Here is a 144179-nt window from a genome sequence, read left to right as displayed (position 1 = left end):
GTATCTATCTTACTGTTCTTTACTTTTGCCTTACCACTGGACCTTGATGACTCTGGAGAAGAGAGTGAGCATGAAGAATGAAGGATGAACAACAGCCTATGTCATTGGTCTTCCTGGAAAATGAAGGGTGGAAGAAACTCACAGAATTGCTGGGAAGACTGCATGAGAAAAATATATGTAAAGTGCTCTGGAAACTTTAAAGTACTATATAACTGTCAGCTGTTATGTTATTTAGCATTTCTTCTTTCTTAGTAGAGTTGGCATGTCACCAATAAATCACTAAATGAAGCCCATTTCCACTAAACTAGACTATCTCCAACTAAGGGAGTTACTAGGGAGAGAGAGGCTTTATTTCAACTTTAGTGGGGGGTTTCTGGCTTACTCTTTTTTGAAGATAATTATAATCCTAATTTTAATACCCTAAAAGGGAAGGATAAAAAAAGAACTATAACTAATATGAACATCGACAAGAAAAATTTAAATAAAATTCTAGCAAAATACTTCATCGATTTATTCTCCCCCCACTAAAAAAAAAAACCATTATGACAGTTTCATTTATACTGTAGATGAAATGTTGGTTCAACATTAGGGGAAAAAAAAATCAATAGAATAAATCTTATTTAAAAAGTAGAAATAGGGGCAGCTAGGTGGCACAGTGGAGTGGATAGAGCACCGGCCCTGGAGTCAGGAGCACCTGAGTTCAAATCCAGCCTCAGACACTTAATAATTACCTAGCTGTGTGGCCTTGGGCAAGCCACTTAACCCCATTGCCTTGCAAAAACCTAAAAAAAAACCCAAATAAAAGTAGGACTATCTAGAGTCACACGATTATCTCCATGAGTGCAGTAAAAGCCTTTGACAAAGTACAAGATTAATCTCTGCTTTTAAAAATCACACAAATAAAGATATAGATCTTTTTATTAATTTTAATATCATAAGCAGTATCTAACTAAAACCAAAAACAAGCATCATATGCAAAGAGTTATACTAGAAACTTTCCCAATAAATATAGGAGTAAAGCAAGGATATATCCTTTCCCTTAAAGAAATTGAGAACAACTTAAATGGTGGAGGAATATTCAGTATTCAATGAGGGACCAAGCCAATATAATGAAGCTGACAATGTTATCTATGTTAATTTATATATTTAGCTTTATTCCATTCCTTTTGAGAAAGGAATACTTTACAGAGCTAGATGAAATAATATCTGTAGAGACCCCAAAACCCACTTTAATCTCTCACTCCTTCAGCCACAGAACTCTCCTCTCCCATTTACAACATACTGTCTTCTACTTCTCTTGTAGCTTAATTCATTAATACACATGCTCAAGTCTGTGTACTGTGCTGCTTTTCCATACACAAAAGACATGACTCAAGTCCACCTCCAGACTTGAAGACACTTTTAAAGTTTGGAGGGACACTTATCCCTCCAAACTATAAATCCCAGAATGTTAGTCAGTTTTCAAAATCTAATTATATTCCTCTCTGCAGCATGGAATTTTGTGATCCTTTGTGAAATTGACTGTGATCTGGAATTATAAAGTACAATATCAAATGCAGCAATAATGCATAAAATAATATAATACAAACGATCAATTGACAGGCTATTTCAGTGAGTAAAAAGTACAGTTCTAGTCATGTCACTTCTGTGCTCAGTAAATTCCAGGGATGACCACGACCTCCAGAATCAGATAAGTTCTCTGCTTGGCTTTTAAACCCTTTCGTAATCTAACCTTACCTTTCGAATCCTCTTATACATTACATACCTCCATGTATTCAATTCAGTGACATTGACCTTCTTGTTGTACTTTGAACAATTCACCCCTTCTCCTGACTTCAGACATTTTCGTTGATTTTTCCCCATACCTAGAAATCTCTCCTTCCTCATATCTGCCTTCCTGCATCCCTTCAAGTCCCAGTTAAAACCTCACCTTTTACAGGAAGTATTTCCCAGTCTTTCTCAATTCTGATCCTCCCTTCTATTAATTATTTCCTATCAATCCTGTATGTAGCTTGTTTACATAAAATTATTTGAATGTTGTCTCTTCTATTAGATTGTGGGTTTCTTGAGAGCTGGGACTGTTTGTTTTTTAGATTTTTCAAGGCAATGGGGTGGGACTGTTTTTTGCCTTTCTCTGTATTTCCCAACATTAGCACACTGTCTAATACATAAGTGCTTTCATACTTATTGACTAACTACATGAACTTGATTAATTAGAACTGGAATTTGGTCCTTTCTAAGACTTTCCCTGATTTATTTACTCCTTCCATAGCTGTTATACTTTTGCTTGTTTTGTTTTATGTTTGTTCTACTTTTAGTATGTTTCTCTTTCAATTTTTCCTGAATCAGGCCTTTTGAAAATCAGAAGTTAGAACTAACAATAGCCCTAAAGTCATTTAAATTGTAGAGGAGCCTCTAGAATAGCTTACTAGTAAGCAGTGGGGCAGAGAATGAGTAATCTCAATTCCTGTTCTCATACAAACTAGGAGACTTGTTTTTTTCCCTTTTTTCCACAGTTGATATTTTATTTTTCCAGTTACATGTTAGGAAAGTTTTTCAATATTCATCCACATGCATATACATATTTAAAAGTTACATAATTTCCTTCCACTTTCCCTTCCCACCCACCCTCCCCTCAATGGCAAACAGTCTGGTGAATATTATACATATAAATTTGTGTCTAACATTTTTACAGATTAGTCATTTTCTGCATGAGGAATTTGGACTAAAGGGAAAAGAAAGAAAACCATGAAATAGGAAAGAAAAACATTGGAGAAATTTTTACAAAGTGAACATAGTGTTCATTCAGATTCTGTAGGTTTTTCTTTGTTTTGTTTTGTCTTGTTTTTTTTTTCCTCTTAATGTGGATGGCATTGTCCTTAACAGGTCTACCAGGGTTATCCTAGCAATCTGAACTGCTGAGAGAGGCTGTATCCATCAAGGTTGATCAACTCACAGTGTTGTTGTTAGTGTGTACCATGTTCTCTGGTTCTGCTCCCTTTGCTCAGCATCAATTCTTTCTCTAGGGTTTGACCATTCATGATTTCTTGTAGAACAACAGTACTCCATAACATTCATATACCATAACTTGTTCAGTTATTTCCCCAATTGCTGGGTATTCCCTCAGTTTCCAAAAGAGCTGCTATAATATTTTGGAACATGTAGGATTTTTCCCATTTTTTATAATTTCTTCTGGTTATAGGTCAGAATATCAGACCTATAGGTCTTAAAAGAAATTGAAACTATCCTGAAGTCTTGATTGGCTTAGAGGACTAGACTAAGATTCAGATTATAAAGCAGCCACCAGGTTTTCAGTTATTCTCTCTGATGCTTGGCTGAAGGGTTATGATATGGATGAAAAAATAGCAAAGGAGATTGAGAAAGGGCAGTCAGATAGGTAGGAAAAGCAGGAGATAGCAGCAGTGTTATCCAAACCTAGAGTGGAAAGAGAATCAAGGAGTTTAAAAAGTGTCAGAGGTCAAAGGGGTCAAAAAGGTTGAGAATTAAGAAAAGCTATTAAATTTGACAATTAGGAGATCATTAGTTTGGATACAGTTGTATCCATATGCTTGGTTCATAGTGAGTTTCTTGATGTAAAAATGTGAACATAACCAGAAGCACCAGGAATATCAGAACTACAGGAAAGATAATAGCATTTCTTGAATTTTTATTGATCTCTTCATAAATCAAGAACAGCCCTGTATTGACATCCACTTAATATTTCCTAGTGAACCCTGAAAGCCCCATGGAAGGGTGAGGAATATGAATTCTTTGTCTCATGAGGGAAGGCTAGGGGACTACTTCTCTTTTGTGGGGACTAGATTAGACACATTCACTTCCTCTTGCTGCTAAAGCGAAACTCCCTTCTAATGATGCCACTTGGTCTTCCAACCTTTGGATCATCTCCAGACATCCTGATTCATATCTGGCCACTGGACCCAGATGACTCTGGAGGAGAAAGTGAGGTTGGTGATTTAGCACAGCCCCCTCACTCAAATCCAATACATGTATTTGTAATGGCATCACTTCCCTGAGGTCATGGTCTTCTTCAAAAATGAAGGCAAGTAGTTAATGATCACTGAATATTGTACTGACAACAATATGAAGGGGCAAATCAGTTTTACATTCTAGTGAGCAATATGGGATTCAGTGGACCAGTCTTTAGGCACTATCCAGAGAGCCACTCTGCTATCTTCCTCCACTAATGCTTGTATCTCGTCATATTGCCTGTTGTTGTCTGCTGGAGTGTATGCCATTGCCTACTGCCCCTGGAATCTACACCTTGGATTACTTTGCCAAGGTCAACTGCTAACCCTAGTGCCAGGCAAGTCAACTGCCACTATGAGGGTTGAAGTCTCCTGCCCTATTCTAGGACAGAAGATTATTATAGGCCTGAGAGTTATTTTGCCAGGTGAGGGCTTGATTCTGCCACATTATGACAGGATGGACTTTGCTTCACTTAGATTACTAACCCTTGTCCTCCTTATGTTTTACAGGAGCTCTAGGGTTCCTGATAATGCTGGGATCTGACTCTGTCCTCTTTTATGCTAGTGGAAAGATACAAAACCATACAAAAAGCAACAAAGTCATGTGTTCTATTTCCCTTGTATATTAACCATTTCTGATGGTATTGAGGGGAAACAGTCCTAGGATTCTTTAAGAGAAAGTTCATAGTCTGCAGGTGAGAATGAAAACTTTAAAAATTAATGTAGCAAGGGGTGAGAATGAAAACTTTAAAAACTTTGACAGGACTCAACTAATTTAATGAGGTCATGATTGGTACATTTTTTCATATTCCCAATTCTACAAATGTCTCAGTTTTTCTAAGGTGAATTTAACATTGCTCCTTTAAGTATCTCCCTCAATGATTTGTACCAATATCCATATGATAAAATTTAAGATTTAAAAACAAGTAAAGCTCAAATAGTTTCTTCAACATATTTGTTAGGCAATCCTAAAATTTCAAGGGTCTGTCTTAGTTTGCATTCTTTCATAGTTGGAGTTCCTCAGGCTATACCTCAACAGCTATGTCCATACAAAATTACTAGACTGGGTTAGGATTAGTATTGGTGAGACTGTTTAAAACCAGTTTACACAAATATGACTCCCTAAAAACATGGTAAAAATCCCTAGGTTTAGAAAGCCTCTCTGGGGTCAGCTGGTTGGTAAAAACCATTAACAAATACAAAGTCATCCAGACCCATAGCAAGGAAGGATCACAACTAGTTTTTCAGAATTTGACCTTTTCTAGAAAGGGAGAAATCTTTATTTCTCAAAATGCAATCCCTCTAGACTGCCTTGAATGTAAATTGAGTTCTGGAAAGTTATCCTAGTAGAATTTAGTGGACTAGAAGGTCAAACAAAGCTAGAGGCCTAAAACATGCTTTATTACAATTATCTTTAAGAAGCAATAGTTCTTGGGGTGGCTAGGTGGTGAAGTGGATAAAGCATCGGCCTTGGAGTCAGGAGTACCTGGGTTAAAATCCGGTCTCAGACACTTAATAATTACCTAGCTGTGTGGCCTTGGGCAAGCCACTGAACTCCATTTGCCTTGCAAAAACCTAAAAAAAAAAAAGTAACAATAGTTCTTAAGGACACAGAGTTTACATCTCTTACAGCTCTTGTATGGCCACAAGTAGTTAACTCTCCATTCTCCCAGCAGTGGGAGTTGTCTCACAATAAGTAATGACCATCTTTAGAGACTTCACCAAAACTAACCCCAGAAGGAAGAGGCTCATTTTCCTTTCCTGCTCATCCCCCATTTTAATGAACTAATTAATATTTCAGTGTTGCAAAACCATCCTCCCACAGACTCATTGTCTTCCTCTCTTTCTCTTAGGTTTAAATTCAATCTAGCAGGTATGGCCTAAGTATATTAAAAAATTACTCCAAAACTCAAAACTTTCTCATCTCCATTCCCCCCCCCCCCATGGGCTGTTTTCTCCCTCAAGCTCAAATTCCTAAATAAATTGGATTAGATATATTATATATCCATTAACAGTGTGTAATTTATCTCATCCTAAAATAGCATAAAAACAATAATAATTTTTAGAGCAATAAATTTTCATTTCTGTTTTCCACAAGGTTGACTGTGTATATAAAGTGTCAGATATTCCAATCCACATGTAAGGTGATTACCAAAGGCTCATTATTTTTCCATCTTTTCATATGTTCACACCAAGGCAAAACTCACAAACAAATTTATCTTTATATGCTTCTTCTTGAAAAACACCAAAAAAAAAAAAAAAAAGGAGTAGGATCTAGTGAAATAGAGAAGGATTTCTGTGAGCAGGGAAGTAGGAAAATGAATTAGTTGTTCAGTTGCCTTCTTTCTTACCAACTTTAGGACAAAAAGAAGTTATGGGAACTTTGGATAAAGGATCAAATAGTTTTCAAGCATGGTTGTCAGGCCTAAAACAGGAGAGACTCAAAGACAATAGTTAAGTTGGGAAAAGATATAAAACTGAGTTGTCAGTGTGGTATGAAGTGTGATACTCAGCCAGAGTTGAGTGTAACTTCAGGTAATAATAATGTTTGACCTTCTTTTTTGAAGAAGACCATGATATCAGGGAGGTGATGCTATAACAAGCATATGAATTGGATTTGACTGAAGAGTTGCTATGCTAAGTCACCAACCTTACTTTCTTCACAACCATCTGGGTCCAGTGGTCAGATATGAATTAGGATGACTGGTGATGGTCTAGATGCAAAGAAATCAGGTTTGAGTGACTTATCCAAAGTCACACAGCTAGTAAGGGTCAAGTGTCTGAGAACAGATTTCGAACTCCTATCCTCCTGACTCCAAGGTCAGTGTTTTTAGCCACTGTGCCACAGTTGATCAGGTTTCGCCTCTTGGGATTGAAGCCAAGTTCTGGATTTGGCAGCAGTGACCTCTCTGCATTTCCATTCTGCTTTCTGTTAGAAAGTTTGGGTTTTTTTGGTACTGGTGGTGGGGAGAGTGAGAGGCTGCTGAGCAGAGGAGCAGGAATGAAAAAAACAATAAAGTAAAGTTAACATAGATTTTTTTTTTGGAATTCAGATTTCTTTCAGAATCCTTTACATAAACAAATTTGCCTAAAATTTATACATAAAGCAATAATTGTACTTATCTAAGATCATCTGAATATTAAAGGTCAAAGGAAGGATTTTGAAATTGGTTGTGCGCAAGAGACCCAGAACATTATTGAGACAGAGCTATGACTATGCTTGCATGTGGAAAACTCTTAAAACAAGAAAATGTATACAAAATATTATCAGTTAAGCAAGGTTAGAGTGACCAGAGGTTCTAGTATAACAGATAGCAAGTTTAAACACTGGAAGCAGCAATTTCTTTTACCTACATGAGACAACATTGAAAAAATTATATTATGGATCTCAGTAGACATTCTGGTAAGGTCATTTGTCATGTTTGATATCTGTAAAAAGAACTAAAGTAGTAGGAATTTCTTCCTTTTCTATTTAGGTGTGGATAAATTCCTTTATTGAGTTTTAATATTCTTTTTTTCTCTTCTACCTTCTTGATTCTTTAATTTTATTTCCCCTTTTGGTCTACATGTTGCCATGCTTCACTTCTTTTCAATTTACCAGAAGATCAGGTAAAAACCATAACGCTGCCAGCTGTATGATTTGTAGCTATTGAATCTAAAGACTAATTATGGGACTTGTTAATCTAGGTCCTCATTTGAAATGTACCATACAGAGCTGTTTGTGAATAGGCACAAGAGGGTACTGTGCTTCCTTAAACAGATTGACAAGAAATAGGATAGGTTTCTTTATTTTAAATCTTTTGATACTAAAAACTAAAAAAACTCTTGTCATTTATTGTTCCCCTTTATCTGTTAAATATATATGCTTGATATATGTCCCATGATGTCCTTCAATTCTTTGCAGTTATCTAAACCACATTTCCCTGGGTTACTCTGAATAAATATGGCATATGAAAGGCCTGCCAAAAGAGAAGTAATGAGTGGTGCAAAGTGATCCCCAAATTACTAACAATGCAGTATAAAAGAAGATATGCTTCAAAGACTTACAGAATTTTAAAGTTGGAAGGAACCTCTGCAATCATCTAATCCAACTCCTACCAGAAAAATGAGCATCTCTATTACACACTTGTTCAATATGGAACAAACCACCACTTATTTTTTTTTAATGAACAGAAATTTATTTTCTCTACCTCCTACCCATTGCTCCTTTAGAAAAGAAAAGAAATCTCTTTCAATAAATATACAGTTAAACAAAACACATCCTCTCATTGCCTGTGTTCAAAATATGAATGTCTCATCCTTTATCCTATATCCCTCATGTCTCCTTTGAGAGGAGACCAGCATATTTCATCTCTAGACCTTTGGGATCATGAATGGTCATTTTATTGATCATAGTTTTTACAGCTTTCTAAATTTTTTATAATGTTGTTATTATATAAATTGTTCTCCTACATCTGTTCATTTTTTTTTTTAAATAACTTAGTTATAATAGTTAGAAAGTTTTTCCTGACTCCAAGCCTCTTTGTAACTTATACTCATTGTTAATGGCTCTGACCTCTGGAACCATACAGAAGGTCTAATTCTTCTTTCACATAACAGTCTTGGAAGATGATTTCTTGGATCACCCTGAATCTTATCCTCTCCAAGTTAAATATCCTAACAATTGATTCTCATATGAAATAGATTTAAAACCCTTCACTATCCTTGTTACCCTCCTCTAGATATGCTGCAATTTGTCAAGGTCTTTAAAACTGAGATGCCCAGAAATGAGCATTATGTAATCTGATGAGGACCACAGTAGATCTATCACCTCCTTCTTCCTGGAAGCAATGACTCTTTTTCTTTTTTTCTTTTTATTGATTTTATTTTATTTTTCCAATGATATGTTTTGAAAGTTTTTCAACATTCATTCACATGTATATTTATGTTACATAATTTTCTTCCACCCTTCCTTCCTACCATCTTCCCCTCAACAGCAAACAGTCTACATTGTACATGTACATCTGTTTTAAGTATGTTTACATATTAGTAATTTTTTGTATGAGGAATTAGGACTAAGGGAAAAGAAAGTAAACCATGGTATAGGAAGAAAAAACCAAAAGAGAAATTTTTTAAAAATGAACATACTGTTCATTCAGATTCTGTAGGGTTTTTTTTTTGTTTGTTTTGTTTTTTGTCTGAATATGGATAGCTTTGTCCATAACACATCTCCCAGAGTTGTCCTAGCTCTCTGAACTGCTGAAAGGAGCTGCACCCATCAAAATTGATCACATTGTTGTTAATAATGTAAGCAATGTTCTCTTGGTTCTGCTCCCTTCCCTAAGCATCAGTTCTTGTAATTCTTTACATGCTTCTCTAGAGTCCTACCATTCATAGTTTCTTATAGAACAATAGTACTTCATACATTTAACCTATGTGTATTTCTCTGCTTCCAATGTATTTCCTGCAAATAACATGTTGTGGGATAATGGTTTTTAATCTTTTTAATCTATTCTGCTATCTGCTTCTGGTTTATGGGAGAATCCATCCCATTCATATTTATAGTTAAGACTATTAAATCTTTATTTCCTTTCATGTTATCTTTATTTATACATTTTTCTTTTTCTTCCTCTTATTCCTCCTCAACAATGTTTTGCTCCCTTTTACTTTTCTTTAATATTTTAACTTTAAATTTACTTTCACTTAAACCTTTGACTTCCCTTTTATCAATCCCCTCTTCCCTTTTCTTTCTCTTCTCCCTCACCCCCCCCCCCCGACTTCCAATAGGGGTAAAATAGATTTTTCAACCCAATTGAGAATGTATATTATCCCTCTCTGTACCAAATCTATTGAGTGGGATTTACTCAGTTTTCATACCCTCCCTTCTTTCCCTCTACTATAATGGGTCTCTGTGCCTCCTCACCTGGTGTTATTTATCCACTAATGTCTAATCTTGTTTCACTCAGGGCTATTATTTGGATACCATACTTACTGAGTTCTCTTGCAACAAGAGCTGTTCATCTTTCAGGTCTATTGGATATTGGGTTATCTATGAGTGTGTGCACGTTCCATGCATTGATTGTGAGTGGAATCTACTTTCAAAAACGTTATTTTGAAGAACTTTAGAATTGATTGTCAATCAGTGGGAGACACTGGCACAGGACTGCCCAGCATGGCATGTCCTCATCAGTGAGGGTACTGCACTCTATGAGGAAGTCAGAGTTGAAGCTTGAGTTGAAGTTTCAAAAGAAACGTGACATCCTTAAGTTCAGAGTATCCACCCCAGGTATTCACATGGACTATTTGTGACCAACCTGTGGTAGAGCATTCTGAGCTTGTATTAGTCTTGATCTAGTATACTGGGATAGTGATTCTCTATTTCATATGAGAATCGATTGTTAGGGTATTTAACTTGGAGAGGATAAGATTCAGGGTGATCCAAGAAGTCATCTTCCAGTATAGTACCTTTTTCCTTTTGCTATCTAGCAAAGGACAAGAACCAATGCCTAGTCTTCTCCTAGTATAGTTCTTTTTTTATGTTTTTATTGTTTTAACCCTGTCTTGTATTTATATCCCTTTGTCAAAATATACTACTTTTATCTGACCTGAAAGAAATAGAAATAGAAATCAATCAAAGTACTATCAAAAGTTGACTGATTGCTTGATAAGCAGCATTGCCTCTTAGTCTTTTTAATCAGGAAATTTTGGAAGATCTCTATTGCATTGGACATCCATCTTGTCCCCTGACAGAATATGCTGAATCTTTCAGGGTTGTAATCCAAGGTCCTTTGCCCTCTGAAATATTGTATTCCTCCCATCCTTTAATGTTGAAGCTGATAAGTCTTGTGTAATTTTGATTGTGCTTCCTTTGAATTTAAATTGCTTCTTTTTGACTGCTTACAGTATTTTTTTTTTTTATTAATTTCTAGTATTTGGCTATGATAGTCCTTGGAGTCTTTATCCTGGTTCTTTTTCTGGAGGTGTTCTGTGTATTCCTTCAAGGGCTGTTTTGTCATCTTGATCTAGTATATTGGAACAGTTTTCCCTGATAATTTCCTGAAATATATTTTCCAGCCTCCTTTTTTGATCTAGGCTTTCTAGAAGACCAATTATTTATAAATTATCTCTCCTGGATCTACTTTCCAGGTTGTTTGATTTTCCTAAAAGATATTTTATGTTTTCTTCAATTTTGTTCAGCCTTTTTACTTTGATGTAATCTTGTTGTCTCATATATTCATTTGTTTTTATTTGTCCAATTCTAATTTTTAGTGCTTTATTTTCTTCAGGTAGCTTTTGTATTTCCTTTTCCAGTTGGTTAATTTTACTTTTTTGCTGAGTTGAATTCCCTTTCCAATTGGTTGATTTGAGTTTTAGATGAATTGCATTCCTTTTCCAGTTGGTCAATTTTATTTTTTGAAGTTTTTTCCAGTTAGTTATTTTTACTTTTAGAAGAGGTAATTTCTTTGATCAATTTTTTCATAATTTTCTTTCATTACTCTCATTTCTTTTTTCATTTTTCTTCTTCTTCCTCCCTTCCTCCCTTCTTTGGTTTTTAATTTTTTTTTAAGCTCTTCTATGAGGTTTTGGATTTGATTCCAATTCATAGACTTTGAGACTTCTCAAGTAGGTCATTTGTCACTGCTTTCTTCTTCTGTGGCAGTTTTATCATTTCTGCATAATAGCTTGCTATGGTTAGCACTCAGGTTTTTTTTTTTGTTCATTTTGATTGAACTCTGCTCCTGGGATATAAGGAGTATAGATAGACCCAAGCTTTTTGTTCTGAGATTAGTGTCTGATCTCTGTCACTGGCCAGGCCCAGGCCAGGCCTAGACTGAGGTTTGTTTCCTCCTTTACATTCAGGCTCTGCCTATGCAGTAGTTTGTTCTCAACCAGTCCTGTTTTTTGCCCCGTATTCCAGTGTTTAGACTTTGTCTAGGGGGTTTAGACTTTGTCTAGGGGTGGGACCCGGTGGGACCCTCCCCCTGGTGGGACCCTTCCTGCTAATTTGCGATCTAGCTGCCAGATCCTGTGCTGTTGTCTAACTGATGGTACCTGGACTTCACTGTGGTTAAAAGCCTTCTGTTAGCTTTGCTGATCTACTGCTTGGCTTGGTTTACTTTCCCTTCCTCTCTAAAGAGATAGACTTCCCAGAAGATTCTCCAAATAGAGGCTTCATTTAGCATTGTGTAGCAATGATTTTCTTAATGTATCCCAAGATTACCATTAGCTGATTCTGCTGCCTCAATGCACTGCTGACTTTTTTTGAGCTTTCAATCTTAAAAACAAAACAAAACAAAAAACCCCCATCTTTTTCTGATATGCCTTTCCCATTTGTACTTATGAAGTTGATTTTTGTATTAATGTATAAGATCTTATATTCATCCTTATTGAATTTCATATTATTTGATCCTGCCCAGTGCTCCAGTCAGTCAAAATAATTTAGATCCTCCTTTTATAATTCCAGTACATCAGGTATCACTTCTTTACTTAAATTTTAATGGCTCCTTATTGCATTAGAATTTGAACTATTCTGTTTGATTATCTAAATAATTCACAATTTAGATGCAATTTATCTTTTCATTCTTTTTATAAATTACTCCCTTCCCCATTTCCTGCACATCCAAACCTAAACAGGATTTTTTTATGTAAAGCTTCATTTCTTGATTTTCTGCCTTTGTACTTATCTCCCCTTCCATATTCCTCCATGCCTGAATGTACTTTTTCCTTCACCTTTGCATATTAGAATCCTATGTTTCTCTCAAAAAATCATTGTAAAGTTACCTTCCATATGAAAACTTCACTGATTGACTTGTATTTATTTTGTACCTACTTTATATATACTTATAATCATATAGATTGTCTTCTTCCAGTAGAATGTAAACTCCTTGAGTTTCCTGTTTCACTTTTGCTTTTTTATCACCTTTATCTAGAAGTAGATACTTAAATGTTTGTTGATTGATTGATGGGTAGCCTGTCCAAATCTTTTTGAATTCTGATTCATCAACCAGTATGTCAGTTGTCAGTTATTTCCAGGGCAGCTAGGTAGTGCAGTGGATAGAGCACTGACCTTGGAGTCAGGAGGACAGGAGTTCAAATCTGGTCTCAGACAATTGACACTTCACTAGCTGTGTGACCTTGTGCAAGTCACTTAACCCTGATTGTCTCACATCCAGGGCCATCTCTAGGCATCCTGATTCATATCTGGCCACTGAATCCCAATGGCTCTGAAGGAGAGAGTTAGGTTAGTGACTTAGCACAGCACTCCCTCACTCAAATCCAATTCATGTGCTTGTCATAGCATCACCTCTCTGATGACATGGTCTTTGAGAATGAAGAACAAACATTATTATCATCATCATTATCTCCTTTCCAACAGTGTCATCCTGTTCAAGTCATTGATTAAATTATTAAATTGTATAAGGCCAAACACAGATTCTTGAGGCTTACCTCAAGAATCTTTCGGCTAAATTTACTGTGAACCATTAACAATTACTCTTAAGTCTTGACCTACAACTAGTTCTACATCAATCTAATTGTAATATCATTGTTTCCATCTTCTTTTCCACAAAAAGGTATGAGATATTTTATTAAGAACTTGCCTAAGATCTAGGTAAACAATATCTAAGCCATTCCATTAATCTATTAATTTAATATCCCTATCAAAAAGATAATAATGATAGTGTGCATAACCTATTTTTGATGCTTCCTTTTCTGTATATTTATTACCCATCTTTTTTATAAACCATCCTAGAAATTCCCCAGGAATTGCTGTCAAGTTCACTGGCCTATGGTTTACAAATTTTATTCGTTTCCCTTTTTTTGAGTAACATTCACCCCTCTCTAATCTTAGGGCACCTCTCCACTTTCCACCATCTTTAAGATATTACCTACCTAAACAATCATATCTGACAAATCTTTACTCCCTTTGAATGTAGTTTATCTATCCAGGGGATTTGACTTCATCTGTGAGTTAAATAATCCTTCCTATTTCCTCATTTATTTTGAATAACAAATCCTTGTTAGCCATTTTTGTCCTAACATTTCTTGCACAAAGGTCATTCATTTCAACAGAGAAAATATGGAAAAAAATGAGGTATAGTAGAAAGATTTCTAACTCTGGAGAGAATATACTTCAAAACCCATTCTGATCTTTGGCCTTGGGCAAAACACTTGGACTCTTTGTGCCTTAGTTTCTTCATCAGTTAAATGTTGAATTTGTTGTTCCCTGAGGTTTCTTCTAGCTCTAAATCTATGATTCTATGAAAATACCTGAGCAGTTCTTCCTTCTCTATGGAAATACCTGAGCAGTTCTTCCTTCTCCTTTCTCCCTACTTTCTCTCTCTCTAACTCTTCCACCACTAAACTATAGTCCTTGATCAAACCAGTTTTGATTCTCTTTTCTTCCTCTAATAATTGGGTGGTGAGAACAATTCCTTTTGTTGTCCTTGGCCTTTCTAGCCATGCTTAATTTATTTTGAGCTTTATCATTCTTATTTTATTATTATATATATTTCATTTGTTTTCCAATTACATACAGTGGTAGTTTCTATCCATCAACAGAAGGCAGTCTGATATAGGCTTTACATTTGCATCCATGATAAGCAAATTTAGAAGTGTTGTGGGAAAATCAGGTCCAAAAGGAAGAAAGAAAACATTAGAGATAGCAAAATTACATAATATATATGTGACAACTTTTAAAAATTGAAGATAATAAGCTTTGGTCTTCCACAGTTCCTGCTCTGGTTACAGATAGTATTGTCCATCACAAATCTCCTAAAATTGTTCCTGACTATTGCACTGATGGAATGAGCAAGTCCATCATGGTTGATCATCACCCCTTGTTGTTGTTAGTGTGTATAATATTCTTCTGGTTTTGCTCATCTCATTCAACATCAATCCATGCAAGTCTTTCCAGGCTTTTCTGATATCCCATCCCTCATGATTTCTTATAGAACTACAGTATTCCATCACATACGTATACTACAATTTGTTCAACCATTCCCCAACTGTAGGACATCCCCTCAATTTCCAATTCTTTGCCACTACAAAGAGAGCTGCTTGTATATTTTTGTACATGTCGAATTTTGACCCTTTTTCATGATCTCTTCAGGACACACCTTCAGTAAAAGCATTGCTGGACTAAAGGGTATGCACGTTTTTATTGCACTTTGGGAATAATTCCAAATTACTCTCCAGAGAAGTTGGATCAGTTCACAACTCTATCAACAATGCATTAGTGTTCCAGATTTCCCACATCCCTTCAGTATTGATCATTACCCTTTCTGGTCATATTGGCCAATCTGAGAGATGTGAGGTGGTATCTCAAAGATGCTTTAATTTGCATTTATCTAATCAGTTATATAATTCTTATTTCTTATTTTTGAATTTAATTTAATTTTTCCCAGTTACTTAAAAAAACAAGTTTTAACAATCATTTTTAAAACTTCAAGTTCCAAATTCTTTCCAATCTTTCCACTCTCCAACCTCAATGGGAAAAGCAAGTTATTTGATATAGTTTAAAAATGTGTATTCATGCAAAATACTTCCATAATAGCCATGTTGTGAAAGTAAACATAAATTCCCAACAATAATAATCCTCAAGAAAAATATAATTTAAAAAAGTATGCTTCAATTTGTATTTAGACATCATCATCTCTGTCTCTGGGGATGGATAAATCCTTCTGAGTTGTCTTGCATCATAGCTAAGTCATTCACTGCTGATTATTCTACAATATTGCTATTACTTTTATACAGTTAATGAATATAGTACATTTCCCATTGCAATTGCTCATATAAGCCTTTCCAGGTTTTGAGAGCATTCTGCTATTTTTTTTTTGCAAGGCAAATGGGGTTAAGTGGCTTGCCCAAGGCCACACAGCTAGGTAATTATTAAGTGTCTGAGACTGGATTTGAACCCAGGTACTCCTGACTCCAAGGCCAGTGCTTTATCCACTACACCACCTAGCCGCGCCTACTATGCCACCTAGCCACCCCTCTGCTATTTTTTTTAAATAGCATAACAACATTCATTCCATCATAATCACATACCACAATTAATTCAATTGATCCCCAGCTGATGGGCATCCCCTCAATTTCAAATTCCTTGCCATCAGAAAAGAGTGCTATAAATATCATTATAGATATAAGTCCTGATTTCATCTCTTTTGAAATACAAACCTGGTAGTGGCATTAAGTCAAAGAGTATCGTGGTTTTATAATACTTTAAGCATAATTCCAAATTGTTCTGCAGAATGATTGATTCATTTCATAACTTCTCCAACAGTGATTAATGTCTCATTTTCCCTACATCCCCTCCAATATTTGTCATTTTCCTTTTCTGTCCTATTAGCCAATCCAATAGGTATAAGGTAGCACCTCAGAATTGTTCTAATTTGCATTTCTCCAATCAATAATGAATTAGAACATTTAACAATATGGATATAGTACTGATCACTCCATGCAAAAATTGTTCATATCTTTTGATCATTTATCAGTTGGGGAATGGCTCTTAGTTTTTATAAATTTGACTCAGTTTTTTAAATTTGAGAAATGAGGTCTTTATCAGAGAAAATTGTTTCAATATTTTTCTCCACAATTCCTATTGCTAATTTTATTTCCCTCCATCCTTTTCTCCCCACACTCATTTATTCTATTCTATTATTTCACCCTGTATCTCCTCAAAAGTGTTTTGCTTCTAACTACCCCCTCCCACAATCTCCCCTCCTTTCTATCACTACCCTCTTTCTCCCATTCCTTTTTCTCTCCTACTTTCTTGTAGGGTAAGATAGATTTCTATACTCAACTGATATGTTATCAAATTATGTTATTCCTTCTCTCAGTCAATTCCAATAAGAATAAGGTTCACTCACTCCCCCTTACCTCCCTCCTCTTCCATTTCACCACAAAAGCTTTTATATGAAACAGCCTTCCCTTTCTCTTAGTATGTTCCTTTCCTATCCCTTAAATACATCTTAATATGTTATTCCTTCATATTAAAATCCCACCTGTGCCCTGTCTATATATGCTCCTTGTAACTACTTTAATAAATGAAAAACTCAATTGAGTTATCAGTATCATCTTCCCAAACAGGAATATAAGTAGTTTAACATCAAATCTTATTATTTGCTTTTCATTTTTACCTTCTTAGGCTACACTTGAGTCTCATATTTGGAAATTAAATTTTCTATTCTGTTCTGGTCTTTTCATCAGGAATGTTTGAAAGTTCCCTATTTCATTGAATGTCCATCTTTTTCCCTGAAAACCTGTGCTCAGTTTTACTAGGTAGCTCTTTCTCAGTTATAATCCAAGCTCTTTTGCCTTCTGGAATGTAATATTCCAAATCCTACACTCCCTTAAGGAGTAGCTGCTAAATCTTGTGTGACCAAGACTGTGACTCCACAATACCTGAATTGTTTCTTTCTGGCTGCTTATAATATATTCTCCTTGACCTGGGATATCTGAAATATGGCTATAATATTCCTTAGAATGTTCATTTTAGAATCGCTTTAAGGGAGTGATTGGTGAATTGTCTCAATTTCTATTTTATCCTCTGTTTCTGGAATATTGGGTAGTTTTTCTTGATAATTTCTTGAAAGATGATGTCTTTTTTAAATCACGGCTTTCTGATAATCCAATAATTTTAAAATTATCCCTCTTGGATCTATTTTCTAGGTCAGTTCTTTTTCAATGGAATATTTCACTTAGTCATCTAGTTTTTCATTCTTTTGGCTTTGTTTTATGGTTTCTTGATTTCTCACAAAGTCATCTGCTTCCCTTTGCTCAATTCTGTATTTTAAGGAATTATTTTCTTGGTGACCTTTTGTATCTTCTTTTCCATTTGACCAATTCTGCTTTTTTAAAGTAATTTCCTCCTCATTGACTTTTTGTAACTTTTTTTTTTCATTTGGTTGAGGCTTGTTTATTTTTAAGATATTATTTTCTTTGGTATTTTTTGTGTCTCCTTCAACAAGCTGCTGACTCAGTTTTCAAGCTTTTTCCACATCACTTTCATTTCTCTTCCCAATTTTTCCTCTACCTTCCTTACTTGATTTTCAAAATCTTAACCTGAGATCAATTCATATTTTTTTTTTGTGGGTGGATCACATTCTTTATGATAAGTCCATCACAAAAGCTACTTCCATATTTTTCTACCATTGCCATTGCTATTTGAAACTCCCTCCATTTGAACTTCCCCACTACCATATACTATATTTTCTCCTCTCCTTTCACTCTGTCCCTCTTCTTAAATGTGCTATAGGGTAGCTGAGTGGTGCAGCAGACAGATCTCCAGCCCTGGGGCCAAGAGGCCCTGAGCCCACATACCACCCCTTAGGCCCAGCATCCACCTGGTCCTATGGTCCCAGACAGGCCATCCAATCCTAGTGAAGTACAACATTAATGTTTGTGAAATTCCTGTATAGAAAGGGGTCCCTGATATCCTTCTGGGCCCTGAGAAATTCTATAGAAATATAACTTTGGCTGGGTGCCTTTGGGTCTAAAAATAGTCTGATAGGACACAAGGGGTCATGGATATACCATAAAATTGTCTAAAGATTTACAAAGCACCCTTGTTAGCCTAATTGTCTTGCTGTATCTGTTAAATTCTAGGATTGTCTCCCCCTTCCCCAGATGTGACTGGAACCATAAGATAGTAAATTCCTGACTCCCTCCATCTCAGACAATCATTACACAAAGACCCTGACCCCTTCTCACCCTATCTATACTGAGCCATATGTTTACATGTTTGTATTAGTATAACAAGATAATATATCTAACTGCTGTCTTTGCTTTTCTGTATTTTGCTTGTTCTCAGTACCCTGCCCCCAACACTATTAGAAACCCTATCCCCTGAACACTCAGGTACTGTCTGATTTGGGTACTCAATCCCCAGATAGTCCCTGGGAATAAAGATCTCCAACCTTATCAAACTCTGGTCTTCATCTTGCTCTTTGGGTACAACACTAGCCACTTGCAAGAAGTAAAAAAGAAAATTTGTTATATCTGACCACTCTCCCCCCATCGTCCATCCTCTCCTCCATCACTCACAGCCCCCCCTTCCCCCGTCTCCCTTCTCTCCTTCTTACTCTAGATATCTATACCCCATTGAGTATATATGCTGTTTCCTCTCTTAGCCATCTCTGATGAGAGTGAAGGTTCCCTTATTCCCCCTTGCCTTCCCCCCTTCTATATCATTGCAATAGCTCATTGTAATTTAAAAAAATCTTATTATATGAAATATTGTAACCTATTCTACCTCTTCTTTTTTCTTTCTCTCATTACATTTCCCTTTTAGCCATTGACTCCATTTTTACACTATATTATATCTTCAAATTCAGCTCTCTCCTGTGCTTCACCTATAAAAGCTCCTTCTACCTGCTCTATTAAAATGAGAAGTTTCATATGAGTATTATTAGTATCATTTTTCTGTGCAGGAATACATGTAGTTCATCCAGTACTTCCTATTTTACCCTTCTCCTCCATGCTCTCTATGCTTCACCTGAGTCCTGTATTTGAAGATCAAACTTTCTGTTCAGCTCTGGCCATTCCAACAGGAACATCTGAAATTCACCTGGTTCATTGAAAGTCCATCTTTTTCCCTGGAAGAGGACATTCAGTTTTGCTGGGTAGTTGATTCTCGATTTCATTCCAAGCTCTTTTGCCTTCCAGAATATTATATTCCAAGCCCTACAAGCTTTTAATATAGTTGCTGCTAAGTCCTGTGTGATCCTGACTGCAGCTCCATGATATTTGAATTGTGTCCTTCTGGCTGCTTGTAATATTTTCTCTTTGACTTGGGAGTTCTGGAACTTGGCTATAATATTCCTGGTAGTTGTTTTTTTTTTTTATCTCTTTCTTGGGGAGATCGGTGGATTCTCTCAATTTCTATTTTGCCCTTTGCTTCTAGGATATCAGGGCAATTTTCCTTTGGTAATTCTTTGAAAATGATGTCAAGGCTTTTTTCCTGATCATGACTTTCAGGTATTACAATAATTTTTAAATTATTTTTCCTGAATCTGTTTTCCATATCAGTTGTTTTTTCAATGAGACGTTTCACATTTTCTTCTAATTTTCATTCTTTTGGTTTTGAAGTATTGTGTCTTGATTTCTCATAAAATCTGCAGCTTCCCTCAGTTCCATTCTATATCTGAAGGATTTATTTTCCTCAGAGAGCTTTCTTATTTCTTTTTTTCATCTGGCCAATTCTGCTTTTTAAAGCATTCTTCTCCTCAATAACTTTTTGAACTGTTTTATCCATTTGACCTATGCTGATTTTTAACATGTTATTTTCTTCAGCATTTTTTTGGATCTCCTTGACTAAGCTGCTGACTTCTTTTTTGTGTTTTTCCTGCATCTCTCTCATTTCTTTTCCCAATTTTTCTTCTATCTACCTCACTTGATTTTCAAAATCTTTTTTGAGCTCTGTCATAGCCTGAGCCCAATGTCTGTTTTTCTTGGAGTGATGCAGGAGCTTGTACTTCCTCATCTTCTAACTGAGTATTTTGATCCTTTTTGGGATCATAGACAAAGTATTTCTCAATGGTGTTCCACTTGTTTCTCTGTTTACTCATTTCTCCAGCCTGTGCCTGGTTTTGGGGTGCTTCCTGAGCTTTTGAGTATTATTGGGATACCCCCCCCCCCACAAGGATCTCAGTGTGTGAAGCTCTGACTTCCTTCCTGGTCTGTGAATGACCATAAGCTCAGCTCTCTGCCACAGGAATGAGTTGGGGGGGGGGGGCTGCTGTTCTATGAGGAGCCCAGACTGCAATCAGGATCTGAATGTGGTCAGAGCCCCAGAGTCCTGTTCCAGGGACAGAGGACAGAGCTTAGCAGTCTCTCTCCATTCCCCTCCCTAGGCTCAGCACTCATGCCTGGAGGCTCCTGCTTACAGGCTCTGCCTGCTTCTGGTTCCTGGATGTGGGCTGCTGGGGCCCCACTGCTCACTGAGTGCAAGGTTTCACGTGCTTCCTCTGGTAGAGGTCCCGGTGCTCCCCAGGGTGTAGGTTAGGAAACTGCCCCTCCTGCCCTGAGCCTGGGCTCCCAGCACCCTGGGGCTGCCTTGGGGGGCTGAAGTTCCTTCACTCTGACAGGCCACCCCTCCAAACCCATGGAGTGGAGCCTTTCTGCTCTTTTCCAGGTTACCTTGGGCTGGAGAATTGCCTCACTGGATCCCTCTGTGGGTTCTGTCTCTCAAAAATTCAGTTAGAGTCCTTATTTTATAAGTTTGGAAATATCAGAGAGAGAGCACCTAAGAGAGGTTCCTCTTCTGTTGCCCTCATGGCTCCTCCCCCCAATTCATATTTTTCATAGAGGCTTTGGATGTAGGAGCTTTGATTTTTATTAACATTACCTTTCTGAGTGTGTTTTGCTCTTATCACCATAGTGACTTCCTATGCGCAATTTTTTCCCCCTCTGTTGTTTGCTCATTTCCCCAGCCTATATCTTGATTTTATCTCTTTGTTAAGGTAGGGCTCTGCTTCCAGGGTATAGGGCACACTGTTCCAACTTTTGGGGCATCAAGTTCCCCCTTTTCCTGGGATTGGGACCCAAATCTGAGTATGAGCAACAGAGTTCTGTCTCAGTAATCTCAAAGAGATCCCTGAAATCTCCTTCTGGTTCCCTTACCATCTTTAGACCAAAAGAACTCCAGAAACCAGTTACTACCACCATTGATTAAGGGACTCGCAAGACTGTTCCTGGTCCACTGGAATTGGGTTTATGCTGCTAAGGCCTGTGCTGGACTTTTTGTTCTCCCTTCTACTCTGGTGCAATAGATTTTTTGTACCGATTTTTCCTACCAATCTTCCAAGTTGTCTCAGGCTAGAAAATTGTTTCACTCCATCTTTTTGTGGGTTTTGCTACTCTAAAATTTGTTAAGAGTTAATATTTAAGGGATATTTGGAGTGCTTTGAGGGAGAGCTTGGGAGAGTCCCTGATTTTACTTCACCATCTTGGCTCTGCCTCTAAGTTTTAACATTTTTTGATGTGATTTTTACAGGAGGAGAAATAAGATACGTGTGGAGACATTATCAATTTGCTGAGATAGCACTGGTCAAGTGGAAGATGCTGAGCATTTGCTTCAAGAAGAAGACTTGAACATTTGTGGACATCTGTATTGGCCTCCCACATGGTTTTTGAATAGCCTTTTTTCATGGACTGCGTCAGAACTGTTGGCATTTTAAAAATATCTTGGCAGTCCTTGTCTTGATTTTTGATGCATTCAGGTCTGAGAGGGAAGGTGATCCATTCTTATAGAGATGAGCCTGAGTTGTCTCTTCCCTCTTCATCTACTTAGGGCCATTTATCTTTGAGAAATAATATGGGTCTTTAGCCTTTTTGTTCATGCTTCTCTATTCAAGGACAGGGAAGGAAGTCTCTGATCTTGCCTGGGAATGTGATTCATGGAGTTCTGGGGTCTAGAAACAAAGGCTAGATACTGCAACTCTCTCAGCAACATCATTCTAAGGAGCTTAGATGCTGAACTTCATCCCATTAGAAATTGGCATAGCTTTGTACTTGAACTTGATGGTACTCTAATGCTATGTAAGAATTGAGCTAATGTATGACCCTGATCTTCTACATGTTCCTCCCCAGAGACAAATGTGGTATAGGGGAGAAAGCTACTGGAGGTACTAAGTAAAAATGTCTGCATTCCTATTTTTGCTATATTTTAAAAGTAATGTTAAGTTATTAAATGGAACTAGATTGCTAATCATTGGACTCCTAAGGATGAGGGGAAGATAACTGGTGGGGGTTTGAGTCGATATCAGAGTAAAGAGACTCCTTAATCTATGCCCAAAAGGCTCTAAAAACTGTTTACCCTTTGATCTAATAACAGACCTACAAGTTCTATATCCCAAAGAGATCATAAAAAGGGGAAAAGAACCCAATTGTACAACTATAGCAACTCTTTTTGTGATGTCAAGTAATTAGAAATAAAGGGGATGACCATTAATTGGGAAATGGCTGGACAAGTTGTGGTATATGAATATGATGATTGATAAAGATGATTGTCCTTTAAAATTGAAGAAGCATGACATCAAATGAATGATGGCATAAACATGCACATTATGTTAATTGTAGTAAAGGGGAAAATCATGCAAAGACAATCCTCCTTACTGCCTTTTCTAGAATGTTATCATACCAAAACCTGATTTAATAGGAATTAGGATTTCTGGTGATGGCCTGAATACTGTGTGAGTCCTTGAACTAATGCTGAATGAAATAGACATAACCAGGAGAACATTGTACACAGCAGCAGCAGCATTGTGTGATGATCAACTATGATAGACTTAGCTCTTCTCAACAATACAATGATCAAAGGCAATTCCAAAAGACTTGTGATAGAAAATGTCATCCACTTGCTTTTTGTTTTTTCTTTCTCATGGGTTTTATTTCCTTATCTTCTGATTCTTCTTTCACAATTTGACAAATAGGGAAATAAATTTTATATGGTTATACATGTATAACCTATAACACTTGCCTGGGGAGGAGGGAGGGAGGGAGAAAAATGTGAAACAACATCTTACATAAAATATATTTTGAAAATTATCTTGGGGAGGCTAGGTGGTGCAGTGGATAAAGCACTGGCCCTGGAGTCAGGAGTACCTGGGTTCAAATCCGGTCTCAGACACTTAATAGTTACCTAGCTGTGTGCCCTTGGGCAAGCCACTTAACCCCATTTGCCTTGCAAAAAACCTAAAAAATAAGAAAATTATCTTTACATGTAACTGTCAAAAAAATTAAATTAAAAAAAGTGATTACCTAGTCCATTGGAGTATTAGAGAACCTTGAGGGAAATAAACTATAATAGACAAGGACCTTAGAAAGTAAGGCCACAGTCAACTCTCAATTCATCCTTTGTTATCTGACCTTGTTTCTATAGTCTGCAAAGTAAATGCTCATTAACTAAGACTTCTTTCCTATAAAGAATGTTCACAGAAGTTCTGTTTTCCACTGAAATTACTTCAAAGAAGATAAATTTATATATAGCTTTTATTTTTTTCAAATTTAAGGCAATGGGGTTTAGTGACTTGCCCAAGATCACACAGCTAAGCAATTATTAAATGTCTGAGGCTGGATTTGAACTCAGGTCCTCTTGACTACAAGGTCAGTGCTCTATCTACTGCATCACCTAGCTGCCCCTACAACTTTTGTCTATATAGGTTTTTTAATTTGGAGAGTTGGGAATGATGGGGAGTTATTACCACCTAGACATTAGACTAGTGCCAGAGATTAATTTATTTAATTTGATCAATAAAGTAATTAAGATAAATTATGCTGCATTTAGGATGAGAAGAAATCAGTGCTATTTCAAGAAATTTTACCCTAGCATGATTATTGAGTCAACCTATCAAATGGGAGGTAGTCTAAGAAATAGGTAACAAGTTAATTTGAAATTGAAAAACTCATAACTCAAAATTCAGGGGTTTCAGGTATACCAAAAAGCAATAAATTGTTAGGATGGCTATTTTCATGGACCAGCAGTAATTGAAATTCTTTCCCGAATATTATTCCACAGAATAATCAAGAATTCCTATAACTACTGCTCTTATAAATAAATGCATCATTAGTTGTTTATATTATCATCCTGGCATATTTCATAAGTATTGAACTCATTATTGTTCACCAATCACTTCTGTCTTGCTTCTCTGTAAGTAAGATTCCTCTCATTGTGCAACATAAGCCTCTGGCATCTCAAGGCAATAAGGAAGTTTTACAAACATGATGATAATATTGCTTAAATGTGATACTAACCACATTATTCACTAATAGCTATCCATGAGATCATAAACTATATGTTTAAATTAAGAAGAGCTAACAATGCTAGTTATCCTTTTCCATTTTTGAGGGAATGGCGTTCCCTTTAACTTTAGAGTATCAAAACTCACATAATTGCATTGGCTTACTGTGTCTTACTTGGAATGAGATTAATAGTAGTGCTAAGAGCAATGAAAATGATGAGACTTGGAAAACATCCTGTCTCTGTCTCAAGTTATTCCTGTTTGGGGAGACAATGAATTAAGACTCTTTCCTGTTCTTCAGCACTGGCTCACGTGCTTATATAAGTAGTCTATTGACAGCTCCCTCCTGATGTAAGACAGAGAAGTCAGCATTTGGGCAACCAAGTTTAGGTATTTGGATTTCAGCTTTGGATTCATAGTCTCTAAATCAACATAGTTGAGAAATAAAAGGCAAACAGAGTTTCTTGCTGTTGATATGAGAATCCAGGAAAACTTTGCACTCTTTCAAATGAGTGATGACAATAAGCAGTTTAGGCTCATGCCTCCTAGCATGCCCATCAGATTATGTGATCTCTAAATAATTTGGGTTAGATGATCATTGAGTTCTCTTCCAATTTTAAAATCCTCTGATTCTGTAATCCAGAGAAACAGGTGATGACATTATTCATCTGACACCTATTGTGTACCATTTACTGGTTCTAGAGACACATAAACACAATGAAACAATTCCTGCTCTCAAGGAGCTTGTGTTCTATTAGGTGAAATAACTTCATACTAAGTTGTTCCTCATACCTGACATGTACTCTTCCCTCATGTCTGTCTCTTAGTACCCCTAGCTTTCTTACAGACTCTGCTTGAGTACTATCCCGATAATCAGTCAATCAATAAACATTTACCATATATATCATATATCAGCATAAATAAACTTTATCACCAATTGTGGAGGATAAAGTACTGGCACTAGAGATATCACATCGTTCTGGTACAGACCCTCATCACTTCACCCCATTGACTATTGCAGTTGCCTGTATCTGCCTGCCTCAAGTTTTTTCCCACTCCAATTCATCCCAAAGTAGAGGTTAAATTATGTCACCCAACACCCTCCCATTCCCCCACCTCACTAGTCTTCAATGGATCCCTATCACCTGCAGGATTAAATACTCATTATTATTTTTCTTGGAGTACAAAACTCTTCATAACTCTATCCTCCTCCTACTTTTGTAGTCTTCTTAAACCTTACTCTTTGCTGCATACTTTTTGATCCAGTTGCATTGTACTCCTTGTGATTCCCAAACAAAACATTCCATCTTTCATCTCTGGCCATTTTCTCTGGATGTCTCTCATGACTGGAATACTCTTCTCATCTCCACTTACTACCTTATCTCAATTTCTTTAAGTTCTAAATAAAGTCTCATCTACTTCTACTAAATCTTTCCTACTCCTCTTAATTTTAGTGTTAATTATTTTCTGTATGTAGCATATTTCTAAATATCTGACTATTGCCTCTCCCATTAAATTGTGAGTTCCATGAAGCCAGGGATTATCTTTTGCCTTTTTAAAAAAAATTCCCAATATTTAGTACAGTTCCTGATACATAGTTGGTGCTTGGTAAATGTTTGTTGACTGACTGATTATCGGGATAGTACTCAAGCAGAGTCTGTAAGAAAGCTAGGGGTACTAAGAGATAGTCAGGAGGGAAGAGTACATGTGAGGTATGAGGAACAGCTTAATATGAAGTAATTCAGGCTGAAGAAAACAGCATCAAGTAAACAATATACATAGGGACTACAACAATATAAAAAATAAATATTGAGAGGAAACAAAATTCAAGTCAAAACCAATACCCTACCATATTGTTAACATGGAAGAACAAATCTCTTCTTTCTCTTAACACTTAATAAGCTATTTGGAGGGAATGTACTTCATAGGGATGAGGGTTTTTATTGTAAAGGCTCTGTTGTGTCAAAATAAATTAATATCAATGAATCAACAAGTATTTATTTGTCAAGCACCTATTATATGTCTGGTACTTTAATAGGACTGGGAATATGAAACAAAAACGAAAACAAAAATTCTTCCTCTCAAGTAGTTTATATTCTACTGGAGATGAGTTAGGGAAAGGGAGTGACACAATATACACACATGTATGAAGGGCTATGTATGTGTAATGTGTTGGGATTTTTTTTCACATAGCTTATATAAGTCCTTATGAATCTGTCTCAATTTGTGACTCACAGGGAGGCAAGAACAGATATCTCTAGAGTGTCCTCTCCATACTCTAGTCCAAAGAGAATCCCTCCAGGTGGCAAAGTAGGAGGTTGGGGCCAGCAGCAGGTCATTCTGTTCTCCCCAAAGAAAGGAGGAACTAAGCTAGAATTATTTCTGTCTATTAAATATCATTAGCTTAGGGGAGAGAATTTTTAGGTTCAAGTTACATTCCTAATTGTTAGGCCTTGTATGGGGAAAGAGAATCCAAGTTCTATATTTAAGACTTGATTCTCTTCCTATCAAATGCCTCTTCCACAACGAATAGACATAGCAAATAGCAAATAAATCTATTTATCTAAATAGATAGCAAACAGAAATCAGAGAAAATACATACAGGAGACAATATACCAGACTAAAAGAGAGTGAATGGGCTTTCTCTTTGGGAGTGAGATAACTCAAATCAACCAACAGAGAGAGAATCTCAGATCTTGAAGGCCCTTACCTAGAAGCAAAGATATCCACTAGACTTGGCTTGAGTTGACTAGAATATTAACATGGTCATATTTGCACTTAAGGAAAATCATGTTGGAAGTTCTGTGAAGGATATATTGGAGTAAAGCAAGACTCCAAGCAAGGAGACCAATTAGGAGGCCTTTACAAGAATCTAGGCAATGGTGATGAGAAACTGAACTAGATGACCAGATTTAGCAACTGATTGGATATGTGGTATGCGGGGAAATTGATGAATCAAAGATAATGATAAGATTAGAAACCTGGAAAACTGAAAGAATGGTAGTGTCCTTGACAGAAATAAGGGAATTAAGTTGAATGGAAGGTTGGGGAGTGCAATGGTGAGTTCTGTTTTGCATATATTGAGTTTGAAATGACTCTGAAACATTCAGTTTGAAATGTAAAATAGGACATCAGTGACATAGGACTGAAGTTCTATGGACAAATCAGCCCTGGGCAATATAGATTTTCCAATCACCTTTAAAGAGATGACAGTTAAACCAATAGCTGCTGTTGAGGTTACCAAGTAAGAGATTTTTAAAGAGAAAAAAGCATAAACTCACAGTAAGGAGGTATAATATGGATAATGGTCTAACAAAGGAGACTAAGAAGAAACAGGGAGTATCCAGAAATGCTTCAGAGAAGTCAAGAAAGAAGAGAATTAAGAAAAGAGCCAATTTACAAATAAGAGGTTGCTGATACTTTAGAGACAGTAATTTCAGTTTAGGGATGATGTAAAACACTGCAATGAAAGTAGTGGAAATAGAGTGATGATCAATCTTAATGGACTTGCTCATAGCAACAATCAGGCAAAATCTTGGGATATCTGCAATGTAGAATACCATCTGTATTCTGAGAAAGAATTGTGGAGTTTGAACAAAAACCAAAGACTAGTACCTTTAGCTTTTGAAAAATGTTATCTTATTATGTAATTCTGCTATATCACATACTATATGTTTCTTCCTTAAAGATATGATTTCTCTCATATCACATTCAACTTACATCAATGCATACTATGGGAATGATGTAAAGACTAACAAACTGCTGCCTTCTGTGGGGGGGTGGGCAGAGGGAAGCAAGATTGGGGGGGGGATTGTAAAACTCAAAGTAATAAAACCTTTCTAAAATTTTCTTTAAAAGTAGTGCAAGTAATGAGTTTAAATAGTTTTTTTTAAAGAATTTAACTGAGAAAAGGAAGATTCTTTTTGACATTATGTTCTCTGGACTTTTAAAAAAAATGAATGCTTCTATGACCCTCCTTTCTTTCATTTTTCTTCCTTTTTCCTACCCTATTGTTATCTCTCCCTGTGTCCCACATCCTTTCCCTATTGGGAAAGAAAAAGAAAGGAAAAAACCCTTTGTGAATAAATATTTGTAGTGAAGCAAAAGATTCTCACATTGGCTTTGTACCCAAAAAAGGTATAATTCTGTACCTTGAGTCTAATATCAACTGATGGCATAGTAGATTTAAATTTGGTTTCAATCACTTAATAGCTATGTGATCATGAGCTTAATCTCTATTTGCCTCTATTTCCTCAACTATAAAATGGGGATAAAAATAGCAAAGCTATTGTGGGAATCAAATGAAATAATATTGGCAAAGAATTCTTGGCACAGTGTCACCAACATAGTAGGCACTATATAAATGCTATTTCTTTTCCTTTTCCTTATAATTATCACAATCTCTATGAAAATGATCCTCAAATGTACATACTTCTCTCATGTTGCATCATGTTGCCTCTGCAGTGGGTTAAATGACTTGCCCAAGGTCATACAGCTAGTAAGTATCAAGTGACCGAGGTTGGATTTGAACTCCTTCTAAATCCAGTGCTGGTGCTTTATCCACTGTGCTAATTAGCTGCCCCATTTCTTAGATATTTTAAACAGGATGTCCTATAAGCATCTTAAATGTTTAAAATAGAACTCATCTTTACACCTAAACTCTCCTCTCTTCCACATTTCCCTATTACTACTGAGAATATCATATTCTTCCAGTCTCCCAGGCTTGTAGTCTTATAGTATTCTCCAACTGTTAAATTAGAGCAGAGGAGTGTTCTAAGATAACTGTTAGGGGAAAAGGACACATATAAAGGGTTCCATAACATTATCAGAGATTTGTTGTTGTTTGGTCCAGTCTCACACTTTATGTGATTTGGAGTTTTCTTAGCAAAGATACTGGAATGGTTTGCTGTTTCCTTCTCTAGCTCATTTACAGATGAGGAAACTGAGGTAAACAGTTAAGTGATTTACCCAGAGTCATGCAGCTTGTGTCTGAAGTCTGATTTGAACTCAGGTTATCCTGACTCCAGATCTGGTGCTCTTGCCACTGTACTGCCTAGTTGCCCCAATATCAGGGATTGGAGCAATGGAAAATAGAATGAGGGATGATCTCAAAGATTTATAAGGTACAGAGAAGGGGAGGGAGCACGTGGCAAATTTCAATTTTGTCAGTAAAGGAAGAGGTAAGGTTCACAATTAAGTTGGAGGAGAGGAAGATATAGGTTTCAGGACAGAAGATTTAGAACAGTTTCTGTAGGGAACAGGATAGAAAATCAATTATGAGTGAATAAAAGTATTGCTTGCTACAGTGAGGGTCTAGTTGACAGTACATAACATAAATTTTTTTATATCCAGTGTTTTTGGGTTTGTTTGTTTTTTTTGCAATTTCTTCCAGCTCTGTTCAAAAGAACTTAAGTAGAAAAGGAGGAGACAGATTGTGAGAGTTTTGGAAAAAACAGCTATAATACAAGAGATTAAAGAATTCCAGAGTAAAGAATACAACCATATTTTAGAATGTTCTAAATGATTAATAAGAGAAATTCAAATCAAAATAATCCTGAGTTTTTAAATTATACTCTGCAAATTTGCAAAGATGACAATAAATAAAATAGTGTTGTAGACATGGAAAGGCTTTGCTGGTGGTTCTGATTTTAACCATTTTAGAAAGCAATCTAGAATTAGGTAAATAAAGTTACTAAAATGTTCATACCTTTGATCCAGAGAATCCATCAATAGGAAAAAAGTCCCCACACACATCAAAATACTTATAATTGAAATTTTTTGTGTGACAGCAATGAAATTTAAAAAATAGATCCCCATCACACTAATACATTGTTGGCAGAGCTGTGAATTCATCCAACCTTTCTGGAGAACAATTTGGAATTTCACCCAAAGGGCAACAAAAAATATGCATAGCCTTTGATCCAGCAATACCACTACTGGGTCTATACCCTGTAGAGATTATGAAAAAGGTTAAAAATATCACTTGTACAAAAATATTCATAGCAGCCTTGTTGCAAGGAATTGGAAATCAAGTGAATGTCCATCAATTGGGGAATGGCTTAATAATTGTGGTATATGTATATAATGTGGTATATGTGATGGAACACTATTGTTCTATTAGTAACCAGGAGGAATGGGAATTCAGGGAAGCCTGGAAGGATCTGCATGAACTGATGCTGAGTGAAATGAGCAGAACCAGAGGAATATTGTACACCCTAACAGCAACATGGGGGTAATGATCAACCTTAATGGACTTGCTCATTCCATCAGTGCAACAATCAGGCACAATTTTGGGGTATCTGGGATGGAGAATACCATCTGTATCCAGAGAAAGAATTATGGAGTTTGAACAAAGACCAAAGACCTTTCATTTAAAAAAAAACAACCCTATTTTATTAAGTAATTTTGCTATCTCTTATACTTTATGTTTCTTTCTTAAGGATATGATTTCTCTCTCATCACATTCAACTTAGATCAATGTATACCATGTAAAAAGTAACAGACTGACTTCTGTGAGGGGGGAGGGAAGCAGGATTAGGGGAAAAATTGTAAAATTCAAAATAAGCAAATAAAATTTTAAAAATAGATACCCATCAATTGGGAATGGCTAAGCAAATTTAAAAACATTTTAAAAAGTGTTAGAGATGGTGTGTAGTTGAATTGGTTAATCTAGGAAACAAGATTAGTGAAAGCCAGAGCCAGGGTAATAACTTGAGAAAAGTGCTGATGGGCAGAGGAATTGTAATGAGGGCCAAGAATAGGTTTAGAGTGAATGAGACATAGGGAGAGATAGATGACAGGGAGTCATGATTAGATATAGGTAGCTTTTTTTTTTAAGGTTTTTGCAGGGCAAATGGGGTTAAATGGCTTGCCCAAGGCCACATGGCTAGGTAATTATTAAGTGTCTGAGACTGGATTTGAACCCAGGTACTTCTGACTCCAGAGCCGGTGCTTTGTCCACTGCACCACCTAGCCACCCTGGTAGCTTTCAATTTAAGTCAACAAGGATTTATTTAAGAGCACAACATATATCATGGACTATGTTAAGCACTAAGAATAAAAAGGCCCAAAAGCTCCAAACAAAATCATCCCAGCTGTAAAGGAATTTATAGTTAAATTACATCATTGAATGTTGTCATTTGATGGCCACTATGCTTCCTCATTTTGCCACACTGCAATTTTGTTATGTTGGTAGGAATTGTCAGTAAGTATATGGTGGTAGATAGTGGGACTTGGATGACACTAGTTTTGCTTTCTTCAATGTTACATTAATTATCATAAACTGAATAAAATGGGCAAAACAAAAACAATTTTGCTTTTTTTTTTCTTCCCCATCTCTTTCAATGTATTTACAATACAGCTTTCAGGACAGCACCAACTGGATATTTCATAAAAATTTGTGTAACAGGAATGATCAGCTGTTGGACTGATGCTATCTCCCAAAGATGCTGTGGGGAGGGGTACATGTTCTTGCCTCCTTGGCTAAATGACTTGAAACCAGTGGCTCCTCATGTCTTGGGTTCTCATGACAGAGAACTATGTTAAAGAGAACTGTCAGCTGAACCAGGAAGAGCCCCGAATCTGTGGTCATAAATAGAGATAACTTGAGGGTGGCCTGTTTGTTGGAATGGCCGGAAAAAACAACTGCTTGAACTTTCTTTGAAGGGGGAGGGGACTTCTCTTCCTTCCTCCTTCCTCTTTCCTTCTTCCTCTTATCTGTGAAGGCAACTGCAAGGCAACACTTGCCTTGGCAACCCTGCACATCATATCCCTGACCATCTCTTTTATGTTTCTTTCCTAGAACCTAGGTCACCCAATAAAGGTCCTGAGAAATATCAGTATCCTTGTGAGTTTGTGGTTGCCCAGAAGATGATTTTTTTTTACAACTTTTCAGGGGAGAAGACCGCTATATGGAGAATTTTATTGTTGCCACCTGGTGGTCTGATATAGGGGGCATTTACAGATGATGGATAAGAAAATCCAAAGTCATTATCTGTTTTGTCAGGATATCTTGACTGTTAAGTTGTTTAAGCAGTATAAACCATAAGTGAACATGAAAAATCTGTTGATCAGTCCTATAAAATTATCTTTATCTCTTGGGAGTGAATGATAGGTGATGGGCTATTATTTCATGTCTTGAATATTTAATACATTGCCTGAGACTTCTGTATTTCAAACATTTCTCTTGTGGTGAAGGAAATAAATATACTTAGAACTGATATTGACTTCATCTTACATCTCATATCTATTATGTATGTTATATCTAATCCCTTTCTAAAAGGGATCCCACAAATTTGTTTGGGGGAGACCCTAGACCATACTTAAACTTTGTAAGAAAGCTTTTCCCTGAAACTTTTCCCTGGGGTATAATGATTCAGAGTATTAGGAAAAGCAAACTACCCCCAAACTGAACTTTATTAGCTTGCATCTTTTATTGAGAAGCTTCCCCCTACCCAGAGCCTTACAGGTGATAACCGCATTACAGGACTCAGGAAAGAAGATGCCAGCCAGTACTAGGTAATGAGAATGATTTTTAAAATAAACATTTCAGGGGCAGCTAGGTGGCGCAGTGGATAAAGCACAGGCCCTGGAGTCAGGAGTACCTGGGTTCAAGTCCAATCTCTTAATAATTACTTAGCTGTGTGGCCTTGGGCAAGCCACTTAACCCCATTTGCCTTGCAAAAACCTAAAAAAAACCCCAAATTCTGGCATTGGTCACCTCCGGAGCCCATTTCCCTTCTGTCAGAAGAGGATTAACATACTCATTATGAATCTTCTGAATAGTGGTTGATTATTGAACTGATCAGAGCTATAAAGTGTTTCAATGTTTATAATGTTTTTATAGGATAAACTGTTCTGATTCTGCTCACTTCAGTCTGTATCAGTTTATACGAGTCTTCCTAGGCTTCTCTGAAACCATCTCTTTAGTCATTTATTACAGCAAATAATATACTCCATTATTCAGAAATTCTTCAACTGATAGGTGCCCCTTAGGTTTCATTTCTTTGTCTCCATTAAATGAGTTGACTAGCCTATTATTTTAATGATACTATCCTTGCTGAAAACATTTTTGCCATTTTCTGGGGAAGTGCCTTCAGAATCTTTGTCATAACCTTTTGAAAGCTTCAATGAAAGGCCAAATCCTTTGAGGGTAGATCTGGTTTTTATGAGTAAAGTTAACCAACTGATGGACAGTAAGAATTGGAAGTTGAGGGGATGCCCATTATTGGGTAATGGCTGAACAAGTGGTTCATGAATGTAATGGAATATTATTGTTCCATAGGAAATGAAGAACAGGAATTATATGGAAAGACTCACATGAACTGATGTTGAATGGAGTAGAACCATGAGAACATTGTATACAAATAATAACACTGTAAGATGATCAACTGTGATAAATTTAATTCTTCTCAAAACTCAGGCAGTTTTAAATAACTTGTGATGGAAAATATCATCCACATCCAGAGAAAGAACTATGTAGTCTGAATGTAGATCAAAGAGTTCTAGTTTCATTTTCTGTTGGTTTTTTTTTTTGCTTTGAAGAAAAAAAGAAAAGAACAAGTTTTTATTCAAGACATCAAGCCTATATTTCCCCCTTTGCAACTTCTACTCACTGGTCCTAATTCTGCTTTTTAGGCAAAATAGAACAAGTCTTTCCTCCTTTCAAATATAGTACTTGAATATACTGCAGCATTCTGTCCTCTTTTTCTAGGATAAACTTTGTGCAGTACCTTCAACTGATCCTAGTATATCATGACTTCAACCCTTTAGTCATATGGGTTGTCCTTCTCTGAACCCTCTCCAGACTATCAATATTACAGAAACATAGTACCTAGAATTTAATGCAGTATCCCCCCCCCTGGCCCAAGGGCAAAATACAATAGAATCATGGCCTATTTCTTGACTTCTATTAAGTTGTGCCTCTCCTAATGCAACCCAAGATTGCAGTAGCTTTTTTTGGCTATTCATCATACTACTTACTCTTATTGAGCTTGCAATCAACTAAAACTCCTAGTTTCTTTTCTAAAATAATTGCTATTTATAATTCTCTTTTCCTATGTATGTTGATTTTTTATACTTATCCAAGTACAAGTCTTTATGATTCTCTCTTGAATTTCATCTTCCCATCAAAATACTTTTCATCTACTGCGTCCCTGTCAGCTTTGTTCCATCTGCAGATTTCATATTAATTCTATCTCTGCCTTTATCCCAGACAAAAATGTGATAGCATAGATCCAATGAAAGATCCCTAGGATAGTCTATTAGAGTCTTCCTGCCCTGTTGATAGATGAGCTATTTAAGAACTACTTAACGAATTATTAAAAGACTACTCTAATCCATATTTCTCCATCTTGTCTGTAAGAATAGTATGACATACTTTATCAATCCAAGTAAACTACTGATCTACAGCATTTCTATGACTTAATAGAAAAAAGGAAAGGCAGTTGGTGGTCAGGTTTAACTTATTCTCCTCCCCTCCCCCTCCAAGGATCAGAAGTGTGTATATATATATATATATATATATATATATATATATATATCTTAGGTTTTTGCAAGGCAGATGGGTTAAGTGGCTTGCCCAAGGCCACACAGCTAGGTGATTTTAAGTGTCTGAGGCAGGATTTGAACCCATGTACTCCTGACTCCAGGGCCAGTGCTCTATCCACTGCGCCACCTAGCTGCCCCTCAGAAGTATATTTTAATAAGATTTTTTCCCCTCAATTACATGAAAACAAAAAAAAGTTTAACATTTACTTTTTACAATTTTGAGTTCCAGTTCTCTTTCCCATTTCCCCTCCTTGAGAAGGAAATCAATTTGATATAGATTATACATGTGAAGGTGTGTAGATCATGTCCTCCATATTAGCCACATTGCAAAAGAAAACAGATCAAAGAACCCCACAGTAATAAAGTTTTTTTTAAAGTATGCTTTGATCTGCATTCATATACCATCAATTCTTTTTCTGGAGATGAATAACACTTTTCATCACAAATCCTTTGGAATTAGTGTGGATCACTATAATTGCTAAGGTTAGCTGTCAGTTACAGCTAATCATTGTATAATGATGCTGTTATTGTGGACAATGTTTTCCTGGTTCTCTTCATTCCACTTTGAATTGGTTATTGTCTTTCCAGGTTTTTCTGAAAGCACCTTACTTTTCATTTCTTATAGCACAATAGTATTCCATCATAATCATATATCACAATTTGTTTAGCCATTCCCTAATTGATGGGCATCCCTTTAATTAATCCCTACCATAAGACAAATTGGTGTATTTTTGTGCATATAGGGGTATGATTTATTCTTGCTTGTTATACTGATTCTTTGTAATAATTCCTTTCTATATGTTTACCAAATAATGAGTCTTTCAAGAATTTTTTTCAGGAATCTCTATCAAATGTATTGATCTGTGGTTTATGAATTCTGTTTTCAGCAAATTGTCCTTTGTGGATCAGTTACAGGAATTAGGGATGTTTAACTTGGACTTGGTGGGGAGGGAAGGAGGTACATGACAGCTGTTTTGAAACAATTGAAGGGTTATTATGTGGAAGAGGAAAATTGCCTATCTACAACTTTCACCCACTATTCCTGGTTCTATCCTTTAAGGTCAAGTAGAAGATTAAAGCTTGAGGCAAAATAAATAAGAAAAAATTTCCAAAGTTGAACCAAAGTGAAATGGGTTGTTTGTGATTGGGGAAGCAAGTTCAAGGTTAGATGATCACAGTTAGAGGATGTTAGAGAATTCTTGGTGACTCTGAGTTTCCCTTCTAACCCTGAAAATTTGAGACTCTTTAGTTAGAAATATTTCTGACTATCTAGAGACTGACTTTCTTGTTTGTGACTCATAAAGTAACCCTGAAAGGCAAATTCCAGAGAAAGAATTGCAAAAATGTTTTTGAATAGCAGCCCATTCTTCCAGAATGACTACATTCATTTGGATGGCTCAGTTCTGATGTGTTTTCTTAGTAAATGGTATGTGTGTGTTTGGGATTGCCTCTCACACAACTATAAGGCCTCGGGACTCTCATCTCATTTCTAGATCCTTTGCGCTTACCCAGGACACAAAGACTCAAACTAGACTCCCTCAGACCTCTTCCCTCCCCCACTCGTCAGTCACGGTCCATTATCTATCTAAAACTCAGATTCCTGAACTTTCTCACAACGGGGTGATGACACCGGTCTCAATATCCTAGCGGTTATGTAAGTTAAAAAAGCTGCAACTGGGTTTTGCAGAATGGTCGAACAACTATAGTAATTAAGCAGGGTGCCAGCTACTGTGTCTGGGGGCTCAAAAAAAAGGCAAAAACGTGGTTGGAGCTCACAAAGCTGCTCATGCAAGGAGCAAGTGCAGTGTGCTGTCAAAGGCGGTGGCATCCAGGGAAAGCCTCCCGGGGCCTGGCAGACTGCAGCCAGCCCGTTAGGAGAGTAGCATCGGAAGGGGGATGTGCCAGGGGAGGCCCCGCGGGGGGCAGAGAAGGGTGAGAACCCGGGGGGTCGGGGCCGCGGCCGGCCCGGTCCACGGGGCTCGGGGTGGCGGCGTTTAAGGGCGCTCACTCTAGTGGGGGAGGGGCTGGCCCCGGGGGTGGGGGGCTGCGGCCCTCGCAGAGACGCGGAACGGGCGGCCCCGGGGCCTGCGGTCCCCGGATCGTGGGGGCCGTAGAAGCGGGAGCACCAGAGGGGTGTGAAGACACAAGGCTGCGGCGCCGCGGCCGTGCGCGGGAGGAACGCAAACGGGGGGCGCCGGGGGGCGGGGCGGCCTCCCCTCGCCGCGCTCTCGGCCCCTTCTGGCCCAACCACATCCGGGACCTCGTCTCCAAGCCCACCCGCTGGCACGCCGACACGCGGGGCGGGCGGAGCCGTGACGTTACTCCTGCCACGCGAGCGCGCCCTCCACGCGCCTCCAGCACCCGTCTTGGCGCGTGCGCAGCTGAGATTCGGCCTACTTGCTTCTCCCCGCCCCTCCCCCTCCGCGGCCGGTTTCCCTCCCCCCCCGCCCCCGCCTCCTTTCCCCTTAGCAACCGTCGTCCGGCGGCGCTTCCGCCCGCTTGTGCCCCCGCTGCGCATGTGCGCCCGCTCGGCCCCTGCGCCCCGCCCTCCCGTCTCCCGTAACAACCCCCGGCCCACTCCCCGGAACCAGCGGCCGGAGGAGCCGCCTCCGCAGCCGCGCTCGTGCCCGAAGCCCCAGCCCCCGTGTGAGCGGCCGCAGCAGCAGCGGCCCCGGAGCCGCCGGCATGAGCGCCGCCCGCCGCCCTCTGCCCGGAGCCCGGCCTTTCTGACAGGAGGTAGGCGCGCGTCCTCGCGGCGGGCATTGTGCGCGGCCCGGGCGGGTGGGCTCTGCCGGGCCGCCTCCTTCCCGGGCAGCCCCGGCCTCGCCAGCCCTCCCGGCTTCACCCCGCTTCCCCCCCGGGGCCGGCCCCTCTTCCCTTTCGCATCACCTTCTCCTCCACCCCCGCCCGGACTGTGCCCGCTCTTAACTTCCCAGCCTTTGTTTCCTCACCTTGCCCTCGCCCCGCTGGCACCCCCAACTTTGCCAACTGCCCCCTTCTCGCCCGCCCGCCCAGCTCCCCTCTTCCACCTCAGCATCGAGCCCCAGTCACATCCCCATTTCTTCCCGGCGTCCCGAAATTTCCCCAGCCCCTTGGGGTTACTTTCACAACCTCTCCAGAGGCTGCCTTTGATACAGGCAGTTTCTTTGGTTTCTCCCAATACCTTCTCCCTTTCTCCACTACTTTTTTTTTTTAGCAGCCAGAATTTTGGGGATCTGCCACTTATTTTCTTTCCTACTTGGGATTTTCTGACTAATTGCCTTGACCTTCTCTAGGGATAAAGTGCCGCGTCCTCCCTTTAAACTGAGTAGCCTTTCTAATCTCTTAAAAATTTTCTCTCGTTTATTTTTAAGAGAACATATTGTCGAAAAGGATGCCATTTGGCCTTTACAATCAGGTTTTTCTTTTTGGTCCCAAACATCCCATGTTTTCACGTAGCATGTTAAGCAGATTTTCTAAGGAATCTGGTGAGTAATAATAAATAGCTCAACAAATAATTCAGTTCACTAAAACTGAACCACACTGTTACAGAGATGTCTCCTTTTATATATAATAATCTATCCCTTAACAGTAAGTGATGAGCTAAAGATATTTATGATTTATTTTTCCCAAGTTCAAATGCTGGATTGTGGTAGACCCAATAGAAGTATTAGAATTAAGAGAAAATTCTGCAGTTTGGACCCTGATGATGACAAAAATCAATAAACTATACTAAAATCAATCAATAAACATTAAGTGCCTATTTATGTCAGGCATTGTATCCTGGGAATGCAAAACGACGTACAAGATAGTCCCTCCTCTCAAAGAGATTACAGTCTAATTGGGGGGACTCAAGCAAATAAATATTTACAAAGCAAGCTATATACAGAATAAGTAATAAATAACATTTGAGTTATTAGGGGTTGAGGAAGACTTCTTGTAGAAGATGAGATTTAGTTGCTACTTAAACAAGAAAACATAAAACTAAGCAAAAACATCCTCTTCGTTGAAATGCTAACATACTGTAATACTATAAATGATGATAAAATGTTTGAATTTTTATTAACATTACCCAGAAACTTTTTCCTAACTAGATATTGAGTTCCATGTCATATACTGTATTTCATCAGTTCCTCCTACAGTATTTAGTATATACTTGCCAGTCAGATTTAATGTTATTAATTTACTAATTATTAGAAGAAAGAAATATTAGTTTGATAGAAGAAATGACTGGTTTCACACAGCAGCAAGTAACAGAAAAGTCTGAACTTCAGTCGGAAGAAGTAGATTACGATTCTTTTTCTACTTACTCATCTCTTCTCTCAATTCCCCAACTTACTTGCCACCACATTGGGGAAGTTACCTATTCTTATCTCCCTAAATTTCAACTTCCTCAGAATGTTATAGATTTTTTTCCTGTTCTCCAGCTCTGCAGTTCTTTGTTTGAGAAGCACAAGTGTGTTTTCAGAAAAATTCATACTGGCATTTATCCAACAAAGAAGAGGATAGTTATCTACATTATAAAAGGATTCTTTTCATTACAGACTTCTTGGTACTTTTGTACAGATTTACAGATCATTAGTTACTTGGGTAGAATGGGTCTCAAAGATAAACCTTAAAAATGGTAGTACAAATTGGAAAATAAAAATTTAATTATCAAATTCAGATTGGATACAATATTTTACTTGAGCTTAGTGCTTAATTTGAATTGCGTGGTTTTTTTTTTCATTTTTAGCTTTTGTTCTGTTATCCTCACACTTAGTATTTGATGAATAAACTAGTTTTTTACTGTGTCTTAAAATATTAGAAAATTTCTTTGTAGGTAAATTTATCTCATAAATTTTGTGAAAATTCTTTTCAATAGATGAGGAAACTTAGACCCAAGGAGATTAATAGACTTGCTCCTCATCAGACAACCACCAGGTTTCTAAATCCAGGATTTAAAATTCAGGATTCTAAATTCCAGGCCTTTTTTCCCACTATAGCACAGTTTTCATGTTTTTAAAAAAATGATTCAATTGCTTTTTCTTAAATTTTTCTAAAAAGTCCACAGATTCTATTTTCTTTCCTTTATTGGTTATCTTACTGTTGAGAGAGGTGGTGGTGTGATGTAATGTAGAAAGATAGTTAAATTTTTCCTTTCTTCATGGTATGTTTGTATGTGTTTTGCAGGTTTGAAGATTACTAAAACATTACAATCATGGTGCAAAAATACCAATCCCCAGTGCGGGTATATAAACACCCCTTTGAGTTAATAATGGCTGTAAGTACATTAATTTATCAGTTTTTTTTTAGATTTTAAAATGTTTTTGTTATTTTTTTAACAGACTTGATAGGTTTATAAATAATCCCTCTTTTAATATTTGCCCTTACCTCTCTTCTTCCTGTTCTGTTTTTTATGCTTTTATATTGTTAGTCTTTTTATCTTGCTTTTTAAAATGTTATCTCAGAACTAAATTTTTTTGTAAAGTTGACATAATTTTGAGAAATTGTACCTATGTAAAAAATACTGTATTGTTTAACCATTATTTAGTTTTTCCTTTAAAAAGTGGAAACTTGACTAAATAATTCATTGTCCAGGATCATTACTTTAAAAGTAAAAAAGGAAGCATGAAAAATATTTCCTTTTTTTTAAATTGTTTTCCTATTTGTATTGTAACACATTTTAGAAGCATTCCTTTTAGGTAGACTTTACATTTATCACTTCACGGTTGAGTTTTTGCTTTAATTATCCCAATAACTTTTTGAGAAGTACTTTTTTCCCGTAAACAATAACTTTGCACCCATGAACTAATGAAAGTCAGTCAACATGGGAAATTTTAGAGGAGCTTCATTAAAGGTATGAGAACAGATAGAAATTTCACTAAATAAAAATATTTCAGTAGTTCTCAGTTTTATTGTTTTTAAAAAAATCTTAAAACATACTTGCAAGAAAAAGAAAAGGGCTGAGAGTTGAACAGATAATCTCTGTGTTAGGATTATAATCAGTCAGCAAGGAATTAATGTCATATTGATAGTTTTATTGATTGCAACAATTTAAATACCTGTATGACAAATTATGTCTCCTTAATCAGCTGTATAAAAAAGATTGATTCTAATCAGGTTGCTGTGAGGTCTATTTAAATCTTCTCTTGACCATTAAGTATGTGTTATTGTTATACTGCTTATTAAACTTTTGATTTGTTTGAAAATATTAGGATTATGAAAATGAAAGTACATTTACTATTATGTTAACTGGTCCTTTCCCATTTTCAGTAGTTATTGAATTTTTGTTTTGAACTTTTAATTTGTAGAGCTATTTAGTTCTTGAATGATCTTTATGCCATTTGATCTTAGAATTCTAAGATAACAATCCCCAATCCTGTTTTTCTTGTAATTCAGGCAAAACAGTAGAGTTGCTCTGTTAATTTGCTTTTTCATCCTTAATCTGAAATGAAAAAGAAAACCTAAGGACAGGAAAAGACAAACTTTTTATGTGCATTTACTTAACATATCTGTGAACACTTTTAAAATAAATATTTGAAATCCATATAAGAAGTTATATGATATTAGTAGTAATTCCAGAAAAGACTTTACAACTCCAACTTTATTCTATAGATGAAGAAACAGGGATCCAGAGAAGTAGAACAATTTGTCATAAATTTACACAGTTAACTAGCAAAGCAAAGGCTAGATTCTGTTTCCTGACTCGTAGAACTCATAGGACATTCCTCACCATGCCTCCTATATTATTCAGATAGCCAGACTTTTTAGTAGATTTATCCCTTTATATTGAACTTTCATCAACTATTCCTATGTTTACAAAATATACCTACCCTGCCACATGTATATGTGGATGCTCAGTTACTCTCAGTAAATACTTATTGCTTAACTACTGTGTATTTAACATTGTTCTGACCACTTCTGTTTCCTCTGGAATTTTTCAATCATACTTTCTCTCATTTCCAGTCTCTCCTAATCCATTGATTATTTCTCCATTCTCCATTCTCCAAATATATTCATCTCACCCATTCTTTAAAAAAAGAAACCAAAACTTGACCTGTTATCCCCTTGAAATATCTTATTATTTGTCTCATAGCCATACTCTAGAAAGGGTGCCCACAGTCATGACAGATCATTGAATCTAGTCAGGAAGACTTAAATTTGAATCCAGTTTGACACTAGCTTTATGACTAGTCAAATCGTTTAACCTCTATCTCAGTTTCCTTACCTATAAAATGAAGTTAATAATAATAACAATAATAATAATAATGATGATGATAATAATAATAATAATACTTCCAGGGTTGTTTGTGAGGATCAGATAAAATAAAATTTCCAAATTACTTTATAAACCTTAAAGCATTAGAGATTATTATTATTATTATTATTATTATTATTATTATTATTATTTCTTTTTCTCCTATTCTTAATCCTGAGTGCTTTGGTTTAATCTTTTACCCCTCAAATGAAACTGTTCTCTCTAAGGTAGACAAAGATCTCTCAGAAGCTAAATCTAATAATCTTTTCTTAATCTTCATTCTCCTTCTGGTTCTTCTCTCTCTGCTTATTTCTCTTCCTTTGATTTCATCACTCTCTTGACTCTGTAACTACCTTTCAAATTGTTAAGTTCTGTTCTAGATTAATAGCTAACTTTTCTTCTCCATCTGTTCTGTCTTCACTGATATCATCATCTTCAGCTCCTTGACTTTTGTCTTTCATCTTTCTCAACTCCTATATCTAATCAGTTGCCAAATCTTATTAATTCTACTTCTTTAACATCTTTTGCATTTGTCCCTTTCTTTCCATTCACACATCTACTACTCTAGTTCAGGCCCCCATACTTCAAACCTAGATTACTTCAGTGGTCTATTAATTTTTTGATCTTTTCCCTCTTCATCCTACTTTCCACAAGATGCCAAATCACTTCCTAAAACACAAATCACTCCCTTCAGTATTGTATCTAGGATAGAATGCACTCCCCTAAACCTGGCATTTGAAATCTTCCACATTCTGGCTCCTATGTACCATTTCAGTCTTAGATCATATTCTTTTTGTACTCCTCAATCCATTCTCACTAGTCAGCAGTTATATGACATTCCTTTGATATGACATTTTATCTCCCTTCTCTGTGCCATTGTACTGTGAATAATGTTTTTTTCCATTAAACTCCTTTTTTATGAATCCTAAGATTTCTTGAAAACATAGTACACATGTCACCTCCTGTTGGAGGCCTTTTCTGATCCATCTACAACTAAGTTGTTAGTCCTTTTTCCCTTTCGAAATTACTTTGTATTTGCTTATTTGAGGACATATTACTCCTAAAGGGAATGTCACCTCACTGAAGACAGAGATTGTTTAGTTATTGTCCTTGTATCCTCACTTACCATATCCATACAAGTAAGGGAATTGTGATTTCATCTGTGTGGGGAGCTCCCTTTGCAAGAAGTCCCTCTGTCAATTTAGACAAATTGACTTAGTATGTCCTTGAGAGTTAGTTACCAGAGAAACCTAGAAGTTAAATTCAGGCTTGTATAGCTAATAAATGTTAGGGATGGAATTTGAATTCAGGTTTTCCTGATTCCAAGTCCAGCCCTCTTCTATGCCTTTTGTCTTGTGTACTATAGTTCCTTAAGAAAGGAATTAAAACAGCTTTGAGGTCCAGCCTTTGAGGATCTGTCTTCAAAGGGGAAGCATGTCAGAAATAGAAATGTTGAGGAATATAAGGAAAGATGAATGAAACAACTAAACATCTTAGGGAAAAGAAAACTCATTTATGACAATTCAAAATAACTATTGGGCTCTCTGGTAAACTCTTTGATGAATAAATAAATTGTTAAGTTTAAAAAAATATGATTTCAGGATCATTCAAGAATTTGTTATTCACACCTCTTTTTTGTCCTGTTGTCAAAGTTTATATTTAGAATTGGAAATAAATACTATGCAGTCTTTTCTCTAAGTGGGCTTAAGATGATTTGCCTCTTTTCACTCATCTGAATTTATCACAATATTATCTTTATCATGAGAAATAATTAAAATGTGAAAGTTCAGTTTCCTGTGTTGCTAATATAGTAAGATAAGATATGATTAATATGAAATCATAAGTAGTTTTTAAAAATTTTGTAGCTTTCATGGCAGCTAGTCATCCAACATTTAGTCACTAGTGGTACTAAGACTTGTTCTGAGTGCAGGGGAAATAAAGGCAGAAACATTCGATGGCTTCAAGGAGCTCCTATTCAATATACAAACAGTCATGTTCTTACGAGATATATATGAAATAAATTGGAAGTAATCTCATGGGAAATACATTAGTATTAATAGGAATTGGGAAAGACTGCTTGTAATCAATCAACCAGTGAATGTGTATTAAGCATCTACTAAACTTCAGGCATTAGGCTAAGTTTTCAGAAAGTAGGATTTTAGTTGAGAATTGAAGTCAGGAACCCAAACTGAGGAAGGAAAATATGCAGGCCCAGGTTAATAGCCAATGAAAATGCACAGTTAGAGTGTCTTGCTGAAGAAACAGCAACAAAGCCAGTGTTATTGGGTCAGTCATAGAGTTTGTGGAAAGGAGAGGAGAGTAGAAGACTGGAAAAGTTTGAAGGGGTAAGATTTAAGAGCTTTGAAAACCAAGCAGAGGATTTTATATTTCATCCTGGAAGTTAAAGTGAGCCACTAGTAATTGTGGTGGTGGTAGTGGTAGTGTGACATGGTCAGAATTATGTTTTAGGAAGATGAATCACTGTAGGTGTAGGATGAATTGGAGAGACTTTGAGACAGGGAGACTCAACCAGAAATCTTTTGTTGTGCTCCATGAATAAGATAATGAGATTCTGTAGTAGGGTGATAGCACTGTCAGATGAGATATATTGTGAAGGTAGAATTAATAGGACTTGACAAGAGATTGGACAATGGGGGTGGTTTGTGAGAGAATGAGAATTTGAGAATGACATCTAGGTTGTGAGCCTTGATGAGTAGGAGAGAAGTGGTACCCCCAAACAATAGGAATATGGGGAAGAAAGAGTTTTGGGGAAAAGATAGTAAGTTCTGTTTTTGACATGTTGAATTTTAAATGTCTAAGGGGGGAAATATTGATTCAATTGTCCAGTAGATGGTTGGAGACTTGAGGCTAGAGGTCAAGAGAATAGTGAGATGGGAGAAATATTTTCTTGTGCCCTGTACTGCTTCTACCTTATGTCATACTTGTCATACTGCACTTTAAATAAGGCTGTTAGGTAACAATTTAGTTGTTTCCTTCTTTTCCACAACAATTCATAGTAAAGAGATTTTTGGCTGTCATAATGATTTATGCAGAGCAGTTTAGGGAGTACAGTGGCTAGATGATGAAGATGATGATGTTTGTCCTTCATTCTCTTTTTTTTGAAAGATTTTATTTATTTTGAATTTTACAGTTTTCCCCCCCTAATCTTGCTTCCCTCCCCCCACCCCCCACAGAAGGCAGTTTGTTAGTCTTTACATTGTTTACATGATATGCATTAATCTAAGTTTAATGTGATGAGAGAGAAATCATATTCTTTTTTTTATTAAAGATTTTATTTATTTTGAGTTTTACAATTTCCCCCCCAATCTTACTTCCCTCCCCCCACCCCCCAACAGAAAGCAATTTGTCAGCCTTTACTTTCATGTTGTGCATTGATCCAAATTGAGTGTGATGAGAGAGAAATCATATCCTTAAGGAAGAAACATAAAGTATAAGAGATAACAAGATCAGACAATAAGATATCAGGTTTTTTTTCCTAAATTAAAGCGAATAGTACTTGAACTTTGTTCAAAATCCATGGTTCTTTATCTGGATACAGAGGGTATTCTCCATTGCAGACAGCCCAAAATTGTCCCTGATAGTTGCACTGATGGAATGAGCAAGTCCATCGAGGTTGATCATCACCCCCATATTGCTGTTAGGGTATACAGTGGTTTTTCTGGTTCTGCTCATCTCACTCAGCATCAGTTCATGCAAATCCCTCCAGGCTTCCCTGAATTCCCATCCCTCCTGGTTTCTAATAGAACAATAGTGTTCCATGACATACACATACCACAGTTTGCTAAGCCATTCCCCAATTGAAGGACATTTACTTGGTCTCCAATTCTTTGCTACCACAAACAGGGCTGCTATGAATATTTTTGTACAAGTGATGTTTTTACCCCTTTTCATCATCTCTTCAGGGTATAGACCCAGTAGTGGTATTGCTGGACCAAAGGGCATGCACATTTTTGTTGCCCTTTGGGTGTAATTCCAAATTTCTCTCCAGAAAGGTTGGATGAATGCTTACAGCTCCACCAACAGTGTAATAGTGTCCCAGATTTCCCACAACCCTTCCAACAATGATCATTAACATTTCTGGTCATATTGGCCAGTCTGAGAGATGTGAGGTGGTACCTCAGAGAAGCTTTAATTTGCAGAAAAATCATATTCTTAACATAAAATATGAGATATAGCAGAATTGCATAATAAGATAACTTTTTTTTTTTTAATTAAAGGTAGTAGTCTTTGTTCAAACACCACAATTCTTTCTCAGGATTCAGATGGCATTCTCTGTCTCAGATATCCCTTGATTGTTGCCCTTGTTGGTATGAGCAAGTCCATTAAGGTTGATCATCACTCCCATGTTGCTGTTAGGGTGTACAATGTTCTTCTGGTTCTGCTCATCTCGCTCATAATTGGAACTAGTTGTTCCTTAAATGTTTGATAGAATTCTCTTGTGAATCCATCTGGCCCTGGAGATTTTTTCTTAGGGAGTTCAATAATGGCTTGTTAAATTTCTTTTTCTGAGATAAGGTTATGTAGGTATTAATTTTCTCTTCATTTAACCTGGACAACTTATATTTTTGTAAATATTCATCCATTTCATTTAGATTATCAAATTTATTGGCACAGAGTTGAGCAAAATAATTCTGAGTTATTACTTTAATTTCCTCCTTATTGGTGGTGAGCTCATGTCCTTCATTCTCAAAGAAGACCATGACATCAGGAAGGTGGTGCCTTGACATACACTTGAAAAGATTTGAGTGGGGAAGTACTGTGTGCTACATCATCAACCTCATTTTCTCCTCCAGAGTCATCTGGGTCCAGGATCAGGAAGCCTGGAGATGGCCTTGGATGTGAGGCAGTTAGGGTTAAATGACTTCCCCAAATTACACAACTAGTGAGTGTCTGAGTCTGGATTTGAACTCAGGTGCTGATTCAGGGCCAGTGCTTTCTTTACCCCCTGCACCTTCTAACTGTCCTGGCTTAGGGTAAATGAAACTTCACTCCTCTTAGCTCTGTGATCCTGGGTAAGTCACTTAATCTCTACCTCAGTTTCCTTAGTTGTAAAATGGGAATAATAATAGCACCTACCTCCCAGCATTGTTGTAAAGATCAAATGGAATAATATTTATGAAGGTACATAGTGTCTGGAACATAATAAGCTCTTAATAAATGTTTGTTCCCTCCATCTCCCAATAGTATATTTATAGTTAAATAATTTTATTTGCTGTAGTAATAGTTCAGAAAAGCACATATATGTAATATACATTCAGTACTTTAGGTAAAATATATTCAGAGAGGTCCATTTAAAAATATTCCCTTTTAGCTTTAACATTACAACATTGTTAAAGCTATTTGGCAAATAAGTAGTGGTTTTTTTGTTGTTGAAAACATGTGTGAGAATAGTTTATATATAACTTGCATTAGATATTTGTTACTTGAATTTCACAAATGTCTGTTCTTATTATTTTCATATCTAGTTATATATGTACATCCCTTAAGTAGTGATAAAGTGATTTGGGATTATCTCATACATAAAAATAGTTAATTTCATATTTGCTTTTTCTTCTTAACTTATTTAGAAGCATTTGACTCTTCCTTTCCAGAATGGAAAAGTCAATCACTTTATTTTCACCCTGATGTTACGTTACCTTCCTCTTCCCTTTTGCCTCCAACCTCCTTAATACATACATATTGTTTATTTTTCCGGATATTTGATGTTAATATTATTTTCATACCTTAATCCTCTTTCTGTGACATCCTGTCATGTATCATTATTCTACTTCTTGTAACAAAGTGTCTGACAAAGTGTAACATTAGAAAGCACCCTCTCGTCATAGAAATAGTATTATAAAATATTTGGAGGGATTTTGGATACAAAGCACATTTTGCGTAAAATAGAATTTGTAGCCAGCAAACTGAAGTTGATAAATTGCTATGGTTTACTGTGGTATTATATAACATTATGCATAATTTGAAATGCATTATTTTTTTCTTTGTATATGTATACCATCTCCTGCTGAAAATGTAGGTAAACATCCTTGAAACAATCATCTTCTCAATACTAATAAAATAGAAATCAGTTTTCTGCTGAAATTAGGAAACAAGCTGAAAATGAAGAGATTGATTCTATTTATCTCTTTGTTTTGGGAGAGGGGAGGGAAAGTCAATGTTTCTTAGCATTAGAACTTTTCTCAAAAAACAGAACCAGAGTGGAATTATCTAAGAAATAACTGAGATTTTCTGGGAATATCTCATACTTGGGAGATATTAACTAAATTGCATAGTATGCCATTGAAATTTCATGATTGGTATATATATTTAGAGAATAATTTCTTAACATACAGTTTTGACTGGTGAAAATTGGTTTTATTTTAGTGCTTTAGGCTTTCAATATATTAACAAAATACAGTATTTTTTAATTGTATCTTTAAAATTTTTTTAAAACATTCTAAAAATGTTAGATTCTTTTTGGCTACTTGGATAGCAGTTCTTTATTCTTTTGTGCTTTCTTTATGACGCATTAATTTATATAACGTTTATTTTATATAAATTTCTTCAGTCTATATCCTGGACTACAATTTAAGAAATCATAGTTAAAACTTTTCAAAACATATTAAATTATTTGCTCTAAAATTTACTGGAATTTATTAACTATTAAAAATATATTTGTAAACTGCATTTTAGCTGCTAATTATGCATAAAGTGAAATTTTTTTAGTGACTCAAGATAATTTCAATACTTAATACTTATATATACTTAATATAATACTTAAGTATTTTGAAAAAAAATTTATTTATTGGTGTGGGTATTCCTCTCACTGTGAATTTCATCTTCTCCATGCCTTTTGTAGGCTTTAAGGTGACCAAAAAAAAAAACAACCTCAAATCGTTTTCTGATTTTCTGTTGTTAAGCCTTTATTACTTAATTAATCTAGTCTTTTAATGCAGTCCAAGTTTAGTGATACAAAAAACCTAGCCCCTTTGGTAGGATCTGCAATTGCTTGTATTCCTTTATGACAGCCTTCATGAATCTAGGACACTTCTGTACTTTGATGAGGCATGGGAATATAATCAGTTTGAATTTGTTCAGCAAAAATTATGTGATCTACATAAACTGAACCACATAGATTATATGTTGCTAATATAAATAAAGTTATCAAGGAAGTCAACTATTGTTAAGTTATGGTATTAATTAAAATATAATCTTTAATTTGCACCTCACAAGTAAGTATATGCAATTGTTGCAGTCACATAAGAAAAGCAACATCTAGAGGCAGGATAAAATAAAATCTTCAAATTAAAAAAAAATTTTTTTAGATAAGGGATATAGAGCAGCAAGCTATTTTGCCACAGACTGAATTCCTACTCCAAGAGATTGGAGGTGGTAGTGAATTTCACAGAACTGTGAATTGGCTCAGAGCATTCTAACCAATGCCAATTTTGTGTGTGTGTGTGTGTGTGTGTGTATACAAATGTGATTTAAGTGACAAATTCTTCAAGGGCACAGGACTGATATCTAATATGGTGATATATTAGGGGAAAAAAGTGAGTTTACTTAATCACTGAGAGAAAATATTGATTTATTGAGCTACTTATTAGAATTTGCATAATAGTTCATTCTTCAGATAATGCTTTCATGGCTCACAGTTTTCTCTTCTGGGGGTAGATTCTTTGGCATTTTTTCAGCTGACAGCTGACAGCTGACTTCGTTTTTCATTAACTCTATTTGTTCTGTTTTATTTTTCATCCTATAAAAGGTTAAAAAAAACAAAAAAATTTAGCAAATCTCAAATGACTAGAATTACTGATGTCAGAATTTTCTGCTTTTGCTTTATTACAAATTTTCTAAATCATTAAAGTAAGTAAAAACCATGGATGTAATAGTCATTTAGGGAATGGTACTTGAAAATCACCTGACATTTCTTCTTGCTGCACCTTTCCCTTTGTCCCCCTCCCTTCCCCTTCTAATCCATCTGATATAACAGATTAATATTGCTTATGTTCTGTTACTCTTCTTCTCAGAACTACCTTCAATGACTTCTGATTGTACAGGGCGTAAGATTTGAAGGCTCTAATAGTGCATGATCTTAATCTTATACTATTCCTCAGCCAATTTTTACTTCTCAAGTTTCCTTCTGCCTAAACTATGTTTCCTTACCTCTATGCCTTTTTTTCATATTGTCCCATTTGTTTAAGATTCCTATCCATCCCTTAAAAGTCCAATTCTCTCCAGAGATGATCATTCCCCTCCTCTTCTTTTGTTAAGCCCTTATTAATTTAATTAATCTAGTCTTTTAATACAGTCCAGGATAGAGTACCAGCCTTGGAGTCAGGAGTACCTGAGTTCAAATCCACCCCTAGATCTGTTTTTTTTTTTAAAGATGTTAAATCATTGTTGCTTAAGCTTTTTATCTTTTTGAAAAGTGTAAAATGTTGGGGTGGCTAGGTGGCGCAATTTATAGACCACTGGCCCTGGAGTCAGGAGTACCTGAGTTCAAATCCAGCCTCAGATGCTTAATAATTACCTAACTGTGTGGCCTTAGGCAAGCCACCCATGTGGTCATGACAAAGCTGAAACTAAGAATCCTGTTCTAAACTCAAACATACAGTTGTGAACTGTGTTCATTGCTAGAGTAGCCTAACTTTAATTCTTTTATTGTACACTAACTCATTATACCACCACCTTGGGGACAGTATTACTTTTTGGTGCAAGGACTAAAGGCTTCCCCTAGAAGGAAAGTAGGGAAAAGAGGTAGCATGGTAATTTAAGCCTACACAGAAAGCATTTATAATCACAAAAAGAATCATGGTCCATGTCAATAGAATTATTTATACAATGTTTAATAACATATCTTCTATTGTAGTTGATAAATGCATTTTGTAGAATTTTTAGACATTTTTGCTTTTTTTACCTTTTCCTTATTCTTTCCACACCCTCTACTGGTAAAAGCTTGTCAGTGACATGGCCAAACTAGGTCAATCCTTTCTTTGCAGAATCCATTTTCTCTCTTGCATACATTTCCCTTACAGTTAGTCAGTATAGAAAAGTATTGTATGAATTGCAATATTGAAGGGGGATCATGTCACCACTGTAATGCCAGATTTCTTTCCATATCTTTTAATACTTAAAAGACATCTTAGGAAATTCAAAAAAGATGACTTTATCCTTGACACATCGTTGCCTTGGCAGGACATAATGCTTCTACGTGGGGCTACCTAAGAGATAAGGTGGTCACCTCCTTCCCTCTCCCCATCTTCTTCAGTTCTTAGAATACAGCTCAGAGGGGCAGCTAGGTGGTGCAGTGGATAGAGCACTAGCTCTGGAGTCAGGAGGACCTGAGTTCAAATTCGACTTCAGACACTTAACAATTACCTAGCTGTGTGGCCTTGGGCAAGCCACTTAACCCCATTGCCTTGCAAAAAAAAAAAAAGAATACAGCTCAGAGCAGCCCTCACAAATTAAGGACTACAGCCAGAAAAATTCAGTAAAATTTATATTCATGAGATTTGTGTCTCTGGAAGTTATTTGCTGGTAGACTCTTAACTTTTTTTGTTCTATATAATTTAAATGGGTATTGCAATAAAATAGATGGTAGGTAGCACCATGATTTGTAGATTTCTTTGCTTATTGCTGATCTGTGTTGAAGACTAAATTTTTGTATTAATTTCTTCAAACTAAATATACAGTATTGAGTTCCTCAAGGGCAAAAAGCTCTTTAGCTTTTAGATGTAAGGGAAGCAATCTAGCTTTTTTATTTATTAAGTTCAACAAAAATTGTCCATAGGACTGTGCTTTGGATGATGGTAAATAAAAATATGTATGTTAAGTATAAAAATAGGCAGTACCTTCAGGAAGATCACTATTTTATTGGGAAGATTATTAAAACATTTTTTTAAAATTCTGAACTTAAATACTGCTTCCTTCCCAAATGAGCATTTTAGAACACCAAAAAAAGATTGTATTTGAGACCATAACTTTCTAACCCATGTAGCTTGTTTTTTTAAAAATGTATATATAATATATATTATATAACATATAATATATATTATATATATGTATATATAATGAATTCAAAGCAATCCTGCTTGTCTATTCTTCTTCCTTCTGTACCCCACTGCACTTTTTGTTTCAACAGCATTCCTTTTTTTGTGTCACATATAATCCTTATTAAAAACAGTATTTTAAAATTATTTCAAAATTGTTTTTCTTTATTTTTTTAAGTCATTCTTCTGGTTATGATCACTTCACTTTGCACCAAATCTGGATTCCCAGGATTCATAGGAATCATCTCTTTCATAATATTGCATTTTATGAACCACAATTTATTCAACCATTTCCTAATTTAGTTCCTATTTCTTTTAATTCCTCCTTTGTGATCAAAAAGTTTGTTTTGCTTGTAACTATTGCCTCCCCAGAATAATAATTTCCCTCCTAGAACAATTTGGGATTATACCTAGAGGACAATAAAATTTACCTTTGATCTAGCAATGCTACTACTAGGTCTGTATCCCAAAAGAGATCTTGAAAAAGGGAAAAAAATCTATACGTACAAAAATATTTATAGCAGTTCTTTTCATAATGGCAAAGAATTGAAAATTAAGGGAATGCCCCATTAGTTGAGGAATGACTGAAAAAATTGTGGTATATGATTGCGATGGAGCATTATTGTTCTATAAGAAATCATGAGGGGTAGGACTTCAGAAAAGCCTGAAAAGATTTGCTTGAACTGATGCTAAGTGAAGTGAGCAGAACTAGAAAATCATTATACATACTAATAGCAGCATTGAGTGATGATCATTTATGATGAACATGTTCATTTCAGCAGAACAGTAATCAAAGATAATTGTAAAAGACTTGTGATGGAAAATAGCATCCATATTCAGAGAGGGAATTTTGTAATTTAAAAGCAGACCAAAAGCTTACCTTTTTCAACTTTTGAAAGTTGTCTTATGTATTTTGTCTGTTTTTATCTGTAATGTTTTTTTTTCAATTTGGATTTGATTCTTCTTTCATAACATGATTAATTTTGATTAGTGTTTACCTTCATTATACATATAAAGCCTATATTAGATTACTTTCTACCAGAGGAAAGGAGGAGAAACAGCAGGAGGGATTAAAATGGAAGACTCAAAATCTTGCCAGAATGATTGTTTAAAACTTCCATTGTTTGTAGGTGGAAAAATAAATAAAATATTTAAATTTTAAAAAGTAATAATAATTTCCCTCCTAACTCCACCTCTTTCCCTATTGAGTGATATATTTCTCTGCCAAATTTGGTATGTAATGTATATATGTGTTCTATTTTTTTTGTCTGGTTCAGATAAAAGTAAAGTTTATCTCATACCTGCTTGCTCTTCTCCTTATTCCATGTTTATGTACTCTTATGTACCTCAATTATGAGAAATATTAATATATATATATAATAAATTAACTAATATTAATTCTTCTACCTCCATTCTCTAGTGTATCCTTTTTTTCTCTTCTAAATTCTCAGATCAGAAGCAGTCCATCCTCAGGTACTCTGTTTTTTTTTTTTGTTTTTTTTTTTAAGATTTTTGCGAGGCAATGGGGTTAAGTGGCTTGCCCAAGGCCACACAGCTAGGTAATTATTAAGTGTCTGAGGCCTCATTTGAACTCAGGTACTCCTGACTCCAGGGCCGGTGCTCTATCCACTGCACCACCTAGCCGCCCCAGGTACTCTGTTTTTAAAAAGTCTAATTCCCTTAATTCTCTTTAAAGTTCTTAGCAGATATTGTTTTTTTTCCTCCCTCCATAGGATGTTAGCACTGTGTCATCGCATAGTACTAAAATAATTTACCTTTTCCATTTTTTAACTGAACTCTTGAGTGTTTGTAAGTCAGAATTTCTACTGAGCTTTGGTCTTTTGATCAGAAATGCTTTTATGTCCTTTATTCCATTAATTATGCACATTTTTCTTCCTGAATAAAGAAAACTCACTTTGCAGTGTAAATTCTTTGTTGGAAGCCTGCATCCTTTGTCTTTTTGGTGTATTCTATTCTAAGATCTTCTCTGATTTTTATTAGAAACTGTCAGATCTTATTGTCATCTTGACTACTGTGCTTTCTTGGTACTTGAGCTTCTGATTTCTGGATGCTTGCCTTTTTTTTCTATGATGTGGAAGCTTCTTGATGTCTGTCATCCTTAGAACTTTATAACTTTTGCTGTTACATTTCAGGAGATGATCTGTTGATTCTTTCCACCTATTCTTTGTCTTCTGGTTCTAAAAAAAAATCAAGGCTAATTAAATTTGTGATATCTTGAATTATCATGTCTAGGTTTTGTTCTGATTATTCCTGTATTATTTCTCCTTGACTAGTTTTCCAGATCAACTGTTTTTGAAAAGCTGACTTTATATCTTAATCAATTTTTAAAATTTTGTTATAGTAATTTTTGCTATCCTAGAATTATTGATTTATGTTTTGTTTATTGTAATTTTTAGGGAGTCTGTTATGTAAGTGTGGTTGATCACTTTCTTTCCTAAGTTATTTGTTCTCCTAATTTTTTTCACTGGAGCTTATATTCAATTTTTATTCATTGCTTCATTTATTCTAAGTATTAATGGAGTCCTTGTGAAAAATGCATTTTTTCCCCTTGGAGTCTTTGCTTACAATTTTTTATGGATTTATTTTCTCCTTTAGGCCGGATTTTCAGACATGCAGATATATTTTATTTCTTTTTTTCCCCAATTGCTATTTTATTTTTCCAATTACATGTTTTGAAAGTTTTTCAACATTCATCCACATACATATGCATATTTAGAAGTTACATAATTTCCTTCAACCCTCCCTTCCCAGCTCCCTCCCCCTCAGTGTGAACAGTCTGGTGAATATTGTACATATACATTTGTGTTTAACATCTTTACAGATTATTCATTTTCTGAATGAGAAATTAGGACTAAGAAAAAGAAAGAAAACAAAGATAGGAAAGAAAAGCAAGAGAAATTTTTAAAAAGTGAATAATAGGCGGCGGCTAGGTGGTGTAGTAGATAAAGCACCGGCCCTGGAGTCAGGAGTACCAGGGTTCAAATCCGGTCGCAGACACTTAATAATCACCTAGCCGTGTGGCCTTGGGCAAGCCACTTAACCCCTTTGCCTTGCAAAAAAAAAAAAAATCTAAAAAAAAAGATATAAAAGTGAATAATGTTTATTCTGACTCTGAAACAGGTGTTTTGTTTTGTTTTTCTTCCTCTGGATGTGGATTGTCCATTACAAGACTCCCAGGGTTGTCCTAGCTCTCAACTATTTAGAGGAGCTGCATCTATTAAAGTGATCAACTCACTATGTTGTTAATGTGCATAATGTTCTCTTGGTTCTGCTCCCTTTGACAACCTTAAGAGTCTTTCTATTTATATTTTTCATTGAATTTCTTCACTTTGGCATAGATGTCAAAGTAGTTAAAGATTCTAAATGAGGAACCCTGTCATGCATTTTTTCTGGACTGCTGCTACTGCTACTGCCCTTTCTAATGAATTTCTTCATCATTATTTGGTCTGGTGCGATTTTTTTTTAATGTTTTTTGTTGGAACAGTTGTAGAGGAACTAAGTTGCTTGTCCCAGGTACCTATTTTTAACCAAGAGGTAGAGGTGAAGATTACATGAAATATGTAAACAGCTACAAAATATACTATGTAAAATTAAGTGGAAAAAAAGACAGTAAATATAGTAGGAACTCAGGACAGGAAAAACATTAAAGTGGGTAAATATGAGGGCTCTCTTGAACATTATAGAAAATGGCTTGAAAGGCAATTGCTAATCTCAAAAATGTGTTGAATAGTCAGTTTTGGGGTCATTAATGCTGCTATAATATCACATATTAATAATCGTGTAAGGTTAACTGGAAAATGCTTTTGTGTTTAAAGCATTGGATAAATCTAGCAGTGTATGAATAACATTTAGATGTATTCAGATCACAATAGGAGTTGAGTGATTAGTTTTCTGAGGTGAGCTTTTTTTTCATACATTTGCAAAATATTCAGTCTATGGAAAATGCAAATACCAATTAGCACTAATTAAATGAGCCTGATTATGACTACCTGTGAGCAGAATACTTTCCAGAATATATTTTGTTATTCATTTTTCCTCCTTTTAATGTTCAAAAGTCATTACAATAACTTTATTGCTGTAACTTGATTGTTAAACATTTCAATATCAAATACATAACCTTAAGAATTTAAGTGATGTATGCTTAGCTATTTGATGAATAATAAAAAGAATTTATTAAGTGATTATTGTGTTGTAGACATCATATTAAGTGTAGGATACGTTGATGTTCAGTCATTTCAGTTAATGTCCAATTCTTCATGATCGTATTTGGGTTTTTTTTTTTTGGCAGAACTACTGGAATGGTTTGCTATTCCCTTCTCCAACTTATTTTACAGATGAGGAAACAGGCAAACTGGGTAAATTGACTTCCTCAGGATCACACAGGTAGTAAATGTCTGAGGTCAGATTTGAATTCAAATCTTCTTGATTCCAGGTTCATCCCTCTATCCATTGCACCACCTAACTACTAGTGTAGGATATTTGAATTTAAAAATGAGATGATTCCTGTGCATAATAAATGGAGACAGCACAAATAGAGGAGTGCTGACCAAGAAAAGATATTTTGGTCTGAAAAGTCTTAGGGATGGTGAGTGTAACAATGAGGCAGTCAATTTATATTACCTTTCTCAGAAACCGTGCTTGTATTGATTTGATCAAAGTTCCCAGAACAGATAGTAAGAATCAGGGGATACTATCATCATTAGTTCAGTGGTTGTTCAGAGAAGCAAGTGAAAGACCATTGTCTTCTATGGGGCTAGCTGAGTACAGGAGATCTCATCAATCAGTCCAGTCCAGTCCCAACGTGTTAACTCTAAAGTTCTTTTGAGGCATGGTTTTGGTAGGAATAAAGCAGTAGCAGCTAGGCAGAACAGAAAATAGCATGAGTTAAATTGATTTAATTCAATTTGACTTTAGTAAATTAAAGTCTGCAAACTATTAAGATTTGATTTTGACTGAGATATTAATTTAATTTTTATCTTCTGCCAGTGCCTTCCCCTGAAGGGAAGCAAGAGGAAACTTAAGTTTTAATTAATCTCATGGTTCTATAATAAGGTAATTAAGATGTTTTGCTCACTAAAACACCTCATGAGAGCCATGCCTTATTTTAACCTATCCTGAGGGAAAGAATAATTTCTTATTTTTGTGAATAGACATTTCAAATGGACATAGTTTTCTACTGTTTAAACATAGGGACTGAATGAATTCTTTAAAAATTTATTTGGCTTATTTAAATATATGTATTAGAACTGTCTCATCAATCATGAAAAGAAAAACTGGTACATGTTGACATAGTTATGTTGATACAGCATCCATCTAGACTGTTGAATAGTAGTAGCTAACCATCTAATCATCAACTATCTATCTATCTATCTATCTATCTATCTATCTATCTATCTATCTATATCTATTTGTTTTAGTTTTTGCAAGGCACTGGGGTTAAGTGACTTGCCCAAGGTCACATAGCTAGGTAATTATTAAGTGTCTGAAACTGGATTTGAATTCAAGTCCCCTTGACTCCAGCTGGAGCTATATCCACTGCCCACTTAGCTGCCCCCATCACTTAATTTTTATTTGTAGTTGAAGCAACTCCTATCAACTATTAGCTAACTGTTTATATACTAGTCCTTTTCTGAGCTGGAACTATGAGGTTTGTCCTTTTATCATATTTCAAATGAATAGTTTGAATTTCATTCTTTAGAAAAAACTCTTCCTCAACATCTTATCTTTCATATTCCATTTATGATCATTGAATACTAATCAGTCTGAGAACATCTTACATACTATGTTTTGAATGATGGGAGCCTGGGGTTCTTTAACACACTGTATGTAGGCCACACTCAGCACTCAGTGATCCTTGAACTACTCTTATGTAAAAGGAACCTCCACAAAAATCTTATTCCAATGACTCGTTGACAAGAATGGTAAAATACTATTTTATGAAGCACCTTATCATCTTATATTGAATTATTTGTGACATATTTGGTTCAGATTTATGATTTCATTTATATTCCCACTTATCAATGCAAATTAGAAACCGTTTTTCAGTTTTTAGCTTTATAAGTTACCTGGAACATTATGATTAAGTAGTTTACTTAAAACTATACAACTAGCTGTTATCAAAGGTGGGCCAACTGTTCTGCAACTACCTGGTGCACTGAGTGATTAGGTGGCTTACCCAGGGTTACACAAACTATATATGCTAGTGGTGGAATTTGAGCTTAGATTTTCCTGACTAAGACTGGTTTGCAACAGATTACTTCTGCTTTTGATAAACACTTATATTATAAAAAAGACACTCTGACAGGAATACTAGCTTAGGGACTGATATCTTTTGTGAATTCTATGAAGAACTTGGTAAGGATGAAAGTTAAATCAGCTTATACCTTAATTCTTGATAACTTCAATGCAAAACTGATTTAGGAAAGAAAATGGTTTAGTTTAGATGGATTGAGTTTGAGATTCCCAAAGGAAATAGTAAGTGGAAGCAATTGTGGGAACCAGTTTGTAGTTTAGGAGAGCAATGAATCAATTATAGATGAATGGATTAAACGGTCCTTTGTAGAATATAAAGGAAGGCAAAAACCAGTTTCTACCTTAAAGGATCTCACAATCAAATAATATAAAACAACTATTTAAGTATAAGATGCAAACCTCATAAATTAGGGTTATCTCAAAGGAAAGGCATTAAATTAACATCAAAGGGACTAAGAATGACTTTTTTTTTTTAGGTTTTTTGCAAGGCAAATGGGGTTAAGTGGCTTGCCCAAGGCCACACAGCTAGGTAATTATTAAGTGTCTGAGACAGGATCTGAACCCAGGTACTCCTGACTCCAGGGCTGGTGCTTTATCCACTGCGCCACCTAGCTGCCCCTAAGAAGGACTTCTTGCAGAAGTAGGATTTTAGTTGAGATTTGAAAGAAGACTAGGTATGTAGAGTTGTGCATAGAAATAATAGTTGAATCCATGGGAATTGGTGAGATCACTAAGGGAAAAAGAGTAAGTTCAGGACAGAGTCCTGGGGTTTATGTAACAAATGGTAGGACATGTGGTGATGAGGGAATGGGATATGAGAAAGTTTAGGCAATGAGTATGGGTAGCTTTGGGGAAAATATTTAGTTTTAGTTGACAGAAAAGTAGATCTTTGGAGCAGTTGAAAGCAGTCATCATTCTATTTTTGATCAAACCCAGTAACTGGCGGGGGGGGGAACTCCCTTTTCTTTTAGAAACTGGAGAGGGCAACTAGATGGCACAATATTTAGAGCATCAGCTCTAGCAAGTGAGGAGGACCTGAATTCAAATCCAGCCTCAGACACTTAATGCTTAATTGACTGTGTGACCTTGAGTAAATTACTTAACCCCATTGCCTTACCAATCCCCACCCTCCAATGGACTACTGGGGAAACTGGAAAGAAGTTTGGTAGAATTTAGATTTAAATTCCTTATACCACATAGCTCAATAAGCTCTGAAGTACTGAACTTGGAGTCAGAAAAATCCGAGTTTAGTTCCTACCTAAGACAATTACTAGCTAGGTTATCCTGGGCAAAGCACTTAATATTTCTTAACCTCAGCTTCCCCATTTATAAAATGGGGAAAGTGATTTAGCTTCAACTAGGATTAGGAAAAACACATTGCAAACCTTGAGGCTGTTATTATTGTTACCAATAGTTAAAGATTTCAGTGCTTTATTATATAACCTTAGGTGAGGAGTTCAAAGGATGTGAACAAGTAGTTTTCTTTAAAAAGAAATTCAGAATATAAGTTAACATTTGAAAAAAATGCCAAGATCATTAATAGAAAGAGAAAAGCAAATTATAACAACACCAAGGTTTTGTTTCAAACTCTACAAATGGTTAAGATGACCAAAAGTGAGAAGAATCAATATTGGATGAGCCATGAGAAAATAAGTACACTCATATAATATTGATGGAGCTGTGGATTGATCCAAATGGTTCTCCATGTCCATTTGGAATCATATGAGGAAAAATGACAAAACTCCAAATACCCTTTGATTCAGTTATCTCAGTACTGAGCCTATACAGAGATAAAGATCTAGTATATAACACAATATTCTTAGCAACAAAGAATTAGAAATTAATGGACAGCCATCAATTAGAAAACTGAAAAAAAATTAGTATATTGAATAGGTAGCATTTATATGGTACTTTTAAGACTTACAAAGGACTTTTTATATACATTATCTCATTTGATCCTCATAGCAACCCTGGAGATAGCTACTGTTATTAGCCCCATTTTACAGTTAAGAGGTAAACTGACTTGCTCCAGGTCACACAGCTAATTCTGAGACAGAATTTGAACTCATGCCTTTCTGACTTAAGTATGACATTTCCACAGCACCAGTTAGTTACCCCAAAATATGAATATATTGTAATATTATTCAGTAAAAAATGGTGAATAATGAAGAATTTAGAAGTAGATAGTTGTGTATGAATTTATATAGGATGAAAATGACTACAACAATGTAAATGAAAAGTAGCTAATAAGCGGAAATCAGAGTAATTGAAAAACCAATGAAAGTTGCAAAGAACAGATAATAAAACACTTCTTTCTCAGGGCAGATATACAGGGATTTCTAGGATTTCTAGGGTCCAGTGTTGTATACATTATCAAATGTGATTCACACAGATCTCTGTTCTGTTCCTGGCATTTTTCCTGGAGTTGACAGGCAGCAAACACCATATCGACTGTTCCTTTACCCTTTCTGAACCACACTGACTCTCAGGAAGGTAACCAACTTCCAGGTGAGGAATCAGCCTATTGAGAAGGACTCCGGCAAGAATTTTACTAGCAATGACTAAACAGAAATACCCCTGTGATTGTCACAGGACAATGTATTCCCTTTACCTTTATAGAGATGGATGATGGAGGTATCCTTGAATTCTTGGGGGATAACCTTTTCATGCCATATAACCTGGAAAATTTCAGTCAGTTTTTAGATGAGCAGGGAACCCCCCCCCCCCATTGGTCTCAGCTGGAATGGAATGAGCCCCAGATTCCTTGCCACTTGAAAGGAATCTAATGGCATTTAAAACCTCTTCAGTTGGAACTTCAGCTAGGGACTGATTAACTTCAACTTGAGGTAAGTGGTCAATGCATTTCTGCATTGATGGATGGTGGTCTGTTTTGTCTGGGATCAAGTCCCTATAAGTTAATCAGTGTGGATCCATCAGCACTGAGTAGTTGAGATGTACCATATGTCTTTGGCCCATAAATAGCCTTCAGGGTCTCCTAAAAGCATTTTTGTTTGTTACTGTCTTCATGAAATTGAATTTCATCTGCCTTCTTACAGAGCCAAGAGTCCTACATCTCTCTCAACTTTACTTGTACTTTACTTTTAATATACTTTAGTTTTGAATTAAATACTACCTTCTAAGAAATGGATAAACTATCCTGCTGGTAAACTCTGTGGAGTTCTCGTTTTTCATTTAACAACCACTGTCAAAATTATATCAAAAATCTGGTTGCCCAGAGAAGTTCATTAGTCTTATACATCAATTTCATGATAGCATGCATGCTCTGGTTCTGGATAGTGGACAATGCCCTCAAGATTTCTTGGTCACCAATGGAGTAAAACAAGGATATGTACTTACTTGCATAATTTTTTTTTTTTTTGCAAGGCAAATGGGGTTAAGTGTCTGAGACTGGATTTGAACCTGGGTACTCCTGACTCCAGGGCCGGTGCTTTATCCGCTGCACCACCTAGCCACCCCATCTTGCATAATTTTTTTAGCATGATGTTTTCAACCATGTTATCAGATGCTTTCAGTAAGTATGAACATGGCCTCAAGGTTAGCTAGCAAACAAATTCTTTAACTAGAAAAAGCTATAAGCGAAGACCAAAATGGAGGGAGTGTTGGTGCATGATTTTCTGTTTACAGATGACTGTGCACTCAATGCAGTCTCTGAAGCTGAAATGTAACAAAGTATGGATTGATTCTCTGAAGTTGTGCTAATTTTGGTCTGACAATTAACACCAAGAAAACACAGGTTCCACATCAGCCAACACCAAATCATCCATATGTGGAACCCTCGATTACAGCATTTGAGTTTTGAGTACTATGGACAAGTTTCCTTACCTTGGCAGTGTCCTTTCCAAGGAGATACACATTGACATTGAAGTTGACACTTGCATTGCCAGAGCTAGGTCAGTATTTGTGAGGTTCTGAAAGAAAGTGTGGGAGAGAAGAGGTATTAATTAGACTGACTCCCAACTGAGCCTTGTGTTGACCTCAGTGCTATATACCTGTGAAACCTGGAACAATCTACCAGTTCTATGTTAGGAAACTGAATTTAAATTTTCTTAGGAAGATTCTGAAGATCTCCTGGTAGGAGAAAGAAGATACTAGACACTGAGGTCCTTTCTTGAGTTAAACTGCCTAGCATTCCAGCATTCCAACAGAGAGAGCAACTACAATGGACTGGACATGTTGTTGGAATGCCAGACATATGCTTGCCAAAAAAACTATTTTATGAGAACTCACACAGGGTAAGCACTCACAGGGGGGTCAGAAGAAGTGATACCAAGACACCCTGGTCTCATTGAAGAACTTTAGAATGATTGCACAGCATGGGAAACACTGGCACAGGACTGCCCAGCATGGTGTGCCCTCATCAGTGAGGGTGCTGCACTCTATGAGGAAGGCAGAATTGAAGCATCTCAAAGGAAATGTGACACATGTATGTTTAGAGTACTCACCCCAGGTGTTCACATGGACTATTTGTGCCCAACCTGTAGTAGAGCATTCCAATAGTAGAGCATTCCAAGCTCACTGGTCTGATCAACCGCAGTCAGACACACTGTAATTTGTCTCAAACATAGTGATGTCTTCTTTGATGATGAAGGACAAGCAAGAACCAACCAACCAACTATATAGACTATTATTACTTATTCTGGTATAAAGTTCAGTTCAGTAGAGAACTTGTCTTAATATCATAGCCATTTCTGAAAAATAAAAATGAACATAAAGTGTATAAATGAGGCAGTTCTAACCTGCCTATTTTAAGTGAATTGATAATGAGAAATGGGAAATGTCTTAAAGAACTAACATAATCACTATTTCCTTATGGAGTTTAGCTGATGTAAATCAGTAAGTAGATTAAAAGAACCTATAAAACACTTTTTTCAGGAATTACTTGATGTCCTCAGCAAAAGGAAGGGAGCAGCCAATAACAATACCAATTGAGAATATACTCTCTCATGATAAATCTTGGGGGAAAGGGTATTGTTAGGTAATCAATTAAGCTCAAATATTTTTAAGGGCATTTAAAGGGTGAAAATGAAAAAATAATAAAACTGAATATATAGAAGATCTTTTTAAAGAATTCTTCAATTCTTCTTCAATAATAATAGAATCATCATAGATTCTTATCAGAGTTCCCCCCAGTATATTGCATTAGAAAATAGAAATAGTATTAAAGAAAATAAAGATAAGAAAGCTAGAACCAAGCACATACACAGAATTTGTGTGTGTGTATAGATATAGATATATAGATATACCTATATTAATATACACATACACACACATAAACAAATACACAGAAGGAAGTTCATACTTGAGTCCACAAAATTTTGAAGTCATCCAGTGATAGTCTCCTAGTCTCTTAAAAGTGGGGAGGGCACAAAGCATAAAAATAGGCAAACAAGACTGATACTGACTCATAAAACTACCTTTCTATTTTTATAAATCTTTTTGTTTTGTTTTGTTTAGTTTTTGCAAGGCAATGGGGTTAAGTGGCTTGCCCAAGGCCACAAAGCTAGGCAATTATTACGTGTCTGAGGTCAGATTTGAACTCAGATACTCCTGACTTCAGGGCCAGTGCTCTATGCACTGTGTCACCTAGCTGCCTCTGTCTATAAATCTTTTTTTTTTTTGCAAGGCAATGGGGTTAAGTGACTTGCCCAACATCACACAGCTAGGTCATTATTAAGTGTCTGAGACCAGATTTGAACCCAGGTACTCCTGACTCCAGGGCCAGTGCTTTATCCACTGCGCCGCCTAGCCACTCCTCTTTATAAATCTTAAAGAAAATAGTTTACACATATGTGAAGGTCATTCTTATTGAAAGTATGAGAGGGAACTAGTAGATAGTAGATGAAAACACAAACTCTTCTGTGCATGGCAGACCACATCTTTACACTCATACAAATTAATCAAAAAATAAAGACTACAAACCCATTTGTTGTCTTACTTAAAAATGTAGATTCTGTAGAATAAAATTGTTTTCCTTAAAGAATTTTCTTTCGACATATAATATCACTAATGCATATGTCAAAATCGTATCAAAGTCTTCAGAGGACTTAGTAAAATAGAGATGTATGCTTACCATAGGTGTTCACCTACGGTCATATAGGTAACATTATAGAATTCAAAAAGAAATATTCCATTTGTGGATGACATTGTATTAATTGCATTAAGACCCTGGAACATTGCAGAGCCTCCTAAATAAAATAAAACAAAGTGCTTAATCACTCAAACTATAACTGTCATATCATAACTATATCACAGTGACAAAAAAAACCAAGTAGTTGAAGAATGCTGATAGTCCAGAATATATAGTTGTATGGGCAATCTATTAGTACCTATACCAGGGTTCTTATTACACATATGTTATTCAGAGATTTCAGAAGGACAGTGAACTTAGCCCAGAAGTGAATAGGAAGAGAAGACCTGGCAATACTGTTTTTGGAAAATGGTGCATCCTTTTAGTGACTCCAAATTCTTTTTTTCCCCTGAAACGCTGTCCAACTTTTTAATAGTACTTGTCTTCTGATGATACACATATATGGATACATATATGGTATAAGAATTAAAGTTGCATTTCTTCCCTTAGATGTTGGAGAGGCACATGGTGGGAATAAGTTACAAAATATTACCAATAAAGAATGGCATCAAAGGAGTATCTCAGAAAATATTATCAAGGAAATGTATGACTGAAAAAGGAGTTGGACCAGCAAACAACTGATATTTCTAATATATAAGAGGTCTAGAGAAAGGTCCAGCATTTAAGGGAGAGTCCTTCATATAAGTGTCATTGCTAAGAAGATAAGAGTAGTTTATAGTCATTACTGTTGGAGTCAGTATCCACTTAGATAATGAGATGTTTTCATTCTTTTTTTTTAACCTCCCAACAACATTGTAAGGTAGGTAACTCATTGTACAGATAAGGAAACTGAGGCTGAGGGGTTAAATGATTTGCCCATGGTCCTATAGTTATTACCTTCATTATAAGTCCATTATTTTCCCACTATTTAATGCTATCTTTCAGTAGGTCTCTCTCTCTCTCTCTCTCTCTCTCTCACACACACACACACCTCAAATTAATTGGATTGCCATCATGATCACTAATATTTTTGTAAGTAAACACATTTCTATTTCTTGAGTACTTTCCAAAGATTTTATAGTAATTGTTTTTGGCAAATACAAAAATTATATTTGATTTTTAAACTAATTAACAATTAAGTTTGTAAAAGAAACCAAGATGTATTAATGGATAGGTTTTAAAGTTTTTGAATATTCCATATGTCTTCGTGTTAGTTAATATGAGGCAATAGAAAGAAGATTGGATTTGAAAGGAATACTAAATTTGTATTCAGAAGACCTGAATTTTAAATCCTGCCTCTGCCTTCTACTATATCTTTGGGTTTCAGTTTTCTGATCTATAAAATGAAGGGGTTGGAGAAGATGGACTTAAAAGTCACTTTGAACTCCAGACCTATGAACATATCTGCTAACAAAGGGAATTTTTCTCATAATAAACTTTCTTGACATAAACTTATTACCAGAGATAGAAAATACATAGGAAACATATCAAGATATCATTAAGAAAGGGGAAAATGGGCTATAAAACAAAAATTTCCAGATAACCTTGTCAGCTTCATTCCAATGTGGATAAATAAAATACCCCAAGGCATTTTTTTTGGTAATATTCTTCACAGGCGGGAGATTCTTTATGGTCTATAAGTTTGGTTTTTTTAAGATTTTTCAAGGCAGTGGGGTTAAGTGACTTGCCCAAGGCCACATGGCTAGGTAATTTAATTATTAAGTGTCTGAAGCTGGATTTGAACTCAGGTACTCCTGACTCCAAGGCCAGTGCTCTATCCACTGCACCACCTAGCCACCCTGTAAGCTTTTTAAAAATTATTTTTATAATTCTATTTTAATATAACTTTCCCTTTGTAATCCCATGCATTTCATTTTATGCATTAAGATATTGTTCTTTTTTAAAATTTTTACAAGGCACTGGGGTGTTAAGTGACTTGTCCAAGGTCACAGTTAAGTAATTATTAAGTGTCTAAGGCCAGATTTTAATTCAAGTTCTCCTGACTCCAGGGCCGATGCTCTGTCTACTATACTGCCTAACTGCCCTGCATTAAGATATTCTGAGGAAGGATCCACTGGGCTTCATCAAGCTGTTAAAGGTTATAACTCCTTGATTTAAAGAGAGCATTGCCATTGAGTCATAGTCAATATTACTTTCTGTAGTATGTGAAGATTATTTTTTTAAGGTTTTTGCAAGGCAAATGGGGTTAAGTGTTTTGCCCAAGGCCACACAGCTAGGTAATTATCAAGTGTCTGAGACTGGATTTGAACCCAGGTACTCCTGACTCCAGGGCTGGTGCTTTATCCACTGCACCACCTAGCTGCTCCGAAGATTATTTTTAAATGTAATAGGACTTAATAGATATCAGAGCATCCCTTAATTAAGATGCCACACTGTACAGTTCTACTTACTAATAGTTTAACAATGATTGTTAGAACAAGAAAATGCCAAAGGGGTAAGTAGATATGTATTTATTTGTCAGATCAAATAGATAATTGTTATAATTTACTTTGTAACAAATGTGCTTTTGAATCCACCAAGACGTACTCTTAAACATTATTGTTCTAACATCACATCTCTTATGGAAGGTATTTTATAGAGAGCTCCACAAAACTTGACATTTTTAGATTGGAGTAAAATTATAATTATGAGTCTGTATTGTTCTGTACTAAGCAGTTGAGTAGATTTAGTTTAGATGAATTTAATCACTAGTTGGGCATAATTCAATAAAAAATTTCTATACATTCTTGCCATAATTTAATGTATATTGGTCAGAATTTCGTTTTGAGATTCCATTTATTCAACAAGCAGGTATCAAGTACAAAGTATTGATTTTGGGGAGACAAAAAAAAATTAAAGGCATAGCTTTTACCCTCAAGGAGCTTATCACATAGTGATTATATATATATCGTCACATACTGTCTTTTGTTACAATTATGTGTACTTTAAAAATGATACCAGCAAAATGCTATAAGGCATTCAGAAAAGGGATAGATGTTTTAAACATATAGATTTGGGAAAGATATTCTAGAAAAGAGAGGGTCTCTATATAGGCAATAAATACTGTAAATGTTCTGAGGAGAGAGGGAGAGATATCATAGGGAAGGTTAGAGAAGTTAATATTTAAACTTATCCTTGGCTGATGAATAGGATTTGGATCTAGTGAGGTAGTAGAGAAGAGAGTAATATAAACTAGAGCACAACCTGGCAGCTCCAATATTATATTCTTTGCTAGACTTGAGTAGAATTTTTCTGGAGCAGAGGATTAGAAAAGGTAGATAACATTTGAGTTTGATTCCAGAGAACTTTAATATTGGATTAAGGCATTTGCAATGGTATTTAGGAGAGCTCCACTTGGAAGTCTTGGTAAAAGTTATGAGAGTGAATGATTTTGCCAAAGTAAATATTAATGTAGAGCTGTAACCAAGGAAATTGTTATCCCTTTTTTTTGTCTCTGGACAGAACTGTGCTAATCACGTGGTTAGAATACTTAAAGTGAAAGCCTTGCCAAAGGGCCTACTTCTAAGACCCGCCCTTTGCCTCTGCCTTCCCTACCAGTGGATCTTTTCTCAGAATAATATATTTAAATAGTTATTATGTTAAAAATTATTTATAGACTCTAGGTTAGGAATTTCTGATCTAAACTTATACATGAGTGTACCTTGATATATATATATATTTGTTGTGCATTTTGTAATTATTTTTTTGATTGGTATTTTATATCATTGTCTTAGATTTTATTAATATTTTGAAATGCTATTGATTTTTTGTGGGATTATTTTAATACCATTTTTCTATCAAATCTATTTCCATTGATTTCTTTGCTTATTCTCTCAGATTTTGTATGTTATTTGCCAATTTTTATTCATTTAATTTCTCATATTTTAATGCTATTTCTACTTTTTTTTAAATTGTGTTATAGCATCAGGAGGAGAAATTATGTTTACTTTTTTATATAGTGGGAAAGAATCTAGCATTTCTCCCTTGAATACAATCTGGATTATAGATATTTTTGTTAAATTTTTAAAAAATCCTCTGCTTATGCTTTATAGGATTTTTAAACATTAATGAGTATTGTTGTCAAAGGCCTTTTACACATCTATTGATACAGTCTTCCAGGTTTAGTTATTTTTGATGTTATTGAGTCATTTCATTTGTGCCTGACTCTTGCTGATCCCATTTGGAATTTTCTTAGCAAAGATACTAAAGTGGTTTGCTATTTTCTCCTCCACTTCATTTTACAGATGAGGAACTGGGGCAAACAGACTTTAAGTGATTTGCCCAGGGGTCACACAGCGAATCTCTAAGGTCAAATTTGCTTCCCCCCCCCCACTTAATAGTATTTTATTTTTTTCCAATTACATGTAAAGATAATTTTCAACATTCACTTTTAAAAGATTTTAGGTTCCAAATTTTTTCCCTCTCTCCTTTTCCTTTCCCCTCTCAAGACATAAAGCAATCTGCTATAGGTTATACATGCTCAATCATGTTAAACATATTCACATATTAGTCATATTGTGAAAGAAGAATCAAAAGAAAAGGTCAAAACTATGAGAAAGAAACAAAAATTTCAAAAAGTGAATAATAGTATGCTTCAGGGGCAGAGGCAAGATGGCGGCATGAAGGTAGGACTTCCTGGAAACTCCTTCCCCAAAAAACTCCAAAAACTATCAAATTATGACTTTAGCCAAAATTTTACCCACAAAAAGACTGTGATATAATTTCCAAGTCCAAGACAACTTAGAAGTTCTGTGAGAAAGGGCTGTTTCACTGGGGCCGTGGTTTGGAAAAAGCCTCTGCAAGCTAGGCTGAGTGCCTAGATCCCTGGGGGGGTGCCTGGGTCTGTGGCAGAGGGAGCAGTTTCCAGACCTCCTGGCCCAGGGATGACCAGGAACAGCTTTAAGGGGTGGTGAGAGAACTGTGTCGCACCATAATGAGTGTGGAGTGAGCACTGACCTCAGAGCAGCCCTGCAGTGGGAATTGGGGAAGCAAGGCTGCACTCTCAGAGCACAATCCACAGACAGTAAGGGGGCTGGGGAGACTGCAGAGGTCTCTATGCTCTCCCTGGGGCAGGACTCAGCTTTTTGCCCACATCCAAATCCAGGTTGCAGTTTGGGCTCCCATACCATCACAGCCAAGCAGGGACTCTCCTCACAACTCCAGGGCAGAGGGGAAGACCTGTGGTTATCCACATACCAAAGCCCAGACAAGAGAGCAGTCAGAGCCTTTCATAAGACCTTGGAGGAATTAAAGTCCCACTGGGGTGTCCCAAAATTCCCCTAAAGCCTTGGAAGTATGGTAAATCAGTCATAGGCTGAGGAAATGAGCAAACAAAAGAAAAAAAGAAGAATCTGACTGCAGAAAATTATTTTGGTCCCATGGAAGATTCAGAAGATGACAAAATCTGTACCCAAAACCTCCAAGAGAAATAGAAAATGGTCTCAGGCTATGAATGAGCTCAAAAAGACTTTGAAAAGCAATTAAGGGAGATAGCGGAAAAATTGGGAGAAGAAATGAGAGCAATGCAGATAAATCATGAAAACCAAATCAGCAGCTTGGTGAAAGAAATACAGAAAAATACTGAAGAAAATAATATTTAAAAACCAGTTTAGGCCAAATTGGAAAAGCAACACAAAAGGCAAATGAAGAGAAGAATGCCTTAAAAAGCAGAATTGGACAGCTGGAAAAGGAGATAAAAAATCTCTCTGAAGAAAATAGCTCCTTCAAATGCAGAATGGAACTAAAGGAAGTTGATGACTTTGCAAGAATCAGGAAGAAATAAAACTATCCCAACCCCCCCCCCCCCAAATTAGAAGAAAATGTGAAATACCTCATTGGAAAAAACAACCACCTCGAAAAGAGATCCTGGGCTGTCTTGACCAGGAAAAGAGCCTAGACTTCATTTTTCAAGAAATAATACAGTAAAATTGCCCTGAGATCCTAGAAGCAGAGGGTAAAATAGAAATTGAGGGAATTCACCAGTCATCTCCTGAAAGAGATTCCAAAAAGAAAAATTTCTAGGAATATTAAAGCCAAATTCCAAAACTCCCAAGTCAAAGAGAAAATACTAAAAGCGGCCAAAAGCAAACAATTTAATTACTGTGGCTCTATTAGTCAGGATTATACAGGATCTGGCAACATCTACATTAAGGGCTCATAGGGCTTGGAATATGATATTCTGGAAGGCAAAAGATCTTGGTTTATGACCCAGAATCAACTATCTAGCAAACATCCTCTTTCAGGGGAAAAAGATAGACTTTCAATGAAACAGGACTTTCAGACTTTCCTTTTGAAACAACCAGAGCTGAAAAAGAGAGTTTGATCTCCAAGTACAGGACTCTCTGAGAAGGTGAATGAGAAGGATTAACTATGAGGAACTTAATGATGTTGAACTGTTTGTATTCCTGCATGTCAAGGAGATACTGATAACTCATATGAACTTTTCTTATGTATTAGAGCATTTAGAAGGAGCATATATAGACAAGGACAAGAAGGAGCTGAATATAATGGTATATAGAAAGATGAAGTCAATGGGTGATAAAGGAAAGTCTTGGGAGGAGGAGAAAGGAGATAAAAAAGGGGCTGTTTCACATGAGTCACAAAAAGATTTTTCAATCGAGTGGAATGGGGGAAGACACAGGGGAATGTGTGAGCCTTCATTCTCATCAGAAATGGCTCAGAGAGGAAATAACATATACATTTATAAGATATAGAAATATATCTTACCCTAGAGAAAAATGAGAAGAAAGGGATAGGATAAGGGGGAATGGTGGGGGGAAGGGGGGAGTAGGTGATAGAAGAGAGGGAAAATTGTGGGAGAGTGTCCTCAGATACAACACACTTTTGAACAGGGACAGGGTGAAAGGAGAGAGAATAGAATAAGGGAAGGTATAGAGTGGAGGGATACAGCTAGTGATAGCAACCAGGAAAAATATTGAAGCAACTTCTTTGGTGGATTCATGATTTGGTGGATTCATCCCAGATACAGAGCCATTGGAATCTGAATACAAACTGAAATACACTTTTTTTCCCCCTCTCTCACTATTCTTGAAGTTTCTCATCTTTTTTGGGGGGGTTGTGCTTATTGTATTATGTATTGTACTGTAATAATATAAAGTATATGTATTTTGTATTATAATAATATAAAATAAATAAACTAAAAAAAAACAGATTGCTTCAATCTGCATTCAGATTTCCATAGTTCTTTCTCTGGATGTGGATGGCATTTTTCATCACAAGTCTTTGGAACTGCCTTTTTTTTTTTTTTAAAGATTTTTCAAGGCAGTGGGGTTAAGTGGCTTGCCCAAGGCCACACGGCTAGGTAATTATTAAGTGTCTGAGGCAGGATTTGAACTCAGGTACTCCTGACTCCAAAGCTGGTGCTCTATCCACTGCGCCACCTAGCCACCCCTATGGAACTGCCTTTGATCACTGCTTTGGTGTCAGTCTATCATAGTTTATGATCACACAAATGTTGCTATCATAAAGTCATGTAAGTCTTTTCAGAAATCCACCTATTTATCATTATAGAACATCAATATTCCATTATATTCATATTTTACAACTTATTCAACCATTCTGCAGTTAATGGTCAAGTACAAATTTGAATGCAGGAAGAGGAGATGAGTGTTTCTGATTCCAAACCAAAGGTCCTTTTAATATAGAAATTGTGAATTGTTTTGTTAATGTTGAACTACCCTTGCATTTTTGTTATAAATTCAGCCTGATCATAGTTAGGAACATTTTGGATAAATTAATTGTAGTGTTTGCCAAGATTTTATTTAAAATTTTTGAAACAGCAGGCAGCTAGGTGGTGCAGTCAGGAGGACCTGAGTTCAAATTCAGCCTCAGACACTTAATAATTGCCTAGTTGTGTGACCTTGGGCAAGTCACTTAACCCCATTGCCTTAAATAAATACAATTTAAAAAATTTATTTAAAACAGTATTCATTAATGATATTGGTTTATTTTCTTTCTTTGCTTTAGTTTTCCATGGTTCTTTCCATTTGTGTGCTTAGGCAAATAATAACATTGGTCATTGTGTTGATCAGATTTCACAGTTGCTTTCTTTTCAATATTCTGGTCATTGTGTAAATTGTTTTTCTGGTTTGGTTCATTTTATTCTTGCAGCAATTCCTGAAAATTCTCCCATATTTTTCTGACTTTCCTTTTTAAGATTTCTTATAGTACAGTATTATTTCATTACATTCAGAGGTTGCAGTTTTGTTCAGCCATTCAGTTTTAGGCTACAGATTAAACTTTTATTTCCATTTCTTTACTACATCTAAAAATGCTGCTAATTTTTTTTTTTAATATGTGTCCTTGCCTCTTGTCTTTGACCTCTTTGGACCCCTGATCCAGCCATTTAGAAAACTGCCATTTTGATACTGGAGACTGAATTTGAAAGGATCTTAATCTCTTTGATAGATGAGAACAAGATGAGACCTAGAGAACTGCAACTGGAAGCTCACTCAATTCCTTAACTTCAGACATTGCAGTCCTGTTTGCCCTTTCCCCTGCAGCCCTCCCAAAACCTCCACTTTAAGGAAGACCCTGAAGTCGACTGTTTTTATTCTTCTCAAGGTGGCATTTCTCACTATTCCTTGGATTTGAATTGGTTTGCTATTACAATGTCAGCTCCTTGAACTTGAGAGTTTACCTCTATTTTTTTTATTTGTATCCCCAACACTTAATAATCAAGCCTGAGTTCCTTGAACTTGAGAGTTTACCTCTATTTTTTTTGTTATTTGTATCTCCAACACTTAATAATTGAGCCTGTGTAAGATAAGTGTTTAACAAATGTTTGTTGACTTGACTTAAGGAATTTGCCCAAGGCCTTAAACATAGATCAAATATGTGCCAGAAAGCAGACCAAAACTACAATCACCAGACTTCTCATTTACCTTCTGTCACATTAAATTGTTAATAATAATTATCTTAAACTGATAATGTTACAGCTATTTATAGTCACCCTTCCACTGTTTGGGAAAGGTGTGATCTTGACTCCTTTAGTTGAGCACCTGATAAATACAGGTATACCTGAGAGATGGGGCATTAAGGTTGAGTATAGTGGATAGAATTCTGGGGCTCTAGTCAGGAAGATTCATCTTTATAAGTTAAAATCTGGCCTCAAATACATGCTAGCTGTATCACCAGGAAAATCACTCAATCCTGATTGCTTCAATTCCTCTTCTGTAAGAGGAGTAGGAGAAGGAAATGACAAACCCCCTCCAGTCTTCAAAGGTCATGAACAGCAAGAGGAATGACAAAAACACTACCACCACTATAAAGCAAGCCACAAATCTTTTGTTTCCCAGTGCATATAAAAGTTATATAGTTTATACTAGTCTGCAGTCTAAGTGTACAATAATGTTAAGCCAAAAAATGTACATACCTCAATTAAAAAAATACCTTGTTACTAAACATTAAAAATTCTAAACATCATCTGAGTCTTCATCCAGTTACAATCTTTTTGCTTGTGAAGGGTCTTGCTGACTGATCAGAATGGTTGGTTGTTGCTGAGGTTGCATGGCAGTGGCAGTTTCTTAAAATAAGATAACAAATGAAGTTTGCTGCACTGACTGACTCTTCTTTTCACTTGAATATTCAGAGACCATTGTAGGATTTTTAATTGGCTCATTTTCAATATTGTTGTGTCTCAGGGAATAGAAGATTTGAGGAGAGGGAGAGAGGCCAAGGGTGGAACAAACAGAACACAAATAACATTTATAAATTCCCTATCTTATATGGGTCTAATTTGTGGTGCCTTGATGATAATAGTAGCATCAAAATCAGTAACTTCAGAACACCATTATAGATATAGTAATAATAATAATAATAATGAAAAAGTTTGAATATTGCTTGAATTACCAAAAATGTAACACAGAAACACATTCTGCTTGGAAAAGTGACGCTGATAAGACTTACTCGGCACAGGATTGCCACAAATCTTCAATTTATTAAAAAAAACCTTATCTGTGAAGTGTAATAAAATAAGACATGCCTATATACTTAAAGAATTGTGTGCTTTGAGATTTGAACTGGGTGAAATTACACAGCTTTGAGAGCTGACTGTTCAGGGAGCTTCTACTGAAGTGGCAGTGACAACAATTTGGGACCAACAATGGTGATAGTACTATGGGGTTGCAGCTGTTTATCTTTGGCACTGGAATGGAAGGAACAGGTGGTTTGGAACTAGAAACTGTTGTGTCCATGGGGATTGTGAGTTGGCCTTATCCTCCTTGTTTTATGACAAGTAAATCTGACACCACTGGAAGGTTAATGTCTCTTAAGTATTGTGCAGAAATTCTTCAAAGGATTATCTCTCTAATCTCCTCTTTCTACTAGCTTGTTGTTTAAGAGGTATGTTTTGTGATTTGTTCATTTGTTATCTTAATTATTTTATTTTTCTATTATTCTTTTTCTCTTTACATAAAACTTTTAAAGTCGACCCTATACATGAATAGGAAATGTCAGGAATTGGGAGATGAGTATTTTGTTAGTGGAACAGCAGTGAGTTCAATTTCAGGCACAGCAAGAGATGCAAGGCCTTAAGAACCTCCATCTGTTCTCCTAAACTTTGTTTGATATTAAAAACAATTAAGTATATTAGTATAAATAAAAATTGGATTATTATCTCTCATCTGTGGAAAGAGCAGGGGGGAAATAAGCATTTATTTTGATTCTTTGATAGTATCGAGTATTTGAAATGCTGTCATTTGGTCTATAGAGTTAGCTCTTCTTTCACTTGCTTGGGTTTAGGTTTCAAGACAGTATTTGATATATAGAAGGAATTTGTTAGGATCTCTTTCTATTTTAGCAAATAGTTTATGCCTTGTATGGTATGTATTTGCTGTGTAATTGTTCTGGTCTTAAGGTATTTTTCTTTGAGAGTTGATTTATGAATTGTTTGCCCATTTTTTTAAAAAAGGGTTTTTTCAATCTTTACTTTCTTGTTCTGTAAATCTAGGTATTTTGTATTTCTATAAATATTTAGTTATATATATTCATAGCAGCAAAGAATTGGATATTGAGGGGATGCCTATCAATTGAGGAATGGCTGAACAAACTGTGGTAATTGAATGTGATGGAACACTATTGTTCTATAAGAAATCATGAGAGACAGTACTTCAGAAAAGTCTGGAAAGAACTGATGATAAGTGAAATGAGCAGAAATGGGAGAACATTATACACACCAACAACATTAGGTGATGGACTTATTCATTTCAGCAGTACAATAATCAAAGACAATTCTAAAAGATTTGTCATGGAAAATACTATCCATATCCAGACAGGGAACTGTGGAGTTTAAATGTAGACCAAAGCTTATTATCTTCTATTTTTAAAAGTTGTCTTATGTATTATGTCATTTTTTTGTTTTTTTCTTCCATTTGGATTTGATTCTTCTTTCACAATATGATTCATATGGATCTATTTTTAGCATAATTGCACATGTAGAACCTATATTAGATTGCTTTCTATCAGGGAGAGAGAAAAATGTAAAACTCAAAATCTTGAAAAAAAAAGATTGTCGAAAACTATCGTCGCATGTTGTTAGAAAAGCAAATAAAAATATTTAAATAGAAAAAAATAAATAAAAGTACTTTTTTATCGTGTGTATCATAACTTGTCATCAACTGATGGATATATCTGAAAGCTTGTATAAAATTTAAAAAATATTTAATTATATCATTGAACTTATCAATTGGCATGGCATTGAGGAATATATTTTAAATTAATTATTTCATCTTCATTTGTTGTGCATTCTTTTTTCAGTACTGATAATTTGGTTTTCCTTTTTTTAATATCAGGTGAATTAATTAAAACAGTATACAATTCAAATTCAAACTAATTTATTAATTTTGCTCCAAATTTTTTTAATTCCTTGATTTTCTGAATTTCTGTTTTGGTGTTTTAGTGAAGTTATTTGATTTATTTTTCTAAATTCATCTGATTCTGGAATGGAAGAGTTGAATTGAAATCAGGCCCTACACACTGGCAAGTCGTGTAAGCTCTGTTTGCTTCAGTTTCCTAAATTGTAAAGTGTGTGTATGGGGTGGGGGGTGGATAATAACACCTCACAGGGCTATTGTAAGGATCAAATGAAATAATACTTGTAAAGTTCTTTTTTATGGTTGTTTGACACCAAGTAGGTGCTAAATAAAATAGTTTTTTTTTCGAGTGGTCAGGTCTTTTCCCTGAGATTGCTTGCAAAACTTGTTCTGGAGTCTGTAACCTTGTTTTTGTTTTTGTTGCTGTTTTACTGAAAGCCAACTGTGAATTCTTTTCTTTGGAATTTCATTTTCTATATTTAGAAATTCTCTTCTATTATTTCTTACATTATTGTGTTAAAATTGTTTGTCCTGTTGTGCTTTTATAATACTTTGTCTCTACTCATCCTGTTTTTTTGAAAATCATTATGTTGTAAGCATATTTTATTTTAATGTGACTGTTTTTCTGCTTTTATTCTAGGTTGTTGTTTACCTCTTTATCCTTACATTCTCAATCTGTCATTTTCTCTTTTGTTTCTTTGGTGTAACTTAAGCTTTACAGATTCCATTCTTTTTATTCTTCCTGTTCTTTTTGTATCTTTTGTTCTGTAGGTCATAAATTCTGCTTTTGTAATTCTCATTTCTCTTTAGAACTGTTCAGAAATGTTGTAGTTTTAAGTTCTCAAACTCTACAAGATCTTAACATCAGCTCATCACGTGTTTTCTTTGTTTTGCAGTATTTATTCATAGATACCTGAACTCTTTTTCTAGTTATTAAGGCTAGATTTCCTTATGTTGTTACTGTTTTTCCTATTGTTTCATTTGTTTATATTCAAGGTCTTTGAATTTTTTCCTTCCTAAAATCTTTGGTAATTTCAGTTTTTTCTTTCACCTTTATTTTCCCTGTCACTCTTTTCTGATGTTTCTTCTCTGTGGTTGAGTCTCAAAAAGAGTCTTAGCTTATTCCCATGCTAAGTAGTTCTTGAAGGGTTCATAAGCCTAGACCTCTGCCCCAATTGACTTTTGGGTGATTAATACTGGTCTTTTCCTCAGGCTTGGTAGAATGCTGCACAATTCCCACACAAATGTTGGTATTCTGTCCTTGGTATCTTATCCTGATGCCCTTTTCAGCTTCCTCTATTCCTTAGTTCTCTGACTTGGAGCATTGCTGAGCTATTGCTATTGAGTTGTGGCTTCTGGCTGGCTTTTACTTTTGAGGAACTGTTGCCTCCTGGCTATTTGGTGTAGACTGGACAGATATTTGTATCCTGGAGCTGGGGTTTCTATGGCATAGGAAGAGGGAAGGGGTGCTGCAGAATGGGTGGGGTTCTGTTGTAAGACTGGGATAATCTAGTCCTGCATCATGGAGATAACTGAAGTTGCTTTATCATTTTTTTGGGAGAGATTTGAGAGTTCATGAATTAGAGACCTCTATCTTACATCTCATGTAGCCCAGAAATCTCTGCTGGAAAAATGCTAATTAAATGTTTGTTTATACCCTTCCTTTTCTTGCTATACCAAAATTCACTGATCTGTTCTCTCTTTTGTTGGTGGAAGTGTTTAGAGTTAAGAGAATTGGGAGAAACTCTGAAGACTCATTTGGCTCTTTCCCAGAAGTTTGGATATGTTGTCTCACATTCTCTGATTATATTACTTATGGTTCTTGACCCATCAGTTCTTTCAGGAGTAGATTATTTAGTCTCCATTTAAATTTTAGTTCTTTCTCTTACAGGCCTTTATTGGATACTTTTATAATGTTCTGGTTTTCTGTTTGCTCTTAAGGTTTTTATGTTCATTTATATAAGTAGTTTCTACAATAGTACCATGCACAGAATGTGTGTGTGTATATATGTGTGTGTTCCTATTCAGTAGTTGTTAGGAATCTATTGTATCTAGCTTTTCTAAAATTCTATTTAGGGTATTATTAATTTCCATCTCTTTTATCTTGTTAGATTTGGCATGGTAGGTTTTGTTGTTGTTAAGTCTATATAATTTTACTTTGGTTGTTCAAATGCTATGTTATTCAGTACATACACTAATTCATGGTTTATGATTCCTTTAAATATAATATAGTCTCCCTGTTGGTCATGATTGCTAATCTTGCTTTTTTCCCTTAATTCAGCTGAAGTATAATGGATTTACCAGCCCTTTATCTTTATTCTGTAAGTCTCAATGATTCTAGGGCTTTTCTTGTAAACCATGATATTGTTGGATTCTGCTATCTTATCAACTTTATAATATCTTACCAACTTATCTTTTATGAGTATTTCATTTTCAAATATGATTATGATTGTTAATTTTGTATTTCTTTATATTCTATCCTCTGAAGTTTTTTCCTCTTTTAGAAGAACAAGTTTGAAAAAGGAATGTAGTATCCTTAATGGTAGTGTATTGTAGGGCAGCTAGGTGGCGTAGTGGGGCGGCTAGGTGGCACAGTGGATAAAGCACTGGCCCTGGAGTCAGGAGTACCTGGGTTCAAATCCAGTCTCAGACACTTAATAATTACCTAGCTGTGTGGCCTTGGGTAAGCCACTTAACCCCATTTGCCTTGCAAAAATCTAAAAAAAAACAAAAACAAAAAAAACCCCAGTAGTGTATTGTAATTGAAGCAACCTCTATTCCTTTTCCTTTGTCCTTGTCACTCAGAGCCAGATTACAGGATTTTCCCCTTAGTTTCTTTCATTTTAGATCCCTCTTCACATTCTATTTTCTTAAACTGGAATTGTTTTCCTTTCTATTTTTGCCCGAAGTCAATTTTGTACTCTTAAACCCCACCTTTACCCTGTTTACAACTGTTTCCTTGTTAAATTTAATGAGTTCAGTGTATTTTGGAAGGTCAGGAGAATATGTGTTCAGGAATAACAATTCAGCTTCCTTTTAACTGTTCAAATTAAAATGAGGTTATCCCAGTAATCTTTGAGATATGCATAATTCCCATCTCTGCTTCCATGTTATATAATCTTTTCATACACCACAATTATTTAAGGCAATAATTTCTTTTCTCTTTGTTCTCTAGCAGGTTTTCTTTCCCTTCACATTTCTTTCCTCTCTTACAACCATCAAAACGGAAAAAATAAACCAAAAATTTTCCAGGCCCTCTTTCTCTACCCCTTGAAGACACTAGGGATAGGGCTCTGAATTTGTTTTCTTACCCTACATGTCTCCTTTCTCTTCTGTAGTATTTTTTCTTTTAAATTTGGGGAAATTTTTTTTTGCTCCATTCTTAAGATTTCATTGGCATAGGAAGCTCCTGGTAAAGAAATGCTCTCTACCAATTCAGATTGTAACTGTTTTGCAATTTAGTTTTAAGAGAGTTGTCTAGAATACTGAGGGATTTAGTGACTTGCCTAGGGTTGCATAGCCAATTTATGTCAAAGATGAAAGTTGAGCTTTTATTTCTGATTCAGAGATGAAGACTTTGTACCATGTCTTGTTATTCTGCTAGTGTTGCTAATTAACATTACATACAACTTTCATCAAAGTAGTTAGGTGCTCTCATAATAGTGGTTAAAGCTATAGTTCATAAACTAAGTGATGTTATTATCTGGTAAATCTTAACTTTGTCGTGTGGTTAAAAAGAATATGGTAACGTTTTCCTGATAATAGAATGTGTGATTTGTAAACTGCACATGTATTGTCTTTACCTTCTAAATTATCTTTTAGTCACATTTTAGAGAACTCTTTAAGTTGTTTGATTAGCTTGTTTTGTCTTTTAAAATAATGCTATTAGATAGATATCCTTCACTTGGTAATTATGGAAGCTTTTTTAAAGTAGATCAAACACTTTTATTTGGTTAACTTGTTAGCAGATCTAGAAAAATGTCTTTGGAAAGAGTATTAAATGAGTTTTTAGTTTGAAGTGTTCTTAGCAATTTAATCTTGGGTTTGGGACGATACAAAGAATATAATTACGTGTGATTTTCTTAATCTTTGGAAAAATGTTACCTTTGGGATTATCAAAATTCTGACATGCACATCTTGTCTTGAGCTTGTTTATGATGAGTATCTCTTATTGGTCCTTCTAAATGAAAAGAAAGATCAAACAGCTGTTTTGTGCATTAAACAGAAGATGGATGACTAAGTTAGCTGGTTTAAATATAGGATTTAGTTCATATGTTTGATAATTCCTTTCTGTGATTAAATGGGAAAAGGAATTAAGACATTTGTCCTAATGTTAGAATATTCACAGTCTGTTTTGCATTCATTTGGACCCAGTTATTCTGGAGGGGCCTTTAATACTAAAATGTTTGTTTTGCATACTTTTTCATTTACTATCAAAAAGAAAATGCTAATGCAAGTATATCACATTTACATGCTGAATGTTTTACATTCTTAAGTAAATTGCTTAGATTTTTTTCAATGAATTCAAGTCTTATGGTATAAATTATAGTGAAACTCCATTAATCTGATCTATTCAAGATAGTGCATAATTTGAAGTACATAGCTGTTTCTCAATTGACTGAATGTATTATTGCTTTATGAATGAGAATAATAATACTTGCTAGCATTTATATAGTGTTTTAGAATTTTTTAAATATTGTATAAGTTTTATTTCATTTTATTCTCACAACAACTTTGGGAGGTAGGTGCTGTTATTATTTTGCAGATTAGAAATTAATGACTTGCCCAGAGTCATATAACGAGTATCTGAGATCATAAGTGAACTGTCACTTAGATGCTGCATAATCTGAACCAAGATAATAAAAAGTCTTTTCCCTTCTGCCTTTTTTCCCTGCCCTTTCTCCCCCTGCCCCAGTATACTGTGCCTCCATCACATATTTCAGCTAAAGTACTTGGATATCTCTATACATAAAAGTAGACAGAGGATTAGAATGTATTTTTACATTTAACTTCCAGGGGATATGAGTATTTTTACATTTAACCACCATGACTATTTTGCATGGAAAAATAATTTTACCTTATGATATCATTCATCTCTATGGGTAGGAAACTGGGCAAGAAGATAAGGTACAACATTAGATTGTTTTGCTGTCATTTTACATATCAGTAATTAAAATGCTTCATGCTTTTCATACTTCACTGAAAATATTGAGGCATGTTTCTGAGAGCTCCCTCTTTCCTCATTTTACTTCACTAAGATATTTTCTCTTCCTATTTCTTCCTTCATCCCTGTCTCACTTGAAGAGGTGGCCTTTATCCTTGTTAAGGCCAATTCCTTTATGTGCATCCTTGATCACATTCCATTCCATATTCTCCATCAGATCAACTTCCTGTTATCCCTATTCCTTCTAGCTATTGGAATTCTATTCTGCTCCCTAAGAGTCTCCTTATGCTTAAAAAAAAAATCCTCACATGATCTGACCTTTCCCACTAATCAATATCTTCTGTTTCTTTCTCTTTGTGACTAAACTTCTTGAGAAAACTGTTTACATTTGGTGTCTCCACTTACTCTTTTTTGCTTCTAAATTCTCTGCAGTTAGACTTCCAGCCTCATCATCCAGTGAAACTGCACTGTTCAAAGTTACCAGTGATCTTTTTTTTTTAAGATTTTTTTGTAAGGCAAATGGGGTTAAGTGGCTTGCCCAAGGCCACACAGCTAAGTAATTATTAAGTGTCTGATGCCAGATTTGAACTCAGGTACTCCTGACTCCAGGGCCAGTGCTATCCACTGTGCCACCTAGCCACCCCTACCGGTGATCTTTTAATTGCCAAATCCATGGCATTTTCTTATACTGATCCTTCTTATCATATCTGCAGATATTTATTACCTTGTTCTTCTTCTAGATAGGTTCACTTTATTATCTTAGTATCATTGACTCTATACTCAAATTCATCCCATATAATATCTAGTCTGTTACCAAGTCTTGTAATTTCTACCTTCACAACATCTCTTATACTTTCATGTAGCTTTCTAGCTTCATCTCAGTAATTCCCATTGTCTCCCTTCCTAGGGATCAAATTGTCTCCCCTCTAGGATCAAATATGAAGCCTTTTAAAGCACTTCAACACCTGGCCTCTTCCTTAACTGTCCTTAACTATCTTACACTTTACTTCCTCCACCCCCAGTATATCAAATGAGATATTTGTTAAGTGTTTAACACAGTACCTGGCACATAGTATAGGAGATACTTTAAATTCTTGCTTTCTTCTTTCTTCCATATGTTCTGTAATCCAGTGTTCTTGGCCACCCTGCTATTCCTTGCATATGACACTTAACAACTTTTCACTGACCCCTGTACCTGGAATGTTCAACCTTTACCTCCTGATTTTTTTCAAGACTCAAATGCCACTTACTTTAGGCCTTTCCTGATGACTGCAGTCACCCAGATTTGTATCTTCAAAGTCAACTTTTGACTCTTTATCTTTTTTCCTGTATCTAGTGAGTTGTTAATTCTTGTCTTATCTACCTCCATATTCTATCTCTTTTCTCTTCTCACCACACATGATTCTAAGAATCTAGTTTAGGCCATTATTGCCACTCACCTGAACTCTTATAATTGCTTTTTTTTTTTTTTTTTTTAGTTTTTACAAGGCAATGGGGTTAAGTGACTTGCCCAAGGCCACATAGCTAGGTAATTATTAAGTGTCTGAGGCTGGATTTGAACTCAAGTACTCCTGACTCTAGGGCCGCTGCTCTATCCACTGCATCACCTAGCCGCCCCTTATAATTGCATTCTTACTGTTTTACTCTTTCTTAATCACTTTCTTTCTCCAATTTATCTGTAACTAATAAAATAACAATAAAAATAGTTTTTTCATCAATTTTTCCTCAATATTCTCTCTCCCACGCTCACCCCCTGTATATATTGAACACTAAATCAAGTCTTTTACTAAACCTTGAAATAAAATAAAACCACTTGCCTGCCAATAGTCTTCTTCCTTTTATGATTTTTGACAAATTGGGCTTAAGTGACTTGCCCTAGGAAATATCAAGTGTCTGAGGCTGGATCTGAACTTAGGTCCTTCTGACTCAAAGGTCATTTACTGCTGTACTATCCACTGCGCCATCTAGCTGCCCCTACAGTGTCTTCTTTTTAGTAGGCTTGGATTGAATTTTTGTTTGCTTTTAATTAAATCCTATTCTCTTAACTATCTGGAGTTCCCTACCATCACCCCAAAATACTTAGCTTTTCTAAATTTCAACTTCGACAGGTATATACAGTTTTATGTGATCTTTTCATTTCAATAGAATAATAGATTTAGAACTGGGAGGGAAGTCTAGTCCCCTTTGTTTTCTAAATGACAAAACTGAGACATAGTCATACAGTCTTTATATTCTAAATCTTGTACTCTACCACGTTTTCAAAATTAATATTTTAGCTTGTGAAAGAAGTTCTATTTTATCTTGAACCTGTTTAACTCTTTTATTACTATACAACTTTCAAAAATTTTTGTTTTGTCTTCCCAAGTAGATAATAAACTTTAGAAGACTACCCAATTTTTGCATTCCTACCCTCCAATTTCTCCCCAGTCTTTGGCACAGTGCTTAGTATTTCAGCACACATAATATTTTTTTTTGATTTAATAACAAATCATTAAACAGGATCTTAGAAAAAAAGCAGTAATCTGAAAACAATTCTAGTTCTTCTACAATGTTCTGCAGATGTTTTGAATATTATTTATTTCCATTTACAAACATTATGAACTTGATTGTATTAAGGTTTAGGACAGTATTGTATGTAGTTCACTGCTGTCTCCTAGTAAATGACTGATAATCCTACCAAAAGTAAGGAGCCTGGTATATTTAGTTGACTAAATTTGGATCTGAGTACATACAGTTTGCTTTTAAGCAACACTTCCCTAATTGATGGTGCTTTTAACAGGATCTGCCTAGCAGAATGAAGCATTATAACCATTAAATTTCAGGCTGACAGCTTTACTAAAATGTGGTTTTCTTCACAGCAAAGTTATCACTTTTAAATACATCAAAATTATATATGCTTTAAAGTTAAGAACTATTATCAAGTTCCCAAATTACAGGCTAACACCCCCCCCCATCTCTTTTGAAAGAACAGTGGGCGTAGGACTGTGGGTGGAAATACATATAATTATTTACATAATTACCCAAAACATGAGTTTACTCTTAGAGATAAGTTTCAATTGTTAGATCCAAAAAGTTTTACTATTGAGACATCAGAAATGTTAAATAATACAAAATAGAATTGGAAGATTATAGCAAATTTTTCAAAATTGGTTTTCTGTCTTAGAGAGATCTTATATAATGCATACTTTCCTTCGGTGTACACTTCATATTCTGAATGTGGAGATCTGGAGTGGGAGGTGAGGGGGGACAAGATTGAGGTTTGTTAAGGAGCAGCATCATATTCAATATTATTGGATGGGAGAATAAAAGAGCAAGAATGTATAACAATATATTGAGGAATGAGTCTAGGTAAAAAATATTAATGAATGGGGAGAAGTTCACTGACGCTGGTGGATGATTTTAGGTGATTCAGTTTCCTTCCCTAATGCCTAATTTCATTGTAGGTATTATTGTTGTATCTATCAAGACTTCAAATGGTTTGCATTACAGCAGGGAAGATGACTGAGGAAGTCTGGAAACTAGGTCAGAAGGCAGGAAATAGGAGCTGTTAATATCTGCCCCATGTGAAAATTCTTTCTTTTTTTTTTAAATTAAATATTTATTCATGTCTTCTGGGTTTTTTGCATCAGTTATCCATAGTATGCCCTTCCCAGAGAGTCATCTCTTATAATAATATATTTTAAAGACAAATAAGGAAGGAAAATCATTATAACATTGAAAAAGTCTGAAAACATAAGTATGTGCAATGTGTAACACCTATGGATTTCCCTCCTCCACAAAGGGAAGGTTTGGAGTATCTTACCATCTCTTCATGTTGTATTTGATCTTTATCATTTTGTTACATACACTTAATTTTTTTTTTGCTCTTACTTTGGGTATATTGAGTTTTTTGTCTCTTCTTGCTGACTTCACTCAGCATCAATTCATGTGATTCTGTGCTATGTTCATTGTATCATTTCTTTTTTTCTCTTTTATTTCTTCAGTTACACACAAAGATAGTTGTCAACATTCATACTTTTGCAAACTTTTGAGTTCCACATTTCAACCCTCCCTTTCCTCCTTCCTCTTGGAAGCAAACATTTGATATAGATTGTACATGTACAGTCATGTTTAGAAATATTTCCATATTAGTCTTGTTGAGAAAGTAGAATCAGAAGTAAGGTAAAAAACCCATGAAAAAGAAAGAAAAAATATAAAGTTAAAAAATAGTTTGAAAATGAGTCGATAAAGGAGAAAGAACCTTTCAGAGGAAGATACTAAAGCAAAAAAAAAAATCTCTCCTACCCCAAAGAATAATGTCAAATGGCTGCCTGATCAAAAAGAATTCATAGAAGAATTTAAAAAAGACTTTAAAAATCAAATCAGAGATAATGAGGAAAAACTTAAAAAAAAAGGTAAGAACTATCCAAGAAAACAAGAAGATTATGAAAAGAAAATAAACCAACTGGAAAAGGAGATTCAGAGATTTAAGGAAGAAAATGACCATTTGAAAATTAGAATTGGGCAAGGAGAAGTCAGTGAAGTTATCAGATCAAGAAATAATAAAGCGTGTGTGTGTGTGTGTGTGATGTGTGTGTGTGTGTGTGTGTGTGTGTGTGTGTGTGTGTGTGCAGAGAGAGAGAGAGAGAGAGAGAAAATGGAAGAGAATGTGAAACCCCTAATAAAAACATTCAATCTGGAGAAATCAAAACATAAAAATAATCATACTTTTATTGTTTCCTGAAAGCAGCAATAAAAAAAGAATCTTGGTACAATAATAGTAGAAATTTGTCTTGAAATGTTAGAACAAGAGGATAAAGAAAAAATAGGGAAAAAAATCACCAATTACTACCTGAAAGGGATCCTAGGAGAAAAACTGACAGTAATATCATAAATAATTCCAAAACCCTCAGGTTAAGGAAAAAATATTAAGAACAACAAGAAAAAACAATTCAAATATGACAGAACCACAAGCATTGGCTACATTAAAAGACTACAGGTCTTGAAACACTACATATGGAAGAGCAAAAGAACTAGGGTTACAGCTGAAAATATCATACCCAATGGAGTTAAACATTATCCCAAATGAAAAAAGAAATGGATTTTTAATGAATTGCCAGACTTTCAAGATTTTGTTGCCAAAAAAAAAAAGACAACTGAACTTAATAGAAAATTTGACATACAAAACCCAAGAGAAATATAAGACAAACTTCAAAGATGAATTACAGGGATTCAATAAGGACAAAAGGTTTACTATCTATATGTGAAAATGTAAGCCATATGTCCAAGATTGTTATTAGTAATTGAGTGGTTTGAAGGAAAGAATGTGGTAGGACTGAGTAGGATGGGATTCTTAAAAATAAAATGATGTAGGAAAAATTTTTTAAAAAGTTTACTTATACAAATGAGATGTGAGAAGAATTGATACAGATAGGGAAGGAAAGCTGCTCATTCTGGAAACCTACTCTTATTGGGAATGGGTTAGAGAGGGAACAATTCATACATACATACATACATACATACATGCATGTTTGTACATATATGGATATAAAAGCCTTTTAAATTCAGGAAGAAGAAATAAGAGGAGGGGATAGGGAGGGTTAGAGGGTGAGGGAATAGGATAAGAGTATATATATAGAAGGGTTTGTAGATCAGTGGGGAAGGGGCATAAAAGGGTGAAAGAGATTCTTTGAAGGGTTATGTATCTGTATATATGAGAGTATGTGTGTATATGTGTACAAATGTATACTTACATACGCATATGTATGTATATATATATACACAGTAAATATCAATGCTTAATTGTAGGAGTGGAGAGGGGGAAGTGGAGGGAAAAAATAGTGCACAGGAGAGAACAGAAGAAAACCTACAAGGAAAAAAAAAGATGAACAATTTCATATAATAGTGTGTAGTATTTATTATATAAACTTTCTTGAAATGAAAATTTATTGCTTTATGTCATGAATCCTCTCATGTTTTGCTGTGTACATGACAGTGTTTTTTTTTATTTTGTATTTAAGATTAAAATAAGTTTGTCAAAAAAAATAAAATGAAACCAGAAAATAAAAAGAAACATTAAGATCTATATAAATTAATATAGAATAAAACAACTGAAACAAGAAAATAATAGACATATTGACTCCAAATATGTAAATGAATAAAGTTATAAAAAGAAAATTCATTTTGAGTAATGGAAAAAGCAGTGATATTGCCAGAGAAGAGATGCTGAAACCCTGCCTGCGGCTGTGCCTGATGTTTCTACTTGTGTGTTTTGTTTTGTTTATTCAGTCCAGAAAGGGGTAGGTATTAGGACAGAAGATATCCATAAAACACTGTGGGGTTTTTTAATTATAAAAAAGGTTCCTGGTTAGAAATTCCTTACTTGTGGTTCATGGATTTGTTTTTACAACTATTTTGATAAATATTTCAATATAATTGGTTTTCTTTGTAATACTATTTTATTTTATGTGGTCAAAAACATTATTCTGAGAAAGGGATCATTGGCTTCACTAGACTGCTGAAGAAATCCCTGCACAATTACATAGGTTTTTTAAAGACTAGTAAGATATTTCTCCTTTTGTAGGCCTATGAAAGGAGATTTCCTACATGTCCTCTGATTCCAATGTTTGTACACAGTGACACTGTGAATGAATATAAGAGTGATGATGGGGCTATTCATGTCATTGAACGACGCTGTAAACTGGATATAGATGCACCCAGACTATTGAAAAAGGTATAAATATTTATATATTTTTGTTTTTGTTTTTACAAGACAATGGGGTTAAGTGACTTGCCCAAGGTCACACAGCTAGGCAATTAATTATTAAATGTCTGAGACTGGATTTGAACTCAGATCCTCCTGACTCCAGGGCTTATGATCCATCCACTATGTTATCTAGCTGCCCAGAAAAAGGTATTATTAAAGAAAATACATATTTATCAGCACCATGTAGAACTTTTATAAAAATTAACCATGTATTCATCTATAATTTCAATTACAAAATGCTTATAAAGATATAAAGAACTTAAATAGATGGATATTCATTGCTTATATGATTAAAAATTATACTACTGACAATGTTAATTCATAATTTTAATACTATATCACACAAAAACTTTACAGAGCTATATAAACAGTAATGGAATTCTTTTGGAAGAACAAAAGTTCTAGAATATAAAGAAAAATAATGAAAAAAATTCTATAATAAATTAAAAATAGATAAATGATCTAGAAATTAATTGAACATTCTATTAAAAAATTAGAAGAGAAGAAGATCACATACCTTTCAGAGTTATGGATAGGGGACCTATTTTTAACCAAGCAATGGATAGAAGCAATTAACAAAAAATAAAATTAACAATTTTGATTACATGAAATTTAAGAACTTTTGCACTAATGCATTTATAACCAGAAGGAAGACAATTGTCTGGGATCTTTAGATCAAATCTGACAAAAATTTGATATCTAAGATATATAAACAACTGACAGAAATATATTAAAAACCAAAAGCTATTCCCCAGTAGAGAAGTGGACAAAGGATATAAACTGACAGCTCCCAAATAAAGAACTGTATCTGTTAACAATCATTTGAAAGAATGGGAATGGTTGGTATTGGATTGTGGGAAGATAGGTACATTATTGCATTGTGAATAAATATAAACGTTTTGGAAGGCAATTTGGAATTTAGTAAGGTGGCTAAATGTTCATCACCTTTGACCCAAAGATTCTACTCCTAAGTATATACCTCAAAGAAGTTGTTGACAAAATGAACATTCCATATGGACTAAAATATTTATAGAAGCCTCCTTTTTTGTTGCAAATAACTGGAGACAAAATAGATGGCTGTTAATGGGGGAAAGGCTAAACAAATTGTGGTTCTTGAATGTAATGTGATATATTATTATGCTGAAAATATGACAAACATGATAAATATAAAGAAGCATGGAATGACTTACATTAACTGATGAAAAGTGAAATAGTCAGGAAACTGATAGACACAGTGACTGCAGTAATATAAAGTGAAACAACTATAATCATAAAATGAATTTTGCAAGACTCTAAAGAATAAACCTTCCTTCAAAGAAAAGATATGAGAAGAGAGTTGACTCTCCTCCTTTGTAAAAGGTGCAGTACAAAATCTTTGGTGGGGTGAGGGTTTTATTAGTATATTTTGCTAAATTCTCTTCCTTTGCCTTTTTGAACCTTTTTATATAATAAATGTCTTTTTCAGATGAAGGAGTGGGAGGCACACAGAATAAAATCTAGGTGATGTAAAAACAAATTGATCAATTAATCTATAATCACATTAAATATAAATGTGTATATAGAGTGAAATGAAATTATGTAACTTAAAAATATGCATGTGGATGAATGTTGAAAAATATAACATGTATTTGAAAAAATAAAATATTTGAAAAAAGAAACAAATGTGGTCAATAAAAATCTATTTTTAAAAATGCTTTAAAAAAAATCAACTCCTCACTTCACCCCCATACAAATAGCTACTACATTTTAACTCCACTAATATAAATCTTATATCTTTTTTTTAGATTGCAGGAGTTGATTATGTTTACTTTGTTCAGAAAAATTCATTAAATCGCCGGGAACGGACTTTACATATAGAGGCTCATAATGAAACATTTTCCAACCGGGTCATCATTAACGAATACTGCAGTTACACAGTGAGTAATCTGGAATGACAGGCATTTGTAATTCTGTGACCCTAGCAACTTTTTTGACAGGTTGACTTCTCCAGGTATGCTTTGTTTTTATCATCAGAAGCAAATGACAGTATTCCATTTACTTACAAAGGATGTGATAGCTCATCTTTGCTTCTAAATACCCCTATTTCTTATTCTCTTTATCGGCTCTCCTGTCAAAAAAACTTAGTTATTGATGAGTTCCATTTAGTGTAGATGAGTTCCATTTAGTGTAGAGGGTTGAGCCTAGTCTAGAATAATAATGCAGTATTTAGTAGATTATTGTTGTGAAAATTGTACTTTCCTAGTAATTCTCTCCTATAAAGTGCCACTTTGATTATAACCTCCTTCTTGCTTTCCAAGAATACCTGGGAACTCTGGATAATTTTTTAACTTTTGAGTTAGTACTGAAAAAGATAGTTCAAGAACTTTCCTTTACACATAGCATGCCCTTAATAAGTTTATTGAATGGAATTCAATTTCTATTCTAACCTAAATGCAAAATAATTCTTTGGCTTTTTTAATGAAAAAAAGTTTTAAATTTATTTGGACCTTTTACGATTTTGACTAGGATTTATAATTTTTCTATAGTTTCAAGAGAAATAATAGGAATTCTAAAGTTTGAATAGCCTATATTATTAATTGCTTGCCAAAATAGGTCATTTGAATGCTTTGTCCCTGGCTTGCAGGTTCACCCTGACAATGAAGACTGGACCTGCTTTGAACAGTCTGCAAGTCTGGATATTAAATCTTTCTTTGGTTTTGAAAGCACTGTGGAAAAGATTGCAATGAAACAGTATACCAGCAACATTAAAAAAGTAAGTCTTGACTTGGGACTCTATAGGGAAAAAAAAAATCTATTTCTCTGAGATGGTCTTAGTTGGCACTTTCTCTGGAGGGTCGGAGAATGGACTAGATTAGGAACCTCAAAATTTCCTTATGAGCTTCGTAATGGAATTTAAAAGACTTATGATCATGAAAAGATGAGTAGCAGAGTTTGGTGCTCAGAGTCTGATTAATGGAAGTAGGCAGTCCATTTTATTTTCTTTCCCATGAAAATTCTCCAGTAGTGCTGGTAAAGGAGCATGACATTCATAACCTGCTTGGAGACTTAACAGATTTCATTTGTATGACCTTAACCAATGTATTGGAAAACTATTAGATGGTTTTGCAAATTTACCTCAGATTACTGAAGTATATATCCTTACTTCTCTAGAAGGCCCTGTCTGCTAAAATTCCATATATAAAAACATAAAAGTTAAAGAATTTTGTTTTTATGGTGTGTCTGTCAGTGAAAAATTATTTACCATTAGACTTGTTTATAACTTGTTTACTTCAGTTTGCTTGTACATCAAGTCAAGGCAATAAGTAATGTTTGTAATTAGTTGTATAAGAGAATCCTGCCCACTAGGTCTAGAGTTATTCCTTAGAGGCAACATTATATGGTGGAAAGCTTTTAGGATCATAGGTAATAAAATTGAAAGGGACTTTGGAGGTCTTCTCTTCAAAATCCCTCTTTTATAGATGACGAAACTGTGGCCTTCAGAGGTTAAATGACTTGTTCAAAATTATACACATATTAAACTAGTGAACTAAGAATCAAATTCTGACTTTAATTTAAGTTCAGTATGCTTTCCATTGCACTGTGAGTCCCAATGTGTTAGACATGGATTCAAGAGAGTCTTAAGTTTGAATTATGCCTTCTTAATGGTGTTGTTGTTTGTCCTTTGTTCTCAAAGAAGACCATGACATCAGGGAGGTGATGCCATGACAGGCAAGAGAATTGGATGTAATTGGGGCAGGGGGAGGGGTTGATGCTTCTTAATATTTGCTAGCTGAATAACTGTGGGCAAAACACTTAACCTTTTTGTGCCTCGTTTTCCTAATATACAAAATGTTGGCTTTAGACTAGGTAATGTTCAAATTTCTTTGCACCTCTGAACCTACATTTCTGTGATCTTTGTCCTATATCATATTATCTCTAGATACCAAGTCTAACCTGAATGGATAGCATTTTCTTGCCTAGTAATAAATGAAATAATAATATATATAAAACATATAAACAACTTAAAAAGTACTATATGAATATAAGTTACATTGCTACCTGTAATACACAGGTCTTTTCCAGAAAGAGAGAATTAAAAATAAAGATAAATGGATGGTTTAAGATATTATTTCTGCATTTTGATTTGTGGCATTCATTTTTTATAGCATGTTTTAAAAAATGTTTGAGAGATGGATAGTTTACCTTGTCATAAAATGAGATTTTTGTCTTAAAGGGGAAAGAAATCATTGAATATTACCTGCATCAGTTAGAAGAAGAGGGCATCACATTTGTGCCCCGCTGGACTCCTCCAATCTCAAGCTCCTCAAAAAAGACTTCGTCTTGCAATAAACAACCAGTGTCAGCTGCTATTAGCATACCAGATACACCACCAAAGGAAGGATTGAACAATGAAATTCTTAGCTCTAACAGTTCATCTGAGCTTGTGGTTGGGACACCTGATGGTAAGATGTTTTATTCCTGATACAGTTTTTATTTTTTTCAAAGAGTTGAAGAATTAGAAGTCACCCATAGTTCAGTGGAGGAAAGGGGTATTATGGGAATGAGTAGAAGTGCATTAAATCGTTATCAGCAAAGAGTTATAAAGGAGCAGCATTGCAAAGAATGTCACTGGAGAGATCCATGACCTAAAAAGGAGGTAACATAGTCATCTATGAGTGAGGGCAGCTAATTATATACAGATGATTTGCTCCATTGATATTCATGCACTGTCAAGAGGAAAACTGCCCACTAAGGGAGAGACCTAAGGGACATATGGATAATTGTTGCATACAGTGAGACTTTCACAATTGGAAGGAATATGTACCTCTATGCTACATATTCATTCATTCATTCATTCATCCATCTATTTATTTGTTTGTTTATTTACTTATTTGGGGGGAAAATCAAGTAGAAAACTGCCACTTACAATACAAGATAATCCCATTAGAAGTGATAAAAGGCCTAGTTACTTTATCTAGGGCAATTTGTTTGGGAAATTTGACTTTTACTTGGTTGTATGATAGACTTTGCAAGAGTAGTCCATTTCCCCTCTAATGAAGCAAAATCCCAAGTGACTGATTAATTGTATTACTTGTAAAGTATGCAGATAGTATGATGTGTAGTGGGAAGGATAATTGATTTGGAGTCGGAGGACCTGTGTTCAAATTCTGGTTCTGTCTTTTTTTATCCTTATCTCTTAGGTTTCTTTTTGATCCATATCTTTGATCCATATTATTTGGGGTTTTGCATCCTCTTCATACCCAAGATTTCTCTCTACCTATCCTTTTTTAGCAAAAATTGTCAAAGAGAGCAAAAAATTTTTGAGCCCCAAATAATCATTCTCTTCTCTCCCCATACCTATAAAGAAGGCATATCTATTCCCATGTTTATTTTTGTACAAATGATGTTTTTTATACATTACTAAAATATTCTTGTTTAAGAGTAAACATTAGTACCCCCTTCACCCAAAAAATATAGACTCTCATGAGCAATAAAGTAAAGGAAAGAGAAAAAAATTAAAATTAAAATAAAAAAATAATAATAGAGGTGGCTAGGTGGCGCAATGGATGGAGCACTGGCTCTGGAGCCAGAAGCACCTGGGTTCAAATCCGGCCTCAGACACCCAGCAATCACCCAGCTGTGTGACCCTGGGCAAGCTAGCCCAACCCCCATTGCCCTGAAAAAAACCAAAAATAATAATAATAATAATAATAATAATAATAATAATAATAATAATAATAATAATAATAAATGTGCTTCTGTCTGTGTTCCAACACCACCAGCTCTGTCATGGGTGGATCACATTCTTTATGATAAGTCCATCACAAAAGCTACTTTCATATTTTTCCATTGCTGATCACAGCTCCCTCCATTTGTACTTCCCCACTACCATACACTATATTTTCCTTCTCCTTTCACTCTGTCCCTCTTCTTAAATGTGTTATAGGGTAGCTGAGTTGTACAACAGACTGATCACCAGCCCTGGGGCCAAGAGGCCCCAGGCCCACATACCACCCCTAAGGCCCAGCAACCACCTGGCCCTGTGGTCCCAGACAGGCCATCCAATCCCAGCCCCTTGCAAGAAGTAAAAAAGAAAATGTGTTATATCTGACCACTCTCCCCCATGTCTGCCCTCTCCTCCATCACTCACCTCCCCCCTTCCCCCGTTCCCCCTTCTCTCCTTCTTACTCTAGATGTCTATACCTCATTGAGTATATACATGCTGTTTCCTCTCCGAACCACCTCTGATGAGAGTGAACATTCCCTCATTCCCCCTTGCCTTCCCCTTTTCATATCATTGCAATAGCTCATTGTAATAAAAAAAATTATATGAAATGTCTTAGCCTATTCCACCTCTCCTTTATTTTACTCCCCGTACATTTCCCTTTTAGCCATTGACTCCATTTTTACAATATATTATATCTTCACATTCAATTCTCTCCTGTGCTTCATCTATGAAAGCTCCTTCTACCTGTTCTATTAAATGAGAAGTTTCTTATGAGTATTATCAGTATCATTTTTCTATGCAGCAATACATGTAGTTCATCATCATTAAGTCCCTCATATTTTCCCCTTCTCCTCCACTCTCTATGCTTCACCTTAGTCCTGTATTTGAAGATCAAACTTTCTGTTCAGCTCTGGCCATTCCAGCAGGAACATTTGAAATTCCCCTAGTTCATTGAAAGTCCATCTTTTTCCCTGGAAGAGGATGTTCAGTTTTTCTGGGTAGTTGATTCTTGGTTGCATTCCGAGCAATTTTGCCTTCTGGAATATTATATTCCAAGCCCTATGAGCCTTTAATGTAGTTGCTGCTGAGTCCTATGTGATCCTGACTGCAGCTCCACAATATTTGAATTGTGTCCTGACTGCTTGTAATATTTTCTCTTTGACTTGGAAGTTCTGGAACTTGGCTATAATATTCCTAGGGGATGTTTTTTTTTTAGATCTCTTTCTCGGGGAGATCAGTGGATTCTCTCAATTTCTGTTTTGCCCTCTGCTTCTAGGATATCTGGGCAGTTTTCCTGTAGGAATTCTTTAAAAATGATGTCAAGGCTCTTTTCCTGATCGTGACTTTCAGGTATCCCAATAATTTTTAAATTATCTTTCCTGATTCTGTTTTCCAGATCAGTTTGGTTTTTTTTGCAAGGCAAATGGGGTTAAGTGGCTTGCCTAAGGCCACACAGCTAGGTAATTTATTAAGTGTCTGAGGCCAGATTTGAACCCAGATACTCCTGACTCCAAGGCCGGTGCTCTATCCACTGCGCCACCTAGCCGCCCCTCAGTTGTTTTTTTTTCAATGAGATATTTCACATTTTCTTCCAATTTTTCATTCTTTTGCTTTTGAAGTATTGTGTCTTGACTTCTCATAAAGTCAGCAACTTCCTTCAGCTCCGTTCTACACCTGACGAATTTGTTTTCCTCAGAGAGCTTTCTTATCTCTTTTTCCATCTGGCCAATTCTGCTTTTTAAAGTTTTCTTCTCTTCAATAACTTTTTGAACTGTTTTATCCATTTGACCTACACTAGTTTTTAACATTTTGCTTTCTTTAGCATTTTTTTGGATTTCCTTACTTCTTTTTCATGTTTTTCATGCCTCTCTCTCATTTCTTTTCCCACTTTTTCTTCTATCTCCCTGACTTGATTTTCAAAATCTTTTTTGAACTCTGTCATAGCCTGAGCCCAGTTTCCATTTTTCTTGCAGTCTTTAGATGCAGGAGTTTGTACTTCCTCATCTTCAGATTGAGTATTTTGATCTTTCTTGGGATCATAGATAATGTATTTCTCAGTTGTATTCCTCTTTTTCCCCCCTCTATTCATTTCCCCAGCCTGTGCCTAGTTTTGGGGTGCTTCCTGAGCTTTTGAGTATTATTGCCCCCCCCCCCCCCCCCAGGGAACTCAGTGTGTGAAGCTCTAATTGCTTTCCTGGTCTGTGAATGACCACAAGTGCCCCCCTCTGCCACGGGGCTGAGGTGGGGAGGACCCTACTGTTCTATGGGGGGCCTAGACTGTGATCAGGATCTGAATCTGGTCAGTACCCCAGAGTCCTGTTCCAGGTACAGAGAATAGGCCTTGGAAGTCTCTCTCCACTCCCCTGCCTTGGGTATACTGAGTACTCAAGGCTCAGTTGCCTGCTTCCATTTCCTGAATCTGGGCTACTTGCTGAGTGCCCTGAGGGCTGAGCTTCATGCTTGTTCTGGCAGATTCCACCCCCCCCACCCCCCAGCTGATCTTCCAAGTTGATCTTCTAAATTGTGCCCGGTGCTCCCTGGGGTGTAGGTCAGGAAACTGCCTTCGCTGGTGTGAGCTGCATCTCCAAGGTGCCCTGGGGCTGCCTCCAGGAGACTGAAGTTCCTTCACTCTGGCAGCCACCCCTCTAACCCTGTGGAGCAGAGCCTTTCCACTATTTTTCAGGTTACCTTGGTCTGGAGAACTACCTCACTGGATCCCTCTGTGGGTTCTGTCTCGAAAATTTAGTTAGAGTCCTTATTTTATGAGTTTTTATTATGGAGAGAGAACGAGAGAGCACCTGAGAGAGGCTCTTCTCCTGTCTCAGTCTTGGCTCCACCCCCGGCACAGTAATAATATATTATTCATATATTCGTATACTCTAGTCTGTTTAGCCATTTACCAATTGATGGTGATCTGTTTTATTTCCAGTTTTTTGTTTCTATAGATAATTGTGGTGTAAATGAGACATTTCTAATTGATCTTCTTAGTATGTATGCCACCAGTAGTCTTTTTATAGTGTTTTCCTCTCTACAGTTCCTCTATCATTGACTTTTCTACATTGTTATCTTTGCCATATTGTCAGGTAAAATGATCTAACTCTTTAAGATTTCCAGGTACTTTATCTCATTTGAGCCTTACAAAAAGTCCTGTAAAGTAGTTGCTTATAGGTATTATTCCCATTTTACAAATAAGGAAATTAAGTAACTTGCCCATGATATCATAGCTAGTATTCATTAGAGGTGAAATCTGGTCCTAGGTCTTGCTGAATTAAAATTATTTGTCCAATGGAATATACCATATAATCATAACCCCTTTTTTCTTTTTTATTCAATTTTATTTATTTTTTCCCAATTATATGTAAAGATAGTTTTCAGCATTCATTTTTATAAAATTTTCTTCCTCACCTTTTCCCTTCCTAAAATAGTAAATAATCTGATATAGATTATATATGCTCATATTTCTATATTAGTCATGATGTGAAAGAAGAATCAGAACAGAAGGAAAAAACCATGAGAAAGGAACCTAATTTTAAAAAGTGAAAATAGTATGCTCTGATACGCATTCAGACTCCATAGTTTTTTCCTCTTGATGTGGATAACATTTTTCATCACAGGTCTTTTAGAATTGTCTTTGCTCACTGTATTGTTGAGAAGAAATAAGTCTATTATAGTTGATCATCACATAATGTTACTGTTACTGTCTACAGTGTTCTCCTGATTTTGATCACTTTACTTATTATCAATTCATGTAAGTCCAAATTTTTCTGAAATCTCATCTTTTTTTATAGAACAATTATTCCATTTCATTCATAGACCACAATTTATTCAGCTATTTCCCATTTGATGGGCATTCCCTCAATTTCCAATTCTTTGCCACTATGAAAAGAGCTTCTATGAACATTTTTGAACATGTAATTTTTTTCCCCTTTTTTTAATAATGTCTTTGGGATATAGATCTAGAAGTGGTATTACTGGATCAAAAGGTAAACGCAATTTGATAGATCCTTGGGCATACCAGTTGCTTTCAAGAATGGTTGGATAGCTTCTGGACAGAGCCAAGATGGCAGTATGAAGACAGCATTTCCTGAGAACTCCGACCCACCCCCCCAAACTCCAAAACAACTAACAAAGGATGGCTCTAGCCAAAATTTAGAGGGGCAGAACCCACAGAAAGAATGAGTGATACATTTTCCCAATACAAGATAACTTAGAAGTTCTGCAGGAAAGGTGTGTTTCACCAGGACCAGGGGTTGGAAAAAACACCTCGGCGCAGTCCAGCCCAGCCCTGTGCAACCCAGAGATCATCAGCAACAGCTTGAAGGGATGGTGAGAGAACTCTGGGGCACCTGTGTGAGTGTAGAGTAAGGATCCTGGGCTGCAGAATCTGCAGCAAGCATCTAAAGAAAGCAGCCTGTACCCCCAGAGACAGTAAGGAAAGTCTACAGAGATTTCTCTGCTCTCCCTGGGGTAGGACTCTGCTGTTTGCCTATACTCAGACCCGGGCTACAGTTTGGGCTTCCATCCTAAGATAGCTGAATCCCTCCTTATAGACCCAGGGAGAGCTACATGTCAAAGCACAGACTAGAGAGCATAAGATCTTGGAGGAATAAAGGTCCCAGTGGGGTATCCCCCCCACAAAAACCAACCCAAAGCCTTAGAAATGTTGTAAATTAGTCTTGGGCTGAGGAAATGAGTAAACAACAGAAAAAGAAGAATCTGACCATACAGAATTACTTTAGTTCCATGGAAGATCAAAACACATACTCAGATGATGATAAAATCAAAGCTTCTGTATCCAAAACCTCCAAGAGAAATAGAAAATGGGCTCAGGCTATGGATGACCTCAAAAAAGACTTTAAAAAGCAATTAAGGGAGGTTGAGGAAAAATTGGGAGAAGAAATGAGAGCAATGCAGAAAAATCATGAAAACCAAATCAAAAGCTTGGTGAAAGATATGCAAAAAAATACTGAAGAAAATAATATGTTAAAAACTAGTTTAGGCCTAATGAAAAAAAGCAAAACAAAAGGCATATGAGAAGAATGCCTTAAAAAGCAGAATTGGCCAGCTGGAAAAGGAGATAAAAAAACTCTTAAGAAAATAACTCCTTGAAATGCAAAAATGGAACTAAAGGAAGCTGATGACTTTATAAGAAATCAGAAAGAAATAAAACTCTTCCAAAAAAGCCAAAAATTAGAAGAAAATGTGAAATATCTAATTGGAAAAAAACAACCAACTTTGAAAACATCTAGAAGAAATAATTTAAAAATTATTGGGCTATCTGAAAGCCACAACCAGAAGAGCCTAGACTTCATTTTTCAAGAAATAGTACAGCAAAATTGTCCTGAGATCCTAGAAGCTGAGGGTAAAATAGAAATCAAAAGAATTCACTGGTCACCCCCTGAAAGAGATCCCAAAAGAACAACTTCCAGGAATATTATAGCTAAATTCCAAAACTCCTAAAACAAAGAGAAAATTCTAAAAGCTGCCAGAAACAAACAATTCAACTGCCAAGGCTCCATAGTCAGGATTACATAGGATCTGACAGCATCTACATTAATGGCTTGTAGGGATTGGAATATGATATTCCTGAAGGCAAAAGATCTTGGTTTACAACCTAGAATCAACTACCCAGCAAAACTGAACATCCTCTTTCAGGGGGAAAAGATGGACTTTGAATGAAACAGGGGACTTTCAAACTTTCCTATTGAGCCAACCAGAGCCAAACAAAAAGTTTGACCTCCAAGTACAAGACTCTGGTGAACCATAGAGGGAGTGGATGAGAGGGACTAACTATGAGGAACTTGATGATGCTGAACTGTTGTATTCCTTCATGGGAAGAAGATATTGATAACTCATATGAACTTTCTCATTTATAAGTGCTGTTAGAAGGAGCATATATAGACAGGACATAGGAAGGAGCAAAATATAATGGTATGGTGTGGTAAAGGGATGGAGTTAATGGGCGATGGGGGAAAGTACTGGGAGGAAGGAAAAGGAGATGAAGAAAAAGCTGAGAGATTTCACATAAGAGTCAAGAAAAAGCTTTTTTCAATGGAGTGGAGAGGGGAGAAGGCAAGGGGAATTGAGTGAGCCTTCATTCTCATCAGAAATGGCTCAGGGGAGGAAATAATATACACACTTTATAGGGTGAGGAAATCTATCTTGCCCTGGAGAAGGATGGGAGGAAAGGGACAGGAGGGGGAATGTGGGGAGGGAAGGGGGGAATAGGTGATTGAAGAGAGGGAAGATCAAGGGAGAGAGGGTACTCAGATGCAACACACTTTTGGACAGGGCCAGGATGAAAGGAGAGAAAGAATAGAATAAATGAGAGTGGAGAGAAACAGAGTGGAGGTATAGCTAGTAATAGCAACTGAGGGGAAAAATATTGAAGTAACTTCTCTGGTTGGACTTATGATAAAGAAAGCAACTCACCCCAGAGACAGAACCATTGGAATCTGAACACAGACTGAAGTACAATATTTTTTTTCTCTCTCTTTCTATTCTTGAGATTTCTCATCTTCTGGGGGGGGGGGTTGTGTTTATTCTCATGTTTACTCTTATAACATTCAATTTAGGGCGGCTAGGTGGCACAGTGGATAAAGCACCAGCCCTGGAGTCAGGAGTACCTGAGTTCAAATCGGTCTCAGACACTTAATAATTACCTAGCTGTGTGGCCTTGGGCAAGCCACTTAATCCTATTGCCTAGCAAAAAAAAACACAACATATTCAATTTACATTAATGTATGGCAAGGAAACAATGTAGAGACTGTCAGACAGCCTTCGGGGGGGGGGGGATTGTAGAATTCAGAGCCTTGCAAAAAATAATGGGTACACTGTCAGATCTATGGAAAGCGGAGTAGTTTATTACTAACAAAGAGATGGAGAACATCACCTAAAACAAACTAGATGATTTCGATTACATTAAATTAAAAAGCTTTTGCATAGACAAAACTATTGTAACCAAGATAAAAAATTGTACTAAATTGGGAAACAATCTTTACAACTAATGATTCTGACAAAGGATTCATTTCTAAAATATACAGAGAACTGAGTCATATTAAAAAAAAAATTCCCCAATTGACAAATGGTCAAAGGATATGCAAAGGCAATTTACAGATAAGGAGATCAAAGCAATCCATAGCCATATGAAAAATTGCTCTAAATCATTAATTATTAGAGAAATGCAGATCAAAGCTTCTCTGAGGTACCACCTCACACCTCTCAGACTGGCCAATATGACCAAAAAGGATAATGATCATTGTTGGAAGGGTTGTGGGAAATCTGGGACACTATTACACTGTTGGTGGAGCTGTGAACTCATCCAACCTTTCTGGAGAGAAATTTTGAACTACACCCAAAGGGCAACAAAAATGAGCATACCCTTTGATCCAGCAGTACCACTAACTGGGTCTATACCCTGAAGAGATGATGAAAAGGGTAAAAATATCACTTGTACAAAAATATTCATAGCAGCCCTGTTTGTGGTGGCAAAGAATTGGAAATCAAGTAAATGTCCTTCAATTGGGGAATGACTTAGCAAACTGTGGTATATGTTCCTCTTGGTTTCTATTTTTCTATTAGAAACCAGGAGGGACAGGAATTCAGGGAAGGCCTGGAGGGATTTGCATGAACTGATGCTGGGTGAGATGAGCAGAACCAGAAAAACCCTGTACACCCTAACAGCAACATGGGGATGATGTTCAACCTTGATGGACTTGCTCGTTCCATCAGTGAAACAACCAGGGACAATTTTGGGTTGTCTGCAATGGAGAATACCATCTGTATCCAGTTGGAGCCGTGGAGTTTGAACAAATTTTAAGGACTATTCCCTTTAATTTAGGGGAAAAAGACAGATTGTCTGATCTTGTTATCTCTTACACTTTTTGTTTCTTCCTTAAGGATGTGATCATCACATTCAATTTGGATCATTGTACAACATGGAAACAAAATAAAGACTGGCAGATTGCTTTCTGGGGGGGGGAGATAAGATTGGGAGAAAAATTGTAAAACTCAAAACTCAAATAAAATCTTTAAAAATAAAAAATGATGGGTACATATTACTATTGTATATAATTGGAAAACTAAAATGTTAAAATGTAAAAAAAAAGTGGTTGGATAGTTTCATAACTCCAATGGTGCATTAGTGTCCCCATTTTCTCCTATCCTCTTCAATGTTGATCATTTTCTTTTTTTGTTATTTTAGCCAATCTGATAGGTGTGAGATGGTACCTAAGAATTGTTTTAAAATGCATTTCTGTAGTGATTTAGAGCATTTTTTCATTTGACTAGATAACATTAATTTCTTCATTGGAAAACTGTTCATATTCAGTGACCATTTATCAATTGGGGAATGATTTGTATTCTTATAAATTTTTGTGTTTCCTTTTCTAACATGAAAATTTTCTTTCCCTCAAGGTTTTCTACAATTGTTTTATCTCTTTAATCTCTAATACATATAAAATATATACATATTGTATGTATACATGTATGTTATCTTCTTCCCTTATCCTCCATCCCAAAGTAGAATATAAGTTTCTAGAGGGCAAAGACTGTCAATTTTTTATCTTATCATTCCCCAATGACTGCCATCTAATAGATTTTTATCAAATGTTTATGGAGTTGCTTAAACAGTATTGAATAACAAAAGAGGTTTAAGTTTTGAATATACTGCTCTATAGAAAGACCACAATTAAAATTTTTCTTACCCCAAGTATTTGGAGTTTTCCATCTAAATTAATTAAATTGTATAAATTATTTGTTTCAGACAAATTGGATGCAGATTACATCAAGAGGTATCTGGGTGATTTGACTCCACTACAGGAAAGCTGCCTGATTAGGCTTCGACAGTGGCTCCAGGAAACCCATAAGGGCAAAGTAAGGAATGAGTAATAGAGCTGAAATTCTCACTGTCTTAAAGCAAACCTAAGCAGAAAAATAAAATAATTCAATGTAGGGAACTAATTATAATCTTACTCTTCGCTTTCTTCCCACATAAGGAACACATATTCCCAACTATCAGTTGGTGTTATTCCCCTTAAATCTAAAAGTGATTAGATCATTATTTATTTCATGTAGTGCTGAAATGCTTTGGAAGGAAGCATGCTGTGAGGTTTTCCTGAATATAATTTGCCATGTTTCTCACATAAAACCTATTATGGAAAATTTCCATTAACATAAAAAAGTTCTGATCACTAAATTAAAATAGTTCAGCAGTTATAGCTTTTAAAAATAATTATAGTTTTTGAACCCTAGTTTAGGCTTCTTTGAAAACTTTAAACCAGGTACTTTTTTGAATATCCAGAATTAATGCAGTTAAAATTTAGTAGTATGTATTTACTACCACTACTGCTGCTGTTGCTGCTGCTACTACTACTACTACTACTTAATACTTATGTGGTTAATTTGAAAGGACTGTGAATTATCCTTGAAGTTTTCCACCATTCCATTCCTCCTCTTTTAAATGTGTAGAACTTTGCAGTGATTTGTATAGTTGTGGATAATGAAAGGAGCTCAGCTTTGGTTTATATGGATATAGGTACAACTTCCTAGAGAAGATAAAGCATTCCATTAAATTGATCTTCTGTTCAATCTCACTCCATACCAGAGATCAATTATTTGAACTACACTGTCATTTGCATTATAAACTTGGGTGCTTCTTACTTTTCATTGGTATGTTGAATATTTTTGAAGAACTTTAATAGTGATTTGGAATGAACTTAACATGTTAATCATATGAACATTGAACATTTGCTAGGAGTAGAAGTACAGTAAAGGTCCAGGAGAGCAATGCAAACTAGTTTATGTGAAAATCAGCTCACTGACTTCTAACACATTTTCCAGCTGTAAAAACTTAGCATCAGATATGTTACCAAAGAAATGATAGTGAAGGTTTTCTGGGATCATTATTATTTATCTGAACATGAACACTTATTTTTTTATAGGCTTTTCATAGCTATGTCTTATGCTGTGCTAAAACCAAATGAAGTAATAAAAAGAATCATTTAATGATTTTCCAAATGATAATTCTACTACGTTATCCCATAACCCATGAGAAATTAGGTGTAAGTTAGAGGGAGGAGTGGTGCTAAAGTTAGATTCTCTTTGTATGTATTTTTTTTTATTTTTAAGAAAGATTTTATTTATTTTGAGTTTTACAGTTTTTCCCCCATTCTTGCTTCTCTCCCCCACCCCCCACAGAAGGCATTCTATTAGTCTTTACATTGATTCCATGTTATATATTGATCTCAGTTGAATGTGATGACAGAGAAATCATATCCTTAAGGAAGAAAAATAAAGTATGAGATAGTAAACTTACATAATAATATAACTTTTTTTTTCCTAATTTGACAATAATAGTTTTTGGTTTTTGTTCAAAGTCCATAAGTTTTTCTCTGGGTACAGATGGTATTCTCCATTGCAGATAGACCAAAATTGTCCTTGGTTGTTGCACTGAAGGGATGAGCAAGTCCATCAAGGTTGATCATCACCCCCATGTTGCTCTTAGGGTGTACAGTGTTTTTCTGGTTCTGCTTATCTCACTCAGCATCAGTTCATACAATTCCCTCCAGGCTTCCCTGAATTCCCATCCCTCTTGGTTTCTCATAGAACAATAGTGTTCCATGACATACATATACCACAGTTGGTTAAGCCATTCCCCAATTGAAGGACATTCACTTAATTTCCAATTCTTTACCACCACAAACAGGGCTGCTATATTTTTGTACAAGTGATGTTTTTACCCTTTTTCATATTCTCTTCAGGGTATAAACCCAGTAGTGGTATTGCTGGATCAAAGGGTATGCACATTTTTGTTGCCCTTTGAGCATAATCCCAAATTGCTCTCCAGAAAGGTTGAATGAGTTCACAGCTCCACCAACAATGTAATAGTGTCCCAGATTTCGCACATCTCTTCCAACATTGATCATTGTCCTTTCTGGTCATATCGGCCAGTCTAAAAGGTGTGAGGTGATATCTCAGAGTGCATATATATTTTTAACATTGACTCTTCTTTTTCTTTGTAGATCCCCAAAGATGAACATATATTACGTTTCCTCCGTGCTCGTGACTTTAATATTGACAAAGCTAGAGAAATCATGTGTCAGTCATTAACCTGGCGAAAGCAGCACCAAGTGGACTATATTCTTGATACATGGAACCCTCCACAAGTACTTCAAGATTACTATGCAGGAGGTTGGCATCATCATGACAAAGGTATGGACTGTATGGTATTCTTATAACAATTTAAATATTAAGTACAGTATGACTGTTGTTATATCCCTTCATAAATTGAATGAACTACTGACCTTCTATAGATATGTATGCTAGTAGTTCTAATTTAGAATATTCAACAGTTTAATATAGTTTATAAAATATAGCTTTCTTTCCTTTTTCCTCAGAACCAGTACATACCAACCTATGTTGCCAGAGAATGTAGTTTAAAGTAATGACCTTAGTAATTAGGACATAAAACTGCATCTATATATGATTTAGTTTGTTTTCAGGCAAATGGTTTTATTTTTGTTATCAATTTCCTTCTCAGTTAAAAGGGGGGGGTTATTTTGTATAATTTAATTAAAACTGCATCATTACAGTTCTCAGTCCATCTCTGCTTTTTGCCCAGCTTAATTCTTACTCATTTCTTTCCATAAATCTGTCTTGGAAGAGTCATTCAGTATTCTGGAGACCTTCAAGCTCTAATTCTTTAAGTATTTCTTTTTTGAAATTTAAACTCAGTTATAGCTCCAGTGAAATCAATAGAACCACAATAAATAAAGTGGGGGGAGGAAAAATATAAGAAAAGACTCAGGTTTTTACCCAGGCTTCACTTTTCACAGTTCTTGCTTGCACCCCCTTTCTAGAAGAAAAATTAAATGTTAGGGAGTTAATGCTTATTTGTAATGCTTCATTTAGCAAGGTTATAACCTATTGTTATTATGCTTTAGGAATATAAAGGTTACAAAGATTAAATTCTCAAAGAGGGGAGGTCACAGGAAATTTTATAAGGGTTGTTTGGGCTTCACTCCTGCCTCAAATATTAAAACTGACCTTCATGGGAGATATTATAGTCTTTTTCTCATTTTTAAAGATTAGAAAATGGAAATCCAGAGAAGTCTCTGATCACTGAATGAGTTAAGAGCCTGGAACTAATATATGTCATCTCATTTCTACTTCAGAACTCTTGTCACTCATTGAAGTAGTGCTGAAATGCTTTGGTACAAAACATTCTATGATGTTTTCTTGTATATAAATTGCCATGTTTCTTGTGTAAAACCTATTTCAGGAAATTTCCATAGCATTAAAAAAGATCCATTTTAATAATAACCCTTTTTAACAGTTCTTATTTAAGAATTAATAGTTTAAAAAAAAGAATAGTTTTTTGAATCTGAACTTAGGTCTCTTTGAGGCTCTTTTTTTTAGGTTTTTTTTTTTTAGTTTTTTTGCAAGGCAAACGGGGTTAAGTTTGCCCAAGGCCACACAGCTAGGTAATTGTTAAGTGTCGATGAGACCGGATTTGAACCCAGGTACTCCTGACTCCAGGGCCGGTGCTTTATCCACTATGCCACCTAGCTGCCCCTATAAGGGTCTTTTTTAAGTATTAAAAATAAAGCAACTTTAATGTTTTAGAAGTATTGCAGTTAAAATGTAGTAATATTGAGATTGAGACTTGACAACTACTACTATTAAATCCTATACTTAGCACTTCATAGAATTATATGTTCAGTTCCAGTCTCATGATTATTGCTTTTAGTAGTGAGAAATAATTTACAATTTGACTAGGATATAGGAGACAAAGTTCTATGACTCATTTTTTGGTCTCTTTTTCTCAGATGGACGTCCTCTCTACGTTCTTAGGCTTGGACAGATGGATACCAAAGGTTTAGTTAGAGCGCTTGGAGAAGAGGCTTTGCTGAGATATGTAAGTTTGTGTAGATTTACATTAAAAACATTTTTTAATTTCACAATTTACCATGCTAATATTACCATAGTGTTATAAATATTATTCTTTTGTGAAAATAGCCTGTTTTCACAACTTGAATGTACTTATGGACTGAACTCTTTACAGAGTATTGGTCAGTCAATCAGTCAACATGTATTTAAGTGGGGGCAGCTAGGTGGTGCAGTGAATAGAGCACCGGCCTTGGAGTCAGGAGTACCTGGATTCCTAGCTGTGTGGCCTTGGGCAAGCCACTTAACCCCTTTGCCTTGAAAAATCTAAAAAAAACAAACAAACCCAAAAACATGCATTTAAGTGTCTGCTATGTGCTAGGCACTGTGTGAGGCACTAAAAATTCAGATAAAAGTGGAAACAACCCCTGTCTTCAGGGAGCTTTCATTCTGTCAGGAATAACAACATGCAGAAATGTAGGCAAATTAAAGATAAAGACAAAATATGTGAGTTATTTTAGGATGGGGAAGAGGGGTCTAGCAGCTTGAAGAGCAAGAAAAGCTTTAGAGGGTGGTACTTGACTACCTTGAGTGCTTATGATACTTGGGTTCTAACAGGTCAAAGTGAGGAGAGGGAATACATTCCTGGGAAGGAATGTACTAATGCAGAGGTATAAATATAAAAGATGGAATACCATGGAGGAAAAACAGACAGAAAACCAATTGGATCATAGGGAAAGTGAAGGGGAGTAAGATATAATAAGGCTAGAAATTTAAATGTAAGATGGAGAATATATTTAATCCAAGAGGTAATAGGGGAATGATTTAGTTCAGACCTGAGCTTTAGGAATATCACACTGACAGCTATATGGGGAAAAGATTGGAATATGGAGAAGCTTGAGTTAGGATGTTCATTAAATAGACTGTTAAATTAATCCAAGGGACAGTACTGACAATTCAAACCAGGGTGAGGGTTGTGTGAGTGGAGAGAAGGGGGACAGATGGGAGAGATTTTTGGATGCAGAAATGACGAAATTTGGAACCCAGTTAGATATTAAAGATATGTAGTTGAGAATTCCACCAAGGCTGCAACCAGACTGACTGGAACAAGGGTAGGTTTTTGGGAGAAATAATGACTTCTGTTTTGGACATATTAAATTGAGATGCCTGCAGAACATTCAGTACATTAGGCAGTTGGTGATGTGGTGCTAGAGCTAAGGAGAGATATTAGTGGTAGATAAATAAATCCAGTAGTCATCTGAATAGAAATTAATTAAACTTATGGAAACTGTTAAGACTTCCCAGACAGTATAGACAGAAGAGAGATATAGACAGAGAGAACCTTGGTATATCCACAGTTAAAAGTTATGAAATGGATGGTGTCACATTTCCAATATGTTATCAGGGAATGATCTACTCAATTTGAAAAGAAAAGTGCTAATATTTTTGTCACTTAGCTAAGATACTTCAGTGCCAAAATGCTCTTACATTTAGGAGTATAGAAGAAATAGTACCTAGAATATTCTAAATTCCTTCATTCTGTTTAAATTTCCATGTAAATAAAATAATGTGACTTTTGCATCCAAAGATGCTGTTTTTGACATTCTTATGTCATATGCACATGAATGGCCAAAAAGTACTATATTTGGAGTCAAAGGGACTGAGTTGGAATCCTATGTCTGCCACTTCTTTCTGCCTTTATAATCTTGGGTGAATTTTTTAGGACTCTGTTTCCTCAATTGTAAAATGAGAGGTTATATAAGAAGACCTCCAAAGGACCCTTTGGATACTAAATGTATTCTCTAATGACTCATAAAAATATGTAAGTCTATGACTTTAATAGCAGATGTCCCTTGTACATTATTTTTATTGAAAATAGCATCATTTTTAGAGAACATTAATTTTTATTGTCCTTTCAATATAATTCTGTAGTTACACCTCTTTATGCCTAAGGTAAATGTTTTGTGGATATTCTATATTCATACACAGGTTCTCTCAATAAATGAAGAAGGTTTAAGAAGATGTGAAGAAAATACAAAAGTCTTTGGCCGACCTATCAGGTAAACATGAGATTTTGAAATTATGTTCAGCCTAATAAGACTATCTATTAAATAGATTAAGGTGAGTTGTTTGAAGCAATGCCTGAAGTCTCTAGAAAAGAATAGTTTTGAGTCCTGAAAGTTAAAAAATAAATGCAAATAAGAGTGCTCCAAACTTGTGGGCATTATCATAGAGTGGGAGTAAAGGAATATAGATCTCTATTTTAAGGGAGAATAAAGCAGAGGTGGAAATTGTTGAATATATTTTAGTATAATTCATGCATAATGTAGCTATTTTAGTTAAAATAAAGCTCACAAAGTAAACTAGGATGACAAATTCCTTCCAACTCAAATTTAACCCAATACTGTAATATGTACAAAGTCAAATATAAGTCAATGTATGTTGAATTTAACTTTAAACTGCTCTACCAGCATTGTTGTCAAGTTGCATAGGCTTTATAATAGAGATGATGCAGTCATTGTGCAGCTTGACAAACACTTTAAATGTTTAGACTATAAACTCACTTAATCTTTAGTTAGAAATTAAAAGTATATAATATCCTTTTATTTTTCATTGTCATTAGTTTTGGTTAATTCAGTATAGCAAACTGGATAAATACATAATTGGTTTAAATAAGTAGCAGACATACACACAGTAAGACATTCAAATGATCCACCACTATTAAGTGAGATTGTACTACTGCTAATGAAAAGGAAAGACTTCTGTATTTGCTTTCTTTGAAAGACTTAGCTGAAAGTAGCATAAAACCTAATCAATTTAAATAACATCTTAAAATTGTATATGCAGTATATGTGGGCATTACAAGAAAATTTTTTTTCAGAAAAAAATTGTTGCTTTTAATGAACATTATTAGCAAAAACAAATTTTTGCTATCAAAACTATGTAACAGGGGGCGGCTAGGTGGCGCAGTGGATAAAGCACCGGCCTTGGAGTCAGGAGTACCTGTGTTCAAATCTGGTCTCAGACACTTAATAATTACCTAGCTGTGTGGCCTTGGGCAAGCCACTTAACCCCATTTGCCTTACAAAAAAAAAAACAACCTAAAAAAACAAAACAAAACTATGTAGCATCACAAAGATTGCTTTTACTTTGTAAGGCTGTTATATAATTGCCTAAATATAAAAAGCTTTTATTGGAGAAACAGTACTGGGTGCAACATTGACATGGCTTAATTAATAGGCTTGTTGAATCACATACAAAATAGTTTTGAATGGTTCTACTTGTAGATAATGTGGTGGAAAGTAATGAACAAAAGAATTGACTTTGTGGAAAATACTATGTGAAATTAAAAGTGATAAAATTTTAAAATATTGATTAATTTTAAAACAATAAGCCAATTATATATTAACATGAATAACATTTTAAATGGAAAATATATTTTATAAAATAAGATATTTAATAATGTTGTATTTACATATTTTTCTTACTCTCCTTAAGGTCTAGCTTAATAGAAGACACTTGGATTCTCATAGCATTCAGTCATTTATGACATGATTTTTTTTTGAAGAAAGTCTGGTTTTACATAATATAGTTGAAAATTAGAGGTGTGTTTTTAATAGGCAAATAACAAAATAGTTTTAACCTTAACAACTTCCTGTAAAAGATCTCTTACCACCCTTGGAGAGCCAATTTTTGAAATAAAAAAGTCTTCAAATTTATTCTCTCTTCTAGATCTGAATATAGAATAATAAAATGAATACATTTGTAAAAAAGTTTAGAGATAGCAAATTAGATATTTGTATTTTTAGTTTTCAGTTTAAAAAATTTTACCCATATATAAAACAAAAAGTAAAGCTCTACTTAGCAATTAGTTGTACAGAAAAGGAGTTTTTGTTTTATTTTTAAACTCATGATTTTTTTTTAAATATCAAATAATGGACAAGTAATGGACAAATTATATATATATATAATTTCATGTAGTATTAGAGTTGGAAGGGACTCCACATCCACTTTCCAATCCATACCACCTTACTTTGCTTTATGAAGTGAGACTGCTCATCATCATCATATAGCTTCCACTTGAAGACTTCCAAGGAAGAGCAGTGTTCCTCCTTCTGAGACACAGCCAATTCTATATTGGAGCAGCTATAATTGTTAGGAAGTTTTTCTTGATATAAAGTCTGACATCAACTTCCAACTCTTGGCTATTGATTTTATCCTCTGGGACCAAGAACAAGTCAAATCCTTCTCCTACATAATTGACTTTTCTCTTCTGCTGGCTAATCATATACTCTTTAATTGTTCTTCTTATACAGCTTAAACTCAAAGCTTTTTAACCATGCTGGTTGCTCTACTCTTGATGCTCTCCAGCTTTTCAAACTGCAGTTTTCAGACCTGAACACTTACAGAATATGTTATAGCCAAGTTGTTGTCATTACCATCATCATAATATTTGTACAATATTTTAAAGTTTGCTATGCTCTGTTTTCCCCCCTTAATTCTCCCAACCATGTGAGTCAGGAGCTATTATTTTCCCCACTCTAGAGATGAGGAAATTGGGGCTCAGAGGTTAATTGATTTGCTAGGATCCCTCAAGTAGCACTCAGTCCATTATGAGTGCAGAGAAATCTCTTTTGCCCCCTAACATTCCCAACTTCCTTATTACACTTCTGGATATTACCATCTTCTCAAGTCAACTATGCTTGTAACCTAGGTTTCATCCTCAAGTTCTTTCTTCTCTTATTCTCTATGTTTAATCATTTGCCAAGTTTTGACATTTCTACCTCCACAACATCTTTCATATATGCCCTTCTGACACTGCTATTTCAGACCCTTGTCACCTTATGCATGGTCTGTTATAATAACCTGCTGGTTGATCTCCTTGACTCAAGGGGCAGGTCCTCTTCCACTCAGCTGACAAATTGATCTTTGTAAAACACAGCTTTGACCGCTCTTTCCCCACACTCACCACTCTCCTTTTATTAATCTCTATTGGCTCCCTTTTACTTCAGGATCAAATATAAAATCCTCTAGTTTTTAAAGCTCTTTATTACCTGTTTTCTTCCTACCTTTACAGTACTTTCTGGCCCTTACCCTCTCTCCACAAACTTTGTGAGCAGTGTCATTCACTTCCTTGCCATAGATCCTAGCATTTTCATATTCTCTCCTTCCTCATCTCTGCCTCCTGGCTTTACTGGTTATCTTTAAGTCTCAGCCAGAGTCCTTCTACAAGAATTTTTTCCTAGTTCTTAATCTTAGTGCCTTCCCTCTGTAATTACCACCAATTTATCCTGTATATATTTTATTTGTACATAGTTTTTACATTGTGTCGACCCCATTAGATTGAGTTCCTTGAGAACAGGGATTGTTTTTTACTTTTTTTTCTATATCTCTAGGACTTAGCATAATCTTTGGCACAAAGTGTTTTTTGTTGACTCTTTATTATTCTTGAACTTAACATGAACTTGCTCACTGCACTGGAGACTGCTTTACCAAACTAATAATGAACTATGAATCATTAGCCTTTGAATCCAGTCAGTCATCTTGTCCACAAAATAGGAGCTATCACTAGTTTTTGCCATTATTACTGAACCTGAACAAGAAAAATTCATAAACTTGTGATATAGTACATGAAAGAAGAATTTGACTCCTCCCAAATCATTTTGGCATCAGGTGAATAAATAGTGTTCTGATTTTTATCAAATAAGTAATATAAATTTTATTAGCATTTATAAATTTGTAATTATCCAAATGGCTTTTTGCTTTCTCATCCATCTGGATTGGAAAGAATTTCAGCATTGCAGATCACACCCCATTCATTCCTGCCCAACCTATATTACTTTTCTCCACGTTCTCCTGTTATGTTGCTATGCTCAACATTATGTTGGTCTTTTATTTTCCTGATGGTTAAAGCATACCAGTGGATCAGTCTGACTGTCTACCTCTAATATTTAGAGCCTTGATTTCAAAATGGAAATGAAAGAGGTAGACTTATAGACTTCATAGAAGTTTCATGTCTTTTTATATGAAAAATACTTTATTTGAGGAAAGCAGATAGGTGCCAGATAGGATATAACAAAAAGTGAATCACATCACCAAAAAGAAAAATCAAATTGATATCTTAACAGATGGGGGAAAAACTTGATTTCATCAGTCAACTCTCCTGTGTGTATTCCCATCACAGTTTGGTAAAGTTCAGAATCAGTTTAAAAAAAGGTAGGAAAAAAGGAACAGTCATTCTGAACTAATTAAGCAAGTAATAAAGAAAATAGGTTAAGGACAAAAGGACATTAACACCAGTTAAAATTTCATACATAATCTTTAACTGATATAAATCAATTGTCATTACAAGGAGAACAAAAGAACCTAAGAAATGACTTGATCAGTAAATATAAGTGAAAAGAAATGGAGGACAAAGCCATACTGGTTGAGAATGTAAACTCATTCATTTGTAACCTCTGAAGAAGTTTGATAGATATTTATGAGATACATACTTATACTTTATTTCATAAAGCAAAGAAAAACAGTAGAAGGAAAAATCAACTTTAAAGAAAGTTAGCCTAAATAGATAATATTTCATTTGTGTAAAACAGCTTTTTGCTGATGATGTTTGTCCTTTGTTCTCGAAGAAGACCATGACATCAGGGAGGTGATGCCTTGACAAGCACATCAATTGGATTTAAGTGTGTGTGTGTGGGGTGGGGGGGGCTGTGCTAAGTCACTCTCTCCTCCAGAGCCATCTTGGCTAGTTATGAATCAGAATGACTGGAGATGCCCTGGATGTGAGACAGTCAGGGTTAAGTGATTAGGTTATACAGCTAGTAAGTGGCAAGTGTCTGAGGCTAGATTAGAACTCCTGTACAGGCCAGTGCTCCATCCACTGCACCACCACCTAGCTTCCTTTTTTGCTATAGCTACTATGAAGACAAAATGTCTATTTTAATTGTTTAGTGGTTGAAAAAGAATTATAAGTAGCAACACAGTACTGAAATCACATTTTAATGAACTGTGCCTAAATACCCACCTGTCATGGTAAGAATGGTATTATGGTTATTTTAACAGTTAAAGATATTAAACTAAAAATATTCCTAGTAAAACTCCATGGATTGTTTATTTTTTAAATTTTAAAGTTTTGTGTTTTTAAAATTGTAATAAATTTTAATAAAATAAGTACCTAGAAAATTATTCACATGGATTATTTTATGAAAAGTATGAAGACAATTAAAAAATAAAAAAATTTCACATCAGATGCAAAACAATTGGCTACTACTATGTAATGGGATTCTATAAATATTTATATGTACATTCATATATGTAGGGGGTTTTTTTAGATTTTTTTTTCCCAAGGCAGTGGGGTTAAGTGGCTTGCCCAAGGCCACTAGGTAATTATTAAGTGTCTGAGGTCAGATTTGAACCCAGGTGCTCCTGACTCCAAGGCCGGCGCTCTATCCACTGCGCCACCTAGCCACCCCTTTATATGTAGTTTTATATATGGGATTAATGATCATACCAATTTGGTTGAATTCATTTGGTTAACTCGTGTTATATAGGGTAGGTCATTTATTTTCAGTCTGACCAGTTATTTGTGGTCCTATTTTGCTCTTATCAAGGCAGTTGTCTTAAAGGTAGTATGCTGTGTTTTTCTCAAGGGATCTCGTAAAGATAATTGATAGCTCTGGAACCAAACCTTAGTATGACTCAATATATATCCTATAAACAGGGGATTAATAGAATCCTAGAAAAGAAGGTATATTCTTGTTTTATTTTTTTAGTTCCCAAATAACTCATTTAATAAAAACAAAAAAGAATAGATTATACTTTAATGGATTACAATGCATTGCAGTCTAATAATTTTATCCTGCTTACTGGTCTAAAGAGGAGAAGGGAAGGGAGAAGAAAAAAAGAGTATATATGTGTGGATATACATTTAAAAATTTTTAGTTCTGGGAACTTCCCAGTGAAGAACCTTCCTCTACCTAGACTGTTGACAGCTGCTTTGCAATTTGACTACTTAGTGTTTAAGGTACTGAATCTCAATGATTTATATGTAATTACACAGCAGGATTTAAACCCCTACTCCAAGGGCATCTCTGATAAGATTGAATATGTGGTCAAATACAGGTTTGTGTGGTAAAATACATAGATTAGTAAGAGCCTTACCAAACAAAAAAGAAAATTGCAAAGTAGATTTTAGCAGTCAGGATCAAGTACCTTGTCCAGGGTCATACAGCTAATAAATATCTAAGGTTATATTTGAAATCAAGCCCTTCTGACTCAGGGACCAGTGCTTTATCAACTGTGCCACTTACCTGACCCCATAATAGATGAATAATTGGAAGAATCCTTAGACATCAAGTGCTAATTATTAAATTTGTAGATTAAAATTTTTCTTCTTAAAATTGATAGTTCATGGACCTGTCTGGTAGATTTGGAAGGATTGAACATGAGGCATTTATGGAGACCTGGAGTGAAAGCACTACTCAGAATTATTGAAGTTGTTGAAGCCAATTACCCTGAAACACTGGGCCGCCTTCTTATACTCCGAGCTCCAAGGGTATTCCCTGTCCTGTGGACACTGGTGAGTTTGAACACTAAGCAAGTTGCTTTCTCATTTGAAAAAAAAAAACATTTATGTGTGGTAGTGAAATTTAGCAAAAGGAGCAAAGAAAGAATTTTTTAAAGATTTTGTTTATCTTAAAAAACTTTTATTAATAAAAATTATGAAATGTTTGGTGATGCCAAGAGTTTTGGCAATATTTTTGGAGAGAATATAGTAGAAAGGGGGATGGGAAGACTAGTTTCACTCTCTAGACAGGCTTGCTTAGTTCACAGAGCTGTTTCCTGGAATTGAGCAGTAGCAAGTAATGTTGACTGTGCTTCTCAGAGGTTTGCTCTCCAGCAGTTACTTCTGGGCAGAGGGCAAATGATTTGCAGAGGAGGCACCAAGGATTGTAATTCCATACAACAAAATGGAGATCAGATTAGCTCTTTGATACCAGTAAATGGATTTCATAATAAAATGAGGGTGGATTGCTCTTCCCCTGTTGAATTTCTCTTCCTTTAGATAGATATGTTTACAAGTTAAACATGGACTGTTAGAATGGTATAGTCTGCTTATTAGTTCTTGAATAAAATTCTACTTTCCTTAATATTGCCTTGCTATTATACCTGGGATTTGATTCAGTTGGTGTAGTCAGTGATAGCAGTTGTTTTTAACCTTGTCCTGTTTTGTGCTTTGTAGCAATGTTGTTTGAAAATAGAACATATAAATGTCTTTTTGAAGATTAGGCCATATGAGCTTTGTACTTCAAAGTATTTTTATTTCTTTCTTTAGTCTAATGATCTCTTTCTTCTTTTCTGTTTCCTCTTCACCTGGCTTATCATTTTCTGATTTGAGGAGACCTGGAATCTTCTCATCTCTCCCTCATGTTGACTTTATGGGGAAAGATAAAGAGAGGCCTGTTAGACCAGGACTCTCTTTGAGCAGAGCCAGCATTCTCAAACACCATTTCCAATACTTTCACCTTCAGATAGTTCTTACCCTTTGCCTCCTGTAATAAAAAAAATTATCTAGAATAAAATTAGTTGACTTTCTGCATGAAAAGTACCATGCTAAAATACTTTACAGAAAACTATGAAAAATTGTTCTTAACCTTTAAATGTAATTTTTAAAGTCAAGAAACTTACTAGAGAATGATCTCTTTTCTATTTTTTTATAGGTTAGCCCATTTATTGATGATAACACAAGAAAGAAGTTCCTTATTTATGCTGGCAATGACTACCAGGGTCCAGGAGGCTTGCTGGATTATATTGATAAGGAAATTATCCCAGATTTCCTGAGTGGAGAGTGTATGGTAAATATTTAAGCATGTAAATATTAGATTCCCCCCACCCCCCAAAAGGGCAATTAATGTTTTGCATAGACAGTTATTGGGAATTACTGAGTTTTGTTGAAGTATCTACTATTTAGTTTATTTTTACTAAATATTTCAGGTTTGTTAAATAATTTCTATATTAGCAAATATGAAAGTTCATATGATATAGATTCTTCTAGTGATACAATTTTATGCAAATAGAACTACTACTTAAAGCTAAATTGTAAGTCAAATCATAGTTTAAATGTAGCAAGGAAATTCCTATTTTTAAAAATTCAAATGAAAGATCTCTTTGCAATGTAAGAATGTTTGAAAAATCAAATAATGAAATGCAAAATCAATCTTATTTATAAATCTTTTTCATTTAAGCTTCTTGAAAGCTTGGATCATTTCTTTTTATTTTTTGTATTTGTATTCTCAGCACCTAATTCAGTGACTGGCATATAGTAGATTAGGTTCTTAATAAGTGCTTATTTATTGACTGAGTCTTATTTTGGATTTTACTATTCTAGCATTGATATTGTTGTTTAATTATTTTCAGTCATATCCAACTCTTCATGACTCTATTTGGGGTTTTCTTGCCAAAGATACTAGAGTGGTTTGTCATTTCCTTCTCCAGCTCATTTTATAGATGAGGAAACTGAGGCAGAGTTAAGTGACTTGCCTAGGATCACACAGCTACTAAGTGTCTGAGATCAGATTTGAACTAGGAAAGACTACTCTTCCTGACTTCAGGCCCTAGGATCTATCCACTGTGCCACCTAGCTGACTCATTGAGAACTGAAAGGTGGTAGACTCTGGGTATGGAATGATGGATAGGTCCCTGGATTGGTTTGGTTTAATTGGCTTGGCATTTGGGGGAGTTTGATTATAATAAAGAAGGGTTGGGGCGGCTAGGTGGTGCAGTGGATTAGAGCACTGGCCTTGGAGTCAGGAGTACCTGAGTTCAAATCCGACCTCAGATACTTAATAATTACCTAGCTGTGTGGCCTTGGGCAAGCCACTTAACCCCATTGCCTTGCAAAAACTAAAAAAAAAGGGGGGGGGTTTGGAAGAACTATTGTTGAGAAGTATCTTGTATTTAGGCAACAGTAATGCTTTTTTACATCTTACAAAAATAGATGAATAATTATTCTAAAACTTTATAGATATTTCCCAACAGATTTCTGTCACTACAGATAACACTTGTTGATTTCTTTGAAATAGCATTTACTTGTTTGTTTTGTTTTATGCTTTATGATGAAAATTGTTGCTTCACAAATCAGTTTCCCTTTCACCTGTCAGATTTTCAAATTTATGCTATCTCTTCTCCAAAATTACTTCTTTTTTTTTTTTGCTTAATCTTACTTCCTACTCATGTCTTTCCATTTGATCTCAAACATATGTGACCTGAAAGCTACCTCATTTGTTAGTTAAATTGGGATCCCAGAAAATGATTTACTTAAATGGATAGGAAACTCCTAAGAAAGACATTTAAATCAACTTATTAATTTACTGTTCCTGCTTAGAGAAAAATAAAATCATCTAAAGACCAAAGACAAGAAGCAATTAAATTATAAGCACATAATTCATCAAATAATTACCATGTCACATCATAAGAGTACATCTATAGAAAAAAAAGTATCTTTCTCTGGTTTCTATCTTGTTGCTTACATAATACTGGATCTGTTGAAAAAGAAAAATAGCTGTGCACAAATTTTGGTCGCATTTATTTCCTCTATAGCAATGCCTTTTGTATTCATAAATATCACTTCTAATAGACATATTCATATTTAGATAATGTATTACCTCTTTGCATTATTCATTCTGTATTTCAGAGTAGATCCCTGATTTTACTTTAACTAGTCAATATTCTCTATGGATAGCTAGATGATATCTAATGAATAGAGTTATTAGACCTATAGTCAGGAAGACCTTGCATTCATATCCAGTCTTGGATGTTTACTAGCTGTGTAACCCTAGGTAAACCACTTAACTACTGTCTGCTTCCATTTCCTCATCTATAAAAGGAAGATTATAAACAGCTACCTTGTATAATTGTTTTGAGGATAAATTGCAATAATATTTGTAAAATGTTCTTGAAGGCTTAAAGTGTTATGTAAATTCTAGTTATTATTACTAGCTGTTATAGTTTAAACATGGAAAATATTAAATTGCATTTCCTTAATAACGTTTTATTGATCCAGTAGAGGAATATATTCAGGGGAATGAAGTCTGGGGGAAGAAGAAAAATATTCCTCTCCACACTTATGCTCTTATATAATTTTGTCAGTTAAAGCTGCTCCATACCCCACTCCCCCTCCACCTTCCACTTAAGCTGTGTGTGGCTAACCACATATTTAAATTTGTAATTTTTATTTCTATAATTGCTCAAAAGATCAGTGGCAGTGATTTTTGTTAATGCAGGGTGTCCATTAATTTTATAAACTTTGTAATATAGCAAGTCACTGGGGAAATTTATAGTGTGAAGTTTCTGATTTCAGCTTCCTTTACTAAACAAAAATCAAAGAAACATACCTTATTTCTTCCTCCCAATAGTTAGAGTGAAAACCTTTGAACATATGTTTAGACTTGAAGTTTGGGGTTTTTTTTCCCAATATGCTGTAACTCCTTAGAGTAGTTACACATCATTATTGTTGTGCCATTGACAATCCTTTGAAAGTTAAAATGTTTCTTTTTCATAATTATTATGCTTTTGCAGTTAAATAAAAGCACTAAAGTAATTGAGAGAGAAATCTTATACATTCAAATTCGGCAATAATTTGTTTAGTTTTGACTTGTTCCCATTTTCTCAAAGTAAAGTTAATATATTCAAGTAGTTTACAGAATATTTTACTTCAGAGCTAGAATTTTCCTTTTTCTATTTCATAGGAATAAAGCACATCAGGCTGAGATATTTTCCAGTATGTTTGATTTTCAGAAGATTCATATGTGTTTGTACAGCTTTACTTGGTTTATTTATATTTCTAGTGTGAAGTGCCAGAGGGTGGGCTAGTTCCCAAATCTCTGTACAGGACTGCGGAGGAGCTGGAAAATGAAGACCTAAAACTCTGGACTGAAACCATCTACCAATCTGCAAGTGTTTTCAAAGGTGCACCACATGAGGTACTGATTAAACCCTCTTCTTTGCACACATGCCACCTAAAAATAAGTTTTAATTAACTTCTCTTTCAGCTGTAGGAAGAAAAGGGAGAAAAATTTTTTGCTAGTATATTGGTCTAATGAGAGCAGTTAGTTTGAAAGATTTAACTGAACAGCTTCTTGCTAGTAATTAAGAAATTAATGCTATTACTAAGGTGCACTTATTCCTTGAAGTACAGTATAGATGTGTCCTGCAATATTGACTATAAAACTATTTTGGAAAATATTAAATTGCATTTCCTTAATAAGGTTTTATTAATCCAGTAGGAGAATATATTCAGGGGAATGAAGTCTGGGGGAAGAAGAAAAATAATCCTCTCCTTAATGTTAGAAAGAGTGTTTGTTCTTCCCCTATTGTAGTTTATAAAGATTTATGAAACTAGAAGCTGGAGATAACCTTTTCCTTGATATTTTCTCAAGCCACCTTCATTGAATTTGACAGTGATAATAATGTGTGTCCTTCATATTCGGAGAACAACACAACATCAGGGAGTTGATGCCATGACAAGCACATGAATTGAGTTTGAGTGTGGGAGAGGCTGTACTAAGTCACCAGTATCACTTTCTCCTCCAGAGCCTTTTGAGTCCAGTGGCCAGATATGAATCAGGATGACTGGAGATGGCCCTGGATATGAGGCAATCAGGGTTAAGTGACTTGCTTAAGTTCACATAAGTTGCAAGTGTCTGGGGCTGGATTTGAACTCCCATGTTCCTGACTCCAAGGCCAGGGCTGTGTCCACTGTGCCACCTAGCTGCCCACATTGTATACATAAATATATGCCCCAGGACAAACTCTTGTTTGATGCTTTTACACATTGTATACATAAATATATGCCATATAGGACGAACTCTTGTCTGCATATTGCTAGCATTTCTTCTGATTTAGTCTCCACATAATATTTTTGCAACATGTCAGTAGCATAATTATGTTGTTATAGAATTGAGAAGATAGAAAATAAACATGTTTGGTAGGAATAATAATCTTTTTTTACCAATTGATATTTTATTTTTCCAATTATATGTTATGAAAATTTTTCAACATTCATCCACAAGTATATGCGTTTTTTAAATTACGTAATTTCCTTCCACTCTCCCTTCCCACTCACTTCACCTCAGCAGCAAACAGTTTACAGATTAGTCATTTTTGATATGAGGAATTTGGATAAAGGGAAAAGAAAAAAAATAATGAGATAGAGAAATTTTTGAAAAAGTATACATAGTCTTCATTCAGATTCTGTAAGTTTTTTAATTTTGTTTTGTTTTGTTTTTCTTCCTCTGGATGGGAGAATAGCATTGTCCATAGCCAGTCTCCTAGGTTGTCCTCGCTGTCTGAACTGCTGAGAGGAGCTGCATACATCAAAATTGATCAACTCACAGTGTTGTTATTAATGTGATAATGTTGTCTGGTTCTGCTCCCTTCACTTAACATCAGTTCATTTAATTCATTCCCTGCTTCTCTAGATCCACGATTCATGGTTTCTTATAGAGCAATAGCACAACATTCATATATCATAACTTGTTTGGCTATTCCCCAATTGATGCGCATCCCCTCAATTTCCCATTCTTTTCCATTTCAAAAAGAGCTGGTATGAATATTTTAGAATGTGACTTTTCCCATTTTTTATGATTTCTTCTGGATATAGGCCTAGTATTGGTATTGCTGGGTCAAAGGGTATGATCAGTTTTGTTGCCCTTTGGGTATAGTTCCATTTTGCTCTGTGAGAATAATATTCTAACACCATGTACAAGTTATGCCTTTTTCCTTAAAAGATTTTGAAATCAGGGGCGGCTAGGTGGCACAGTGAATAGAGCACTGGCCCTGGAATCAGGAGTACCTGAGTTCAAATCCGGCCTTGCACACTTAATAATTACTTAGCTGTGTGGCCTTGGGCAAGCCACTTAACCCCATTGCCCTACAAAAACCTAAAAAAAAAAAAAAAAGGTTTTGAAATCATCTATGAGACTTAATTAGCACAGGAAAATAAAGATTCAAGCTGTTAACATCAGTTTCTTGTTTCCTGAGTACAAATTGGCAACAACAAGCTCCAGGCTAATATCTCATGCTTAGCTTGAAGACCACTGTGGGCAGCTTATATACAGGGGAGCTTTGCTTACTTGAATCAATGCATCCCATATTCTTCTTGAATATCATTCCCCTATTTTAGTTAAGTAAATCTCATTTTTGTTAACTATTGGATGAAATACAAGTGTTTTGTTTTGCTTCAATATCATACTTCAACTGTCAGAGAACTAACCTTAGTTATGGGCCCAGCCCATAACAGGATGCCTTACTCAAAATCTCTATAAGGCAATATCAGGATTCTGTTCACTAAGTCTTGAGGATATTGTAATCAGTGTCCAATTCATTCTCTATTCCACTGAAATGGAATTTGTCATATAATCTAACATACTTTGAGGGATATTTATATCCTTTTTATATTTGGGGATTGGCCTTGGGGGGGTATGATTTCTTTTCTTTGTATCTATGAGATCTAGGTGATTTCCATATGTTTTATGAGTCAAAAATCATTGGATAAGTGAACAAATTACCCAGTCTTCATTTATCTTATGATCTCTATGATGACTCTACATAGCCTTAGATAAAAAGTAGAGGTTCTTGTTTGCATGGTGGTTCTTAATGGTCCCCATGTTGACCAACAATGTGCTATGGGAAGCACATTTTCCTGAGGAAAGATTGTGTTTTATTATTCAGTTAGCATGTCACCAGAAGGATTTATCTATTATGATTCATTGAACCTGGGGCAGCTAGGTGGCTCAGTGGATAGAGCATTGACCCAGGAATCAGGAAGACCTGAGTTCAAATCCAGCCTCAGACACTTAATACATACCTAGTAGTATGACCTTGGGCAAGTCACTTAACACCATTGTCATAAATAAAATTTATTTTTAAAAAATTGATTCATTGAACCTACCACTTAAGGAAATTCCAAGGTGATGACTAAGCAGTGATGCAAGACCACTTTTTGTCTGTTCAAAAGATAGTTCCTCTTTCAAAGTGGCACAGTAGCAGATCAGATGCCATGTGGAGAACTTATTTAACATGCATGTGTAAATGAACATTTATTTTTTGTTAAAATGTAAGCTTTTTAGTGGTTAAATAATTATATAGTGTTTTAATTATCACATCACTGCCATATTAATATTGCTGTGCCCTTTTTTGATCATGTCACAAGCTTTTAGTGGTTTCTCATTGCCCACAAGATGAAATCTTCACACTTAGGGCTTACCAGTGTATGGCCTAATTTATTTCTTCTAGCTATAAAATAATGTGACTTCCATGCATATGTTCAAATTGTAAAACATTCCTCGAAAGATTTAACAACAGAAAGAATTAAGTTTAATCATATTATTAATAGTTAAATAAGGTATAAAATAGTTAGATGTATGCTTCCCAAAGGTGTTTGTCTCTGTCATGAATGGTATCCAGTTCAGAATCCAGATAAAACTGAAATTCCTTAAAGATGGTCTGATCCTCCAACTTTTCATGAATAATATATTCCTGAGTGAAACCCTAAGAACATTGCAAAGTATTATAAATCACCCTAAAGAGTCCCTAGATGTTATCATGGGAAAACCCAAAATAGAAAAATTCCTCTTATCCTAACTCTTGTATGTAGTTGAATATAAAACTTAAAGTTGGTCCATCAATATCTTTAATAAAAATATTCATCTAGGGTAGAAATTCTTAACCTAGAGTGTATGAGGTTGGTTTTTTAAAAATATTTTGATAACTATTTCAATAAAATGGATATCCTTTGTAATTTTATGGAATTTATTTTATGCATTTAAAAACATTCTGGAAAGCAGTCCATTGCCCATACATCTATCATGGTTTTTCTCCCCTTCCCCCAATCAAAAAAAAAGTTCAAAATAGGTTTTGTAGTGATAGCCTATGGCTCTATGTCTTAGAATACTATTGTTTTCAAAGAGGTTGAAAGTTATTCTTTTTTGGGTTAGTTTTTTTTTATTTTGGCAAGTCATTGTAGTTAAGTGACTTTCCCAAGGACATACAGCTAATAAGTATCAAATGTCTGAGGATGTATTTGAATTCAAGTGCTTATGACTCCAGGGCCAGTGCTCTATCTACTGCACCACCTAGCTGCCCCTGAAAGCCACTCTCAATGGAAAAATTCGTGATGGGTATGAGTAGACTGTAATATATTGTCAACTATAAAAAGTGCTATAATGGATCTTAGATATGATATCAGGAAAAAAAAAAAGATGAGCTGTTGTCCTAGGTGGCGTTTTTCATTAGCCAAACTGCTAGGATCTCCTTCATAGTTTGATGTGCCTCTGCTACATGAATTTTTATCTGTAGAATTGAGTTTAAGTGATTGACTTGTCCATCATCTATCATCAACATTTATTGTTGTTATTACTTATTTTATACTGAAATTGTAACTGTGACTTCCATGGAGGGTAGGATTTTTCTATGAGGAAGCAAATTTGTATTAATAAGTTTGTTTTGACTCTTTTTTGCTTCCCCATTAAATGTTTTGAAGCATACATGTATATAAGCTCATAAGTTTAGGGTTCCCCCCCTTTTTTCCCTATTGTTTGCAAAAGACTTTATCCCTCTTTCTAAAATTATAATAGCTTCTTCCAAGATACTTTTCAGGATTATTATTAGTACTTGAACTAGACAGGTATTGCCCAACTGTCACTTTTCAAAGTTGTCAACCATATATCATCTTTAGACTAATTATATAGTTATTTATTTAGTAAAATAAAGCCAAGAATGAATTGTATATCCTTGAGACTCCCCACACAATTTTGAAATGCTTTATAAAAATTTTGATTTAAGTATAAGAAATCATAAACTTCTATTCATCTACCTTCTCCTAAAACAAAAAAAACCCCAAATAACTTAGCATCTATATCTGAAGATATTGAAGGACTTGAATATGTGTGTAAAGACCAAATTGCCTTAAGAGACCAGTCATAAGTTTGGAATGGACTGTTCCACAACCTCATAAAGGGTGTTGTGGCCAATTAGCACTCTTACATTCCAAACATTTTTGAGAAGTAGAACTCCTGATTAGAAAGTGACATTGGGAGCACATGTTTTCTCTGTATGAGCTGTTGTAGGTGTGGCTCTAACACCAACTCATTCTTAGGTTAGACTCAATTTTGCAATGAAATGAGGCATTTGAGAGTCATTGAACATTTAACAGTGAAGATTTACTATAGTCTGTCACAGCAAGAATATAGTGGCACTTAGCTTCTCTGGATGTGGTCCCCCTCATCTCCATCTGGAAATACTGGAGGGGTCAATTCATCAGGGCTTGCAACTTATGTGCCAAGACCCTACCAAATCTGAGAGGCCCAGACCACATGGAGCTGTCTTTTTAATGCCTTGTCCAGGAAGCTTCATCAGGAGAGCAAGGGTGATAAGGAAAACTGAAGGAAGTTTCATCAGGAAAACTGGTTCTATCACATGAGCAAAAAATGTCCTGCTTCAAATTACATTGCTGCTGAAGAGTTGTCTTCTAACCCTCAAATGGAAACTTGTGTCTGTGTTAGTTGCATAGGAACTGTTAAGAGGATCAGAAACTCCACAAGCAACATGAGAGAACTTTGGCAACATTCTCATGCAGCATTTGCCTTTGTCTAGCCAATTCTAACTTATCTCTTTTGCTGAAGACCATTGAACCATGAGCTATGAAGTAGGTTTTTCTTTTCTCTGTAGTCTTATAGTCTCATTTATCTTATAACTTCAATTTAGAGAGCATTTACTGCTAAATGGGTTGAGGAATAGGTAGAAAAGCCTGATCACCTCTTCAACTTTTGAAATTAGTACCACAAGCTTAGGACAGTCAGTCACATGTTGAGACTGAAGATTAATCTGATAAACATTTTTCATTTTGTCTGTCAAAGACTTAACTCAGTACTCTGCACTGTTATAGCTTAGCTATGGTATTTTATATTACTTAGGTAATACAAAGGGAGAACCAGACCATGGACACAGAAATAAATTTCACAGCCATTTTCTCCAAACAAGTGGAACATGACTGTCCAATTTATAGTTTTACAACTGGGTTGAAAAGACAGCAAGTTGAGTGCGGAGGCATGTACCTTATTAAAAGACAGTAGGGATTGGGAGGTCAGAGAAGAATATAATTTTGGGAGAAGGAAAAAGTTTATTTGACTTAATGAAATAGCAGTGGCCAAATTGTGACAGTAGCATTCTAGAAACAAGTACTAAAAGTTGAAGTGCTTTTTACCAAAGTCCTGCTCAAGGGAAGCATTCTTTCTCATGATAATACATTTTTCCCCATTGTTTCTTCATGTTACTATTACTTGATCTAATCACAGATCTTTGTAATGATGGCAAGCTCTCTGGAAGCACTGTAAAATAAGATGATGGATCTAAGATCTTAATTCAACACTTTATATCTCTGGCATGTACTTGGCAGAGTGCATTTAATAAATACATTTTGATTTGGGTTGAATTGGGGAGATTTCCTTTCCTATTGATATTCACACAGTGCCAATGGTGGAAGCTAGCATACCCCGCCCCCCCATGAGTGGCAACCCTTGTGGTAGATTTACTTGGTGACAAGGACAAATTCACAGAGGATAGAAGGACATGGAGAAGATGTGGTCTTCAATTGTTGGAAGCAGTGCTCTCATTGATGAGCTGTCAGAACTATTGAGCTATCATAGAAATTAGCCCTAATTGAGCTAATTACTGTTCCTAGAATACACTATTACTTATGCTATTCCCCAATGCTAGTATGCTATTCCCCAAGGCCAGTATTGTCTTTGTCATTTTGATTTGTTTGTATTCCTATTATATGACTTTTCTTAAATCCTGCTCCTTCCATGAACTTTTCTCTAATATCCTGTACTAAAGTGAGTTATTCTTTCAAATCCCATGACATTTATTATCTTTAATACATATATGATATTTAACCATCTAAATATCTTATAGTATATTATTTATCTCTTCAAAAAAACCTTTGAGAAAATAGATCCTTATGGTCCTGGGAAAAAGACAAATTCTTTTCTGCCATAGTTTATAAATAATAAAAAGGAAAAGAGGGGTTTGGGGATATATTTTATTTTTTTCTCCTAGACAAATCCCCCTTTGCTTCCATCCAGGAAAAATTTGTCATTGAATGGGAAGACAACAGGATGTAAAGAGCTAAATCTGGGGAAATTGAAATATGTACTCTTGCAAGCCTAATACTATCTTAGCCTTAAATTTGCAGCAGCCCTAAGCAGTATCAAAAGTTTGTAAAGTTTGTTTTGGTCAGTCTATTTTCTTCCTTAGGCTTTGTCTTTCAGAAATCCCTCCTCTTAGTTTTCAAAACTCCTAGCTTCTTCCTTGCCTCAATAAAAACCTGTTTTCTGAATGGAGAACTCTCAACTAGGCCACCTGATTTAAATATTCATACTAAGGTGTAACCAGACTTAGTGCTCCCAAAGATCATTTTCTTCAACTGATAAAAACATGTGGAATGATATTAGAGATGTTATGGTTTTATTTTTTTGTGTTAATTTTGGGTGGTATTGGGCTTTTGAGAGGGAGACATTTAGTGGGAAAAGGGAAAGAATTTTTTTTCCATTTAGTTTCCTACCTCTTAATTCCCTCCTGTAAAACACACACTTTGTGTAAGAAGAGTGTTTCAGTAAAAATAGTCATCTCAGGGGGACAGTTTGAGTTGATATAGGAAATCTCAATATTTAAATTACAAACCCAAAATCAACAGATCTCATATTACCATCTATTCTGTAGACTTTTTCATGGCAGGAACAATTCTTTGTAACTCTCAAATACTCACCAATAGTACTTAATTCATACTCTGTGCTTAATATCTGTTGATTTGATTTTTCTTCTCTTCACAGATTCTTATTCAAATTGTGGATGCCTCTTCTGTGATCACTTGGGATTTTGATGTGTGCAAAGGTGACATTGTTTTTAACATCTATCACTCCAAGAGATCACCACAACCTCCTAAAAAGGACTCTGTGGGAGCTCACAGCATTACTTCTCCAGTAGGAAATAATGTGCAATTAATAGACAAAATGTGGCAGCTGGGACGAGACTATAGTATGGTGGAGTCCCCACTCACTTGCAAAGAAGGGGAAAGTGTTCAGGTAAAACTATCTGTATTGCCTTTTCCAGTGTAGGCAATATGGTGCTGAAAGCAAGTCTTTAAATAAGTTTGTTTAGTTTTCTATATATAGAAGAACTTTAGAGGCTGCCTTTCCCTATGCTAGTAGAAGCTGTAAATTTCTGTTAGTCTTTTTTTTTCTTTTTAAAAACTTTTTAGATTTTATTTATTTTGAATTTTACAATTTTCTCCCTAATCTTGCTTCCTTTCCCCCACCCCCACAGAAGGCAGTCTATTAGTCTTTACATTGTTTCCATGGTATACATTGATCTAAGTCGAATGTGATGAGAGAGAAATCATATCCTGAAGAAAAAATAAAGTATAAGAGATAGCAAAATGACATAAGATAACAGTGCTTTTTAAAAAAATTAAAGGTAATAATAGTCTTTGGTCTTTGTCTAAACTCCACAATTCTTTCTCTGGATACAGATGGTATTCTCCATTGCAGATAGCCCCAAATTGTTCCTGATTGTAGCATTGATAGAATGAACAAGTCCCATTAAGATTGCTATCAACCCCATGTTGCTGTTACGGTGTACAGTGTTTTTCTTGTTCTGCTCATCTCGCTCAGTATCAGTTCATGTGAATCTTTCCAGGCTTCCTTGAATTCCCATCCCCCCTGGTTTCTAATACAACAATAGTATTCCATAACATACATATACCACAGTTTGCTAAGCCATTCCCCAATTGAAAGACATTTACTGGATTTCCAATTCTTTGCCACCACAAACAGGGCTGCTATGAATAATTTTGTACAAGAGATGTTTTTACCCTTTTTCATCATCTCTTCAGGGTATAGGCCCAGTAGTGGTATTGCTGGATCAAAGGGTATGCACATTTTTATTGCCCTTTGAGTGTAACTCCAAATTGTTCTCCAGAAAGGTTGGATGAGTTCACAGCTCCATCATCAATGTATTAGTGTTCCAGATTTCCCACATCCCTTCCAACCTTGATCATTGTCCTTTCTGGTCATATTGACCAGTCTGAGAGGTGTGAAGTGGTACCTCAGAGATGTTTTAATTTGCATTTCTCTAATAAGTAATGATTTAGAGCAATTTTTCATATGACTATGGATCACTTTAATTTCCTCATCTGTAAATTGCCTTTGCATATCCCTTGACCATTTGTCAATTGGGGAATGACTTTTTTTTTTAAATTTTGATTCAGTTCTCTGTATATTTTAGAGATTAGTTCTTTGTCAGAAATACTAGTTGTAAAAATTGTTTATTTACTAATTTTTTTGTGAAATTGGTTACAGTGGTTTTGTCTGTGCAAAAGCTTTTTAATTTAGTGTAATCAAAATTATCTAGTTTGTTTTTAATGATGTTCTTCATCTTCTCTTTGGTCATAGACTGCTATTGTTAATCTTTAAAGAAAGAAATTATTAAAAGGGGAGTCCATTTTTAAAGTTAAGCTGGAATCCAGATAAACTGACAAGGCCATTTTCATATTTAGTATTTCATAGTAGAAATGCATTCAGATCCCTATGACTGAATGTTTTTTTAGAAAACAAAACCACAGCAATATTTGCCCATTTCCAAGGAAATACTTTCACAATATGTAACAGTCATCAGCTTTAGTTCCATGTGACTCCCATTCACAAGAAAATAGCTCAGAGTATTTATAAAAAATTGCCATGTATACATTTATAAATGGAAACCAGAACATTTCCACTAAAATATTTTTGTCTCCTTGAAGAAATAATTCCAAAGCAAAATTGAATAAATATTACTAAGCATAACAGTGCATTTAAAAATGAATTACTAGGGGTAGCTAGGTGGTGCAGTGGATAGAGCACTGGCCCTGGAGTCAGGAGTACCTGAGTTCAAATGTGGCCTCAGATACTTAATAATTACCTAGCTGTGTGGCCTTGGGCAAGCCACTTAACCCCATTGCCTTGTAAAAAAGAACTAAAAAAAAATGAATTAACTGATTCTTATTTTTGTCAGTTTTTTGTCTGGAATCATAGTTCGTCCAGTACTTTCTTTAATAATAAGTCCCTGATTTTGCTGCCTTAAGGTCCCCCCCCCCCAAGGTAAATATATTTTCCTTTTTCTGGACATAAAAGCAAGGCTTTTTTGTTTGTTTGTTTGTTTAAAGGCTATACAGTAGGTGGATGGTGAAATTTCTTCTTTGTTATGCCATAGTCAGTCTGCTTCCAGTTTCAATTTTTTTTTCAGGAAAGGGGATTTCAGGAGTTTGTTTAGTGCAAGGAACAATTAAATCATCACATATTCTTTAATTCTATAATGCCCTGGTGATATTATTGGGCAAGTCTTTCAGGGGTAAAACTGCCTTTAATATGTGAATCAAACAAGTTTATGTCTTGAGTCAATGGAGTGATGCTCAAAGACACAACAATTTTGCTTCTGTCAGACCCAGAAAAAACAGACATGAAAGATTAGATTCTGTATAGAAATCAGTTTCCTGTTCATTGGTTTCTAGGGCTCACATGTGACCAGATGGCCAGGTTTCTATATTCTACAGTGGAAATTTCATAGCATGCCAGCTTGTGCCACAACCAGCTTACCCCGAGTAGATGATGTGCTGGCATCACTGCAAGTTTCTTCTCACAAATGTAAAGTGATGTACTACACAGAAGTGATTGGTTCTGAGGATTTCAGGTATGGTCTCTTCATATGTCTATAAAGAGTTGTGAGTTGTACACTGAAAAATGTTACATATAGGGATTCCTTAAACCTTAGTTCAGTCTACATTATCTTGTTTCTTAATAGCTCTGTAAGTGATAGCCAAAGGATTTTTAGTATCTGCACAGAAAGCTATAGTAGGCACTATGTGTTTATATATAAATGTGTGTGCACACAAGTGCATGCAGCACAGGGCCTGCCTGCCTGTGGGGGTGTGTGCATGTGCACATGTACAATGAAAAAAGGGTGAAAGGGCAACTAGAAGTAAAATTCAAGCAAAAATTAGGAACTATGATCTCATGGAGTTTTATGAGTTTAGTAGATGAGAATATAATAAACAATATAAAAATAACTCAGCATTATATGAAATTGCTTAGCCGTGACTTGATAGAGTGTTTCAAATTAGGTTTTTGAAAGAGATGAAAGGGAAAAGGGAGTCTTTGGGTTTGATGTACAGTTCTTATTATTAAACCATTTTGAAAAATTTCTTTCTTTCCATGTTCAATTTCAGAGGTTCTATGACCAGCCTGGAATCAAGTCACAGTGGTTTCTCCCAGCTAAGTGCTGCCACAACCTCTTCCAACCAGTCTCATTCCAGTTCCCTGATTTCCAGGTAGTGCAGCAGCACAAGTGAAAAATGCACAGATGAAATGAAATGGCAGGACCTCTTCGGTGACAGCCAGCTGCACTACAGCATACTCAACAGTGACATTTGTGCAAATCCCTCTCAGATCCTCTTAGATAGAAAAATAGTGGTTCAGATTTTAAATGTAGTGATTTTGAGCCTGAAGCTAACTCGAATAGGTAGTTTTAATTCTAAACTAACTTTAAACTCAGTAGCCATAAATTTTGTATACATTGTGCACAAAATCAAACTAAAGCACAAGGGCTCTTCTTGAAAAGATAGTTTGTATACACTAATTAAGAAGTAGACCATTTCAAATGTTGATGCAAAAAAATTTTTTTTCCAACAAACTCTACCATGGTGCATTAGTGAATGAATTCCTATGAGAGCCTTCATAAATTAGAAAGTTCCTTCTTCCTATATATAACAGAAATCTTCCAGCTTGTCTCCCATAAATCCCATCTTTGTCCTCTCATGTTCTTCCTGCTGTTCTTTTGAAATGTTCTATATATAAAATGGCAACTCACTGGACACCTTTTCTTCCACAAAACCCCTTATTAAGTCTGGAATAGTTCACAAACAACTTCATTGGAAACTTCTTGCTCTGCTGTGGCTGACATGAAGTGTTATTCAATGAAATAGAATTTAAAGGGTACTAACTCAAAGGAAGCCCTTGCACTTGTAAAATTGGGCTTTTTTTTACCCTTTTCTACAATTTCCAGCTCTCTAAATTGGCAGTCAAATTTTTCTGCTAGTAATAATACATTTGTTTTCAGTTTGAGCTTTCTCAGAATATCAGTTTGAGAATTGTTCTTTATATTTGAGATTCCATTGAGTCTGAGCATTAAGTGCCCACCCAAACTGGCTCCTGAACTTAATTGTAGTGTCTCTCCTGTATCCCCAATACCACAATGCATTCTGAAACTTAATGTACTAAAACCATAGTCATCAGAACCTAAATATTTATTAGCCAAAGGAGATTTCATTTGGAAAATAGCATGTCACCAGCAGTCATTCCTTCTTGTAGCATTTTATAACATTCCCAACTTACCAGCTTAAATTTTGTGTTACCATCATCACATTTGCTGTTAATTGAGCAGAGCAGTTTATATAGAAATCCTGCTTTGTACACAAGAACTCAATCTTCCTTTTCTTTATAACAGAAGCTTAATTCACATTACAACAGAATCCTCCAAAAAAGAAAATCAAGACAGTCAATTAGTTTGCCTTTTACATTTTTTTTTCTTAAAAAAAAAACCTGCCTTTTCTTTTATGTAATCCTGTTGTGGGAAAAGCAGGTAACTTGAAAATGTGTCCTAAAGTGAAACTGGAGAAGCCTCATTAATGAAGATGTTGAAAGCCTGCTTTTGTGTTGTTTTTAGAAATTGTGCCAAAACTTTAAAAGGCCATTATGTGTGTACCTAATGTGCATATCAGTTCTGGACTGAATTGTTTAAAGAACAAAGAAATTTTCTTAAGGCATCAGTCGGGCTGTTTCTGTGGCTGGAGGGCTTTTGGCGTGTGTGTGCTTGCATCAGAGCGTGTGTGCATGTGCGTGTGTGTGTTTGTGTGTGTGTGTGTATGAAGGGGTGAGGGAGGGGAGGAGCAAAGAGCAGGTGGCTAAGAAAATTCAGCTTCCCTGACACCCAATTAATTAAGTTCTTCCAAAGTTGTTCTACTGTGTTCCCTGAAAGAGTTCTTTGGCTTTTATGTTAATTGCCTGCCTTTCTAAACCTTAGCTGTATTGCTTTTCATAAGATGAGCTTAACCTTGGCATCAGAATGTCGTTTTCAGAAAGCATGATAAAGGTTATTTAATTTGGTGGCATTTGTGCTGCTTCCAGTTAGTGCTTCCTGTTTTCCAAATTATAAGGACCTGAAGATGGTCCTCTCTTCTCTTCTTTCTCTCCTTATGTTTGTCTCAGATGGCGATTTTGCTGACAGCTGCAAAGAAAGTGCTTCACTCAACAATCTACATCTGCCCAGAATGTTTGTAGAGCTATTTGAATTGTAGCCATTTTAAGTTGGCTCAAAAATGACATGTCTTTTTTTTTTTCCATGAGAACTTAATATGTCTTTAAGAGCCCAATACCCATTCCTACACAAATGCTTACAGGGTTTATTCATGAGGAAACATCGATCTAATTCTCCCTTTAAGAGAATTGATGTGACAAACATAACCTGATTATGCAGTTCACAATATGCCTATTTTATTTTGCTTTTTCATTTCCCCCCTCCCCCCCAAAGTATGATACGATTAATGCTCTCATTCCACTTTCTTCTGGCACTGATGATTCTTTTGGCTTCTCTCTGTATTACTAGAGTCTTAGCTTACCCTTCTTCCTGAATTCATTATTCACATATCGAATTCTGTAAATGATTATAAACATATTACCTCACTCTTGGTAATAAAATACTGATAGTCTTTAAAAGATTTTTTTATTGTTATCAATAATAAATGTGAACTGTTTAAAGAAAAGTATTTCTTTCTTGACTTAGATTCATCCTACTTAAATTAGAGTTTGGAAATCCTAGATAGTGGAAATGAGTGAAGAAGCTGTGTTTTAAAAATAGGTTCTCATTTCTAGATGTTGCAAAAAAAGAAAATGTGAGTTCTTCATTTTAATAGTTCCAAGGAAAAATTAAGAGTTTTCCTTAAATAATTAGTCCTGGGTTGATTGATATTTAACAAAACTGGTTATGATTCTTTTCTTCCACTTCTACTTACAGTTCTGACCCATTGTGACTAGGATTTTGTTTCTTCAGTTCTTAAAAAGAACCACTGTCTTGGGAGGCAACTCCTTAGCTAGTTCTCAGAGGAGTCAGATAGCAGCTTCTAAGATTTAAGATGCAAATGGGTAACAAGAATAATTTTTAATTTAGTTGATCTGGTAGAGTTGTGTGATGGAGTAGAATGTTATGATTTGATGAATGTTATGATAAGATGAAACATGCTTTCAGTTCCTTCCTTATGGGTTTCTGAAAATTGAATTCCTAAACTGCACTAACTTCTAATTGTTGTTATATGAGGGAGAGGGTTGATGCAGTGAGAGAAAAGGAAAGGTAGATAGTGGGTTTTTTCTTAGAACATGGCAGTGTTTGCAGTTGGAAAATTAGTTGCAGGTAAACAAACCATTAGCTATTACATCTTAATATTAGGAAGCCAGTGCTACTTTCCCATCTTGAGTGATGTGTTCATTTGTTTTTCCCTAAAAAGTGTACACAGCAAAATTTTTGACCTGGAGAAGGATAGGAGAACTTTACAGAGTAAATCTAGATGGGATAATATGGTGAAGAAGAGGCAGTGCATTAAAGTTGGTCTCGTGACCATGTTTAAGTATTTGTTTATAATAACGTCCTGGGTATTTGCTATTCTGAACATAATCTGGCTCACTTAAATTACTTAATTGATTTTTTCAGTTAACAAGAAAGGAAAAAACATTTTTCCATTATTTTGTAAAGTTGTGTATTTAATGCTAAAAATTGCTTTACCAGGCCTCTCATTTATTGAAAAGGTGTTATTTTTTTTTCTAACTGGGTAAGAAAAAACGAAAAGGCAGAACTTCCCCAATAAACTGCATTTTGCTTTATATTTTTTCTTCATTTGAATATTACATTAAGAAGAACCTTAGAGATCACCTAGTCTAACTACCCAGCTCCTTTAACTTAATAAAAAAGAAGACAGATTCACTCAGGTCTCAAGTTTGAGATATTTTGTCAGCCCTTCTTAGGCATGAACTGATTTGTTGGAAAGGATGACTTGGGAGAGCTTTGGATAGAAGTGATTCTTCAATTCCTGCTTAATTCAGGGACAATCCAGTGGGGGGGAAGCAACTTTGGAAGTCAGACTTGTTAAAAAAAAAAAAACTTGTTCAACAATCCCTGTTTTTTAGCTTGCCTCAGAGATTTCAGGGGAGTTCACTCTAGAGTAAGATCAGAGCCTCTTGGTTTTTCTATCTTCCAGTGAGTTCATTCACTTTTATTTTCTTGTGCTTATCTAAGTATAACTTCTCCAACTTCTCTTCACCATTTGCTTTGATAAATGAGTTTGCACACTATTTACTATTTGCAATCTTCTTTTACGTAACTTGGATTTGGTGAGGATTCAGTCCTGTGGGATGTCAGCCAATAAGAACAATTTTGTTGATTTTGAACTAAAAACAAGCAAGCAAACAAAAATGTGCCCCTGCGTGGTGAGGAGTGGTGATAGTGGTGGTGGTTTGAATACAGTTCTAGCCTATTTTCTCTTATAGGAGAAGAATGACCTGCCTCATGGACCTTTGTCCTGCTCCTCTCCAGTCAGGGATCAGCCTCCTCTTAGAGGAGAGGGCAAGGCTTTTCTTCACCTACCCCACCCATATGGGTTGTCTGTATTACCTATATGGGTAGTACCTATGTTAGAAATGAACCTCATTGGGGCGACTAGGTGGCACAGTAGATAGAGTACCGGCCCTGGAGTCAGGAGTGTGTGGGTTCAAATGTGGTCTCAGACACTTACTAATTACCTAGCTGTGTGGCCTTGGGCAAGCCACTTAACCCCATTTGCCTTGAAAAAACCTAAAAAATAAAAAAAGAAATGAACCTCATAACCCCCTTTTACAAAGTGAGGTCACCTGACACTCCTAATAAGGAAACAGCCTGGAGGGACAGAAAGATTATTTATTTAACATTTCCTCCAGGAAACTGGTACTCCCCCCTAATGAGAAGAATATTAAATAGCAACAATGTTCAATCCTATAATGGTTGGGAAAGCTTTTCCCCTCCCCTGAGCTAGACATTGGTCCCAATCTGAGGTACAGTCTAATCGGTACACTCACCCATATCACTCCTTAATATGTGCCCCCTCCTTGGTCATACCACACATATGCTGATGAGTCTCAATCCTCAAGGGATGTGTAATATGTATGAAGTTTATTAAGCATGTTTATCTTTTTTAATTTTTAATTTATTTTTATTTTTTATTTTATCTTTTATCTTTATTCAGCATGTTTATCTGTGAGACCTTAGGTTACAACCACTGACCAGTTTGATCTGGTTTCAGTCTAATCTCCACACAGGTATCTTCAGGTTAGGAAAATTCTTCCAGTTTGACGGTTGGTCAGAGTCATTTATTTTTCCTTTTGTCTTACTTCCATATTCCTGCACTTAGACTTGTGTCTTTTTGGCCTAATCAATAGCCCAGAGAGCACTGCCTTTGTAATATAGTGTTCTGACAGTTACCTGTGAAATGCTAACTTGATAGCATCCTCTCACCAAATGAAACATCCTGTTCTGGTACTGATCTGTGGAAACCAAAGCCACAGCATTCTCTCACACATACCCTTTACAAAAGGTTTATAGTTTCATACAGAATACTTTAGTGTACTGAAATATTAGATATTTCTAGTGTATATTGCCTTGGTCTGACCACATAAATTGTGTTCATTTCTGGGCAATACATTTTAGGAAAGACAATGATAAGCTGAAGAGTTTTAAGAGGGGAGAGCAAGGCAAGATTATAGGGCATTGAGTTCATGCCATAAGATTTACTTGAAGAAAATGGAAATGTTTGTCCAGGAGAAGAGTCAAGCAAGTGAAGGTAGACAATCTTAACTACATAAAATTTAAAAGCTGCTCATCATAAACTAAATAATGTTAGGCTAAGAAGCAAAGATGTTAATTGATAGGAAAAAACATCTTTTTCACCAAATGTTTATCCAAAGAGATAGCCTCATGACAATTGTTAATCACCTTATCCTGAAGGAAAGGTACAATAAGAGGTTGGGCTGGGGGAGGTCCAGTAACTGTACCCTAAGGAATTAGCTCCAAATAAGAATTTGTATGCAAAGCTTGGTGAAGGGGTCAAGTGTATCAAGCCTAAACATGCAAATTCCTGCAGTATTTTTAAGTCATCTGCTTGGAAGATGGATCACCACTGCCCATTTGTTGACCAAAATATGAGAGGGGGAAAAAAAACCCAGTTTTTTTTGCTCTTTCTTGGGCATAAAGCTTTGCCTTCAGCTCACTTTTGCCCAGTTTGTTTACTGTGCCTTAGAAAAATGGATAGGATACAATATTTTTTTCTTGTCGCATTATTACTCTTCAGTTTCTTGAATTTTGTGAGTCTTCAAGTGGCCATTCTCATTGAGGTTATGCTTGGCACCCAGATTTATTCTGATGCAATGAATAAAATGTAGATTGAATGGGAGTCTCCAATGGACCCTGAGGAACTTCAATCTTATGGACAATTTACACAGATATCAAGTTAGGGGATTCCTACTGAAGTCAAAGAGAGATGGTCAAAGTTTATTTGAGAGAGGGAGGCTCATCTTCCCAAATTAGAACTCAACATGCACTCTATAATATTTATTAGGAATTTGAAAACCTATCAACTTAAAATGAGTGACCATTGGCAACTGAACCAATACAGTGAACTAGCAAATTTCATATATATGTAAGTCTTGGAGAAGATATATTTTCCAAAATATTAGCTGGATGTTATATTGCAACTGGATCAGTAATAAAAGGCATGTGGTCATGCTAAAGAAGCTGAATGTTTACTATTCTTTTCCTGTAAGATTATGATTTTAAAAAACCTTTCTATTTGATCTATTTAAAGTCCCATAGCTCTTTCTTTGGCCAGAGGGAATACCCTTTGGAAGAAAGGGGAGAAGGAGGGTAGAACTTGCTTTTTGTCTCGTATTTGGTGTGCACAAGACTACAATTATGGATGAGTAGGTAGAACTGATAACGTGTTAGATGTCTTGTCACTACCATGTTGAGGTTCAATTTTAGGACAAAAGAAGGCACTTAAGTCACTTATAAGTTAGCAAAAGGTTGTCTTCACCCATCAAGGATATAGTGGTACTTAACTTCTCTAGATTCAGCCACTCTTGTCTAAATATAGAAATGTATCTAGTCAGTAATCCATTAACTATGTGGTCTTTAGGCCTACATCAAGTTGGAGGGAACTTGGTTATCCTGTGGATGGGCCTTTTTATGCTCTTAAGGGATCAAGAAACTGCCTCAAGTGGGGCAGTGGCAAATTAGGTCCTGGGGACAACTTTGTTGCCTTTTTGGGAAAAAAAATAATCATTTTGGGATCTGTACCTAGACCATCATCCAGTGAAACAACTGCTGTGAGAAGGATCCTCATCGACTACCAGTTACTACTTATGTGGCAGGCAAGCCAGCCTAGGCAAGCCCCAAGTCAACCTGATGAAGAAGGCACTATGCATCATGGTCATCACTACCACCTTGACTGTCACCTTATCTCAGATCCCAATGAAAATAGTCCAAGCCCTGCATCCAAGAACCTTGATAATGGTAATCCTAGGCACTCCTTAACTCTCATCCTGGGAAGCAATCTTTTCTGGAGATGCAATGTGGTAACTATTCCTGTGAGTACTAGAGCCATATCTATTGAAAACTTGGAAGACTCTTCCACTAGGGTCCTTTGCATAATCAAATGTAAAAAAACCCCAACAACTACTAACAGAAACTGATAAGATTTAATAAATAGAAGACATTAGCTACTATATCCCATGGACCATGGAACTTTTCTGACTTGTGAATGAATCTTCTATGTACAATTAGCATGTGAGTTCCTCAAAAACAGAATGTTTTACTTTTCTTTCCTAGTGCTTAGCACAGGGCTTTGCAAATAATGTTTAATAAATTCATGCTATATAAACCATGAGGCTTAGCTTTGATCTGGGAATGAGGAAAGGCCAGAGGGTAAGTTAGAATTGTGTTCAAAACAGTCCATTGCTAATAGATAATATTCATAGAAACTAGATCTGAAAAACAATTGTACTGGAGAGGTGATGTTAATTTGTCACAGACATAATTACTTGGAATTTGGACACCTGACCTGTCAGATGTATGATGATGCAGCTGTTGATTAGTAGGGAACAGACCACTTACCCTGAGACAGGAGGGTGCTGTTTTTCCAGCTGGTGGCAGTTTGAGGGCTTGAGTGGATGACCAACCCAAAGAGCCCACCTAGGAAACAATAGCTGTCATGTCCCCATATCCATATTGGCAATGGGTCTACTCCCCAAATTCAGTTGTTCTTATACCAGCTCAAACCTGATTGTTTAGCATAAGAATTCCTTGATAGACATTAATATGCCCCATTAACTCAGTAGGAGGCAGTTAAATTCCTTCACTGATCCTGACCCCCAAAAGGAAAACCTTTGATTGTCCAGGCGTAAGCTCTCCAGGATAATTTGGCCATACTGGTGGCCACTGCCCTGGAATCAGTATAGCTAAATATCTTCTCTACCCCACTCCCTCAAGGCTCTTTCACTTGTCAGCCATGCAGCCTAGAGCTCAGCCAACTAAGAAAACTTGGGAGGATCATCATTCCCTAAGGTATCCCATAGAACTGAATTAGTAATTATTGAAGTCTAGTTGCACATATCTCTTTCCACATGGAATCATTAGTAAACTAGGCAAAGCAACATTCCTTAGGAACCAGATAATTAAAGGTGGGGACCCATAGCTAATGGAACAGGCAGGGTGTAGGGCCTGAATTGGAACTCTTAATCTCTTGCATACTCATCATCTGTTTACTAACAATGAAGAATGATTTTGAATGTAGTATGCCCATTTAGCAAGGGAAGCTTCCTGACTTTTTCCAATTTTATTAGAGGGAACTATCTTGCATCATCCTTTTCATAACAGGTAATAGCAACTAGGGTCTAATAATAGGTGAGTAGTGCTTTTCAGAAGTAGTTTAGTTTGTGGCTGCTTTAGGGAATTTGGAGCTCCTGAAAACTGTTATAATCTAGTTACCCCATGGTTCCCATCAAAGGCTCCATTCAGCTTGTTCTTTAAGGACAAAAAATGAAACAAAAAGAGAGAAATGTGGCCCTTGAAGGGTCATAAGGGCCCAAGAGGAGAGATTGCTGGGCAATCAGATTGATAGCCTTGTCTGGGCCTCAGTTGAAAAAAGTTAGACTTCAATAGTAAATGGGAGTCATCTGTGGAGAAGTAAGGGTCAGTAACTTTACATTGTAGACTCTGCCTAGAATGCCCTGGATTTTTCCCATCTACTGTAGTTTTCCCAAAACTTAACTGTGTGGACTGGATTTCTGCCATAATGCCTTCATCTAGCCCATAATCATCAATGTAGTGGTAATCTCAAGAAGAGAAAACACTCTCCACCTACCATAATGTGGTAGCATAAAGCAGAGGAAGTTTCATTATAAAGAACTTTTTTCCAGTAGAAAGCAAACTACTAGTTTCAGTGGACAAAGTCATGGAAATAAAGGGAAAAAGCCATCAACTTGGACCTGAAACCATACTTCATAGAAAGGGATTAGAGCACATGGCCAGCTGTGCTACCTGATCTGTGATACTGATGAGGTAGGAACAGCTGTAAAGGTGAGTAGGTTGACTTTGTTCAGTTCCCTGTAATCCACCGGAAGCTGACGGGTGCCAGTTCTTCCTCCATTCGGGGTTACTGTAAAAGGAGGTGGGATAATAATGAACACACTAACTTCATCTCCATCATTTATACAGCTAGCATGTATATAGTATTCCCTGATCCCCAAGGGATATTATCTGTTGTTAATTACATGGGATGGTACAACAACTCTTAAGTTCCATTTGGTCCAACCTACAGTGTTATCATCGACATTTACTGAAAGGTTTTTCACAGACACTGAAAGGGGCAGGGGCACCCCTTCTCTCCATAGTCTTCTGTTTACAGTAGTCTCTTGAATGATCCAAATAAGGCAGGAACATTAATGCTTTAGGTTTGGATAAAGCTGAAGGGTCCCTGTTGTTTAATTTCCCTGTTCAGTTTTACTAGTTCCCCAAAAGTCAGCTGTCATTTGCTTTCTTATCAACCCTATGTTTCAGGAACCAAAGTTCCCTGAAGGAAAAATGTCATTGCTCTCTGCTTAACCACCAGACCCCACCCCCTAAGAAAGAAAGCAAAAATACTCAGTTACCAGGGACTCAGTCTTGCCTAAATAGGTCACTACTGCCTCTGGCAGGAGAGTGTGAAAAAAAATCCATTCACTCCCCAAAACAGAACAAGCACTGAAAGAATCCCCAAAGAGCAGGCTATTTCTTCTCAGTGACCAGTCATACAATTTAATGTAACTTCTGTCTCTGATAACCCAAGGAGGAGCTGATGCATCACATGAACAAGGCACATTTCCTTTAGCAAGGGTCCAGAAACCATACTTCATAGAAAGGGATTAGAGCACATGGCCAGCTCCACCAGAGATCAGATTCAACAGGAGAATTTGATCCCATTTCACTACCATCTATCAATCAGCAAGCATGTATTCCAACACTTCAGGTTCCAGGCTTTGAGGATACAAAGACAAACAAAATGGCTCTGCCCTTAAACAACACTTCCATTATATTGGAGGAGGTTGCATAGGATCATTGATCTAGAGTTGAAAAAGACTTTAAAAAACATCTAGTCCAATACCCTCATATTACAAAGACCCACTTTCAGTGATAGTTGAAAGATTGTGGAAAAGGAGAAAAGTATTTCAAAGTTGAAAAAGGAAAATATGTCCCAACTGCCTGGATGGCCAGATACAAAAAAGTAGTGATTTTTGTCCAATGTCAGCAAGGCAAGAGGTATCTTGTAAAGTACCCTAAGGCTCTCTGTTTAGTCCTGTGATGTTGTATATTATTTTTATTTTATTTTATTTCATTTATATTTATTATGTCTTATTTTAAAGGCATAGGCAGTATCCTTGTCAAATTTCCAGAGGACAATTCTAGGAAGGATAGTTAAAACAACTATGATATGTATCAATAAAATCTGCTGTCTCCTGTATGTGTGTGCATGTATGCACACACACACACACACACACACACACGCACAAAATGACCCATATATATTCAAAGAATAACATTTTTAGAAAATTCACTTTCTTGGGTGGCTTGGTGGCACAGTGGATAGAGTACTGGCCCTAAAATCAGGAGGACCTGAATCCAAATCCAGCCTCAGATAATTCCTAGCTATGTGACCTTGGGCAAGCACTTAACCCCATTGCCTTGCAAAAAAAAAAAATCAGTTTCTTTTGAAAGCACATGCCAAATATGGAAAGTAGAGAAATTCTTGCTGAAAGCAAGGATTGGGGAGAATCAAGAGCATCCCAACATATTCATCTCTTTGTGAGAAGAGGAGGGGCAGAAGACTAGACGTCACCAGCTCTATTTTTTTTTTTAGGTTTTTGCAAGGCAAATGGGGTTAAGTGGCTTGCCCAAGGCCATACAACTAGGTAATTATTAAGTGTCTGAGACCGGATTTGAACCCAGGTACTCCTGACTCCAAGGCCGGTGCTTTATCCACTACGCCACCTAGCCGCCCCAGCTCTATTCTTAATAATAAAATTGCTACAGTATCCTTTGGTCCCAGGAATTCCTTAAAGAATAAGAGTAACTTAGGCTGTTCAGGCAAGCAGCTTGTGATGATAGAGACAGTAATCCCCTTCCCCCAAACTATGTAAAAGAATCTTGGGAGTGACATAGGACTTTCTTTCAAAAACCCATTTGCCACCTGGGTTTCTCCATTATTTTAGTCAACTCCCATGTCCCTTGTTGACATTTTTATCACTAGGCATGTAATCAGCTATGCTTTTAACTCAGCAAAAGGTTTCAATGCTCAGGTGGTACCCCACTTGAGTTATTCCTTCCATCTTTCATCAGGATGTAATATCTCCCCTGGCCAGCAGAGGGAGGACAAAGCTTGAACTGATTATGGCTGCCATCCACTTCTTTCACTTTTCACTGTGGAAAGCATTTCCCCCGGGTCACTATTCTTTCCTAAATTTGTATATAGGGAATGAAAATATTTTAAAATCACCAAAACATTTACAGCAGTATGATCAAAGAACTGCAGACAGAAAATGGCTAAAGAAGTTGCACCATGTTAATACTACATTGTAGTGCATCCTTGAAAAGGACCATGGTATCAGGGAGGTGATTTTTGGTCTTTTAAAGCTAGGGTTTTCAGTAGCCCTCAGTTTGATCAAGGCAATGCCCACACAATGATTAAGGTTAGGTAAGAAAGAATTGAAGCAAACTAATACTACATTAAGGATGAATACAAGGAAAAATGGGAAAGGCTTGTGTGATTTGAAGCAAAGCAAACAGAGAAAGATAAACAATGCCTACAACAAAGTAAACAGAACAATTACAACAAAATATTTGAAACTTCATGCTATAAAATTGTATTAGTCAAGCTCATCTCTAAAAAAGAGACACTCACATTCTTATAATCTTTGTAGAGATGGAAACTTATTTGAATGGTTTCGATAGCTATGTTTTCCCTTTTTAATTCTTTATCATAAGGATGTGTCTCTGGGAGGGGATGAGAGAACACTGGCAAAAGATGATATAAAATATATCAATAAACAATTTAAAAAAAAATAAAAATCATGATTGTTATGCTCATTTGGCTCCATTTCCATCATTTGGGATAATGAGTTCAGTTTCCCCTCTGAGCTCAACATATTCAGATACATATTCACTGCAATTTTAATGGATATAAAATTGAAGTTAAAAGTAAAAGGCA

The 144179-nt window shown here is 35.7% G+C and overlaps 1 protein-coding gene across 3 annotated transcripts; it reads left to right on the top strand.

The window, feature by feature from the left end:
* The first annotated feature begins 37794 nt into the window (after positions 1 to 37794).
* On the top strand, positions 37795 to 142150 carry SEC14L1 (SEC14 like lipid binding 1). 3 transcript variants are annotated; one of them, XM_074225081.1, is made up of 17 exons: positions 37795 to 37990; positions 40406 to 40496; positions 88444 to 88593; positions 90411 to 90542; positions 91250 to 91378; positions 92840 to 93068; positions 103098 to 103207; positions 105355 to 105544; positions 107161 to 107249; positions 109208 to 109278; positions 115625 to 115796; positions 116938 to 117072; positions 120064 to 120198; positions 128107 to 128358; positions 130821 to 130999; positions 131535 to 131636; positions 138741 to 142149. In XM_074225081.1, the coding sequence occupies exons 2-17, from the start codon at positions 40434 to 40436 to the stop codon at positions 139129 to 139131; spliced, it is 2529 nt and encodes an 842-aa protein (XP_074081182.1). In that variant the 5' UTR covers positions 37795 to 37990; positions 40406 to 40433; the 3' UTR covers positions 139132 to 142149. The 3 variants fall into 3 exon arrangements, with proteins under 3 accessions (XP_074081182.1, XP_074081184.1, XP_074081183.1); XM_074225083.1 differs by lacking the exon at positions 138741 to 142149 and adding an exon at positions 133573 to 138727 and having other exon boundaries at positions 37802 to 37990; XM_074225082.1 differs by lacking the exon at positions 37795 to 37990 and adding an exon at positions 56835 to 56929 and having other exon boundaries at positions 40418 to 40496; positions 138741 to 142150.
* The last annotated feature ends 2029 nt before the right edge of the window (positions 142151 to 144179 follow it).

The sequence above is a fragment of the Macrotis lagotis genome, chromosome 2 (assembly GCF_037893015.1).
Source record: "Macrotis lagotis isolate mMagLag1 chromosome 2, bilby.v1.9.chrom.fasta, whole genome shotgun sequence".
In the NCBI taxonomy this organism is placed as follows: domain Eukaryota; kingdom Metazoa; phylum Chordata; class Mammalia; order Peramelemorphia; family Peramelidae; genus Macrotis; species Macrotis lagotis.
This window is presented reverse-complemented; position numbering and strand designations above follow the sequence as displayed.

Excerpts from the sequence above, each read along its gene's own strand:
- SEC14L1 (XM_074225081.1), top strand. The coding sequence starts at position 40,434 with ATGGTGCAAAAATACCAATCCCCAGTGCGGGTATATAAACACCCCTTT. Across the intron at positions 91,379-92,839 it reads ATACCAGCAACATTAAAAAA|GGGAAAGAAATCATTGAATA; the intron begins GTAAGTCTTGAC and ends TTTGTCTTAAAG. Across the intron at positions 93,069-103,097 it reads TGTGGTTGGGACACCTGATG|ACAAATTGGATGCAGATTAC; the intron begins GTAAGATGTTTT and ends TATTTGTTTCAG.